The sequence below is a fragment of the Pinus tabuliformis genome, chromosome 8, assembly GCF_031772625.1.
Source record: "Pinus tabuliformis cultivar Carrire ecotype Pingquan chromosome 8, CPIR1, whole genome shotgun sequence".
NCBI lineage: Eukaryota > Viridiplantae > Streptophyta > Pinopsida > Pinales > Pinaceae > Pinus > Pinus tabuliformis.
Window position 1 is genome coordinate 1,176,448,375 of NC_142294.1, and position 144,179 is coordinate 1,176,592,553.

The window sequence follows — 144,179 nt, forward strand, 5'->3', positions numbered from 1 at the left end:
GAAGCCCCAGAGTCTAGCATGGAATTATGTATGATTTTATCGTGGATGTTAAGGCTAATGTAGAAGGGTCGTATCCCTACTTCCACTGGTTTTCCATTAACATCAGGACTGAAAATTAACTCAAGTTGATCATCAAATAAGTTAACAGAGTCTTCATCTCAATGAAGTTTAAAGATTTACTTATTTGAGATCTGTAAGTTTCATGTTTAACCAGTTCTGTTAAAGGGACTGAGATTTTAAGTTTCCCTACCTCTGCCCCCAAATTGAAAGGCAGAGAGGATTTGTCTATTTGAACATTTGAAATCTTAGCAATAGGGTTTGGAGTAGTTTGTTCTTCTCTTTTAGTGTTTGGAGTCTTTTTAATTGGATTTTCTAATATAATCTCTAGAGACCTTTCCACTGTTTCCTTGAGGGGAAATGAAGTGGAAGGCTGCTCATTACAAGGTGGGTCATTAGTTACATCTTCAATGGTGGGACTTGTTAGCCTCCTATACAATAGGTTTCATATTTCATGATTGACAATGGAAGTGCCAAATATGTTCATCTTTTCCATGCTGCAAAAGTTCCATATTTGAAGAACTTCAAAATTATGCAATCAGTAATTTTGTCACAGTTAAGGTGTTGGAAATAATACTGAGAGGGGGGGTGAATCAGTATTATCAAGTTATTTTTAATAAATCTTCCTTATTTATACTTTGAATTATTCTTGTATGTCAGTACCATAAAACAATGAGCATGAACAAGAAAAACAGATAGTCACACCAAAGAACACCAGATATAAGGTGGAAACCCAATGTGGGTGAAAACCACCTGCTGCAATATGTTTCTATCTTCTTTGAATTAGAAACTCCTTTTACAATGATTTTGTACTGGTGTAGTCCTTTACTAGTATGCAGGCTGCAACCTGCAGAGAGCTACGACTCTCTCGTTTTCCAGTCTCTCCTGGAAGGGAGCTACAACCCCCTACTTCTTTTCTTTCAAGGACCACTTTTCATAAATTTTCAAACTGGATCCAAGAATATCAAATAAACATCAAGTACATGAAAATTACCCAAACTCCTTATACAATCAACCAAGAATTACCTAACTTCTCAGAATGCTGTAAACAGAAAGATAGTAGCAGAAATATAAACCCAGAACTCTACAACAATAAATAGAGGATGATCAACAAATGTTTTAGGACAGATACGCAATTTTTCTTTATCTGGGCTGCGTGGCTTCGCACTTCACCTTCTGCGTCTTTGCGTATCCCTGCAGAGAGCCTTCCACTACACCGCATACCCACGCACTGTTTCTTCAATCACGCCACGTACTACTACTGTGGCCACGCTCCCTCAAATGCTATCGCGCCACGTATCTATGCACCTGCGGCTTCTGTAGCACCGCGTACTTTCACTGTGCCTCTGCACCTGAACCTCTACCATGCCGCGTACCTTTATTGTTCTTCTGCACCCGAACCTCTATCGCGCTGCGTACCCACGCACTGCGCCTTCTTCTGTTGTGCATACCCACGCACTGCGCCTTCTTTTGCTGTGCGTACCCCCGCACTTGCACAGTTAATTACCTGCGAACCTCTGATTAGGGCCAAATTGGCAGTCCACCAGTGTACCACAGATAGTCAGATGCCCAGATCTGATCATGCGCCCGAGAGATCACACTTCATAGATTCACTTTCAACTTCACTTTTATATAGATCAAGCTTTTAAACCGATAACCTAATATTTCAGATCTTAAGATATTCAATTTGCAAAATATGCCTTAGCCAAGAGATCTCCTTCCCTATTTATAGTCAAGCCCTTATTCACACCATGGGACAAAACCATCAATAACCAATACAAGGGATCCAAACCGGGGCTAAATTAGATCCTATACCATGGGCCAAAACCATAGAATTAAGAACGGCGGGCTAAATACCACGGGCCAAACATAAGAAACCCCACGTGAGCGCGCTTCTCTGCCTTGAAGTGAGTGAACTGGGGGTCCGTACCTCATGAACGAGTAACCTGCGGGTATGTATGCACTTTATCTCTGATATTCCTGTGGGTCCGCAACTTTTGTACGGTGTACCTGCGTACCTCTTATTTTCCAACATTTTGAGAGCCTGAACAAAGCATTGCCACTTAAGAGAGTTGCCATCAAGTACAACACCTATAACATAGAGCCATACTAGAATCATAATGCCAACAATCTCCCCCTTTGGACTTGATGGCAACCTCAAGAACTTCAACGTCATTCTCCCCCTTTGACATCAAGGGAAAAGGGTTATGCTCCCCCTAAGAACATGCTCCCCTTGACTATAAACCAGACCTGCAAAGAAGAACCATAATCCACCAAACACCATAAATGACCATGAAAGAGATAGAGACATATTGTAGCAATATTCAGACTAGCATCCATGATCTCCTTCTGTACTTCCTCCATAATGCCAACAATGCATTATATGCTCCCCCTGAACCTGTGCCATTCGATCTTTGACCAATCCGCAACCCAGCACATGTACGCATATACCCCAGATGAGCCTTGCGTACAACCAACCATCAGAAGAGATTCAACAACAAGATGATGCATCAACAACCCCCAGCTTTTGCCTGAGATATTCAAAGGTCTCCCTGGGCAATGGTTTAGTGAGTATATCAGCAACTTGTTCCTTAGAAGGAACATACTCCAACTTGACCTTTTGTTCAAGTACTTGTTCCCAGAGAAAATGATACTTGATCGGTATGTGCTTGGTCTTTGAATGCATGACTGGATTCTTTGAAATGCTTATTGCACTTGTGTTATCACATAAGATGGAGATAGGTGGTGTACAAGTGATTTGAAAATCCTGTAAGGTCTGCATCATCCAAAGGAGTTGAGTGCAGCAAGATGCAGCAGCAATATATTCCGCTTTAGCTGTAGACAAGGCAATCGAACTCTGTTTCTTGCTAAACCAAGATACTAATCTGGAACCCATAAATAATGCACCACCACTTGTGCTCTTCTTGTCATCCACACTTCCAGCCCAATCTGCATCTGTATAAGCATGAAGTGTGAGATCTGTATCTCTAGGATACCATAAGCCATAGTTTTGAGTTCCTTGAAGATATTTGAAGATTCTCTTTACTACCTGAAGATGAGTTTCCTTTGGATTTGCCTGAAATCTTCCAACTATTCCCACTGCATGCATGATGTCTGGTCGGGTACCTGTCAAATAAAGTAGACTTCCAATCATAGATCTGTAGGTTGGTTGATGCACTGCTGCTGATTCATCATTTGCACTGAGGCTACATCCTGTGACCATGCATGTACATATTGGTTTTGCACCTTCCATGCAATATTTCTTCAAAATCTGCTTGAGATACTTGGTTTGAGACAAAAAGATCCCTCCTTCTTTTTGTTGGATTTGCAAACCAAGAAAATATGTCAGTTCTCCCAGCAAGGACATTTCAAATTCTTTCTGCATTACCAAGGCAAAGCTTTGACTCATAGCTTCTTCATTGCTGCCAAAGATAATGTCATCTACATACACAACAAGTATTAGCAATTTGTCGTTTTCAACTTTTATATAAAGATTGTTATCTGCTGATCCTTTTGAAAAACCTTGTTGATGAAGATATTTGTCCAAATGATAGTACCAAGCCCTTGGATCTTGTTTGAGACCATAGAGAGCCTTTTTCAATCTACATACAAGATTTGGATCATTTCCAAGAATGAAACCATCTGGCTGCTCAATGTATACTTCTTCTTCCAAGTCTCTATTCAGAAAGGCTGATTTCACGTCCATTTGAAATACTTTGAAGTTTTGAAAGCTTGAGAGAGCAAGGAACATTCGGATGGCCTCAAGTCTTGCAACAGGAGCAAAAGCTTCTTCAAAATCTATTCCTTCTTACTGCGCATACCCTTTACAAACAAGTCTGGCCTTGTTTCTAATTACTTCTCCATTTTCATTCAATTTATTTTTGAAGACCCATTTTGTCCCTATAACATTCTTATCCTTTGGTCTAGGAACCAACTCCCAAGTGTTGTTCTTTTCGATCTTCCCAAGTTCTTCATCCATTGCTTTGACCCAACATTCATCTTTGCATGCCTCTTTCACATTTTTTGGTTCAGTGGAAGAGAGTAATGCCAAATAGCTTGAAGCTTCTGCAATTGTTCTTCTTGTTTGTACACCTACTTCTTTCTGCCCCAAAATCTGAGATTCTGGATGATTCTTCTGAACATACCTGGATGGGGTCTTCTCTTCTATCCTTATCTACTCCTCTGGTTCTTCCTGAGGTTCTTCTTCTTCATCATTCTATCTTTGAGGGTAGTCTTCATCTTCTTCGATATCTTCATGATTTACTTGCCTAGGAATGTATCCCTTCTCATCAACCACTACATCAATGCTGTCAACAATTCTTCCAAGTCTTTTATTATAGCACTTGTATGCTTTGCTGTGTGGAGAATAACCAAGAAGAATGCCTTCATCTGCTCTAGGTTCAAGTTTGCCAAGTTGCTCATCAGTATTCTTAATATAGCATTTGCTCACAAAGATTTTGAAGTGCTTTACCGAAGGAGTCTCACCATACCAGAGCTCATGAGTGGTTTGAGTGTTGTTCACCTGGACTTTTGTTTTGTTGAGAATAGCAACCGCAGCATATGCAGCTTCACCCCAGAAAGTTGCGGGAGTTCCAGACTCATCAAGCATAGCACGAGCCATTTGTTGGACTGTTCTGTTCATTCTTTCCACCACTCCATTTTGCTGAGGAGTTCTAGCTGTAGAGAATTCTCTTCTTATCCCATGTTCTTCAAAGAAATCAAAAAATTCATTTGAGGTGAACTCCCCACCTCTGTCGAACCTGAGGCACTTAATTTTGTATCCTGATTCATTTTCAACCAAGGCTTTAAAGGATTTGAATTTTTCTAATGCTTCATCTTTGTGCTTCATAATTCCTAACTAGACAAACCTGGAGAAATCGTCAATGAATAATATCAAGTATTCTTCTCCTCGAGGTTTCCTTTTCCTGAATGGACCACATGTATCTGTATGTACTAGCTCAAGAGGCATGCTAGCTGATCCTTCCTTCTCTGGAAAGTTAGTTCTGGTTTGCTTTCCAAACTGACATGATTTGCATATGGTGTTGTCTGGAATTTTGATATCTGGAAGACCACGAACTGCCTGATATTTGCATGCTTTCCTTATTTGTGAAAAGCTTAGATTCCCCAACCTCCGGTGCCATAACCAGTGCTCATCATCCTTGCTCAAATAGCATTGTTGTTGTCCTTCTTCAAATATGTATAGATTATTTGGAGTTCTTTTACCTTTGATCATTGTTTCACCTGTATCAAGATCACGAACAAGACATCCATTTGATCTAAATATCACCTCGGTTCCATGATCACACATCTGGCTGACACTCAGAAGATTATGCTTCAATCCATCAACATACAAAACATTTCCAGCTTTGACCTTTTCTTTCAACTGAGCAGTGCCTTTTCCTTTTATAGCTGTAGGAGTATCATTTCCAAAAGAAACTTTCTTTCCCTTTTCTAAAGCATAATATGATTCAAGTTTTTCTTTATCACCTGTCATATGCTTCGAACATCCACTGTCAATGTACCATAGATTTTCCTGTCCCTCTGCATAAAATGCTATCCCACATCTTTCTGTTTGTGGTTCCTTTATTCTCCATGTTTTGGTGCTTGAGGCTTGTTCCTTTGTCTGCTGAAACCTGCTCCTGCATTCAGAATCTTCATGACCAAAGTTATTGCAAATAGAACATTCAACTTCATTTTCAAGAGCCAAGGATAATTTTAGGGGCGAATGTTCGCCCTTTGGCGAAATTAAGGGGTTTTAAATTTTTAGTGGGCGAACATTTTGTATCATAGTACATTTTTACAAATCACCTCAAATAGCCCACCTTATTTTAAGGGAGAGGGCAAAAAAGGTAAATTTAGCCCTTGAAATTAGGACTTACAACCTTCCATTCGCCCATTTTCAAGAATAGGTTTTATTTAAGTGAATACATTCGCCCATTTTCAAGAATAGGTTTTATTTAAGTGAATCCTATGGGCCAAATACCATATTTATAAAAGAGGTATTGTAAATTAATAAAAATATAAATAAATGAGAGGTATGGTAAATAAATAAAACATTTTTTATATTTACTCCATAAGTCACCTTATATACATGTAAGGGTGTAAACAAATAAAAATATAAGTAAAGTGGAGGTATGGTAAATAAATAAAACGTCTTTTTATACTTACTCAAAAGGTATGGTAAATAAATAAAATATAAATAAACTAGACGTATCGTAAATAAATAAAACCTCTTTTTATATTTAGTCCATAACCCTCGTTCTATTTATGAAGGCTCAAGAAAGAGGTTTTATTTAAGTGAATCCTATGGGCCAAATACCATATTTGTAAAAGAAATATGGTAAATTAATAAAAATATAAATAAACAAGAGGTATGGTAAACAAATAAAACATTTTTTTATATTTACTCCATAAGTCACCTTATATTTACGAACACTCAAAAAATGGGTTCTATTTAGGTGAAACCTATGGCCAAAATACCATGGGACAAATACCATGGACTAGATTGTTATTAATACCATGCAAAAAACCATTATTAACCCTAATATTAGATTTAATAAAAATAAAAATGGCACATGGTATTGACCCATGGTATTCACCAAAATGGCACATGGTATTGACCCATGGTATTCACCTGGAATGTAGCCTATTTAAATGGGGGAATTAAACCAGCATGTAGCCTATGCTAAGATTCACTAGGACTTTACAAGTTTTATTATTTAGTGAAAGACTCGCCAAGATCTTATAAGATTTTATAATTGAGTAAAATATTCGCCATGCTTGGTGAGAGATTCGCCAAAAAATTATATATACATATTATATTATTGATAAAATCGCCTTCCATTTTTCCTATATACCATGGAGATTCGCCCATTTATTATATTTATAAATTTAGGGGGGGTTCTTAAAATTTTCCCTGTCAAGAGCCGAAAAGTTGTTATAGGTCCTTTTTGTAATCCCGGTCATACTTCTTTGTTTTTGAGCTTCTCTAGTCATGATTGTTTTATATGCAACACATTGCGCTGCTTTGTGACCAAAGTTATGGCAAGAGAAGCATTGTCCATTGAAGAAACTTCTGCGGTTATCAAATCTTCCGGCCAAATGCTTGTAATTTCTATTGTCATCCATTCTTGAAGCAAATTGAGAGGATTTTACCTGTGGCTGGTTGTAGCTTTTGTTCATTCTTAAGACGGATTGCCCCTGGTTTACCTGATAGTCTTTGTTTGTTCTTGATGTAATTCGTCCCTGCTTTACCTGGTGATCTCCATTGTGCTTTTGCTCATTCCTTCTTTCTGCATCAAGATAACTCTTTGAGGTGGATGCTTGAGAAGTTTCTCCATTATACCCCAGACCTGTCTTGTTTAGTGGAGAACGTTGTACATTGATGATCTCATCCAGAGTTTCAGATCCTTTAACAAACTTAAGATTAATAGCCTTTGTTTTCTCAATCTCTTTTCTAAGACCAACAATTTCACCTTCTATTTTTTCAAGATATTTTTCCTTTTCATCAATTTGAAATTGTATAGTATCAATGATCATATTCTTTTCTTCTGTACATCTCTTGAGTCTAGAAATTTCTTCATAAAGGCTATCCACATCTATAGCATCCATGTACTCATCATCTTCAAATGCCATTAAAATTTTATAGTCATTACTTCGTTCATCTTCATCACTATTTGATAGACCATCACTATCTTCATGAGTGTAGTAGCTTTTATTATTTTCATTATGTTTCTTGTTCCATCTAGCAGGTTCCTTTCCTTTGTCAATCTTATCCTTATGAGGACATTTCGCAGCATAATGACCTACTCTTCCACAAGAAAAACATTTAAAAGGTAGCTTACCTCTGAACCTTCCAGTACCCCGTTGAAGATTTCTGACAAAATTTGATTCTTCTTCTTCTTCTGGCGCGTGACTTGCTTCATAGTAGTCTCCTTTGCCTGAAGCCTTGAAAGCAGCTTCTCTCCTATCTGATGGACCTCCTTTTCTCATTTCATAAGCAGTTAGAATTCCGTGTAGCTGAGACATAGTAAGAGTTCGTAGATTTTCCTTTTCTTCTATTGTAGACACTTTAGATTCAAACTTGGGGGACAATGATCTTAAAACTTTTTCAACCACAATAGCCTCTTTTATTTCTTCACCCAAGTTTTTCATGCAATTAACAATCTCGTCTACCCGAAGGAAATAGTTAGCCACACTTTCATCATTATACATTCTGAGATTCTCATACTGAATCCTGAGGGTTTGAAGTTTAACACGCTTTACCTGTTCATCTCCTTCGTAGCTCAAGACAATCTTGTCCCATATTTCCTTTGCGGATTTATATTGCATAACCTTCATGAATTCTGTTTGAGATAAGCATCCCAGCAGAGTATTGACTGCTTTAGCATTTGTTTCATATTTCTTCTTCTCGGCCGGATCTGTAGGAGTAGCTGAAGGAAAAGTGTAGCCTGTATCTATGATATCCCAAACTTCTGTACCAAGAGATTGATGATAGGCAGTAACTCTTACCTTCCAATAATTGAAGTTTGTCCCATCAAAAATTGGTGACCTGATTGATGCTTCCCTCTCGTAGTTGCTCATGATGAATGATCTTCCTTCAAGCAATCAAGCTTCTCTGAAGGACCTGATCTGATACCAATTGTTGGAAATAATACTGAGAGGGGGGGTGAATCAGTATTATCAAGTTCTTTTTAATAAATCTTCCTTATTTATACTTTGAATTATTCTTGTATGTCAGTACCATAAAACAATGAGCATGAACAAGAAAAACAGATAGTCACACCAAAGAACACCAGATATAAGGTGGAAACCCAATGTGGGTGAAAACCACCTGCTGCAATATGTTTCTATCTTCTTTGAATTAGAAACTCCTTTTACAATGATTTTGTACTGGTGCAGTCCTTTACCAATACGCAGGCTGCAACCTGCAGAGAGCTACAACTCTCTCTCGTTTTCCAGTCTCTACTAGAACGGAGCTACAACCCCCTACTTCTTTTCTTTCAAGGACCACTTTTCATAAATTTTCAAACTGGATCCAAGAATATCAAATAAACATCAAGTACATGCAAATTACCCAAACTCCTTATACAATCAACCAAGAATTACCCAACTTCTCAGAATGCTGTAAACAGAAAGATAGTACCAGAATATAAACCCAGAACTCTGCAGCAATAAATAGAGGATGATCAACAAATATTTTAGGACAGATACACAATTTTTCTTTATCTGGGCTACGTGGCTTCGCACTTTACCTTCTGCGTCTCTGCGTATCCCCGCAGAGAGCCTTCCACTGCACCGCGTACCCACGCACTGTTTCTTCAATCACGCCACATACTACTATTGTGGCCACACACCCTCAGATGCTATCGCGCCACGTATCTACACACCTGCGGCTTCTGTAGTGCCGCGTACTTTCACTGTGCCTCCGCACCTAAACCTCTGCCACGCCGCGTACCTTTACTGTTCTTCCGCACCTGAACCTCTATCGCGCTGCCTACCCACGCACTGCACCTTCTTCTGCTGTGCATACCGATGCACTACGCCTTCTTCTGCTGTGCGTACCCCCGCACTTGCACAGTTAATTACCTGCAAACCTCTGATTAGGGCCAAATTGGCAGTCCACCAGTGTACCAAAGATAGTCAGATGCCCAGATCTGATCATGCGCCCGGGAGATCACACTTCATAGATTCACTTTCAACTTCACTTTTATATAGATCAAGCTTTTAAACCGATAACCCAATATTTCAGATCTTAATATATTCAATTTGCAAAAGATGCCTTAGCCAAGGGATCTCCTTCCCTATTTATAGTCAAGCCCTTATTCACACCATGGGACAAAACCATCAATAACCAATACAAGGGATCCAAACCGGGGCTAAATTAGATCCTATACCATGGGCCAAAACCATAGAATTAAGAACGTCTAGCTAAATACCACGGGCCAAACATAAGAAACCCCACATGAGCGCCCTTCTCTGCCTTGAAGTGAGTGAACTGGGGGTCCGCACCTCATGAACGGGTAACCTGCGGGTATGTACGCACTTTATCTATGATATTCCTGTGGGTCCGCAGCTTTTGTACGGTGTACCTGCGTACCTCTTATTTTCCAACATTTTGAGAGCCTGAACAGAGCATTGCCACTTAAGAGAGTTGCCATCAAGTACAACACCTGTAACATAGAGCCATACCAGAATCATAATGCCAACATAAGGGAAGGCCAAACAGCTTAATCTTGGCCTCCCTAGGTTTAAATTGCTTGTTTTAGAGATAGAGAATAAAAATCTGTCCAAACTATTTAATCGTGGCAGATTGTTAGATAGGTAGAGAAACAAGGGTGCTCAATAGCTTAATCTGAGCCCCAGGAAGAAATAAGGATAGATTTAGATAGGAGGATAGTCAAAAGAAAAGAAGAAAAGCTGGGTTTGCTAGTTCAAGTGCACCCAAACAAAGAGAAGAAAAAATGTTAGGTAAGTAGGCTGGGTAGGCAGTTTTGAGGTTGCAGAATGAAGAGTTGTGATCAATTTTGTGTTTCCAAGTGTTAAATCTACTTCAGATCACAAGTGCAAGGCAATTTTCCCTTGGAGCAGCTCAAGCGAGGCATGACTAACTTCCCCTTCATCCTTTTCCCCAAATCATTCACTAATTTCCCCTAAAGATGTTAAGATCTGCTTAATATCTCTAAAATTCATCATATTCCATAACATTTTCCTAAGTAAAGATCTACTTTGCTTAAAGGTGCTCATATTTCTTCTATAAGTCCTATTTCCCCTTTGTAGCCTAAGATTTCTATACTTAGCACTTTCTGATCAAAATTCATATTAATTTCTAACTCTATTATGTAAATCCCTCCTTATTTCCCCTCCCCATATTAAAAATATGATAAAAATCCCCTTTATATACATATCCCCCCCCTTTGGTTGAAATATAACCATAAATATTGCTTTGGGAATTACTAAGTTTACCTGAAACTTAGTAAAAACCCTCTTTCCATGCAATTGGACCCCTTCCAATGCACTTAACCTTCCTCCGATCTCATTTTTCCCTTCTCCAATGCATTGGACCCCTTCCGATGCATTAAAATCCCTCCTCTGATTCCATTAGACCCCCCTCCGATGCGATATCGCTGTCGGAGGTCGCAATAGCAGTGTTGGCCCCATTTATTTATGTGCCCCGATGGAAACCTACCGACGCGATATTGCGATTGCGCGTCAGCCGTCCGATCAAACCCCCACCCATCTAACGCTCCATATTTTATCGCATCGCCCATTATATACATTTCGCTATCGCTCATCGCTATTGTTCAAAGGCCTTCGCCCATGCCACCCCCGATATCCGATCGCCGATGCGATATCGCGATCGCTATATCGCAAGCCACATGTATATAAAAGCCTCTGCCCCATTGCACACCCCCGATGCGATATTGCGAGTTAATCGCAACCGTTGGATCTGCCCTCGCTAGATCCAATGGCCCTGATATATTCCCTACTACAGTGATCGCTCCCACCCCCGCAAAGCTCAAATTCCCTATGTAAAGTGTTTTTTGCCTTATAAAGTTTATCAGCGAAAAGTGTATCAGCGGAGTGTTAAAGAGTATCAGTTAAAGAATATCAGTGGAGAATTAAAGCCACATCAAAGGAACATTAAAGAACATCCAACAAAGTCAAAGAGTATCAATACAGAGTTAAAGGCTATTAAAAGCTAAATCTAATCAGGATCGATGAACATTGAAGCCGGCTAAAAGGAACAGATCAAAAGCCGAGGAACAGTTATTGCAGATAGACAGCACAAAGCTACAAAGGACGCCCATAGCCTCATCTTTGAAGGAGCTGCCTCCAGCGCAGCAGTAGATAGATATTTTTACTTTACTTGCAGATTAAGTTAGGTTAATCTAGATATTTTCTCAGATCTTTCATGAGATCTTGTTTGTACATATTTTTCTTATAAATACCTCCCCAAACAATGTTTTAAGGGTTGGTTGTTGTTGGTTTGTTATTTCATTTCTGAACTGTGTGGTAACTCTGTGAATATTCTGAATAAAAGGCCACTGGAATGCATTGTTGCTGAACTCTGGATGTGGGATTGATGACAGGGGGCTATGTTACAGAATTCTTGAATCATTTTGTGGATCAATAAGTCTTTCTCTTACTTGTGTGGGATTGATGACAGGGGGATATGTTTCATAATTCTTGAATCATTATGTGGATCAATAAGTCTTTCTCTTACTTGTGTCTTCAATTTCTATCTTTCTATATCATACATGTTTCATAATCTAAATATCAGGGAAAAGGAATAGCCCAGAATTTACGTAACTGTAATCTGTGTTCAATCTCTGTTATTTTCTATGTTTTCTTCAAAATTAGCACAAACAGTGAATACTTAATTGCTCCTGTTTCCCTAGTTTTTGCATCTTGATTGCAGGCTAAGAAATCCTTAATTTCTTCTTGGTCTTAATCATTCACTTTCCCTCTGTCAGATGAAGGATTCTTAGTTGCCCTTCACCTCTGACCCCATTCCATCTGACTTCAGCTTGCAAATTGTTCCATGACTGATTCCCTGCTCTGTAGCACCTCTTTTTGTCAAAGAAACCATATCCAGCTCATCCTCATGGACTCCATTGCCCAATGGACTGAACTTCTTAGATTTGCACCCTGTTCCATTGAATGACACCATCCATCCAACCAAACTTAAAACTAAACTCTGCACTTCATAACTAGCCTAAAATCTCACCAAAACAAAGCTAAATCATAAAGAGAGAGCCCTCTCTGGTTGCAGGTAGGCTAGGACCTGCAACTAAAAGATTGGTTTGTGGTTACCTCGGCCGTATTCCCTTAGGAGTCAAAGGGAACAACCTGAGTGATAACAGGACTAGGAGGGTTCTGATGTGATGTAGAAAGTATTTGTAGGGTTTTTGTAACTGGATCAGCTTTCACTTTCTTAGGCTGATTAGGTATTGCTTTCTTGTTTTGGTCTGGCACATCAATGTTCTTTTTGCTCCTCAAATTGTACTATTTATGCACTTCGAAGATAGTAGAGTCAGACCCTTGCTTGTAGTCGGATGATTCTCCCGTTTGGGTCTATAACTGCTAAAGCATGTATAATTCTTTGTCATCCTGAGTCAGAAAAAATGTTTCCTCATCATCTAACCCCATTAAGTTAATTTGAGTGTCTAGCTCGAGCTCTTCTTGATGGGAAGTTTCAACATAGTTCTCTTGGAAAGGAGGTCTAATGTTCTAATCAGGCCCATTTTTACCAGTATTTTGGTTTTGGTTTTTCCTGAAGTTTGGATTCCTTACTAGAGGTGCTTGTTGGTTATCCCAATGAGGTTTCCTTTCAATGACTTCTATCCTATCCATCAATATTTCCATTCCTTTAGCTAAAGCATCCATTTTTTTATCAAAGGGTGAGGTTTCATCTTTCAAGGGTGTTCTTCTTTCATTTCTAACCCTGGCTCTTTTGGCTAGCAAATTAGCTTCTACACTAACTGCTACACTCTACATATCTTCTAGGGTTGGGGGATTCCTTTCTCTCAGTTGGAAAGCCATATCAGTGTCAAATCCGTCTGGAAACTTTATCAGGGCTAAGCCAGGTGGAGGTCTAAGGTCAAGTGGTATTGCATTATATACATTGTTAAACCTAGTACAATAGTCCTAAACGGTTTTGTTTGGTCCCCTCTTGAGGTTTTCATATTTAGAAATAATTTGAAGAGGGTTCTTTTTCTTCTTCCAGCTATATAAAAATTGCTGGTAAAAAACTTCTAAACTATATATACTATTATTAAGCAGAGATCTAAACCACGTTCTCACTTCTCCAGCTAGAGTTTGGACAAAAATTCTCATTTGGACATCTCCTAGGTCAATTTCATGCAGTTCAAAATAATCTGTCATTTTTCTTATGTGTTGTTGTGTTGTGTAAGATCTAGTGCCATCAAATAGAACAATTTCACTCTGATAGTCTGGTGGAAAGACACCTTGAGGAGCAAGCATCACAAGAGGGGCATATCTGAGTGCCATAGCTCTAAGTTGAACAGGATTGAGAACATGAGTTGGGGTAATAGGGGGATTTGGGGTAACAGTGGTAATGGGTATTTGATGGGTAGTGAAAGGCTGATGGGGGAGCGAAGGTATGAACGGAGATGAGGAATTAACTTCAGAAGTGTGAGGAAATGAGGTTTAACTAAAATAGGTTGAAGTTGTTTCAAAAGGTTCAGGGATCCTATCAGTAGTAAGGGATGACTGAGGGGAATTCAGAAGGTACAGATCAATTCATAAGTTTTCCCTTTGGACTTCAAGTTCTGTTGTAAATTTTGGATCTAGAACTGTGTCCTCCAGTTTACTCTCAGACTTGGTTCTAAAAAGGGAATGATCAAAATACTCATCAAAAGGGAGGTATTCTATGAACAACCAGTCATTAGGACAAGAATTGGATCTAAACAAAGGTCTTGGGCTTACTGAAATTCTTGTCTTCTGATTATTCTTGAAATGAGGTTAGGATTTTGAAATATAGGGGGAGGATTTGGATTAGGGTTGGCCCTTGTATAGTGAGTTCTCCTTGAAGCTAGATTTCTAGCTTTTTAATTATTTTCTTTTTTATGAATTTTTGTGAAATAACTTTTAATAAACCCTTTAAGAGGCTTGAAAATAAAAATTTGAATTTCTCAAAGGTTTATTAAGACTAGGGGTTTGAGTCCCCAATATGGTCGCCACTATGTTATCACTCAGATTTCCTCCCTAGAAGTTATCAAAGAAGGAATAGTCTGAGGTAACCACAAACCTAATCTTTTCGACTCAGGTTCTATCCAACCTAAGTCCATAGAGGGCTCTCTCTTCATAATTTAACTTTGTTTTGAGTAGGATTTTAGGCTAGTTCTTAGTTCTCATGATGTTTTGTTTTTGCTTGGTGGTGGAATTAAGAAAAAAGATGGGCATAACAAGTATTCAGGCCATTGGACTATGGATTCAATCAAAGAGTGGTTTAACTGGATCTGATCAATTACTAAAGGAGGAGTTCACAGGGTAGGCCAGCATAGCAAAAAGTAAATATGTACGTTCAAATGGATGAGGTAGTCCTAACCACGGTAAAAGGGCAATTAAGAATCCTTAAACCAGGATCAAGATGAATAAAATAGGGAGATCAATAGAAAAGGGAAACTAAGAATTCTTTACTATGGACCTAAAGGGGGAACTACGGAAGTAAGGGAGCAATTAAGAATTCCCAAACCAAGATAGTTTAGTAGAAAACAATGAGAAAGTAAATAGTCAAAATAGAGAGAATTAAAGCTAATTCTGAGATACCATTCCTTATTTACTATTCAAATTTCATAGAGAAAACATGTGAATATTTATAACATGACGAGAAAACAATAATTAAACATGAAGAGATAATACTTATTTGGTTCCAACTGTGCACAAGAATCTAGTGAAATTTCTTTAGCTTTATATCATGACCCAGCAAAACCAGTCTAGTCTTGAATACAATAGCTTCTTAGCTCGATATACAATGTCTACAAAAATGTATTTTAATCCACCCTAATTACTTCAAAATATGAAGTATTTATACAAAAAATGTTACAAAATATCTCATAACAATATGAAAATTATTCTAGGAAAACGAAAATATCTTCAAGCATGAAGATAGAGATAGATGGAGAACTGTCTTCTTGCTGTCTCTTTTGTTGCGACTGTGCTGGTCGTTGTAATTCGGATTTGGCTCTTTCAGTTGCTTGACACCTATGTGCTAGAATCACTTTACGTCTTCAATCTACTAATACTCTTTACCTACTACACTTTGACTCTATTTTACCTGGCTGTCATATAGATTTATTATAGTAACCTCATAGTAAATCTGTTAATTTTATCCACCATTCACCTTCTAGTAATTTCATCCTCAACATTTTTCTATATATCTCATCAGCCTCAGTATACTTGGAAAAATTTGGCTTGGTGGCGAACAAGTGCTTTATCTCATTCTCTATAAAAAAAACAGATTTTCCTAACTATCATATAATACCTTTCTAGTGGGCAGAGCTTTTACCCCTGAAGTACTAGATTAGCTGCTAGCCAACTTGTTTAGTCTTTCAATGTAATCCTCCTGGGTCATTAGCTTGTCATGGATTACCATAGGATTAGGGATTCCTTTTTCCCTTAAAATACCATACTTTTTCATAAATCTATCAATATCAACTTGGATGCTTTGGCATATTTTCTCCAGATTGAGCATAAGGTTCCTTTTGGTGAGAATCTTCTTGATTTCAATGATGGTCCCTGTTCTGTCTTCTATGCCCAGTTCATCTAACTGATACCTATTTTTACTGTTCAAAAGTTCTATCAATTGGTTGGCCTCTTCAGGTTTGTCTCCCAACTCTTCTCTTGTTTTATGAATTGCTTCGATGGCCACTTTCACCAATTCAGTTTTCTCAAAAATTACTTGAATAAATGGCCAAACATCATTGACAAAGTCAATGATGTTGGCCCAAAGCATTTCCTTCATATCTCCTAGTGGCTTTTGCAATGTCAAGTCCTTTTCAAGGACTTTTATTCTTTCTCCCATTCTTTGATTCTTCTTAACTTCTTCCTTCTATTGTATCTATGCAAGTTTGCAATCAGTGTCCAAACTTGACACTTTTTCTCTAAGCTTCTTAAGCTCAGTAGCCTAGATGGTCATTTCCTCCATGGATTTTAGCAATTCAGCTGCCTTTTCTGTGGATGTCCCTGCGCTTGTAGAAGTACCTATGACTGGCATAGCTGTAGCTGGTGGAACTGTTGGTGCTAAGGAAGCAGCCAATGTGGAGGGTATTGTTGTAGAGACTGTAGGAATAACAGTCTGAGGAGTGGTGGCCAACTCACTCTATCTAGACTAAATCAAGTTATCCAACTCTTTCTATGTTTCTTTCAGTTGATAATTTAGCTTAAGGACTAAGTCTATAAGCTCTTCCTCCTTCTGAGTTTCCAATACTTCAGTTGTTTGTGGATGATGTAGAGGAGGAATTTTAAGTTTTTTTTTAATGCAGCTATATCATCATTTTTCTTTTTAATTAGCTTTTCTACAACCTTTACATCCTTGGGATCATGTCCCATCTCTATGATTATGTCCTCCAAGGACTTTATCCTGGTATCCTTGGCCTACGAAAAGGCCTTCTCTAAGTGGAATTGCGTTGATATATTACTCAGCGAATTTTAGAGTTGGTGTGCAGTAATGGCCTTACTGGTCAATGTCGAATAAACCATTTCCCTGGTCTGTTTGTGTAATTCTATTTGGTCTATACGATGAATATCCTTCGCCAACACCTTAAAATCTATCTTTAAATAATCTAATATAGACCTAGGCTGCTGTGTTGTAGGATTCATGAAATTCATTTGTATTTTACCTTCTTTTACATCAAAGGCTGACATTAGCCTTGTTTAATTAGTAGGAGCCAGTTTAAGGTATTTTGCATAATTTTGGGCCTTCAAGCTTTCATTTATAGCCTTTATTTGTTTATATTTCTCTCTGATGTCTTGGTTCTGACCTGTTGGAGCCCTAAGGGAGGATACTTACACGCTCTGTTGTCTCTCCAGCATTTGCACCTATGAAGTGGAAGGTTCTTATGTACCTCCAGAGGGAGTGGTCTGCCTAATATCTGCTCTTTCTGTAACTGTAGTTCTAGCTGTTTCCTCTGTGAACTCTCGTTCTGAAAATGGATTCAACCTTTGCCTTTTAACATAAGTCTGTGCAATAGGTCTGCTAGAAGGAGTGGCCTCCTCTCTATTTCTTTTGGGATTCTTATCCTCATTTAGAGGAGTCTGTACAATAGGAGGATTACTCATGATGTGTTCTAGCTAAGCCAACTCTTCTGATATGTCTGGTTGTTCAGATTCCTCTTGCTCTTGAAGTTCTTCTTCTGGTAGTTGCTCACTGTGTTCCTGTGTCTCCCTTTGGGATTGGGATTCTTCTGGCACCTGTACAAAGGAATCTTCATCAAGTCTTCTTTCTAAATCAATCAACACATTATTGACAATATTTTTTGTGCTATCCCTATTTGCTAGATTGTTCTCCACCCATTCCAGTTGATTTACATATTGTTCTATTTCAGGAATTCAGCGGTGGATGTAGGGAGACAATTTATTTTTCTATCTTCTATTACAGATGACATCAAAGGGATCATACCTCCAAATGAAACTTTGTTTGAGTTTGAGCCCTTGAATAATTTCCTCTGCAACTCTTCTAGCTTCTCTATTGTTACACACAAAGGGGCCTAGCTGGTGTTTTATTCGGAGTTGTGCCTTTTTCTTGGCCTTCACAGAATGTACCTCATCAGAGTTGATTATTTTCCTATAGTACTCCAGAGCAAATAATCTCATTGTGAGGTATATTGGCAATTTGTAAGGTGCCAATTCACAGCCATAGATTCTGATTTTAGTATGATTTTGGTACAAGTACCAATCTCCTACTTTGTACTGTTTGGACAACTATAGGACCCGCCTGATATCTGCATTGATTCTTGGAGGAGGACTTCCTATCAGCATGGTAGCTACTGGATGCACAAATAGATCTACAAAATCTGTATAGGTGTATGGAGATTCATATTTGTGGATTAAAGGGGTCCAGAAGACTACTGATCTAGGATTGCCTCTAGTGCCAATCTTCTAAATAGTGAAGGGAAATTTGTCAGCTTGATAGTAAAGAAAGAGATCATACAAGACTGGTGAGTATTTGAATACTCTCTCATTTACCAAGCTCATGAATTGATCATGCATTTTGTCTGAGATGAATTTCGCATAGTCAAACATGATGGCAGGGTGCTGCCCAAGAGTGAAAATGGACATATAGGCAAGAATAATCTCATCTACGTATTCACTAGTAATATAGCCTATAATACTAGATATCATTGATATGATGTCTTTGCCAAGCTAAGAAAAGAAGCATGACATGTAAGGAGGGGGATCCTTTGGTATGTGTTTTTCTTTTAAAATGAAAATCTAGAGTATTTGAGCAATTTTGGAAAGGGGGAGTTTAGGGAATCTATTAAGAAAGTCTCCAATAGAAAGGGGAGTAAGATTTTGACCAAGTTGCAACTGCAAAATTTCATTTATCGACTCAACGGTAATGGTGAAAAGTATTGTCTGGTCAGGGGACATCACCGCTCTTAAGGTGGGATTGTAGCTTGCATGACAATAGTGAACAATTTCAGGGAAGATATGGACACTGGGGAATTGGTACTTGGGCAGGTTTGATTCCCAAAGACCTATTTTGTCTGCATGGTTCAAGTACTGGTCTTTGTACCTATAACACAATTTCAATGGGGATTCTTCAACAGAGATGTCTTTAATTTGAAATTCTTTGTCTGCTAATAGGAGATGGTCTAAATCCTTGTGGGGAGTAGAAATGGGTAGGATATTCAATGCAACTGGCACAACCATCCTTGGTTCTTGTGGATTCAAGGATGGGGGCAAAGGGTTTTCTGTAAAATTGGGGGCCAATTGGTTTAGTTTGGAATGGTTTGGAGTTGCAGGGCACTTGTTTTACTGAATTACTTAATAGTTTAAAGCAATTGAGTAAAAGTTCAAGAATTAAATAGGGCTTCTTAGTGAATTTGTGTAAATACCTGGTTTCAACTCTAAACGAATTGATGGGTGACTGTGCACAGTTTGCAGGAAGCGCACGTGCCTAAAGGTTGGTCTGGAATTTCAGCAGCTTCATTAGGTTGACAATTGGACGTGGGTTGATGGTTGCACGTACTCTGGTGCTTGCATGGAGGTCTCGGCGGTCTTTTTCATGATAAAACTAAAAACAACGGGTTTTTTTAGTTTTATTCGCAAAGTCAATTGTTTTGGCGAGTACACAAGGACAGGTACATTCGTATTTAAGCAAGGGATGAGACGTTTTGTCGTCTAGCGTGAGGTGGTAAGTAGTTTTATTTCGCACAAATTTTGGGATGGAGAAGTTTCAGGGGAAGGTTGCCCGATGCCATTCATCAAGCACCACGTAGAAGTGGGGGAAACAGTGAAACCACCCATATCGGGCGGGTAAAGATTGACCTTCGGAGGCTGCGTGATATGAGTGTCAACCATTGATTCAAATGGGACCTGATCACATGGTGATCGAGGCGGGGATTTGATATGAGATTTAATGGAGGGGCCCGACGGGGTTTTAAAGTGGAATTTTTTAATTAATCATGGGTTTATGGAGGATTAAGGGCATCGGGGATGATTTCATTGGCGGGGGTCGATTATTAATTAACGACGGATTGATTAATTAATATTTTTTATTTGGCGGAGAGTTTTGGTTCTTAATTAGCTAATGATCGAATAATTTTAACCTATTAATCCTTTAATGACATTAATAAAGTTTATATTTCAAAATTTGGGACGGGGTATTTTAATATGAAAGGGATTTATTAAATACATAGGGGAGAAGGGTTATTTTTCAGGAGTTAATACATAAATTGAAAGTTAATATGAATATCGCGAAAAATGGATTTAGCGCTAAGTACAAGAATGAGTTCTTTGCAATTTGTTTTGCTTTTCACATAGAAAACATAAAAAATTAGGCTAAGTATGAATTTGTGGTTTTTTTTTGTGAAAATCGGCTTTTATGGGGGTAATGGCTTTTCCTTGGGAAAGATAGTGTTTAAACCTTAGGAAAAGAGGTTTTGTCATGTAAAGTGATTTTTCCTTAGGAAAAGGGATTCGTTGGGGAATATGAATGAATTTGAGGGGGTGAATGCTCATGAGGGGACTTTTAGTACTTAAGACCTATAAGTTATTAGGCTGAGGGTCTAGTCCCTCCAGAAGTTAGAGAAATGCTCTGAGCCCCTTTAACTTAAGATTCTAGGTACATTAAGAGTTTCTTTGGAAATTAGTTAAGTGAAAAATGTAATGAATGAGGGAGGTTAATCAATTGATTTTGTGTGCTTTGGTAAATGCTCAATATACTTATAAATTTGATGATGAAGATGACTAATATGATATTTATCTAATCAATCATCACAATTCTGCAACAATTCAACTACTTACCCATCTACTCATCTTACCATTTTTTCTTCTCTTTATTAGGGTGCACTTAAGCTGACAAACCCTTATCAAAAAATTTTCTTTTCTTTTACAAAAGTAATCTATCTAAGTCTAACCTTATTACATCCAAGGGCTCAGATTAAACAGTTGAGCTCCTTTTATTTACTCTACCTATCTGCCAAGATTAAACTATTTGGTCAGATTTTATTCTCTATCTCTAAGCATAAAATTGAAAACATGAAATAGCCAAGCTTAAACATTTTGACTATCATAGATTGTGGCAAAGGTAACAAGTTGCACCAAATATTTTATTTTGCATCAAAAGTAAATAGTAGTGCCATTTTGTCTTTCACACTTTCATGGTCTTTTTCTTTCTTGGGGTTCATTTTTTCATCTTTTTTGACCTTTTTTATTCTTTTTGTCCTTTGATTTTTCTTTTAGGACATACCCTGTTTACATTTTTTTTTTTTTTTTTGAGTTTTTAAATATGGAAAACATTTTTAGAAAGTAAGGCATGTACATATTACAGATTTGACCTCAGCTATTCAAAAATTATGACTCCTATTAGTATAGGAACCTAACACCCTAGATCCGAGAGAGCCTAGGGAGAGGTGATGGGCATCGCTCGATCCTTGCACAGGAGGAGGACCCATCCGACATTTTTTTGAAGAAGATTTCTTTGAATGGCTCAGTGGTCAGATTGTGATGATAGATGACTATGCTTAAGAGGGCATGGACTTCACAGGTGATCCTCGATTTTTTTTCCTGGTACAAACTGGGGGCCTCAAGGTAAGAAGATTTATTTGAGAGTACTTAAAGTATTTTTAATTTTTCAAATGTTTATGTTATGTTTTTATTGATTTTATGGCTAAACGAGTACTGACATGAAGCTTTTTGCTTGACACAGATGTGGCACCGATGTGACCTGCAGGCAAGCCTTGCTAAGTGAGGTGAGGAGGCAAACTACCCGAAGGCAGGGGTGATCCGAATATTCTTCACGAGGTTCTGAGGAACTTGTAGGGCTTGAGCATGGGTGTGCCCCCACTTCCTATGAGGGAGATCCTTGCTCCCACGCAGTGACACACAGTTGGTGTGCCTAAGGAGTTTTTGGTTCCTCTTCAGAGGATAGATAGATTAGTATTGTCCTTTCATGAGTAGTAGGCTCTATTAGCATACGCGTGGTATAGCTGGCATGTGTTTATAGCTAGGATTAGTAGCCATTTTGTACTTAAAACACCCAAGTTTTGGGAAATTTTCTAATGTAAAAGACTGGATTCGATATATATATCTACAAATATTTTGGTATTTTATGATGTAAATGTTTTTCAAGTGTTTTTGTAAATTTTTAATTGTGTAAATATTTGCTTTCATACAGGTATCTATAATGAATGAGACAGATGCCAATCTAACACATAGTTTACCAATGAATCAACAACTGTATGAAATTCTCGAGGAATGTGTTCATATGTAATAAACTCAAATTGACGTTCCAAGAGTCGTACCCTTAAATAATGACTCAACAAGATTGAATTACGAACGTGATAATGATTTTTCAATTGCATAACAACAAGCTAAGAGTCTAAACTTATCACCAGATTGGAGATGTCCCTTGATGATGCTTCAGTGAGAAGTGAACGTATGGACATGTACTCAGAAATATTGTCGGTTGAATTACCAAGAAAGATCCCCCCAAAACAAAACAGTTTCGACCAGGTGTGTAAGTGACCCAAGCAGCTAACGCAATGTTCCGTGTGTGACGACTGGCACCATCTGCATATCCTATGTATACTAAGGGTAATGAAGACATCTGCACAATGAGAAATGTGTATGAGACAAATGCTTCAAGAAATACCAAAAAATACAGTCACATTAAAAAGAAGAAAAACTTATAAATACATAAAATTACAAAGCACATGCCTAGTGTAGTACTAGGCATAATACTTTTTCAGATAGAGCCCACTTCGGGGTTCATCGAGTGGGACTCCTTCCCACTCTTGAAGTTCATATGCCCCTTTTAAGAGGGTTTTCATGACAACATATGGACCGAGCCATAAGGGTTGAAGCGTTCCTACCCCCAAGAGGTCATGTTTTTTATCATAGAGTAAAACAAGATCTCCCTCTTGGTAAGAGAGAGCCTTGACCTTTTTGTCATATTGGGCTTCGACCCGATGCTTGTGAACTTCAAGTTCTGATTTGGAATCTCGATGGGTTTCATCCGGTTGATTTATGTATAGTAGGCACTCTTCTTAGGCAGTGGTGCTGGGAAAGAGTTCAACAACGATTTGTAAGGAAGGAATCTAACACTCGATTGTTAAAATTGCTTCCAGACCATAAGCTAGTTGGTGTAAATCCTATAACAATTTTTACAGAAGTTCATTATGCCCACAACGTAGGATATAACCTACGATGCCAATGGGTTTTATGATTCCCTACTAACCTGTAGATCATGGTTTTTAAGATGCCATTGATGGCTTCTACCTGGCCATTAGCTTGGGGGTAGTAGGAGGATGATGGATCTTGGCGAAAACCGAGCAACAATGTTAAGTTAGACACCATGTGATTTTGAAAATGAGACCCATGGTCTGTAACAATCATGTGGGGTACACCGAAGTGACAGATGACCTGATTGAACAGGAATAGTTTCTTAGTTTCTCCATCAGCCTGGAAAGTGGGAAGGGCTTCGGCCCATTTTGTTCAATAGTCCACGACTACGATAATGTAGTTGTGTCCAGTAGAGGAAGTGGAGTTGCAAGTGACGAAGTCCATCCCCCATTTGGAAAAGGGGCCGATGGAGATAATCAAGTGCACTAGGGCTGTAGTAGCATGCATTTTCTTTTTAAAAAATTGACAAGGGTGGCACTACCGAATAGCCTTGATACAATTTGAACAAGGTTGGCCAGTAGTAGCCTGTGCATAAAATGTTTTGAGTAGCCGATATGCCAGAAATATGACCGCCACATGCCCCAGCATGGTATTCATTTAAAACATGTTCTTCCTCTTCATGAGTGAGGAAATTTTGAAGAACTGTATCAACGCCACGATGATATAAAGTATCGTTGAGTAATAAATAGTGTTGCGCTTGGCGGCATATACGATGACAGTCACCTGATGATAGTTTAGGGTGGAAACGTTGTGCTTGGAGGTAGAAAATAATGTCACCATAACAAAGGTCAGTAGAGTCGATAAGATAGATAGCTTCATCTAGGAGAGGATCGTGGGCTATCTCATTAGGATTGACGATGGGAAGATCCAACAAAAGTTTGGTGAATACTAAGGAATTTTTCGCCTTGGAAGTGGTGAAAACCAAATCAAATTGTTGAAGGATCACTATCCATTTGGAATATTTCCCTCCAATGACTTGATGAGGCAAAATATGTCTCATGTGATTCCCTAAGGTGATGACAGTAGTCTGTCGTAGCAGTATGTAATGTCGGAAGCAGTTGATAGCAAGGACAACTGCCAAGGAAAACTTTTCCACATCTAAATATATATGTTTGGGCCCCACTAGAACTTTCGACAAATAATATATCACATGCTTAGTGAGGTCAGCATGAGTTTGAACCAAGACCATTCCTAGAGAGGATGGTGAGGCTGCTAGGTACAAAAGAAAGTCATGCCCATAGTTGGGAGCAATAAGGAGTGGGGTTGATATAAGCACCTTTTTCAAGACATCAAATGATCGTTGAGCTTGATCATCCCATAGGTATGACACTTCCTTCTTAAGTAGGTGGATAAATCCTTTCTTCAACTCAGCATAATTTACGATGAACCATAGTAAGAAGTTTTCTTTCCCCTGCAAATGTTGGAGCTGCAAAATGGATCATGGCTTGGGCAATTGATTAATTTCCTTTACCTTATCAGGATCAACCCAAATCCCATACTTGGAGACAATGAAACCATGCAAGCGTCTAGACTCAACCAAGAAAATGCATTTATGCAGATTCAGACATATGTCATAGAACCAAGACCAAAGAAAAATTGCTCGTAAATGATCTAGGTGTTACGCTCGCTTCTTGGAATGGGTTGGAAGGTCATCCAAGTAAGATTGAACAATATGTCTGATATCATGAAATGCATAGTCCATGGCCCTTTGAAATGTTGCTCCAAAATTCTTTAAACCGAATGGGATTTTTCGATAGGAAAAGATTCCGCAAAGGGAAAATGAAGGCAGTTTTGTGCTGGTCTGCCGGTTTTGTGGCAATCTAGTTGTAACCTGAGAAACCATCCATGAATGAGAAGGATTCACAGCCTACGCAGACGTGGATGATTTCATCAATGAACGGTGTTGGATAATTATCATTCAGACACATGGAAATCCAATATTGATAGTTGAAAAATACGCGGATGATACCTTGTTTCTTATCCACAGGATCCAGATTGGAAACCCATTCCATTAAGGGAATGGGGTAGACGAAACTAGCATGTAACATTTCTTCCACCTCAGTCTTGATGGCTGCCATTTTGCAGGGGTGGACTGGTTGAAGCCATTGCCAGACAAGATTAGCATTGTCATATATCTTGATCTCATGTTTGACAATAGACGGATCTATGTCAGGCATTTCCTCATAAGACCAAGCTAATACATCGAAGAATTCTTTAAAAAGGCAAGTGAAGCTTGAAATTTCCTCAGGGGTGCAATTAGCTCCAACCTAGATGTTTTCCATGATTCATGTCTTTGAAATATTGCCCATGTTTCCTTCCGAGTCCAAAGTTTGGATAGTCGTATAAGGTGAGGAAATTATTTCAGGTGCGTCAAATTATAGGATTTAAAGAGGCATTGGGTCTGAATCAGATATTGAAACACGATGTTGAGAGTACTCCCACAGTTTCTCTTCTAAACTAATGATCTCTTTAATAGCTTCATCCGAAGATAGGACCTGATTGAGAAGATCGAAAGAAGGAGTAGTTATGGGAGGGAAAGTGGTACTGTTGGCCATAACCAAAGTGACCGGAGAGTTAGATGTAGATTGAATGGCTTGGTAGGCTAATTTAGCCAGTGATAGCGACATTTGTTATCCATAAGTGTCAATGTTTGAAGGGGCCAGAAGGATCCAAGGATTGGTCAGTTTGTGAGGAATAGATGAAACCATGGAGACTATCTATGGAACCATGGGCGATGGAAGTGGGAAACAACCCATCAGGTAAGAGCCCTTCAATAGACCAGTACTGATACTAACATAAGAGTCAGGTACACCACCCACTAAGGGTACAAAGTTGTTGGGTAAATGGGAATAATCAAGGGTGAAAAAGGAAAATTGGTCCACTATGACTATCTTTCCATCCAATGGGAATAGGATGATGTGAAATATAGTAGACACAATGGCATTCATAGCGTAAGTCCAACTATGACCCAACAATAGATTATAGTCGAGATTTCTACCTACGACTTCAATGTCCACTATTATTGTTTCCCAACTCAAACTGATGGGGTAGCTAGCTAGGTAACCTTTTCAAATGAAAGTGTGGTCGTCGAAAGCTTTAAGGGAATTCAATGGTGGGGATAGGGTTGGAGAACCCAAAGCGAGCCAACATGAAGTCGGCATGACGCAGGATGAAGCACCTTCACTAATGATAGTTCTATGTACTCCTCGCCCTTCCGAAAATATTTGCACCTGAAATGTAAGCTGTTGTGAAAGGGGAGGTTTACATTTTTCCATGTCAAAAATTGCATGGAATCCTAGGGGTCGACCCCACCAATTTTTGAAAGCAGAGCTTTCCTTTGTGCTGGACAGATTTGTAATACTTTGAGCACTGATATAAATGCTGGTGCTTGTGCCAAATCTTCTACAATACTGTAGTTCTAAGTGGCACGTGCAAATGTATTATGCATTGTGCAACGAAGTGCCCCTTTTGGGGGGTGAATCATAAGATCAACAACTGGCCTTTCGATATGAAGATCATTAGGTGGCGGTGGGTTTTGACTCAAGGAGGCTTCCTCAGCATTAGTGACTGGAGCTCCATAAGTTTTGGCTCTAGTTTGTAGATCTACCATTTCAAAGGTGTAAATGGTAGATGGTCCTTCACCATCTGAAGGATGATGTGAACTATCATTTCCAACTTGCATGGGTTGGGGTTGGTTTTCAATAAGGTGGTGGTGCTGCTGAGCAGGGAAAGAATTATTTAGGATTACAGGGGTCCTTCTAGTGTCCTTCTCAGCGATGAAATCTATGCATTCCTAAAGGCGTGGACAACGATATGTCATGTGGTCTTTCACAGAGATTTTGCAAGGGAATTTGGTAGGTTTTTCCTTTCCATGTTCAGAGGGTGCAACAACCTTATTCTTTGGGTTGTACTGCTTAGTTGACTGTTCTTCAGAAGGAGTGGTCTTTTTCTTATTATTCTTGTTATTACTGCCGGGTTTTTGTGTAGACTACACAGAGTTTATCGCGGCGGTAGGAAGAGCTGTCGATTTGGTAGAGGTGTCAACTGACAACTCGGAAATGTGAATATTGAGTTGTTTTACAGCAGCCCTGGAAGTAGCATTGATAATACCATCGGTGTGCACCCCTATTGCTGAGTAGCAGGAGCATTGGAATTATGAGGGGTATTTGGAATGACATCGTATAAAGTGCTAGACTACAAATATATCAAATCTCAGTGTTGGCATGACGAATGGATTGGTCTTCCATGATCACACCACCTAAGGCAACATCTTTAGCGATTTGAGGGAGTAGAGACTTGCAAAACCAATCTGCTAATAGACAGTATGGGAGGGGAGCTTTGAATAGCCTCCACCTATGTCTCCATTCATGGATATGATCAGAGATGTGGGTGGCGGTGTCCTGACATAATGAAGTGAGGAGTTCCGTACTAGTTTCATAGCGGATGGGTAGCTTGAAATGCTTTAAGAATTCCATCACTAAAGCACCAAAGGTATTGACTGACGCACATGGTAACTCGATGTACCACTTAGTTGAATTACTAGTAAGGGTGCAGGGAAAGAGCTGTAGCTATATACTATCATCCAACATGGAGTTAGAAACACACCATAAATGATAGGTGGTGATGCAGTACCTAGATTCTCCCCTTGTTTCCCTTTGAACTTCAGGATGTCTGTCAGAATTTTATGCAGGATTGGTGGCCAAAGTAAGTTGTGATAGATGGGCTCATTTGTGAGTTTGTACAAGTCGGGGATATGAAGTGTTTCCAAGAAAGGCAAGGTGTTTGATGCCCCCAAATCAGACCAAGGCAATGACATATGACTTGAGGATCCTTGCAGTCCTCCCATCGTGTTGTTCCCAATATTATACACAGAATGCGTGGAATAGTAATTTCCTTGGGGTATAGTCATGTACTATGGGTTTCCATAGGGATTGTTAGACTAGGTGTTGTAAGTGCCCCCAAGATAAGGAATTCCCCCTTGACTTGTTTGAGGTTGAGAGTGGGGTGCCCATATGGATTGATTGGGACCTTTTTGAGGGATCCCGCTTGCCATGTAATTAACTATAGGTCCTTGACTGACATAAAAAGGGTTCATGTCTATCAATGTTTGTCCCTGCAATCCTGTAAATAGAGGGGGAACTGTTATGTTCCCGGTTGGTATATGCATATAGGGAACTCTGCCCCCAGGCATTTGAACCTGGGGGTTAGAACTAAACAATGGATGCCAACCATAGGGGTGGTTGACGAGACCCTTGCTAACCATGCCATATTGAGCATTATAAGAAGCACTATATGTAGCACTTGTCGAAGGTCTAGGAGCTAACACAAAAGGAGTGGAACCTGGTACGTACTGGGTTCCACTCGTGGTGGGTGTCATGATAGGGTTTAAATCTGTGACAAATGGGATAACAAGGTTTGCCATCAAAGGTTTGGTATTGACTTTCAACTGGGGAGGTGGTGGTGGACCAAAAGTGTGCACAAAATCCCACAACCCATTAGTCATCGATGGGATGGGTGGTGTAGATCCAACAAAAGACATAGGATGTACAAATGCAACAGGAATCAAGAGTGGTCCGAATGGATTCATGATCAGCGGATTGTATGTAGGAATGAAACCTTCCATAAAGAAATATTCTAGTAATCTTGAATCATGTGATGTCTAAATTGATTCTCTGTTAGATCTCGGAGACTGATTGCCTGATGACGGGGAATCTGGTTCACTGGGGCTCAATGGATCCTCCACAATGAATGAGGGAAGACCTAAAAACCATCTAGATTGATGACGAGGGCCGGATGTAGCCATGGTGACCAATAAATTTTATGAATAGATTTTACAGTGATATTTATTAAAGTCTCGGTGATCACAATCTAGCATTTAAAAAATAAACTATGGAAATCAATCAACAAGTAGAGGGAAATGACCTTTTCTGATAAGCACCGATCACTAGAGATGAAACCCAATATAATAATGAATAACATAGAGAGTTGGCCAAATGTATAGTTACTATTACTCTTGAGCTTCACCCGAACCTCAGATTAAGGGGCCAAGTACTCTCGTGAAGACAAGCACCTTCCTAAAAACCGAAGACAGAGTAGGTTCATCTGTGTTAGGTACTAGGGTAGCCCGTCCCAGTCACCTTGTGTTCATCCCTAAAAGTATGGACACTAAGGATACCTAAAATCGCAAACACTACCAGGGGGGACATAGTCATAGACAATACGTTGTGTGGGCAGGATACCTAAGTCCCCGAATCATTTTCGATATCCCAGAAGGGATCCACGATACACAGAATACCCAAATGAGATGTAAGAAAACGTGAGCTACCTTAACTTATAGTTCAATGTTGTCTCGTATTTAGCTCTGCTTTTACTGGAGTGATCCCGGAGAGTATGAGTGCAGAAGGATTTCTCTCTTTAATGAAACTAGTTTCGGTGTATGATCTTGGGTAGTTAACTCACACTACCTATCCCAAGATCCTAGCGTACACTAATGTGTGTTTATTCTAAAAAGAGTTGATGATTGATTTTATTAGTTATATTTTAAATGTATTTCGTTAGAGTCTTTGATAGGGGTGTTGACATATGAAGTTATATGGGACTCAGACTCAAATCATGCAAAAACAATGCTTGTAGAATTTCACTTTCGATGAATAAGATCCTTCTACAAAGGGAGAGTCATTCATACATCAATATATATACCAAGCATCCTGTTTGGTAAAACACTAACATAACCGACAAAGCTACAATGCTCACTAACAACTTTTGAAACCAAATAATGCAAATCTAACCAACTAAGTGGAAAACAATAAAAGTTTTGGATTTTTTTTTCTTTTATGAAAATAAAAACTTTAAGAAGTAAAGATATTTTATTAAAAATATTTTTTAGGACATAGATCAGTAAAACAAGTACAAATGTAGATCCCTGATCAGTCTACAAGTAGATTTCCCAACCCATGAGGTCAAAGAGCAGTCTGTTTATCAAGAAATGGTTGGCTACACTAGTATAAAATGATGAAATTTATGACTAGGTGATTGAAAAAGTTAGTCACCATAGCTTTTCCAAGTGAAATACTACGAATAATTAGCAATCTTAAGTGATTAACTAAAAATTACTAACATAAACAACTAATTTACTTTTGGGTTAAAATATACGACTAGCTAATAAGTAATACAACTAAAATGACTAAAGTGAATGACTAATTTAGTCTAGTAACATAAATATGACTATTTAACAAGTAATAAAATAGTGCAAATTAGTCGTTTATGTTAGTCATTTTAATTATGTCACTTTAGCAATCTAAACTTACAAGTGATAGGGGATTCAAAAGTTGTTATAGATTGGTTGAAAGTTTATACTTCCTTAAACACTTATTTACTGCATCAATGGACTATTAGAGTTGTGGAACTGAATAGAACCTTTAGGGTTATATTTTTTAATCACACTCACAGGGAATTAAATCAAAATACTGATAGATTATCTAAAATGGAAGTGGGTTTATCATTGGATCAGATACATTATGAAGAATACCTACAAGGAGAAGTGTTGAGTAGTTAGTAGAGGACACATTTCCTTTAGTTGATGACTTAACTTTTCATACATATCTGCATTTTTTATTATCAAGGTCATATCCATTGAAATTAGGATACTAGTTTTTAACTTGGATACCATGTTGTTTATCTAGTTTGAACATACATTATGAACATAGCAGTACTAGACTCTTATTAAATTATTTTGAATCCTATGGGGATTTTGATATTGCCCAGACATTAGATGTTGAACATATTACAATATCATGTCATTAAGGTAAAGAAAATTTAGTATATGTTAGATTATCTAAATTACATCTTTGCATTAATATTAATACAAAAATGATGTCTTTTTGTTATTGGAAAAAAAAATTATGGGATTTGCCACCTGATGAGCCTCGGTATTGCAACAACAATGCTGCAACTCCCAAGGCTACTGAATTTAATTATCAACCCAGGGTTGATACAAACTTAAGAGGTATTGATGCTATATGTGCAGCATACAATGTGCCCTTCCTTTGCTATCAGGATGTAATGGAGTTCATGTACTGAATTCAAATCTTAAACTAATCACAGAAAATGAAATGTTCGAAATGGAACCTTAACCTATTGCAAGAAAGAAAGTACAAGGAAAGAGACTAAAATCAAATGATAAAACAAACCATTTCCTAACTAACTATTAATAGGATTTGCTTCAAAAGAATGCTAAGTTAACATGTATGAAATCCTACTGTCCTAAGTATGCACATTCAAACCATCAAACCTTCTACTGCTGTGCATGTAAATGAATAAAATAAATTTGCTTTTCTTTTTGTTTTTTTTCAAGTGAGAGTGTGAAAGCTAATCTCTTTTGGTGATGTGTCAGGTGGCTTGGAGATGATGGTGGATTTTTGTAAGGCTTGGGAGACCCTTAGGTGACCTTTTGTGGCTTCCTAGAGGTTTTCCCTCAATTTGGCCTCAAAACAGACCACTACAGGAAAACCAACAGGATGTACTAAAAACCTACAAGATCCCCCTGAAAACCTACAAGATACAACCGAGAGGAAAATCATGGATGTTTAAGGTGATGGAAAGGTTAGGGATGTTGGTTGGTGGATGGAATGAGGCAAGGTAGTGCTTAGGACCACTTCAGAACTCAAAACCAAAGTTGGGAGATGGATGGATTTGCTCAAAAGGCTTGGAGAAGTTTCCTTGTGAAATGATGAAATTGGTGAGCATTTAATGAAAAGGAAAATAAAATAAAAATTGGATGGGACAAATTCTGATATTAACTAGGATGTCTTCGGTCCTATTCCAACTGGAATCACTAAAAAAAACATCAGTTAACCCATGCAAAAAAATAAAAAACATTACTAGTCGAAAATCTAAAAATTCGACAACTAGTGAGCTAGTAAATCTAAAAAATTCCTAACAAAATAAAGTGAAAATGAAATAGGGTAATTTTTGTTATGAAATAGAATTTTTTTTTTATCTAATGCAAGTGGAACCCACTCGATTGAATCTTGTTAGCATGCTCTAAAAAATAGCAGAAATTTATTGTTCTTTGTTAAAAAGGAGGTCCAACAATCTAGCTTTGCGAATTAGAAGACTAATCCAAGTAGCTCAATGATTACTATGAACTTCCAAATATTTTCCAAGGATGAAATAGTGTTTGTGGTCCTGCAAAAGAACTTACATCAACCATTTAACTCAATCCTACAACAAGAAATCATTAATACTAAATGCAGAAATAGAAATAGATAAAAACTAGAGATGCATGTGAATAAGAAGTGAAAAGAAGGAAAGAAAATGATACAAAAGGGATCTGAGGCTCCTGGGATGGCCAAGCCCAAGGAAAATTAGAGACCTAATGAGGAAAACAAGATTTAGAAGCTGAAAATGACAACAATCTTCATTATTTTCATTAATAGAATTACATCCCTACAAGAAAATACAATGGAGCTACAAAAATACAAGCTCTCTCCACAATAACACTAATGAAAATCTATCCCTAGAGGAAAATTTAACTTGGTGCTTATAAAAAATCATTAGGAATCATTCCCCATGAATGGAGGAAGCTTTCCCCACCAAAATGCCTTGATTAGTGGATCTGGTCCCTTGATTAGTGGAACACATTCCTAGATTTTCTCAATCATTAGAGTTCCACAATCTATGTCATAATTCCATAATATCTTGTTGATTTATTATTTATTATTGATCCTCCTGTAGTAGATAACAAGTCCCTCAATTATCTCCTCCTCCAAATCTTCATAATATGGCCAATATTCTCATAATATTCCACAAAAATAAATAATATTAGGCATAAATATCCAATTATTCATAAACTTTCCTAATGAATATATTAAAGTTAAAAATAAATTATCTAATACAAAAAGAGAGGTTTAATGTGTTGAAGGATGGTCATAGGCCTTAATTTATGTTTTTAGTTAGAGGCATGGGCCTTAATTTATGTCTAATTTAGAGGCCCATCATACCCGCCTACTGAAAGTGTTTCTCATCCTCTAAGCAACTTAGTGGCCTCATTGTGCCTCATCCACGGCCCTAGTGGCCTCTCTCTTGTGCATTAAGAATATTTGCTACAAGTTCTGCAAGGACAAGCCCAAAAACATATTTGTGCAAAGTAAAATCATTGTTTCTTCAGACCATTAGCTTGTCATCTTCCCCTTAATGAAGATGGGGTCTTGAATATTTTTCAGTTTGGCAAGGTATTCTACACCCTTATCAACCTTTTACTACTTTTTTCTGCCATTTGGACACCTATAACACCTTCAAAATTCATTTAGATGAGAACTAGGACATCGTGTAGTAATTCCTATCAAAACTACAAGAAACCCTGTTAAAACTATAGGAAACCCTTTTTGAGCATAAATAATATTCTGAGCCTGGGACAAGCCCTCAACTTGAATCCCATGCCTTTTTCCCATTTTTAGGCCTTGAAAAAAAGCTAGAAAGAGATTGGAGACCTCTTGGATCACTCTAGTTTGAGCTTTGTTTCGATGGAAAATGCCTCATTTCCTTTTGTTGCCTTTGTCTTCTCTCTTGTGGCCTAGAGGATTGCCTAATGACCTTAGAGTTCTATGTTTTGATTAGGTCTCTCTTAAGCTCTGCCATCTTGGGGTTTAGAATAGTTTGTTCATTTCTTCCTTCCTGTAACAACATTCTGCCTTCATGTAGCAGTCATTCCTCCTCTTTCAGGGTCTTCTAACTGTATGTGAGTGATGACAAATGATGATGAGGAGTTGGATGATGATGCCAGGGATGAAAGGGAGTAGTGTAAGTTTGTGAAAATGGAGAGGATGCTCTATTTGTTTTTTTTTTCAAGAATGAAAAGGGATGGATGAATGATGAATAGATAGTGAATATGAAGTCGATGGAGGGCTTGCAGTGTTGTGGTGACTTGGCCTTTGCAAAAAATTCTTCTTTTAATTGTTGTCCTCATTCCTTGAAATCATCACCCTTCATAATTTGACTTTTAAACATTGCATGAGTGAAGGAGTGAGTTGCAATTAACTATTTGAAGGCAGCTAAGACTGCTGACCCATCCTTAGCTTATAAAAATTCATCTATCATGCATTGACAACAAATTTCTAACTATAATATGCTCAAGAGAAGAGGTCAAGAATATTGCATACCTGTAACTACCTGATGGTTGTTGGAGAGACCTGCATGTTGCTGCTGAGTTGATGTTGATATGTAGGTGTTGGATGGTGATGTTGATGATCCTGATGTTGCTGCTAAGCTCTGGAGGAGCTTATTTGACCTCTATATCTTCATGCTCAAGCTGACTACAAATCTTTGGCTACTTCATAATCATATCCCCTCATTTTTTTCAAAGAAACCTATCAAATTGTGCCTTGTGAATATCTCTTCGTATAGGAGGGTGCTAATGAATCCTCATTGTGTTGATGGGCTCCCCCCTGTCAATTTTCTCTGATGGATGGAGGTTTGTATATGTTTGATACCAAATTTAAAAATTCTGTGTATACAATTCCCTTATGCTGCAATCACTTTCAACAAACTAGAAGGGTTTTTTATGTTCCTTTCACTTGGAAAAATGTGGGGAAATATAGAGCCTACCTCCTAAGCACTACTCGATGAAGCCAACCTCTATTTTTCCCTTTTAAAACTGCTCACTGGCAATATTGTAGGCGTTGTTCTGTATCCTGTAGGATCTCAGGGAATCTTGTAGGTTTTCAAGACAACGACTTGTTTTGTCCATATCTCCCAAACGGTAGAACGGATTGTCCTAAAACTTTCTGAGAATGTTTCCATCATCATTATGCACCTCCCAATGAAAAAACATTGGTCAATGGATGCCTGGATCTCAAGAAAAAATAAAAATGGCAGAAGGTGATGGAGGCCAATTTCGTGGAAACCATGCATTGGAATTTTATGAAATTGTTTGGTCATGTTACCATCATCCATATGCATCTCCCTATGAAACATATTTTTAAATGGATGCACAGATATTGAGAAAATGCAAAAATAGTTGTAGGTGATGGAGGCTGACTTCTAGAAAACTTTGCCCTAGAATTTGCCGAAATTGCTTGAGAATGTCACCATCATCCATATGCATCTCCCCCTGAAACAAATTTTCAAATGGATTCATGGTTTTCAATTTATGGAAAAAACAAATTTCTGCTCTATGTATTTTTGTATCTTGTAGTAAAACAGAGCATCCTGTAGCTTTTTAGGAAAACAATAAAACTAAATGGTAGAAGTTGGAGAATGATGGGTGTATGGTGAAAATAGATGAGGGTGATGGATTGGCCTGGACTTGGCCTTGTTGGAGCATTTGAGCAAAGGAGAAGAATGTCAAATTTTGACTTCTTTTGACTAGGCTTGACCAATTTTCCTTTTGGTACCAACTTATTCTTGTTGTTTGTAGATGTTGGAGAGTACATGCATTTATCAAAGAGATGCATGGAGCAAGGATTTCTTTTATTTTTTCTCTTTTTTTCTTCCAGACCTACTAGTCGCCTCAATGAGGTTTTCAACTAGTAGGTCTGCCTAGACGCCTCAAAGGAGGTTTTCACCTAGCATCTTTTATTTTTTTCCAACTCATTGACTACCTCGTGGAGGTTTTCAATCAATGAGCCAATTTGAGGCACCTCTAAGGAGGTTTTCACCTGAGATTTTTAATTTTTTCTTTTATTTTTCATTTTTTTTCTAGCCTACCCTACTTGAAAAAAAAAATCACTTTCAAGTATAAGAATACTTCCAATGGAGCCATGTGCACATCAAGATGACAGACAAAATGATGTGTAGGCTTGAAATGTATGTTTTGACAGGTACCTGAATTTGAGTGATCAAATGCTTTGACTTTGATGAATACAAACACAATTGAAGAAGAGAGTATTGTTGCAACTTAGTGACTATTTGGAACCATATTTCAATATAGTTGTGATGTCCCTAGTCCTTTTGCTGATCTAGATCATTCTTCATGTCTTCTTCTACCATGACCTTCAAATCTTCCTCTTTTTGCTGATTGTTCTCTTGAATACATGGAGGATTTTATGGTAACCATGAGGGAGCTTTCTCAATCCCTAATTTTGATATTTGTTCTTCATCAATTGTAGCCCATGGTTCATTCATCTTCTCTTTCGAATCTTCTTCTTCTGGATGTAGTCCTTCAATGATATTAAGAGAATATCTTTTTTGCAATACACTTGAGCTATGGTGAATGCCAATGAGCTCAAGAGGATATGTTTGGAAGTGTTATATCTCAGCATTTTAAGTGAGCTGAGCTACTTCAATGTGTGGGTTTGGAAATGGTGGTACAAGTAGTTGAGTGGGAGTGTAAATTTGAGATGGATGTGGATGGGGTTGTGGTTGTAGTGGAGGTGAATGGTAAGGATAACATGGAGTTTGGCATGGAGGATATTGAGGAAGATATTAAGGATATTGTGGATGACTCCCATAAGTTCCTTGCCAACCTTGTTGCCAAGATTGGTTTTTGGGTTGAGATGGACAATGTTGCCAAGGAAAGAGTGTGTTCCAATTACTTTGAGGTGGATGTGCATAAGCTTGAAATTCTGAATTAGGTTCTTGCATCATATCAAGTTGAATAGGCTACCATGGTCCTCTTGGAGCTACATAAAATAGTTGCATTGGAAATTGACTTGCTCCATTGTCCTCTTGGTAAAATTCCTTCTACCTTGGTAATGATGGACAATGTTTAACAACATGTGATTATACAACACAAGTATCAACATTTCCTTTTCCTTCATCTTGCATTCTTAACATTTATACTTGTTTTGGTAGATTGCTAAGAATTTCTGTTTTTAAAATCATCAAACAAATTTCCAAGTTTAGCTTGACTTACCAATCTTGATGCTGATTTACTTACTCTTGCCCTTCCTCTTGATATGTGTTTGCATGTTTTACAAATTCCTTCAAATGATAATTGGTATACATCACCTCTACTCATTAGATCAAGAATATCAATCCACTCATCCCTAATTGTTCTAAGTAAGAGGGTCTTTAGTGTGTCGGATCCTAAATGATATAGTTTTACCCGCTTAACATTATACATGAACCTCTTTATTAGATCCTCAAGGCTCTCATCTTCTCTTTTATTCATTCTAAAGATTTGTTCCTTAAGATCATGATCTTTATACTTTTCTAGAAATATATTTTGCATATCATTACATGATCTTATTGAATTAGTCCCTAAACTCATGAACCATTTAAGAGCTTTATCCTTCAATGTTTCCGAAGACAATCTCATTTTTTGAGTTTTTAATAAGTACCCATAAGATATAAAAACAATTTCAAATTCAAAGAGAAAGGTTTCTAGATCCTCTGACCTTAGACCATGAAATTTTGGAAGAAAATATGGAGGGATGTTCTTCATGTGCACACTACCATCAGTATCTTGAATGGGAAATCTGAGAGGATCTTCCTCATTGTCATCATCTCCATCCATTTCTTCTACATTCTTTGCCATCTTCTTCTTCTACCTGCAAAAGTGAATGGTGATATGCCTCTTACTACACCATGTGATCAAATGTTGGGGGGGGGGGGGGGGGGTTGGGTTGGTGTTGGAGAAATTTTGTTTTTGTTTTTATGATTGAATGAAAACTATAATGCAATGCAATTTCTACTTTTCAAATTAAATATTCCTAATGAAAATATTTTGTTTTTTCAAAAAGTGAAAAGATAAGAATCAACTAGGAAAGAAAACAATGCATACTTTGACACCTCCCTGGCAATGGCACCAAAGAGTGATGAGCCTCGGTATTGCAACAAGAATGTTGCAACTCCTAAGGCTACCGAATTTAATTATCAACCCGGGGTTCATACAAACTTAAGAGGTATCGATGCTATATGTGCAACATACATTGTGTCCTTCCTTTGCTGTCATGATGTAATGGAGTGCATCTACTGAAGTCAAATCCTAAACTAATTAAATAAAATGGAATGTTTGAAATGGAACCTTAACCTATTACAAGAAAGAAAGTACAAGGAAAGAGACTGAAATCAAATGATAAAACACACCATTTTCTAACTAACTTCTAAGAGGATTTGCTTCAAAATAATGCTAATTTAACATTTATGCAATCTTATTATCCTAAGCATGCAGATTCAAACCATCAAATCTTCTATTGTTGTGCATGTAAATGAATAAAATAAATTTTCTTTTCTTTTTGCCTTTTTTCAAGTGAGAGTGTGAAAGTTAATCTCTTTTGGTGATGTGGAAGGTGGCTTGGAGATGATGGTGAATGGGTTAAAGGCTTGGTATACCCTTAGGTGACATTGTGTAGCTTCCTGGAGGTTTTCCCTAAACTTGACCTCAAAATAGGCCACTATAGGAAAACCAACAGGAAGTACTAAAAACCTACAAGATACATTTGAGAGAAAAATGATGGATGTTTAAGGTGATGGAAAGCTTAGGAAAGGTGGTTGGTGGATGGAATGAGGCAAGGGAGTGCCTAGGACCACTTCAGAACTCAAAACCAAAGTTGGGAGATGGATGGGATTGCTCAAAAAGCTTGGAGAAGTTTCCTTGTGAAATGATGAAATTGGTGAGGGTTAATGACCAAGAAAATCAAATCCAAACTGTACGGGGAAAATTTTTCTATTAACTAGGATGTATTAGCTCCCTATTCCAAGTGGAATCACTCAAAAATACCTCTGTTAACCCATGAAAAAAAAATAAAAAAACATTACTAAACGAAAATCTAGAAATTCGAGATCTAGTGAGCTAGTAAATCTAAAAAATGTCTAACCAAATCAAGTGAAATGCAATGGGGTCATTTTTCTTATGAACTAGAATGTTTTTTTGATCTAATGGAAGTGGAACCAACTCAATTGAAGCTTGTTAGAATTCTCTAAAAAATAGCAGAAATTTATTGTTCCTTGCTTAATAGGAGGTCTAATAATCTAGATTTGGGAATAAGAAGACTAATCCAAGCAGCTCAATGATTACTATGAACTTCCAAATATTTTCCAAGGATGAAATGGTGCTTTTGATCCTGCAAAATAACTTACATCAACCATTTAACTCAATCCTACAATAAGAAATCATTAATACTAAATGCATAAATAGAAAGAGATAAAAACTAGAGATGCATGTGAATAAGAAGTGAAAAGAAGGAAAGAAAATGATACAAAAAGGCTCTGAGTCTCCTGGGATGGACAAACCCAAGGAAACTCAGAGAGATATGGAGGAAAATAAGATTTAGAAGTTGAATATGACACCAATCTTCATTAATTTCACCAATGTAATTACATCCATGTAAGAAAATACAATGGAGCTGCAAAAATACAAGCTCTCTCCACAATAACACTAATGAAAATATAGCCCTAGAGGCAAATTCGACTTGGTACTTATAAAAAATGATTAGGAATCATTCCCCGTGAATGGAGGAAGCTTTCCCCACCAAATTCTCTTGATTAGTGGATCTAGTCCCTTGATTAGTGGAACACGTTCCTAGATTTTCTCTATCATTAGAGTTCCACATTCTATGCCATAATTCCATAATACATTGTTGATTTATTATTTATTATTGATCCTCCTGTTGTAGGGAACAAGTCCCTAAATTATCTCCTCCTCCAAATCTTCATAATCTACCCAATATTCTCATAATATTGCACAAAAATAAATAATATTAGGCACAAATATCCAATTATTCATAAACCTTCCTAATGAATATATTAAGTTAAAAATAAATCATCTAATGCAAAAAGAGAGGTTTAATGTGCTGAAGGATGGTCATAGGCCTTAATTTATGTTTTAAGTTAGAGGCATAAGCCTTAATTTATGTATAATTTAGAGGCCCATCACCACCACCTAAGTTATTATACATTATTTATGTAGGAATACATGCAACTACAATAATATTTTCTCAGTTTCTAAAGATGGTTTGATTTCATAACAATGATGATCATTATTTGTCTTCTTGGTACCATATGTCAATGTTGGGCTTCCATGATGGCTCTTTGATGGTTGGGATTCCTCATAATATGCATGTGAACCCCCAGGTGTGCACACAACTTGTTGAATATGAATATGGGGTTTGAAACTTGGTAGTCATAATCTTGTCTTTGTAGTATGAAAGGTTGTTGAGGTTTCAAGAAATTACCTTGAATCCTACAAAAATGTTGCACCACCACTTAAACCCTATGTTAAACACTCCATGTTTTTCTATTGACGTGAAAAAATAAGTTTCATCAAAAATATATATTTGTAATTTATACAAAACCATACATCAAATACATGTAATTATGCTAAAATTATATAAAATATCCAAGTATGATTTTCCTCATACAAACTTCAAATACATATAAATATCCAAGATCCATCTTAACCCTAGGTCTATCTAGCACAAAGAGTTATCCAATGTCTCGAGGTGAAAACTTCTTTTTTTAGTGAAAAACTTGAGGAAAGGTGTGCACCTCGAGACATTTGATCCCTCTCAGTGCTTGATAGATCTGTGGTTAATATGGATATAGGTTAGTTATATAGTACTATATAATATCTTTTTTTGTATCTATGTGTCGCTTTCTTATTCACTCTCTCTATTTCACCCCCAAACATGCACCCATTATCTCCATATCTATCTCTCTGTCTCCTCCCCCCCTCTCTCCAAATTTCTCCCATTATTTATTTCTTCTTCCTTCCCTCTCTCTCTCCCACTCCAAATCCATCTCTCTCTCCTTCTCTCTCCTGATTCATCTCTCCCCATTTCACTCCCGCCTACCTATACCTCACCCCCCATCTCTCTCTCTCTCTCTCTCTCTCTCTCTCTCTCTCTCCCCAACTCTATCACTATCTCCATTTCTCTTCCCTTCTCTCTCTCCCCTCCATCTATGTGTATCCCTCCTTCTCTCTTCCCCTTCTCTCCCTATCTCTCTATTCCCTCCTCTCGTCTCTCCATCGACCTCTCTCAATCTCTCACTTTTGTCTCTCTCTCTCTCTTCCATCCATATTTTTCACTATCTTCCTCCCTCCCTCCCTCACCCCCCTCCCCTTAACTTTTCTTTTTGTCATCCCTTTGATGCTTAATTAATATGGATCTATGTTGGTTCTTACTAACACTATTTATATTATATAAATTTCACATCTTTAAATATAAAAGTATTCTAATTTTTAATTTTATTAAAACCATAATTTAATTTCTATGGAATATTTTTAGTAATGGTGAGGATAAAGAGTTTAGATATATCTCAAAAGTAATTATAACCTTTTTCCTTTTAGCTTAAATTTTAAAAAATGTTATAAAATTAAATTAAAATAAATTATTTTTATTGTGAAATATGTTATGGTTTTTGGGCATGTGATATTGATAAGCCATGGTATTGGCCCACACTATTGTAACAAAGCATATTAACAAGTTAATAATATCCATGGTAAAATAGGGGTGAATATCCACGGTTAGGAATCTTGTCATATGATTAAAATATATTTTGATTGTGAAATAAGTTATGATTTTTTGGCATGTGGTATTGATAAGCCTTGGTATTAGCCCCATGCTATTATAACAAAGCCTAATCACAAGTTCATAATATCAAAGGAAAAGTGAGGGTGAAGTCCATGATTAAGAATCTTGTCATATTGTTATAAAATATTTTGATTGTGAAATAAGTTATGTTTTTTTGGCATGTGGTATTGATGAGTGATGGAATAGCTTGTTATAGGTTAATGATATCGATGGTAATGTGGGGGTGAATATCAACGGTTATGAATCTTGTGATATTATTATAAAATATTTTGGTTGTGAAATAAGTTATGGTTTTTGGGCATGTGGTATTGATAAGCCATGGTATTAGCACATGGTATTGTAACAAAGCCTATTCACAAGTTAATAGAAAAATCAAAATATAACAAATTGATTTTTATTATTGTAAAATTTTATTATTAATTAACCCAACATTTAAATGTTGATAGTCATCCCCCATATCACTTTAATTTTTTTCTATTTATTTAATCTCTAACTTCTTTACTAATTATTTGTTCCAACATTCTAATGGGAGCTCCATAGACAAGTCCAAATTATGTAATGGAACCTCCTTGGAATGTGTTGTAGAGGCTACAACCACCCTCCATAATTTTTCCTTAGCATTTTTTCAAAGTCTCCCTTCCAACCTTCATAGCAGCTTGCCTTGCTTCGTCAAGTTCACAAGTTTCAGTGTTTTGTTTGCACAAAGAAAGCCTTCCAATCATAGCTCGATGAATTCCCCTCATAGGCTGATCACTCGGACTTGGTCCAACTACAGGCTGAGCATCTCCCCCAAGAAATTGCGCAATTCTCGAGGGAAACTAGCCTTCCCTCTAGAAATTGCACAATCCTGATTGGAAGCATGCTAGGCTCTAGAATTGTGCAATTCTGGCATTCAACACTCACAGTGAAAATTGTGCACTTTTCCCCAACAGGGCTGCTCAGCTGTTGGGCGTGGGATCCCCCAAGGCAAGCTTTGGGGCTTAAAGCCCAAGTTTTGACTAAGTCTGATGTAAAGACTCCGTGATTTGTGGGCGCAGAGCGTGAAGTTGTAATTGAGTCATAGGGTTGCCCGCACTTACTTTTGTAATGTAATGTCAGCTGAAGAGTTCTACCCATGGTCCGTGGACCATGGGATTGTATAAATAGAACAAGACTCTAAGTTGTAAAGAGACAATATAAGATGGAACAATCTAAGAGAAGATGAATCATTGAGTCTAAGTTGATGTGTAAAGTCGTGCCTTTGGGTCATATAGTAGGAGAAGGATTTGCAGCTAAGTGCACAGAGGCCTAGTAGTCCACAGCTAAGTGTGCAAACCCCTATAGCTGAGTGCACAGGGTGAGTCGAGTTTGTAACCATTGAGAAAATAATAAAGAGAATTCCCTTATCATTCTTTGTTTCTTTTTCATGTTTTATGCATTAAAGTATATTGGGTATGAATTGCAAGTTTATTGTTTATTTGTTGCATGAAGTTATATGAATGTGTTGAATAAGCAAATATAAGATAAGCATCCGTTTATGCGAAGTTAACTGACAGTTATAAGAAGATAAGTAAGATCCGAGTGTAACTTAGGTAAAGAGGGCAGATCATTGCCTTAGCAGCACGGAAGCACCTCAGCCCCTGGTTAGGGCTACGTGAAGATGAATATAACAGATAGTGAAAGCCTCGTAGGGCAGGAAAGTGTGCGAAGTGACCTGCACGAAGGTATTCACCGTTGGACTAAATCAACCCCTCAGACATCTCAAGGGTTCAGAAACTTGGTTCTAGCATCCCCCCATATTGCTTTGGGTGAGACCTCAGTCTGTGCTCCGTAGGCTATTGCCGAAAGGGACAATAGTATAGGGATTTTTTTTGGCTAAATAGCTCTAAACTTGGGTAAGGCCCCGTCAAGCCAAAAAATGGTTATGTTGCTGGGGCCGGAATCTGCATAGAGATGTCTGATGTCATATCATTGGAATCCAACAAAGAAGGAAATTGAATGTTGGTTGGACATGAGAATTCACGAGTTCATGACGCAGGAGAACAGGAATCTCTGACTTACAAAAGAAGATTGGTTAGACTACTACTTGTACACAAAGATCCACGAAAGTTTCTTCGCATCTTTCCCTACTGAGTTGTACAAGTGGATCGTGAAGCTATCAGATAGCTAAGGAAGGTGGAAGCTCAACAATCCTATTGTGTGGACCCTAGAGTTGGTGCATAGATTGGAAGCATCGGAGGATAAGATCGCACACACTGTTGATCACTGGCTCAATCAGATTATAGAAGGATTCATTATTGAGTTCGTGGTAGATACTTCAGTTAGCTATAGCGAGGCAGAGCGATGCTTTCTCAAAAGACCGTGAGGTGAGTATGTAAAGTCTTTGAATACTTGGATTAAAATGTTATTTTGTGAAAAGAGATTTATGCAATTACCTTGATGTCCGAAGCTACGCAAAGTGGAAAATCCTACAGAAATGAAGGAAGTAAGGGACCACAGAAAAACCCTTTGATTTCACCTCCGCGATGGGACGAGGAAGAGCTCATGAAGGTCTCACCGCAAAGTGCACTCAATTTGATAAGGCAGAGGATTATGTGCATACCACCCCCACCCACACCACCACCAGCTTCACTGCCTTCAGTTCCATCTTGACCTGTACCACCTCTTCCACCACCGCGAGTCAATATGGCAAGCACGATAAAGTTTCCTGTGTTCAAGGGAGTAAGAAATGAAGATCCGAACCAGTTTTGGTTCGTGATAAGAGCCACATGGGAAGTGTAGGGAATTACAGATGTTAATATAAAGCAATGCTAGTCATCGCTCTGTAGGATCGCGCGCTGACCTGGTATATTAAGCATTCTAATGACAATCCAAATGCGGGGATCATGGATATCTAAATTCTGCTGAACAGAGAATTTAGCAAGCTGAAGTCGGAGGTGCAACCGATCATTGGATTCAAAGAGATAAAATTGCTACAAGGCGAAACTCCTTAGGAGTTGGATCAGAGATTGAAGTGCATGATTCGCGAAGCTAATATGACTTTGACAGAGTGACATCACCACGAATGGTTTGTAGCTTCGCTAATGTTGCATTTGAGGAAAGTGTTGTCACAACAGAGGTTAATGACTTATGCAGAGGCCTTGGAGATCACGATGAGGCTGCATGAAACCCTAATGCAGGATCCTAACTTAGGAGTTTAGCAGATCCACACACAGTTGAAAAACTTATTCCTTGAGATGCAGAGTCTGAAATAGGACATAACATCTCACCTGGAAGTGCGAGAAAAAGTATGGTTCATAAAATTCAAGGGTCAGGGTCATGATAAGGATCACTACCCTGTGTTTGAGAATTACCTTGCAGAAGGAGGACCGATTCCATTAAGACTGGAGGCACAAGCAAGACCTAGCGTGGCACCTACTTTGTGATGCGCAATTTGTTAAATAGGAGGAAAGAATGTTATGGAAAACTGTCATTTGTTATAGAAGTACATCCAGAATTTGCCACAGTTGTTCTGTAACTTTTGTAGATCGGTTGGACACAATGAGTGCACTTGTAGAAGCTATGATTTAATGATGGATAGAACTCCCACCTATAGGGTTTAGGCTGAAACATGGACCCTTGACCAGAATGCAGGAGTGGCACAAACCAGATTTCAAGGGCACGGGCGAGGCCGAGGTGGAGGACCTAGAAGAGGTCGTGGACAATTGATATGCTACAATTAAAGAGGGCCAGGGCATTATGCCCATGATTGTACGAATCCAACCCATCCATCATGTCTATATTGTACCTTGTTTGACCATGAGATGGAGGATTGTCCTACACTGATGGCTAGGATATATGACAAGGGAGCGCTACCACCTCCCCCGACTTAGAACCTGCAGATGATGAGGTCTGAGTCGTGCGAGGAAGATTCAAATGTGAACATTGTATTCCGAAGTGGAATTACGATGGGAGATGATAAATGCAAACACTCCAAAGATAGTACTTGGGTTCGCAAGGCTCTGACGAAAGAAGCAAAGTTTTATTTGGAGCGTGCTAAGGAAACCTTTATGGAAGCTAAGAAGAGCTTCGTTGATGCCTCCACTTCAGGAATCAAAGATAGATCGGAGCTGGAAATGGACCCATTTATGCTTATGATGTTCCTAGAAACATGCATGAAACTACTGCATGACAGTAAGGTTGTAAAAGGATTGCAGGAACTCATTAACAGATGCGTTAGGACCGCACCAGGAGAACCGTGCACAATCCAAAAGATTGGAAAGCATGCGACGAGGATGGGAAGAGAAATGAGGTTGACTGTGCAGATTGGAGAATATTTGATGGACCAAGTAATTTTGGACCTAGGATTGGACGCGAACATTCTGTCGAAGCAAACATGGGAGCGCATGGGAAGGCCTATGCTGCATTGGTCTCCTATCCAGCTGCAAATGGCAAACCAGAAAAATATAATACCTATGGGGAGATTGCAGGAAATCACCATGGATATTGAAGGGGCGAGCACGCTAGTGGACTTTGAAGTGATATATATTGTTGATAACAACAACCCCTACCTTGTGCTCTTAGGAATTGATTGGGCCACTGACATGAATGGGGTGATTAATTTGAAGAAGCGCAAGATGATTTTTTAGAAGAAGTCTCTACACGTAGTTATACCTTTGAACCCTACTGAGGTATCTCGTTACACAGAGCTAGTGCATGACTATGAAAATGATGATGATTTGGATCGCATCTACAAGATAACCGCACAAGAGCAAGATTGGGTAAACCCCACTATGGATGGACGTATCTCATGGGAGCGGAAAAGCTCCTGTACTTTAGATTTGGATAAGGAGATAGAGTGGTGGGAGAACCGGTTACACGAGGTAACCACATTAAAATGTATCATGATGACAAGATCACTGCTATACGTATCAACAGAAATGAGAGATTTGCCTACTTATGATGGATTAGGTGAGGTAGATGTATTCTTGGACAGATTTGAAAGGGAGGTGTCGGAAAAACAACGTCTCAAAGCCTTGAATTGAGTATTGAGCACTACGCCCGCAAGATGGTGGGGTATGCACAAAGGAAACTTTGACGACTAGCACAAATGTAGGAAGATGATACGCACATGGTTTGGGAAGCCTAGAGTGCGATTAAAAGATAAATACAATGTACAAGATGGTCCGTGTGTGCATCTGTTTAGGTCGGTATAGGCATATGGAAAACAACCTGCATGGATGCACATGGACTTTGCATTGAGGAACACGGTCAATAAGCATGTGTTTGGGGGGGGTGGGAATTGTGTGAACGATTCCTCAAGTTGGAATGATAGTGTGTGGAAAGAACGAGTGTGCAGAAGGTTACCCACGCAGAAGCATTTAACGAAGTGTGCAAAGCACTGAACATGTTATATAAGGTGCAACGAAGTGATTGGGACGTGTGCGTACAAACAATTTTATCGGTTTATTAGACAACGTGCAAGAAAATAATGGGACAGATGCCTTCTAGGTTGGCCTATGAAGCAAACACTGAAATACCAATGAAATATATCATGCCTAGTCTGCAAATAGCAATGCCTGCGGATATGACAGATCATGGAGCCTTGAAAGAACAAAAACGCTTGGGACCTAATGAAGATATCCAGAAGGGTGATCGTAGGCTCCAACAACTTATGAAGAAAAAGTTCACTTAAGGGAGGAAAGCGCTATGGTGGAAGAAGAAGTCAAAGAGCTGGAGGAAGGAATAAAAAGGGAATTTCTTCATAAAAGGGTTATGGTGATACAACAAGATGCACATGATTACGATGATAAATTTCAAAGCCACTGCCAAGAGTTGATCAGCTTGATGCCCTAGATTGGATGGTATATTACTAAAGGGATCACCGATGGTGGCGCGATGCAGATGGTAAAGTGCGCGATGCAGATAGTAGAGTTAAAAGGCAAACATTTCCCAGAAAAAGTAATTGATGGTTGATTGAAGCCATATACAGCTGGCCTGGCCACCTGACTAGCCGTGGGAAGCACATTCTTAGTGATCTAGGTAGTTGAAAGGAAGTGCGTGACTATAAACTTCACTGCCTGAGAACTGCACGATGACGGGAATGCACGCAAGAGCCAAGTGTCACAAGGTCCACGACAACGCAAGGGTGGTTGCGTTGCCGCACGGGTTGGATGGAAAGTGACCATTATAGTGACTATTCATGATGTAATGCTTAGTTTGAGATCAAATGGAGTGGGTGGCAAGCATTTAAGGTAGGCTTTATGGGCTAGATTTGCGAAAATATGCCGCCAAGGGAGCATTAATGAACCGGATTTGGGGGGAACAGTCGAAATTGAATTCAAAAGGGGGCTATAAATTACAAAGGGTTGCCCAGAAAAAAACACTTGTTCATTTGAGGATTGAGCTATCGTGCACCCATAGTATTTTGAACTAAGATCTCTATAACCTGTTGAGAGCGTTGTTTGAGCACCCGTTGAGCAGTTGAGAGATTTCTAGACAAACAAAATGGCAACGTCTGAAGAAGCCAAGGAAATCTGAGAAAGGACCACCAAATAGGCCGCATAGGCCATGATAGTAGAAGATGCCCCTGAGAGCATCAGGATAGTTGTGGAAATCCCTAGATCACTACGCACGCCGAGACCCAAGAAAGATAAGCAACCCATGATTCTGTTGCGCATGTCCCCTCAAACCCTCTAAGAACTAAACTGACCATGGAAGAAAAGTGGAAAGAGGTTAATGTGGAAATCTATGAGGAGGAGGATGACCTTGAGGAAATCCTGGTGGAAGAGGAGGAGGATGAAGAAATGGAGGAAGGAACTGAGAGTGCAGACCCTCTGATCAGACTACCCGTGTATGTTCCTCTGTGGAAGGGAAATTCAGAAGTGCCCAAGGGCCTAGATGAGAGCAAGAGCTCTCTGTAGACTCCGCTGCTACCTAAAAATATCATTTTTCAAGGAGTGCACTTGGGATGGGTGCTGAGTCTAAATTTTGAAGACTAGGATCGAGAAAACCATGAGAAGATCCAACACTTGGAAACCACGCAGCTCTTGAAGTGAAAGAAAAACACTGCGGCAGGAGTTGTAGAGTTGGAGTGGCACAAGTGGTTGCATGGGGTAGAGAAAGCAGGGTTGTTGAACCTACTCTAGGTGCCGCATTACCATCGTGCCCCAGTAACTATCTTTGTCATTAGGCAGCTACCCTGCCTAGTGTATGATGGGTTTTTGTGGGTGGAGGAGCCCATACCCATCATGAACCACCTGATTAATAGAATTACCTGACTCCCTTGTAAGGGGCAGGACCCAACAGATATTTTGGAGGGAAAGAGCACCAACTTGGCCATCATGGAGGCCATGAAGGAAAAAGAGGAAGAGAGGGTATGCGATCTCCAATATCAACAATAAGGCAGTCAAAGTTGTGACCTAGATACTGGCTAGCAAGGTTATGTGAAAGTGCTGCGTGGATGAGGTGCTTACGCTAGTGATAGCACTTGTCACGCAGTGTGCAAATGGCATCGAGTTTAATTGGTAAGAGTACTTGTGCAAGTAATTCCCAGAGAATTATCGCGAGGGATATGAATAAGGGAAGACCTTCCACTATGCATGGCTTCTGCTGTCCATAGGGTTGGTGGCTAGGGAATTTCCTGAGGACAGCCAGTTCCCCCCAATTGGGAGGGATCTCCCGGAGGCCGCAAAGTACGCTTCGCTATGGTCCACTAAAGATGCACGAACGATCTGAGATAGTAAGATATTCTAAGTGTTCATGTAGATGAACATTAGAATGGGGATTAACCACAAGCCACGCTTTTTTTCAACTATCTACAATAGCCTACAAAGCTTCATAGAGTTCAAGGCAGACTTCCACCACATGTATGTCAGGGCGTGCAAGGACCCCGCGAAGAAGTGGAATCACCTCTAGTACCTGGTCGTGGATGATGTCATATTCACCATGATGGATTCATGGCTACAGGAGTGGCGTGCTCCAGCCATCTCTCCGACGAAAACGGAAAAGTATGTTGCACAGCAGAAAAAGGAGAAGAAAAAACTACAGATGTCGCAGTTGGTAGAGAAGAGAAGAAAAGTGGCAGCAACAGGCAGCAGAGAAGGAGAGCAAGGGCCATAAGGCGCTCTCACCTGAGGAACGTGGTGCGAATCAAGAAGCACCATCCACATAGTTGAAGCTCCAGCACCCAAGAGAGTAGGTGGGGCCGCGAAAGAAGTTGAAAACTTCTAAGACTTATTTCGACTCGATCACCCTCACTGACAGAGATCTACATGATATAGGGGAGACGGTGAGCGATGTCACTACGAAGGCCCTCTAGTAGTTAGCGGAGGAGAATAAGATTGTGTTGGGGGCCCTCTAGGCACAGATTCAGAAGTTGCATGTGCGCACTCCCCAGGCTGGTACTCTCTCGACCAACCTCACAGTAGGAATGGTCACAGCTTAGGGAATACTACATGCCTGCACAACCAACATAATAGTGCTACCAAAGGGGGCATTGGTTACAGAAAACAAGGTCGATAGGCCTACAGTCAGTGCATTGAAAGGAGTAGGAATCAACATGGTTGTGCTCCCTCGAGAGACACTTTATGTCCTATAGAACAAAGTGACTCTAGAACTGCGAGCCAGGGAGGGTCAGACACTACAGGTGTTAAGAAAACAAAGAATCAACATAGAGCATTGATCCTGCATCGTGACGAGGTAATTATGCAGAACTGACAGATGGTGCAGGTGGTTTAGGAGTCCTGCTAGATGGTCCCTGAGTTAGCCATCCCAATAGAGGCACGCCTCCGAAGGTAACCATCGGGGGTGCACGAGGTGCAAGAAGAGATGGCTAAGGTTTAGCTATAGTTGAACCTTTAGATAGCATAGCTATGGTTGAAGGCATATCCTTCAACTCCTCCAGAGGGAAGGAAACAGTGCACCAATGCCATTACATTGAGGATGGAAGAGATAAACCGTGCAGTGAAGGACTACACCAAAATGTTGGAAGAGTCGTTCGATGTCCTCACCACTCTGCAGGAGGACCCAAACATACAACACTTGGAAATAGAGGTGCGTGAGCTACAACAATAGTATTATGACGTTAAAGGGACCATGAGGATAGTGGCCCTCACAAAGAGGCTCGCGTGAATGCAACAGGAAAAAGTGCTTAAGGAGCAAGTAGACACAGTGAAACACAAAGAAGCGGTTCTAAAGGCGGATGTCCAACCATGAATTGATGAGGCCTTCATCATCACAACAACAAATTGAAGGAAATCTCATGCATACGCAGGAGATGTAGGAGTAGATATAGGGAAGTAGTTCAGATGTTGTGGTCTCTGAATAGTACATCCATTGGATACAGCAGGCAACCGATTAGTGTGCTACTGACCTTGCAGCAGTTCAAGCAGAGTTGGGAGGTCTTCGTGCGAAGATCTCCACACTTACAGATTGACTTGAGGGTGAGTCAAGATGTTTGTGTTGGGGGCCTATTGAGCGTAGGATCCCCCAAGGCAATTTTTTGGGCTTAAAGCCTAAGCTTTGACTAAGTCCGATGTAAATACTCTGCGATTTGTGGGTGCAGAGCGCGAAGCTATAATTGAGTCATAGGGTTGTCTGCCCTTACTTTTGTAATGTAATGTCGGCTTGAGAGTTCTACCCATGGTTCGCAGACCATGGGATTGTATAAATAGAGCGAGGCTCTAAGTTGTAAAGAAACAATCTAAGATGGAACAATCTAAGAGAAGATGAAGCATTGAGTCTAAGTTGAAGTGTAAATTCATGTCTTTGGGTCGTAGAGTAGGAGAAGGCTCTACAGTTGAGTTTGTAGAGGCCTAGTAGTCCGCATGTGAGTGTGCAGACCCCTACAGCTGACTGCACAGGGTTAGTCGAGTCTGTAACCATTGAGAAAATAATAAAGAGAAGTTTCTTATCATTCTATGTGTCTTTTTCCTATTTTATACATTGAAGTATATTGGTTATGAATTGAAAGTTTATTTTTTGTTTGTTTCCCAAACTTATATGAATGTGTTGAATAAGTGAATATAAGATAAGCATCTATTTACGCGAAGTTAACTGACAGTTATAAGAAGATAAGTAAGATCTGCAGTGCAACTTAGGAAAAGAGCATAGATTGCTGCCTTAGTAGCACAGAAGCACCTCAGACCTTGGTTAGGGCTGCACGAAGGTGATTATAACAAATCGTGAAAGCCTCGCAGGACAGGAAAGTGAACGAAGTGACCTGCACGAAGGTATTCACAATCGGACTAAATCGACCCCTCAGACATCTCAAGGGTGTGGAAATTTGGTTCTATCATCCACCCATACTACTTTAGGTGATACCTCAGTCCGCGCTCTGCGGGCTATTGCCGAAAGGGTCATTAATAAAAGGATTGTTAATAAATTTACTGCATAACATAAATAATTACTGATAGGAATAAATATAAAAATAACCAGCAACAACCATAAACACATAAACGCACATGTTTATCCAGGAAAACCCCAAGTCCGGGGAAAAACCCAACCATAATGAAATTCCATTATCCTTGGCCAAAACCCTGGCCAATCCGACCAAATGAGCCTTCACCACTCACCTCCAGGTCTTGCATTACAATGAAGTCATTCTAGTCTTTTATAAGCTCCATTACATATAATACCATGGGCAGAATACTATGGGTGCACAATACCATGTGCCCTAAAACCATCATTGTTTAACCTGGTCAACTTTGAGTCTATCCTGAGTCAAGTTTACCTAACAAGGATTCTTTTGGCTAAACAACTCTAAATCTAGGTTGGGCCCCCTCAAGTCAACATCAGCCCAAAATTTGCACAAATCTAGGTAGCGGTCAGTTGCTCTACTTAGAAATTGTGCAAATCCCCTGGGAAGCCAGCCAAGCTCCTAGCCACAAATTTTCATTTTCTCCCAGCAGTCGAGTAGCCTCTTGTTTATGCAGCTGAGTTGACCAGTTCCCTCCAGGATTGAGAAAAACATACTTTCATGCATGGGATGCTTCTCCCAAGGCAACATGCAAAGGCATCCCTTGTTTCAGGGATCTATGTTTAACAGTTGGAGGTTACATGCAAGGATCATTTCAGAAATGTCACACTAAGTGTCACTTTCCCTAGATTTGTGGCATGCACATCACAACCTCGATGTTATCAAAAATCCTCAACCAGGCACTACAAAGCTCATTATTCACATCAACCTTGTAGCTCTAACATCCCACATCACATCTAGGAGAAGTCGACACATTTAGCTTAGTTATTTTCGGGTAAGATGGCTTTCCATGCCTTGTGTTGCATTTCGGTTTCTTTTTGTGTTTTCTCTTGTGTGAGTACTATTTGCTTTATTTATTTTAACACTTTTTGTCATTTTGATACATACTAGCTTGTACTTGCACCATTCCAATTTTCATTGCTATCTCACTGTTGTCGCATGCATGAAACTGTTTTGCATGAACAGTCGTTGATTCAGAGACTCTCTTCACCCACATGCATGTTGATTTGTTTACTGAATCTTTCACTCAATTTTTACATGCACAATCAATCACTTCTTTCTTCACTTAGTGTTGTCATGCCTTCACTGCGACATTTGCTTTCAGTTACTCATCGGCGAGTCATGGCAACCTTGTCCCAGACTCTATCTCACCAAGAGCCTCACCAAGGTAGCATTGCGTAATCCTAAGAGGGAAGGCTCTGTCTTACTCTTAGGAAATGTGAATTTCTACCTAGTGGTTGTCCTCTTCGACTATTTTTCACATTTTTGAGGGATAGTGACTGCTAGCCCAAAAAATTGTGCAATGCAGTCTCTAAGCTTGCAACCATTGCATTGCACAATTCCAGTAGTCAGTAGCCAGAGTCGATTGTGCATTGCACAGTTCCAACATTTTATTAGTCTCCCAGTAGCCCAGACTATGCCTTGTGTAGTCTTCACAGTCAGTCTCCCGACCTCCCTGCCGAAATTGCGCAACCTTCATGATTAACCACACAGGCATGTTGCAAGTCAGTTCTCAAGTTCATTTTGGTTTTCTACTAACATATTGCTTGCCATGAGTGTTTCCATGTCTCCAGGTATTGCAAGTGTTCCTATGCCTCTCAACAATACAGGTACAATGGTTTCCAAGAAAGCAGAGTCGAAGACATTGTTCAGAGCACACCTGGAGATGCAGTAGATGAAATGTCTATGAGCTTTCCTACTCACGAATATATCAAGTTGTTCGTAGATAAGGACATCAAGATATGATAGTAGCAGCATCATGAACAATAGCTGAAGGCAACATACCAAAGGCAATGAATGCAACGAACACAATGAATGCAACGAATGCAAGAGGAAGGTTGTTGACAACACAGAGGTGGAACAAAGTTGCGAGCTCAAGCAAATCCACTGATGATGATAGAAACTTTGAAGACTCAGGCCATCAGGTAATGACATGACATGAAGATCGCATGAAGATAGAGAATGGAACAAAGAAGGAGTTTCATGTGTTGAAACAACAACTCAAGGAAGAAAATGAATCTGCATAGACAGATGAATGAGTTGTAGGAGGAACAGGAACAGTAGTGGGCGCAACATTCACTCACAGATGAAACTGTGCTCGTACATCTTAAAGATCCATCCAAATAGTTGGCATAGAGCAGACATGGTGAGAAGTGTTGTTGATCGCATGCAATGGATTCATCTGCATGCATTCCATTATGCACACACATGCGATCCAACCCATTCATCACAATGACCAAGGTGAAGACAAGAAGAAAGTCCAACTAGAGTTTAACATGTACTTCGGCAAGTTGATGCGGATGACCACCAACACACGCTTGAAGATCAACACGGACACTATGCATCAGTTTGTTGTCGGTTCAACCACACCCAAGAACACCATGCACATGTTAGCATGGATATGAACCAATGCAATGGTTGCAACAGAGGCAAGAGTTCACTCAGAAAGATGTCACCATGGGGTGCATGCACACCATCACAGATGACCAAGCTTGGCATCATCTCACCACCTTCACCATCACAAGCATGTCAAACAATTGGTCTCACCTCAATGGACGGAGTGTCAATGATGTCTTGCATGGCTTGCTCAAGCCATTTCATCTCACATGAGCACATGTGCATTGTAATGTAACGTCATGTCAAGCGGAAGTTCAAGTGTCAATAGGTGGATGTAACAGTCATAGAGTAAATGAAGAGTCATGAGGGTAGATGAACTGTCACAAAGGGGAATGTCAAGGGTCACCAAACTCTTTGCCATAAATAGAACCTCTTAACTCATTATATGGGCTTTTGGTCAGCCAAGCTTTCGATAATACTATCTTGGAGAGAGATTGGAAATTATTGTAACGCGCCTGGGCTTCTCCACTGCACGGAGCTAGTACATCTCTTTGGAGGAGTAGGTGGATGTGGCTGTAGCGTTCCACCATTGGGGCTAGTGGGTGTAGATGGATGTATTGTATGACTGGAACTTACACTTATTTATTGAATAAGAGCCAACACATTTCATGCATATGTTGTATTGTATTCCAGCTATCTTGTTTACTCTAAATGGCATATGTATTTATTTTCTTACGCACGCATGTATGGACTATTTTGTATGAGCATGTATGAATATTTCAGAAATGTGTTGATTGGGTTAACCATCACTTTGGATTGCCAGCTGACTTGTTTTCTAGCTTGTGATGCATCTTCGCTCATGTGTTGCCTTCCCATCTGAGTATTACTACAGTTTGCCAAGGGATGCACTCATCTCAATCCACATGTTGTAGAACCTCTCATGCACCTTCCTTGACTCAATGCAGTGGTCACACCCTTGTTACTAACATATTTATCTTACTTGCCTCTATTGGAAAGTGTGGACAAGGAATTACTATATGACCCAATACTGGGACTCCTACACCAAACGATCTGAGGTATAATTTGGACTTCTTACCAGGGAGATCCCCTTACATGTTGGTGGGTCCAGCACTATCAACATTTTGGCACTAGAAGGAGGGCCAAACGACAAGCTAAGTCCTCACATCTGTTTTGAATCTCTACACATCTATCATGACTCACTACTGAGCTTCTCTTCCGGAATGTATTATGGAAATGATTTCATTATCTAAAAAAATCTCTCGGATAACTTGTCTCATAAAAAATTTGATGGTGGAGGCTATGTCGCCTTGGTAAGGCACATGGTCGGCGTTGTAGGTTGATGCAAAAGACATGGATTCTTTGAAGAATACATAAGCTACACATTTTTCATCTACACACTTTGAGGGCACCCAATGCACTGCTGTGCCACACTGCCAAAAAAATATATTCATTCTTTTTCTCATCTGGTTGTAGAGATAGATTGTGCTTTCAATCACTTTAACTAGAAAGCACTTGATCAAGAAATTTTGAAATTATGAAAAGCACCCGATGAATTCATTGATCAGTTTTACACACGCTTTTGTAATCTTGCATACTGATTCCCTAAAGATGAAATTGATTGGGAATTTATTTATGGAAGATTTGAGTATCTTCTTCACATATCCGAACCCCGCTCAACACACTTTGGTGATGGAGCTGCACAATCACAGGCAGGCACAGTTGCTATCACAAGTGATTGTCCACCTTCACCTCATCAAACAACTCCAATACCATAGAGTGTTGAGGGAGATCATGCACATGCCACTGTTGAACTGTCACACTCTCCCACCCCACCTGCTCTTGATATTTGCACAGATTTGACTTGAAATCCTATTGGTTTTCACATGGACTCTTTCCCTCGACCTTCGTCCTTGAGTTCTGTTGATCCTCCAAATTGCATTGTCTTGTGTTCTCCCTCTCCGGGCTCCTCACTTGTTGTGAACAAGGATCAAGCTGTCAATGGAGTTGGTGTTATGCAGCCAACCTACACCATCATTCATGATGAGTGTGTGCAGGAATCTCAAGAGGAGCCCATGGTGAAGGATGATTCCCTTCCATCCACGCACCATCTGCTTCATCCTGAGTTCCCTTGTAATTCTACCATGGCTGATTTCCCCTGTGAAAACCCATTTCTGGATGATTCTACTTGTTACACAAAATATTTTCACCATGACTATTTGCAGTCAGTATGGGTCTATCATCATTCATATTGTCCTCCTTAGCAAGTCTCAAACCTCAGCTCTTCATGTCAAGCTTTAAAAATGAGAGAAAGTCCTTGAAAATCAATAAAGCTCTAGTTCTGCACTTTCTCTTACTGTTACCTGCAGTCCCGCACCCCTTGGTCATGTTACCTGCGGACCTGCCCACTCTGTCTCTAAAGGAGTGGGTGTGGACCCCTGTGAAAATAAAAAAGGTGCAAGTTTATTCTTAAAAGCTCACTTGTGGTTAATTCTGGATGCTTCTAGAATGAACCTTGACGTGGATGGTTCCCTCCTAGATGGTTCATGCATCCCATAACTAAAGGAGCTAATCCCTTGATGAAAGGAGCTTATCCCTTTGAAGGAGGGCTTTATCCCTTTGAAGGTGGACCTAGTAACTTCCCTCCATTGCACTATAAATTAAGGCATTGGGCTGGTTGCTAGAGAGGTTAGAAGCTGAACATTTTTTAGGGTAAATGCTGTTGGAATTGAGACTTCCTAGTTAAGCTTGAGAGGAGAGATTACATACCTTTTGGCTTCATTGGGAAGAGAGTGAAACTTGTCAAAGTAGAGGAGATTCTTGCTAGACCCTGGGAGGAGCTTGTACAGCATCAAGGCACCAACATTGTAAAGTTCTTCTTTGATTAAAGTTAATACAATCAGATTCATTTTTCTCAATAAATTGTTTTATATGGTTTGTTTTATGAATTCCTTGATCATCATGATAAATATGCTTTGTTATATTGGATTTTTAGGTGCTATTTAATGCGTGTGTTTGTTTGTGTTTGCAGATTCTTTACAAGGGAGCTCATTTGAATCAACGGAGCGTGGCTTCCACAAACTTGCACCGGACCCGAGGTAGGCCTAAAACACTTGTTTGCCTTTATTTATAAATTGCATATTTAGAGAAAGATAGAATTTGTTTGGTTTTCTTGTTGCTAGATATCATTAGATACTAGGGAGGTTGGTCTTGTCCACAAGAACGACTTATCCGCCTGACAAAATGGCGACTCCGCTGGGGACTTGAATTTTTGATCTTTTCCTTTGCTTTTACTTTGATTTGAGAAACTGTGTCTTTGTTTCTGGTTTTTAACTTGATGTGTGTGGGATTGGGTAGCTTTAGTAGATCTTGAATTATTTTTTGTTTTTCGTACTTTTGGAAGAGGACCGCGCCCTCTGCTTGTAACATAGTGCGGACATCTCTGCACTTTTGTTTTACACACAGAGCGGTACCGCACCTGGGTATACTGGGGGCCTACGGACCCTGTCAAAAATTTTGAAAAACTTAAAATTTTCTCTTTCAGTCAGCTTAGGATTTGTTTATACATTTTTAGCCTCTGCCCAGATCTGCACGTATCTTGTCAAGAACTTTTCTTAGGTTAATTCCATTGGCATTAGGGTTTTAGGTGAAATTCCTAGAATTTTTGTGTGCCGGGCTTGATTTTCGTTTGGTCTTGTAGTAACTTAGAGCTTGGAAGCCTTAGAAACCTCAGATCACCTTGGTTTTTGCTGGCCTTCTTATGAGTCTGACCGTTTTGTAAAATCTGCCTTTGTTGAGGAATCCATCTTGTTTTTCTCTTTGCGAAACTTCGAAAGAACTTGTGTTGAAAGTTTTGGATTTCATTTTTAGAAAAGAAAACAAAAGCTGGTTGTTTTTTGACTGATTTGTGATTCTGGACAAATTAGTCCTTAGTTTGCTCATAACTAAGTAAAACATCCTTGAAAAGAAATCTTGTAAGCTTTTACTTCAAATAGTTTTTTTAGAATTTATAGATCTCAAGATTAGATTTTTCAATAATTTTGAGTGTTTTATAAAAATAAATAAAATCTCTTTTGGAAAATTTTGTTTTAGTAGTATTTGAGTGTTTGAAAAGAAAGGGAAATTTTCGTGAGCATAACTAGTTGTCTCATTTTTGAGTGTATTGGAAAAGACAAAGAGTTCTTCTTTTTATTTGTTTGTTAAGGAAAAATTTGTTTTTACAAGCATTGACATTCTCAACTCTTTCTTTAGCTAGAAATTCATCAAAGAAAAAGGATTGTTTTTCATCTTAAGTGCATTTTTAGTGATTTGGAGTCGAGTCTTCACACCATAAAGTTTCATCTCCGCACCTTTTGACTTAAGAAAAAACCAATAAAAACAACGCTTAAAGTAAAATCTATCTAGTAATTTGTTTATCTTTTAGGGCTCTTTATCACCAACATAGCTTAGGCTAGTATCTTGGAGTATGGAGTAATTAACTCTCCAAGATAGTAAAACAAACAAGTAGTTGTATCTTGCGGTAGGAGATAAATTCCAATTGTTACATCTATGCTCTGGGAAGCTCCTCTTATAGGAGTCAAGCACGAGATTGTGTCCGAACCAGTGGGGTAATCAATCCTTCCTCATTGGAAACGATACTAGATATACACGTATTAAAAATGGTAAACCTCAGATTAACCATTGTCGAGGAGCCTGGAGTCACTTGTTGGTAAAGTTTGGATTATGTCAAGGAGCCTTCAAGGGGATTGAGCTTGCTACTTTGCCCTTGCATGTGTATCGGATCACAGACTATTCCCCCAGGTATATTTGTTTCCGTTGGTAACCATAGTGACCATATTCTATAGGATTCTTTCCTAAGGTGATGGTGGAGGGAAGATCCCACTGTCCCTGGAGTAGACATTGGCTAGACTCACTTGGATTTTCTGGGGGGTTCTCTTCATTCGAGACGGTTTAGTGGAGAAACTTGTGTCAGTCTATTCATTAAGCAGGTTGTCGGGGTAACTGTTCCAACCGCCATTTCTGTATTGAATTCTGCGACGTTGGATTTCATCACCAACTAGTGTTTTCAGTACGGAAAGTTACTGTTTGTGTCTGGTTTTACCTCCTAGATTCTTTAGGCTTGTGATTCAAAATTGTTTGGTTATTTAGAGACTTTAGATGGTTTTCATTGAGATTTTTCTTTGTTTGCATGTGAAGTAGTCAAAATATTTAATCGTGGCTGAATTACCGTGGAAGTCTCGTAGACTTCGGGGCCAACCTCCTGCGTTTTCACCGAGCTAGCTTGAAGGGCTACGAGCCCTTGTAACTCCTAGTGATAGTAGAGTTGGGTCACCTGAAGAAGGAGAGTCTTCTTTGGTTGTACATCTTGATTACCAAGTTCAAGCACCAGAGTATATTTTAGAACCTGTTTCTTTTTCTGAAGTTACTGGTAGTTTTTCTTCTACTAGTGATGTAGCCGAGGAACCTGAAATATCTGAACCTGAAACTGAACCTGCTGCTACTCCAACATCAAGATTTGCCTCTCCAACTTCTAGTGGTCTTGGTTCACCCAACGTAGAAAGAGTCATTACCCAAAATCTTCCTTCTGGACTTATTGCTATTGAAGAACTTGTTACTATGGAAGATGGTATACCTATCCCTGAAAATCAACCAGCTATATAACTTAGAGAGCGTGAATCAATATTTTACAGTTCACCTAGGAGGGACGCTTGGTATCTTTCATTGACCAATTTCTTAGAAACCCAGGACTAAGTTTTTCACCACCTCGCATTCCTTTTCATCCAACACCTAGGGGTTATTATCCTCCGTTAAATATGTCGAGACAGTCGTCCATGTTTTCCCAATCTCCAGAAACCTTTTTATATGGTGGTCCTTCTGTTCCCTCTCGGTATCAGTCACTTACTGGTACTTTTTCAGGAGCATATCCTCAACCTATTGAACAATGGTTATTAACTGGTAATAACGGAACTAAGCCATTGAGTGTAGAAGATATTCTTATGATGTCAGGTACCATTCCAAATCCGCAACCCCAAGGTGGCCAATTACCACCTAGGGGGCAGCCTCAAGGTCCTCAATTATTGCCTGGGGGGCAACCTCAAGGTACCCAATTACCACCTAGGGGGCAACCTCAAGGACAATACATACCTACGGGACAGTACATTCCTCAAGGTCAACCCCAGACTTAGTATGTACCTCAAGATCAACCCCAGTATCAATATGTACCTCAAGGTCAACCCCAGTATCAGTACGTGCCTCAAGGTTATCAACCTCAAGGTCAGTACCCAACCCAAGGTTTCCAACCACCTTCCAGTCAGTCATTTGTCCAAGGAGCTGGAAATGTACCTTTGAATTATCAACCCTACCCTCAACCTAGTTATGGTCCTCAATATGCTCAACCTTCTATGGGTCCATACCCCAGAATGAACTTAGTGTGGGATCCATCTCAATCACAATAGATCTTGCAACCGAATGTGCAGTTGTCATCTCAATCTGGACAACCCTTGGTTTCTGGTTCAACCCAGCAACCTGTCCAGTCTACTATTCAAACTTCTGCACCTTCTGTAGTTTCTCAGCCTGGGCCTAGTTCGCCTCGAACTCCACCTCAAATGACTACTGCAACTGCTGCAACATCTGTTCAATCTACCCCACCTACTTCCGGAGTATCTACAGCTCCGGTTTCTACTGTTCCTGTATCAACTCCTCAAGCATCTTTACCTCAGTCTGGACCCACAATTCAGACTTCGGTTCAAATGCCTGTAGGACAACCTGGTCCAAGTACGGTTGTCACAAGTCAACCTCAATTTACTTATCAACTGTATCAGGGATAGTACCGATTCGGTCCTGCTGTGCAACATCCAGTCTATCAGTATCAACCATACCCTGGATATACATATCAGCAACCTCAACAACCCCAGTACGGTCCAGTTAATCCTGGTTTTCTGGGAGGATATAATATCCCAAATGCAATTCCAGTTCCTAGTTATCATGGATATCCTCCTCCTGGGGTTGGTCTCATGACCCAAGGTTTCAGAGACCCTAATCATCAGTTACCATTCATTGCAACTTTGGACTTGACTGATTTGTCATGCCTTACGAATGATCCAATTAACTATCTTCTGTTTTGGCCGCCAATGCCAAATAAGTTGCCTAGTGATATTCCTAAGTTTGAAGGTAAATCAGGAGAGGACCCGTTGAACCATGTGATGACTTATCACCTCTGGTGTGCGTCTAACTCGATTTCATATGATTCAATCCGTTTAAGGCTTTTTCAACGCATTCTAATTGGTCTTGCGGCCAAGTAGTACATTGAGTTACCGCGAGCCACTTTTTATAATTTTAGTCAGTTAGCTACTTCGTTTTTAACTCATTTTCAGTTGCCAGTCAGATATGATAATGGCACAGAATTATTAACTTCATTAAAACAGTCAACGTCCACTTACATTTCAGATCCATTCATGAATGGAGATGTCGATGACGTTTAGTGAAAGTTTTTATTCCGGATCAGATCTTAGCAGAATGGTTTGTCAAATCTTTACTACCGAAAATCACTGAGGATGTAGCTAAGGCAGGAGTCATTACTGAAGAGCAAGTAATTTCTCAAGCTTAGTACCTTGACTTAGTTTATATGAAGTCAGGTACGTTACACGAGAAAATCCCCAACCTTCCTAAACAAAATCAAATAACTGTAGCTCCTTCAAGGTCTCATGCCGCTGATGGTATGATTGGTATGGTTAATACAAAAAGTAAGAATAAATCTTCCAAGAATTCTTCTCTATCATAACACCAGATTCCCCGACAGGAGATTCTTCTGCGGAAATTTCTGCCGATATTCATGTTGTGGAGTCATCTACAACCAAATCAAAATCTAGCGGTAAAAAGAAAGGGAAGAAGAAAAATAAAACAGATAAAATTTCAAAAGAGAAACCAGAAAAAACGGAATCTACTGATGAGAAACGCAAACCTCTTTATCCTTGTCTCATTTGTGACGAAGAGCATTTTATAAGAGACTGCCCTCATCGCGCTGAGGTTGCGAAAATCATCAAAGGTTCCCAAATGCCTGTTGTTTTGAAGGATCCTTTTCCTAGTCAAGACAGTAAGATGATAGGTTCTTCCTCAAATGCCTCAGAAGAACCCATAATTATGATGTCCCATGTTAGGATTGCGACACGATCGCAAGATTATGGAAGTAAAAGTCCTGTTAGTGGTAAGGAAGCAGAATATTCTAATTCGAACCCATCAACTTCAACTCCTGGTTCCGATCCACTACAGATCGAGAAACCTAACCCAAACTTAGTAATCAAACCGCCCGCCAAGGATATACTTCGAAAGTCAGCTTTCAATCCACATTTGAGAGCGGCTCAAAACTATAACATTGTTGAAGATTTGGCTATTTCACCTTCAGCAATGTCGGCTTTGGAGGTGCTACAATCATGTCCAGCACAGCGTAAATTGTTATTGTCGGCTATAGGAGCTGTTGACATTCAGGACTCGAACCTTATAATTTTCGATCTAGAAAATAGTACACCTCGCTTACCTCATCAAATGGCTTTCCAAATTCCATCGTTAGTCAAAAACAAACCTTGCTATAGGACTGTGTTTGATGAGGGAGCTTCAACGTGTATTATGTCGATCCAGTGTTGGAGATCGCTTGGTTCTCCTACACTCAATCAATCCCCGACGATTCTAAAGGCCTTTGATGGCCGTGGGTTCCATCCTTTTGGCATTCTACAGGATTTACCTATAGGGGTTGAAGGCAAAACTGTTAATCTAGATGTGGAGGTGGTTGATGCCCCTCTAGATTACAACCTTCTCTTGGGTCATAGTTGGTCTTACGATATGACAGTTTTTGTTTCATCGATTTTTCGGCTTATAAAATTCCCTCATAATGGAAAGATCGTAACTATAGACCAGCTAACTTACTTTTCATCTGACCCAGCCTCTTCTGAAAGTATCCAACATGTCGGCAAAACAATTATCCCTTATAAGGATGTTGGAGTAGGATTAGTTAAAGATTTTGGTTTACTAGGAACTTTTTCCTTTCCTCCTCCAAACGCATCGTCTTCTACTGCAACCATTGATATGATTTCATCAGACACTATTCTTTATGATGATCCTTGGATCGTACCTTTCGAATCTGAGATAGATTCATTTGGTGATGCTATGCCTTTGAGTCCATATGAAATTGCGTACCAGGCCATGCAGTCGTTTTCTGACCCTTCTTCAACCGAAATTGACTTAATGAATGTGGTCCATGAAGAATTACTTTCAACATCAAACTCAGATTCAACAACGTTTTCCGAACTTGTTCACACTGATGAGCAAATTCGTGAAAACCTGTGTGTTGATGATTTACCATGGGAAGATCTTCATCATAGATCTTCATTTTTACCTGAGATTGATCGCTTTGAAAATGATTTTTCATCTATTTTTACAACTTATTATGTCAAGGAACCTCAGAATCCAATGAAAAATCCTGATTCTGAGTTAAATTTGGGAAACATTTCTCGAACTATTCCTATTGACATTTCGGTTAAGCCTGGAATTGTTGAAAACATTCATATAGGTGCCTCTTGTACGAAAATTGAAATTCAAACATATAAGGCCCTATTTCAAGAATTCCACGACATGTTTTCCTGGTCATATGAGGAAATGCCAGGAATTGACCCAGCAATTGTTTTTCATGAAATAAAAACTTACCTGGATGCTAAACCCGTCTGGCAACGTTTGCGTCAGATCCACCCGCGAAAAGCTTCTGCTATAAAAGCAGAAGTTGAAAAATTACTTAAAGTAGGTTTCATTTATCCAATTCCGTTAATGGATTGGGTATCAAATATTGTTCCTGTTAACAAAAATCAAGGAACAATAAGAATATGTATCGATTATAGGGATATTAACCGAGCCTGTCCAAAAGACAATTATCCAACTCCCTATATTGATCAAATCATTGATGATTGTGCCGGCAGTGAAATATTCTCCTTCATGGATGGTTTTTCCGGATACAATCAAATAAATATTCTACCTGCTGATCAACCAAAAACAGCTTTCATTTGTCCATGGGGGACATTTGCTTATTGCAAATTACCTTTTGGGCTCAAGAATGTCGGGGCAACTTTTTTCAAAGAGCCATGTCTTATGCGTTTCATGACATCAAGCACATTTTGCAACCCTATCTCGATGATTTACCTTCTCATTCATTACATCGAGCTGATCATATCATCCATTTACGAGCAATCTTTATGAGGTGTAGGCATTATCGAATTAGGTTGAATCCACATAAGTGTGTTTTCTATATAAAAACGGGTTGGGTACTGGGGTTTGTTGTTTCGAAAGCTAGCATTCGCGTCGATCCCTCGAAGGTTGAAGCTATTGTCAAATTGCGTCCTCCTTCGAGTCTTCGCCAACTCCAAATTTTGCAAGGGAAAGCAAACTTTCTACGTCGATTCATTCCTAACTACACCAAGATCACAAAGGTTTTTACCAGGTTGTTGAAACAGAATACTCCATTCTTTTGGGATGAGATAGCTGACAAATCTTTTGATGCACTAAAACACGCATTGACCCATGCACCGTTATTGCATTCTCCCAACTACAACTAGGACTACTTCTTGTATCTCGCCGCCTCGCATTCCACTATTGGAATGGTGTTAGTTCAGGAAGATGAATTCGGTAGTGAACATGTGATATATTACCTTAGTCGAACTTTAAATCCAACTGAGCTAAAATATTCACATGTGGAGAAATTGGCATTGGCAGTTGTTCAAGCTATCCAACGTTTTTGTCATTACATTTTACTACTCAAAACTATAGTAATTTCCGATTGCAACCCTATGATCTATATTTTGACCAAACAATTTCTAGGGGGCAAGTACTCCAAATGGATTGTGATCCTGCAGGAGTTTGACTTGGAATTTGAAAAGTCTAATTCAAAGAAATCTTTAGTTTTTGTGGAGTTGATGTGTGACTTCCCGCGTGCTGACACTAAAACTGTGGTGGAGGAGCCCATTGCGGACAAATCCTTGTTTCTAATCAGCACTTTAGATCCATGGTATGGGGATATCATAGTTTATCTCCAAACCCAATCCTTTCGGCCTGAAATTTCAAGATCAGAACGTCGGAAAATACAATTCCAGTCCCAACAATTCAAAATTATTGGAGATACACTTTATCGTCGTGGGGCGGACTCTGTTTTCTGACGTTGTTTAACTCATGAGGAAGCTGAAAGGGTTCTAAATGACTGTCACTCTGGAGCGTGTGGCAGTCATATGTCTGGGTTTGCCACAGCCCAAAAGATATTGCGTGTTGTCTATTTTTGGCTGTCTTTGTTTAAAGATTGTATTAACGCGGTCCAAAAATGCCACAACTGCCAAATTTTTTATCGAAAAATGCGCGCTCCACCTGCTCATCTCCACCCTATAATTTCCGTCAGTCCTTTTGCGAAATGGGGTATCGATTTTATTACATGTAACCCTCACTCGGCCAGGGGGCATCGTATATCATCGTTGCGGTAGATTATTTTACCAAGTGGGCTGAGGCGATGCCTACATTTGAGGCAGACAACAAAACCACTGCGATTTTCGTGTTCAATCATATAATTGCTAGGTTTGGTGTTCCATAAGCAATTATCACTGATCATGGGCATCATTTTCGAAATATTATGATGACTGAACTTACAGACCAACTTGGCCTGCGTCACGATAGTTCAACTCCATATTATCCATAGGCTAATGGTCTGGTTGAAGCCATCAACAAAGTTCTAGTCATCATGATCCGACGAATCATTGGGATTCATAGGTCGAATTGGCATAACATGCTATTTTCAGCGCTTTGGGCGTATCGAACCTCAGTAAAAACATCAACCGGTTTCACTCCTTTCCAACTAGTTTATGGTTTGGAAGCTATGTTACCCATTGAATGCGAAATCTCGTCATTGCAAATGGCCATAGAATTACTTCCAGCCACTTCCGAAGAGGAAAAACGTTTTTTTTACTTGGCTCAGCTAGATGAGAATCGACATGATGCTGCACTAGCAATCGAAGCTCATGCCAAACGTATTAAAGCTCAGTATGATCGAAATGTTACCCCTCGTAATTTTTCAGAAGGAGACCTAGTCTTATTGTACGATCAAGAAAATGATAGATTAGGCGCTGGAAAATTCATACCCATGTGGCATGGTCCTTATGTTGTTAAGCGAAAGCTGGCAAAAGGGGCTTATGAATTGGTAGACTTTGACGGGGTCTCTTTAGGAAAACCCAGAAATGGTCTTTACCTGAAGAGATATTATGCTTAAATCTGGGTGTGAAGATTTTATTTAGGTTAGTTTTCTTTCTAGATGGTGTGTTTTAGATTAAAAAGTGTGCTTAGTTTAGAGAGTGTTTTCGTCATTATTCCTGCTTATCTTGATTTTACTCTTGATATTGAAGATGTTGACGTCTCTCCAAACATACATTGGTTTTGTTGATGGTGCTTTTCGTAATACACAGAACATTTATTCCGTAGCTTGGGTCATCTATTCGCCCTCTGATGAGTTGGTATCTATGCATGGGTTAAGCCTCGGTCAAACAACAAACAACATTGTAGAGTATAGTGCAGTGATTGAGTTATTATCTGAATCCATCTCATTTGGGATTCGGAGTTTGATTGTGAGGTTAGATTCTGAACTCGTTGTGTTACAGCTTAATAGAGTATATGCCATTAGAAATCCAGTGTTATTGAGATTCTTTTTGAGAGTTTGTCTCTTGGAACGTGAATTTGACTATATTGAATATCAGCATATTCCAAGATATTTAAATACATTAGCAGATGCAACTGCTTCTCGAATGTTAAGTAGACATTTTCAATAATCATACAAGTAAATTTAAAAACATTCCATAACATGTTTTACAAGATAAGTCGGTAATAGTGATATAGTATAGCATAGAAGTGTGTCAAATATACATCGTCTTCGATCATAGGTTGAAAAACACCTTATGATCGGCAAAAATGCTAGCACAAAAAGCAAAAATGTCATATGAGTCTACAACATGCGATCATCCTGTCACTGGTGATGATCACGACAAGAAACCACTGTACGGGCCACCCTACAAAGGAACCTCCTGAAAGGTCCTGGGACCCCAATCACATAGCGTTGTAGCCTAAGAGGAATGTCTTTTATGCTGGTCTCTGGAATGTCTGTTGTCAAACACTCTAGATGGTTTTCCAATTCGGCCAAGGTCTCTGTAGATTCATCTTGTGGGGCTGGTGCTGCTGCAGTTGGCTGTTTCCTCTCATAGGGCCGAAGAGTGGCTGGTCATCGTGGACCTACATCTGCATTTGAAACTTTTTACTATCAATTTTGGGACGAAATAAAAATAATATATATATATATATATATATATATATATATATATATATATATATATATATATATATAGAAAATGTTGAAAATGGTTTTACCTGAGTCATCCCATTGCTCTCCTGGTGGAAGAGCCATGTCTGGGTCACCACGATAATCTATCCCAGCATAAGGAAAATCCTGAATAGAAAATACTTGGTTCTCCAACCAATGAAAATACTCAGGAGTAAATCGAACGACTTCTGTTTCCTCAGGATGACGGGCCATAACTGCAACCCAACGCATCAGTTTGGGATCTCGGGGAAGTCCAGCTCCAACAGTAAGATGCTGTGGGACCAACATTGGGACCCTCTCTAGACCAAAGCTCATAACTAAAGCACCATATCCAAAGTTCTTCAGTTGTCTGTTCTTTGATCTAGTCAATTGGCCTTTTACATTAGTCAACACAGCCTCGCACCAGTTGAATATGGTGCCTCGAAAGCAATCTACTGCCATATGCATTTGGGATCCAGTGGCCACATGTAGTGCTACGCTTCCGTAGAGCCTGGTAATAGTAAATGCAATCACTTTGAGTTCAGGACAGGATATGGTTTTGATATCAATCCCTTTGTCTCTAGTTTGGTCATTGCAAAACTCTAGCCGGAGGCTATCGACAGATTGGCCACCTGGCCTAGTCCCCAATAGAGTCAAATGTTCACCTCTCTTAGGAAAATCAGTCAAAAACTAAATGTCTTCCGACTCCATTTCGAGCTGGTGGCCACCAATAAAGAAACATTGGTCCTGTATATTCCACCTATCTACCAGCCACTGCAAAATGTCCACCTAGGCCCTCATGCCAGGTATGGCCCAGAATTTGTATAAACCACATGCCTTCAATGCATCAATCGAAGGTTTATGATTAATCATGGCGAGATCCACATCCTCGTGTTCTCGTTCCCGCCAGTCAAGCATGATGTATACCCTACATTCAATAAAAAGGCGGATTAGAATATTTAAAATCAAAATTTTTGGGTGAAATTTGAAAATTTAAGTTTAAAAACCTTTGCTGCAGGGACCGCACCCTCTGTGTTAGAGACAGTGCGTGGATCTGCACTCTGCCTTAACAACAGGTGTGGGCCCCTGACTTTTTTCCTTTATGAAAAAATTGGGGTCTGCAGGTTTCCTATGCTATGCCTGCGGACCCCCGCGCGTGGGTTTTTAACCTAAAAAATTCCTAAAAAACAAAACAAAGCCCTAAAAACAACTTTCAACCCGATGAAATGAAAGAGTATGATGATGTGGATTACCTGGAGGTGACGGCGTTCGATTCCAACAGACGTATTTTCTGCAATCTTCACAGGAAATTTCTGATCAAAAGCTCTCTTTTCTCACTCTAAAGTCAAATGGTAAAAATGAATTTACAAAAGCCCTTTTTATAAGCTTTTTTGAATAAATGAATTTTTAATTTGTTTATTTTTCACTTTAAAGAGGTAACTTTTGAAGCATTTTTATCTATTTTACACATGTATGAGTAATGTTTGAGTTTTTGTGCAGGATAACGGATTTTTTAGGCAAAATTGGTCATTTTTGACGAAAAACATTAGAGTCACCTTTAAGCTCTTTTCTGACTCCTAAAATATGAAAAGATTGTCGAGTTTTTCCTTTTAAGATCGTTAAAACGGAACTAAAAATACGGTCCACTTATAGCCCTTTTCTGACCATAAAAACATGAAAATATTGTCGGATTTTTTATCGTTTCAAATTCGATATTGGTTATAAAACGACGTGTCATTGGTCACTTTTTTACTTTTTCAGATCAGAGGCACTAATTATGAAAAGTACTCCTTGGTCGTAATGATCGAGCGATTCTCTCAAGTATTATTTTATACTTTTTCGGGCTTGGGAGACACAAATTTACGAAAAAGGACAACCATGGAGTCTTCTTAAGTTTTTTCAGACTCTCTAAAATTGAACAACGCCGAGTTTCTCCTATACTGGACTCGTTAAAATTTAACAGTAAAGGACCTGTTCAATTACAAACAGGAACGGGCCACTCCTTCTTAGGGTTCGAATTTAAACTAAGTTGGAGTCATCCGAAGGATGAGCTTATAATCAAGAAAATGTTATCCTCCTCAAGCTTGTTAAAAATAAAGAGGTACTTGCTAGAAATGGTGGGGGAAAAGAGAGAAAAATGAGCCTGTTTGTCATACTTTGTGTCTCAGAAAAACATTTAACCACTCTTGAACAAGACACTTTTTATTCACCTGGGTTGGGAATTCCTTTGCCTAATAGTTGATCAAACCATATTGAAAGTCCTCAGCCGATTTCTAGGTATTAAATTTGGGTCAATTGTCACCAAACCATCTGCTGTGTCATTATGTGTTCAAGAGGTCAATGCAAATAAACCATTCATTTGCAAAATATCTGTCATCCATCTTGACCATCCTTGAGTCAGTCCTTGCAACTATATTTCTTCAAACTTGATCTATGATTTCGTGTTGTGGGCTTGCCTACGATGGATCGCTTTCTATCAACTTCAACTCATTATCTAGAAAGATGATCTAGAAATCATCAGTACCTTGGGATCTGCATGCCTCAATGGTAGGTTTCTCACCTTCGACGATAGGTTGCATCATTGACCTTCAATCAAAAGATTCTGTGATATGTTCGACATCAACACATCTATTCACATCTCATGGATTGTACTGAGTACTTTGAGAGCCATTGACATTACTGGTGGTTTCTCTCACACTTGTTAACAGTTTACATCATTGACCGGTAATCAAGTGGTTTCTACCATGTTCAACTTCGACACATTCATTCACATGGATAGAATCGTACTATTTCAGGAAGTAGAAATCAAGACCCTGGATCTAGTTTCCACCATCCAGGCTGCGAGAAATTTTGTATTCATTATACAATGGACTATTCATAAACAGATGGTTGTGTCCATACTATGTCTACATGTGTCTATACTTGTGATGTATTGCAATATCATTCCTATATCAAAGCAGTTTAGTTATTTTTCTAGTCAGTTATGATCTGAGTATGGGAATGCCTACCTCAGCGATGATATAATCTCATATATAATTTGTATTGAATGTTTTTACAGGTTCCAACCGGGCTCTCCACAAGATGATCCTTGAAATGATAAAGTACTTCACTCTTCTTAGATGATAAATGAAATCCTCATCTACTATAGACTTCGCACTTTACAGGGCAATCTGGTACACAAAATATTGTCACCATGACTATTTGCAGTCAGTATGGGTCTATCATCATTCATACTGTCCTCCTTAGCAAGTCTCAAACCTCAGCTCTTCATGTCAAGCTTTAAAAATAAGAGAAAGTCCTTGAAAATCAATAAAGGTCTAGGTCCACACTTTCTCTTACTATTACCTGCGGTCTCGCACCCCTTGGTCATGTTACCTGCGGACCTGCCCGCTCTGTCTCTAAAGGAGTGGGTGCGGACCCCTGTGAAAGTCAAAAAGGCGTAAGTTTATTCTTAAAAACTCACTTGTGGTCAACTCTAGATGCTTCTAGAAGGAATCTTGACGTGGATGGTTCGCTCCTAGATGGTTCATGCATCCCATAACTAAAGGGGCTAATCCCTTGATGAGAGGAGCTTATCCCTTGGAAGGAGGGCTTTATCCCTTTGAAGGTGGACCTAGTAACTTCCCTCCATTGCACTATAAATTAAGGCATTGGGTTGGTTGCTACAGAGGTTAGAAGCTGAACATTTTTTAGGGTAAATGCTGTTGGAATTGAGACTTCCTAGTTAAGCTTGAGAGGAGAGATTACATACCTTTTGGCTTCATTGGGAAGAGAGTGAAACTTGTCAAAGTAGAGGAGATTCTTGTTGGACCCTGGGAGGAGCTTGTACAACATCAAGGCACGAAGGTTGTAAATTTATTCTTTGATTAAAGTTAATACAATCAGATTCATTTTTCTCAATAAATTGTCTTATATGGTTTGTTTCATGAATTCCTTGATCATCATGATAAATATGCTTTGTTATATTGGCTTTTCAAGTGCTATTTAATGCATGTGCTTGTTTGTGTTTGCAGATTCTTTACAAGGGATCTCATTTGAATCAACGGAGCGTAGCTTCCACAAACTTGCACTGGACCCGAGGTAGGCCTAAAACACGTGTTTGCCTTTATTTATAGATTGCATATTTAGAGAAGGATAGAATTTGTTTGGTTTGCTTGTCACTAGATATCATTAGATACTAGGGAGGTCAGTCTTGTCCGCAAGAATGACTTATCCGCCTGACACTACTTCCAATCATTCACAGGACACCTCAGATGTTATTCTATCATTACAGTGAGGAGAGGACACATCTTTCTTAGAAAATCCGTTCAATATGTCATTTATATTTCTTGAAAATAGAAAGGGTGAACATATTTTCTTCTCATCTACCCTTCTACCTGATTCATCTTCGTTGTCATAATCTATTCACTTCCTCATCCAATCACGATGTTAATTCAACCGTTGTTAATATATACATGACACTGGTCTATGATGGTCTATCTATCAATGAGGTCGAAACCCCCCAGATTTTCAAGGCACTTTAGCCCGAGCTGATGGTTATGTCAGGCCCTCGTTGTCCTGAGGTTGGTTTCACTTCCAGCCAAGAAATTTTTGAAACACTCAAGGCTCCTCGTCACTCTCTTCTTTGCATTGAAGATCAACCAAATATCTAGATTTCACTTCCTTCACTTGAACTACATGATCCCATGGCTCATGCGTTGGAGGAATCTTACACAATAAGCACAAATGCACAATGCAAGTGGTCTACCTTCCTCACATTTTCTTTCATGTCATAGTCAAGAGAATGCATGCACTCAACATTTGCATGTAGTGTAGCACAACATCATGGAAGCTCCATATAATGCATGTCATGCACTTTCAATCATCCTTGTTATGTGGTCGCTTGTAAGCTCGGAGTGTGTCTATCTTCACTGTTACATCTTTCTTGTTTGTTGGTTCCGACAACTCTCTTGTTCTTGAATGCTATAGGGATTAATGCACATGTGTTTGGTGATGTAGAAATCCTCAAGGATCTTCCTGGGATACTTGGAAGACAGTCAAATTAGCTGCAGCTATCACAAATATGCATGCATATCTATGCTTAACAAATGGATATCAAAGAGAGAAGGAATAATTACCTTGAGTCTTAGTGTGGTGTCGCTGGATAGCACAATGTAGCTAGGCGGAAGACCCCCGAGTCATCTCTAGATCAAAACCTACCCATAGAGAAGTCAAGCATAATATCACAACATAAAACCTTGATAAACAATGCATGAACATACAAATATATCTAGTTGCATATATCTAAGCCACTCATGCTAATGATATTTAATAAACATATAAACAAGTTATACTACCAACATCTTGGAGTCGCCAATGCAATTATAGTTCTATATTGATGTAGAAAGAGTGATTACAACCATCAGTTGCATCAACCCTCCCTTACCACTCCAACTCCTCTCTCTTTCTCCCTTCTTAACCTCTTGTGATGCCTTAGTTTGAGACTTTGCTCAACAATCAATAGGCAATACTTTCAAATGGGTTGACCCCTTTCATAATGGCCCTAGCCTTGCATATATAACATGTGAGGATAGCGTTTCCAAGTCCTTCATGAGTTCCGTTAAGCAAAAGTAGTGATGTTTCCATGCCTTTGTGCTCTTTCCCATTTTCAAACTCCATTAGAAATTAGTAATTCCCCCAAATAGGTCAAGTTTTGATGTTTCCTTGCTTTTATGAGCTGACATAGGAGAGAATCTAGGGATATTTTCTTATTCAAATTGTTACTTTGACCCATAAAAACTCATTAGGGTTCACTAACACTCTTCTCGAGGTAACACACATAGTTACTTTGGGCACTCATTCACCCTTAGCCTTGCTAGGAAGCTTTATAAAGCAGGTTTCTAGTGTTTAGATAGCGTTAGATTTACAACTAGGCCTGTGAACTTGGTCAGTCCTTCAGTCATCATGCCTTTCTACTCTAAGCTGATGAGGAGGTCATTTTCCTGTATAACAGATGCCCCCTAAAGTGTGGGATCATAGGCTGTGATGATGGCCAAAATACTTTATATTTAACTGTACTTTTATTTGTAAAAAAAGAGAGAGAGGATCGGAGCTTCAGGTGGCACAATAAACCTGATACAACACATATATATAAAACAACTAAAATCATGTCCTTAGTTGGGCATTCCCACACTTAGTAGCTATGTCAGAGTGATTTTCTCAGTAAAGATATATGATGATGTTGGCCGCCGATAAGCATAATGCAGAACCTATGACATAATAGGATCATTCTGATGAGCTGTCTCCAAAAAACAATAAACACAACTTGGGAGAGGAAATAAGGCTGAGTGATGCAAGCCTCTACCCAAGGTCTTGATTTATGCTTCAACACAACAACATAGATTGATACATGTGAATATAGGTGTTGATTTCGAAAATGCACAAAATCATCTGATTACTATTCAATAATGGAGACCATTAATAGACGTGAGGATGGCCATCGATAATGGTGATGGTCTCCAAGATGCATAGTACAATCTAGCGAGTGAGAATAATGTTTATGTTGGGTCCCTATAATACTAGAGATTACCCCATTAATATTGTAGTTATACCCCTTATTTATATTGTTGTGCCCCTATTACCCCCATGTTGTTATTTCTGTGCCCCATAGAATCCCTCTATTTTTATTTTTGTGGCTTTATATTATTATTGTTAGGTTGGCTGGATTATATTGTGACTCCTTAGACTCTTATATATAGAAAGGAGGTTTTTTCATTTGTATCATCCAAGAACTGTTCATTTATGTAATGTAAAGGAGGTTTCCCCCTCGAAGAGGCTGAATTCTAAGGCGTTGATCTATCTTTTCTTGAGCTGGTTTCATAACATTTGGTATCAGAACTTTGGATTCTAGGGTTTCGCTGCTCCAAACAGGTCATCGTGTAATTTTCGCTATAATTTTTTTTTTGTGACGTTTCAGAAGTTGCAAAAAACACCCATTTGAGAAGAAATCGTGCTAAACCTTGGGTCCGAATTTCAGAGATTTTCGCGCGATATTTGCGGAGATATGATCTGAGGAAGTTGGTCTTTTTGCAGACTTCTGCATTACATTCAAAACAGGTGACCTGGGGAAAATCATCATAACTTTCTCTCTGGGGATTGGATTGAAATTTAGCAAAAAGGTACAAAAAGAGGATGGACTGTAGTTTCTTGTATGAATTTTTCAGATCCAAAGGTTGAAACAGTGACTCGTGGCACGTCGTACAAGTTTGCTCTACTGAACTAGTCTAAAAGCAAGTCAATGTGGGAGATTTCAAATAACTCTTCCTTGGAGAATCCAATTTGGGTCAGACTTGTGGCATTGGAAATAGGACGCAGAAGGCTACTACAGGTCACAATTTCAGAACTGGATGATCCGAAATTACATAGCTACATCAGATTCAATATCAGGCTTTTATAAAGTGAAAAAAGGTGTGTAGTTTTTTTTTAATTTTTGTGTAAGCTTGGTTTAACGAAATTCAAAGGGAATAGTAAAGCATTATTATCGGTAACTGATGCCCCGAGGAAAGAAAATGCAAACACATAGTAAGGAACCTGAAAGCTCTAGCATGACTCATGAAGAAGAGGAAGAAATGCTACATGATATATCAAAATTACAAGAACAAGTGCAACAAATGTCACACTCACAAAAGCTAACAGAAGCTAAGATAAATGGCGTGGAATCTAAGATAAATGACATGGAATCTAAGATAAAGGGCATGGAAGCTAAGATGGATGATTCGAAGACAGATTTGAAGAGAGACATGGTAGATTTGAAGACAGACATGGTAGATTTGAAGACAGATTTGACAAATTTTCTACAAGAAATACTTACTAATGGTGAAAAGGTTGTAAAGGAAACTCATGATGTGAACAAAAGTAATGTTAATCATGATTCCATAGACTCTAACATTGGATCAAAGACCCACCATATTCCAAAAACCGATATGAGGAAGTTTGATGGCAAGGATCCCACCACATGGATATTACAGATGGAGCAGTTCTTCGATCTCAATAATGTGCAAAACACACAAAAGTACGTATGGCAACTATATATTTGGAACCAAATCAGTTTGTATGGTATCAATGGATTTTCTCTCGTAAACAATTTGTCACTTGGGCAATTTTTACAGAATAATTGATAGCACATTATGAAGATACAAAAAGAAACACTTTTTTGAGCCAATTGATAAGTCTCAAACAAAAGGGTTCAGTAATGGAGCACATTGAGGAGTTCCAAAAATTGAACATAAGGGTAAAAGATATTCTAGAGGAGCATAGGATTGGTGTGTTCATAGGGTCTTTAAAGGATAATAACCAACATGATGTTCGCCTTTGGGAACCTGATTCATTAGAGAAGGCATTCAGGTTAGCAAGAAAAATGGAAAGCAAAATTATGGCAACCAGGAAGCATACCACTCACAACTATAAAGACGGAAGTTTTTTTGCCCCTGGTATTCCAAAACCTATAAGGTTGACACCACAACAATTGGAAGAAAAAAGAGCAAAAGGGCTTTGTTACAGTTGTGAGAGCAAATACACTAAAGGTCATAAGTGTGCTGAGAAGAAATTATTCTACATAGATTGTGAAGAGGAAGAAGAAAAGGAGCAAGAAAGGTCAAAATAAGAAGGTATACTCCAGGAACAAAGCCTAGATGAAGAAAAAATAAATCCGACCATATCTTGTAATGCATTGGCGGGAATTAGCACTCCTCAAACCATCAAGATAGAAGGACAAATCAAGAAGAAAAAGGTAATAGTGTTGATTGATTCAGGAAGCACCCATAATTTTATTCATTGTAGGGTAGCAAAAGAATTGAATTGCTTCCTATATCTAGCACCAGAGTGTCAAGTGATGATTGCAAATGGAGGAACAATAAATTGCTCTGGAAGGTGCCATAATATCAAGTTATCCATGGGAGAATATGTATTGACTAACCCAATGCTTTGCATTCCAATGGGAGGTGTTGATGTTGTACTAGGAGTCCAATGGCTACAATCCTTGGGTACAATAGCTTTTAATTTTCAAGAAGTTTTCATCAAATTTTCTACGGAAGGAAAGGAAGTTGAATTAAGGGGTATTGCAAGGAAACCAGGAAAGATAATCAGCTCTAATGGTATGACAAAGCTTCTAAAAAAGGAGCAAAGAGGTGTAATTGCACAATTATGTTTTCTAGATGCGTTGTAAAGTTCTTCTTTGATTAAAGTTAATACAATTAGATTCATTTTTCTCAATAAATTGTTTTATATGGTTTGTTTTATGAATTCCTTGATCATCATGATAAATATGCTTTGTTATATTGGATTTTTAGGTGATATTTAATGCGTGTGTTTGTTTGTGTTTGCAGATTCTTTACAAGGGAGCTCATTTGAATCAACGGAGCATGGCTTCCACAAACTTGCACTGGACCCGAGGTAGGCCTAAAACACTTGTTTGCCTTTATTTATAAATTGCATATTTAGAGAAAGATAGAATTTGTTTGGTTTTCTTGTTGCTAGATATCATTAGATACTAGGGAGGTTGGTCTTGTCCACAAGAACGACTTATCCGCCTGACAAAATGGCGACTCCGCTGGGGACTTGAATTTTTGATCTTTTCCTTTGCTTTTACTTTGACTTGAGAAATTGTGTCTTTGTTTCTGGTTTTTAACTTGATGTGTGTGGGATTGGGTAGCTTTAGTAGATCTTGAATTATTTTTTGTTTTTCGTACTTTTGGAAGAGGACCGCGCCCTCTGCTTGTAACATAGTGCGGACATCTCTGCACTTTTGTTTTACACACAGAGCGGTACCGCACCTGGGTATACTGGGGGCCTACGGACCCTGTCAAAAATTTTGAAAAACTTAAAATTTTCTCTTTCAGTCAGCTTAGGATTTGTTTATACATTTTTAGCCCCTGCCCAGATATGCACGTATCTTGTCAAGAACTTTTCTTAGGTTAATTCCATTGGCATTAGGGTTTTAGGTGAAATTCCTAGAATTTTTGTGTGCCGAGCTTGATTTTCATTTGGTCTTGTAGTAACTTAGAGCTTGGAAGCCTTTAGAAACCTCAGATCACCTTGGTTTTTGCTGGCCTTCTTATGAGTCTGACCGTTTTTTAAAATCTGCCTTTGTTGAGGAATCCATCTTGTTTTTCTCTTTGCGAAACTTCGAAAGAACTTGTGTTGAAAGTTTTGGATTTCATTTTTAGAAAAGAAAACAAAAGCTAGTTGTTTTTTGACTGATTTGTGATTCTTGACAAATTAGTCCTTAGTTTGCTCATAACTAAGTAAAACATCCTTGAAAAGAAATCTTGTAAGCTTTTACTTGAAATAGTTTTTTTAGAATTTATAGATCTCAAGATTAGATTTTTCAATAATTTTGAGTGTTTTATAAAAATAAATAAAATCTCTTTTGGAAAATTTTGTTTTAGTAGTATTTGAGTGTTTGAAAAGAAAGGGAAATTTTCGTGAGCATAACTAGTTGTCTCGTTTTTGAGTGTATTGGAAAAGACAAAGAGTTCTTCTTTTTATTTGTTTGTTAAGGAAAAATTTGTTTTTACAAGCATTGACATTCTCAACTCTTTATTTAGCTAGAAATTCATCAAAGAAAAAGGATTGTTTTTCATCTTAAGTGCATTTTTAGTGATTTGGAGTCGAGTCTTCACACCATAAAGTTTCATCTCCGCACCTTTTGACTTAAGAAAAAACCATTAAAAACAACGCTTAAAGTAAAATCTATCTAGTAATTTGTTTATCTTTTAGGGCTCTTTATCACCAACATAGCTTAGGCTAGTATCTTGGAGTATGGAGTAATTAACTCTCCAAGATAGTAAAACAAACAAGTAGTTGTATCTTGCGGTAGGAGATAAATTCCAATTGTTACATCTATGCTCTGGGAAGCTCCTCTTATAGGAGTCAAGCACGAGATTGTGTCCGAACCAGTGGGGTAATCAATCCTTCCTCATTGGAAACGATACTAGATATACACGTATTAAAAATGGTAAACCTCAGATTAACCATTGTCGAGGAGCCTGGAGTCACTTGTTGGTAAAGTTTGGATTATGTCAAGGAGCCTTCAAGGGGATTGAGCTTGCTACTTTGCCCTTGCGTGTGTATCGGATCACAGACTATTCCCCCAGGTATATTTGTTTCCGTTGGTAACCATAGTGACCATATTCTATAGGATTCTTTCCTAAGGTGATGGTGGAGGGAAGATCCCACTGTCCCTGGAGTAGACATTGGCTAGACTCACTTGGATTTTCTGGGGGGTTCTCTTCACTCGAGACGGTTTAGTGGAGAAACTTGTGTCAGTCTATTCATTAAGCAGGTTGTCGGGGTAACTGTTCCAACCGCCATTTCTGTATTGAATTCTGCGACGTTGGATTTCATCACCAACTAGTGTTTTCAATACGGAAAGTTATTGTTTGTGTCTGGTTTTACCTCCTAGATTCTTTAGGCTTGTGATTCAAAATTGTTTGGTTATTTAGAGACTTTAGATGGTTTTCATTGAGATTTTTCTTTGTTTGCATGTGAAGTAGTCAAAATATTTAATCGTGGCTGAATTACCGTGGAAGTCTCGTAGACTTTGGGGCCAACCTCCTGCATTTTCACCGAGCTAGCTTGAAGGGCTACGAGCCCTTGTAACTCCTAGTGATAGTAGAGTTGGGTCACCTGAAGAAGGAGAGTCTTCTTTGGTTGTACATCTTGATTACCAAGTTCAAGCACCAGAGTATATTTTAGAACCTGTTTCTTTTTCTGAAGTTACTGGTAGTTTTTCTTCTACTAGTGATGTAGCCGAGGAACCTGAAATATCTGAACCTGAAACTGAACCTGCTGCTACTCCAACATCAAGATTTGCCTCTCCAACTTCTAGTGGTCTTGGTTCACCCAACGTAGAAAGAGTCATTACCCAAAATCTTCCTTCTGGACTTATTGCTATTGAAGAACTTGTTACTATGGAAGATGGTATACCTATCCCTGAAAATCAACCAGCTATATAACTTAGAGAGCGTGAATCAATATTTTACAGTCCACCTAGGAGGGACGCTTGGTATCTTTCATTGACCAATTTCTTAGAAACCTAGGACTAAGTTTTTCACCACCTCGCATTCCTTTTCATCCAACACCTAGGGGTTATTATCCTCCGTTAAATATGTCGAGACAGTCGTCCATGTTTTCCCAATCTCCAGAAACCTTTTTATATGGTGGTCCTTCTGTTCCCTCTCGGTATCAGTCACTTACTGGTACTTTTTCAGGAGCATATCCTCAACCTATTGAACAATGGTTATTAACTGGTAATAACGGAACTAAGCCGTTGAGTGTAGAAGATATTCTTATGATGTCAGGTACCATTCCAAATCCGCAACCCCAAGGTGGCCAATTACCGCCTAGGGGGCAGCCTCAAGGTCCTCAATTATTGCCTGGGGGGCAACCTCAAGGTACCCAATTACCACCTAGGGGGCAACCTCAAGGACAATACATACCTACGGGACAGTACATTCCTCAAGGTCAACCCCAGACTTAGTATGTACCTCAAGGTCAACCCCAGTATCAATATGTACCTCAAGGTCAACCCCAGTATCAGTACGTGCCTCAAGGTTATCAACCTCAAGGTCAGTACCCAACCCAAGGTTTCCAACCACCTTCCAGTCAGTCATTTGTCCAAGGAGCTGGAAATGTACCTTTGAATTATCAACCCTACCCTCAACCCAGTTATGGTCCTCAATATGCTCAACCTTCTATGGGTCCATACCCCAGAATGAACTTAGTGTGGGATCCATCTCAATCTCAATAGATCTTGCAACCGAATGTGCAGTTGTCATCTCAATCTGGACAACCCTTGGTTTCTGGTTCAACCCAGCAACCTGTCCAGTCTACTATTCAAACTTCTGCACCTTCTGTAGTTTCTTAGCCTGGGCCTAGTTCGCCTCGAACTCCGCCTCAAATGACTACTGCAACTGCTGCAACATCTGTTCAATCTACCCCACCTACTTTCGGAGTATCTACAACTCCAGTTTCTACTGTTCCTGTATCAACTCCTCAAGCATCTTTACCTCAGTCTGGACCCACAATTCAGACTTCGGTTCAAATGCCTGTAGGACAACCTGGTCCAAGTACGGTTGTCACAAGTCAACCTCAATTTACTTATCAACTGTATCAGGGATAGTGCCGATTCGGTCCTGCTCTGCAACATCCAGTCTATCAGTATCAACCATACCCTGGATATACATATCAGCAACCTCAACAACCCCAGTACAGTCCAGTTAATCCTGGTTTTCTGGGAGGATATAATATCCCAAATGCAATTCCAGTCCCTAGTTATCATGGATATCCTCCTCCTGGGGTTGGTCTCATGACCCAAGGTTTCAGAGACCCTAATCATCAGTTACCATTCATTGCAACTTTGGACTTGACTGATTTGTCATGCCTTACGAATGATCCAATTAACTATCTTCTGTTTTGGCCGCCAATGCCGAATAAGTTGCCTAGTGATATTCCTAAGTTTGAAGGTAAATCAGGAGAGGACCCGTTGAACCATGTGATGACTTATCACCTCTGGTGTGCGTCTAACTCCATTTCATATGATTCAATCCGTTTAAGGCTTTTTCAATGCATTCTAATTGGTCTTGCGGCCAAGTAGTACATTGAGTTACCGCAAGCCACTTTTTATAATTTTAGTCAGTTAGCTACTTCGTTTTTAACTCATTTTCAGTTTCCAGTCAGATATGATAATGGCACAGAATTATTAACTTCATTAAAACAGTCAACGTCCACTTACATTTCAGATCCATTCATGAATGGAGATGTCGATGACGTTTAGTGAAAGTTTTTATTCCGGATCAGATCTTAGCAGAATGGTTTGTCAAATCTTTACTACCGAAAATCACTGAGGATGTAGCTAAGGCAGGAGTCATTACTGAAGAGCAAGTAATTTCTCAAGCTTAGTACCTTGACTTAGTTTATATGCAGTCAGGTACGTTACACGAGAAAATCCCCAACCTTCCTAAACAAAATCAAATAACTGTAGCTCCTTCAAGGTCTCATGCAGCTGATGGTATGATTGGTATGGTTAATACAAAAAGTAAGAATAAATCTTCCAAGAATTCTTCTCTATCATAACACCAGATTCCCCGACAGCAGATTCTTCTGCGGAAATTTCTGCCGATATTCATGTTGTGGAGTCATCTACAACCAAATCAAAATCTAGCGGTAAAAAGAAAGGGAAGAAGAAAAATAAAACAGATAAAATTTCAAAAGAGAAACCAGAAAAAACGGAATCTACTGATGAGAAACGCAAACCTCGTTATCCTTGTCTCATTTGTGACGAAGAGCATTTTATAAGAGACTGCCCTCATCGCGCTGAGGTTGCGAAAATCATCAAAGGTTCCCAAATGCCTGTTGTTTTGAAGGATCCTTTTCCTAGTCAAGACAGTAAGATGATAGGTTCTTCCTCAAATGCCTCAGAAGAACCCATAATTATGATGTCCCATGTTAGGATTGCGACACGATCGCAAGATTATGGAAGTAAAAGTCCTGTTGGTGGTAAGGAAGCAGAATATTCTAATTCGAACCCATCAACTTCAACTCCTGGTTCCGATCCACTACAGATCGAGAAACCTAACCCAAACTTAGTAATCAAACCGCCCGCCAATGGTATACTTCGAAAGTCAGCTTTCAATCCACATTTGAGAGCGGCTCAAAACTATAACATTGTTGAAGATTTGGCTATTTCACCTTCAGCAATGTCGGCTTTGTAGGTGCTACAATCATGTCCAGCACAGCGTAAATTGTTATTGTCAGCTATAGGAGCTGTTGACATTCAGGACTCGAACCTTATAATTTTCGATCTAGAAAATAGTGCACCTCGCTTACCTCATCAAATGGCTTTCCAAATTCCATCGTTAGTCAAAAACAAACCTTGCTATAGGACTGTGTTTGATGAGGGAGCTTCAACGTGTATTATGTCGATCCAGTGTTGGAGATCGCTTGGTTCTCCTACACTCAATCAATCCCCGACGATTCTAAAGGCCTTTGATGGCCGTGGGTTCCATCCTTTTGGCATTCTACAGGATTTACCTATAGGGGTTGAAGGCAAAACTGTTAATCTAGATGTGGAGGTGGTTGATGCCCCTCTAGATTACAACCTTCTCTTGGGTCATAGTTGGTCTTACGATATGACAGTTTTTGTTTCATCGGTTTTTCGGCTTATAAAATTCCCTCATAATGGAAAGATCGTAACTATAGACCAGCTAACTTACTTTTCATCTGACCCAGCCTCTTCTGAAAGTATCCAACATGTCGGCAAAACAATTATCCCTTATAAGGATGTTGGAGTAGGATTAGTTAAAGATTTTGGTTTACTAGGAACTTTTTCCTTTCCTCCTCCAAACGCATCGTCTTCTACTGCAACCATTGATATGATTTCATCAGACACTATTCTTTATGATGATCCTTGGATCGTACCTTTCGAATATGAGATAGATTCATTTGGTGATGCTATGCCTTTGAGTCCATATGAAATTGCGTACCAGGCCATGCAGTCGTTTTCTGACCCTTCTTCAACCGAAATTGACTTAATGAATGTGGTCCATGAAGAATTACTTTCAACATCAAACTCAGATTCAACAACGTTTTCCGAACTTGTTCACACTGATGAGCAAATTCGTGAAAACCTGTGTGTTGATGATTTACCATGGGAAGATCTTCATCATAGATCTTCATTTTTACCTGAGATTGATCGCTTTGAAAATGATTTTTCATCTATTTTTACAACTTATTATGTCAAGGAACCTCAGAATCCAATGAAAAATCCTGATTCTGAGTTAAATTTGGGAAACATTTCTCGAACTATTCCTATTGACATTTCGGTTAAGCCTGGAATTGTTGAAAACATTCATATAGGTGCCTCTTGTACAAAAATTGAAATTCAAACATATAAGGCCCTATTTCAAGAATTCCACGACATGTTTTCCTGGTCATATGAGGAAATGCCAGGAATTGACCCAGAAATTGTTTTTCATGAAATAAAAACTTACCCGGATGCTAAACCCGTCTGGCAACGTTTGCGTCAGATCCACCCGCGAAAAGCTGTTGCTATAAAAGCAGAAGTTGAAAAATTACTTAAAGTAGGTTTCATTTATCCAATTTCGTTAACGGATTGGGTATCAAATATTGTTCCTGTTAACAAAAATCAAGGAACAATAAGAATATGTATCGATTATAGGGATATTAACCGAGCCTGTCCAAAAGACAATTATCCAACTCCCTATATCGATCAAATCATTGATGATTGTGCCGGCAATGAAATATTCTCCTTCATGGATGGTTTTTCCGGATACAATCAAATAAATATTCTACCTGCTGATCAACCAAAAACAGCTTTCATTTGTCTATGGGGGACATTTGCTTATTGCAAATTACCTTTTGGGCTCAAGAATGTCGGGGAAACTTTTTTCAAAGAGCCATGTCTTATGCGTTTCATGACATCAAGCACATTTTGCAACCCTATCTCGATGATTTACCTTCTCATTCATTACATCGAGCTAATCATATCATCCATTTACGAGCAATATTTATGAGGTGTAGGCATTATCGAATTAGGTTGAATCCACATAAGTGTGTTTTCTATATAAAAACGGGTTGGGTACTGGGGTTTGTTGTTTCGAAAGCTAGCATTCGCGTCGATCCCTCGAAGGTTGAAGCTATTGTCAAATTGCCTCCTCCTTCGAGTCTTCGCCAACTCCAAATTTTGCAAGGGAAAGCAAACTTTCTACGTCGATTCATTCCTAACTACACCAAGATCACAAAGGTTTTTACCAGGTTGTTGAAACAGAATACTCCATTCTTTTGGGATGAGATAGCTGACAAATCTTTTGATGCACTAAAACACGCATTGACCCATGCACCGTTATTGCATTCTCCCAACTACAACTAGGACTACTTCTTGTATCTCGCCGCCTCGCATTCCACTATTGGAATGGTGTTAGTTCAGGAAGATGAATTCGGTAGTGAACATGTGATATATTACCTTAGTTGAACTTTAAATCCAACTGAGCTAAAATATTCACATGTGGAGAAATTGGCATTGGCAGCTGTTCAAGCTATCCAACGTTTTTGTCATTACATTTTACTACTCAAAACTGTAGTAATTTCCGATTGCAACCCTATGATCTATATTTTGACCAAACAATTTCTATGGGGCAAGTACTCCAAATGGATTGTGATCCCGCAGGAGTTTGACTTGGAATTTGAAAAGTCTAATTCAAAGAAATCTTTAGTTTTTGTGGAGTTGATGTGTGACTTCCCGCGTGCTGACACTAAAACTGTGGTGGAGGAGCCCATTGCGGACAAATCCTTGTTTCTAATCAGCACTTTAGATCCATGGTATGGGGATATCATAGTTTATCTCCAAACCCAATCCTTTCGGCCTGAAATTTCAAGATCATAACGTCGGAAAATACGATTCCAGTCCCAACAATTCAAAATTATTGGAGATACACTTTATCGTCGTGGGGCGGGCTCTGTTTTCTGACGTTGTTTAACTCATGAGGAAGCTGAAAGGGTTCTAAATGACTGTCACTCTGGAGCGTGTGGCAGTCATATGTCTGGGTTTGCCACAGCCCAAAAGATATTGCGTGTTCTCTATTTCTGGCTGTCTTTGTTTAAAGATTGTATTAACGCGGTCCAAAAATGCCACAACTGCCAAATTTTTTATCGAAAAATGCGCGCTCCACCTGCTCCTCTCCACCCTATAATTTCCGTCAGTCCTTTTGCGAAATGGGGTATCGATTTTATTACATGTAACCCTCACTCGGCCAGGGGGCATCGTATATCATCGTTGCACTAGATTATTTTACCAAGTGGGCTGAGGCGATGCCTACATTTGAGGCAGACAACAAAACTACTGCGATTTTCGTGTTCAATCATATAATTGCTAGGTTTGGTGTTCCACAAGCAATTATCACTGATCATGGGCGTCATTTTCGAAATATTATGATGACTGAACTTACAGACCAACTTGGCCTGCGTCACGATAGTTCAACTCCATATTATCCATAGGCTAATGGTCTGGTTGAAGCCATCAACAAAGTTCAAGTCATCATGATCCGACGAATCATTGGGATTCATAGGTTGAATTGGCATAACATGCTATTTTCAGCGCTTTGGGCGTATCGAACCTCAGTAAAAACATCAACCGGTTTCACTCCTTTCCAACTAGTTTATGGTTTGGAATCTATGTTACCCATTGAATGCGAAATCTCGTCATTGCAAATGGCCGTAGAATTACTTCCAGCCACTTCCGAAGAGGAAAAACGTTTTTTTTACTTGGCTCAGCTAGATGAGAATCGACATGATGCTGCACTAGCAATCAAAGCTCATGCCAAACGTATTAAAGCTCAGTATGATCGAAATGTTACCCCTCGTAATTTTTCAGAAGGAGACCTAGTCTTATTGTACGATCAAGAAAATGATAGATTAGGCGCTGGAAAATTCATACCCATGTGGCATGGTCCTTATGTTGTTAAGCGAAAGCTGGCAAAAGGGGCTTATGAATTGGTAGACTTTGACGGGGTCTCTTTAGGAAAACCCAGAAATGGTCTTTACCTGAAGAGATATTATGCTTAAATCTGGGTGTGAAGATTTTATTTAGGTTAGTTTTCTTTCTAGATGGTGTGTTTTAGATTAAAAAGTGTGCTTAGTTTAGAGAGTGTTTTCGTCATTATTCCTGCTTATCTTGATTTTACTCTTGATATTGAAGATGTTGACGTCTCTCCAAACATACATTGGTTTTGTTGATGGTGCTTTTCGTAATACACAGAACATTTATTCCATAGCTTGGGTCATCTATTCGCCCTCTGATGAGTTGGTATCTATGCATGGGTTAAGCCTCGGTCAAACAACAAACAACATTGTAGAGTATAGTGCAGTGATTGAGTTATTATCTGAATCCATCTCATTTGGGATTCGGAGTTTGATTGTGAGGTTAGATTCTGAACTCGTTGTGTTACAGCTTAATAGAGTATATGCCATTAGAAATCCAGTGTTATTGAGATTCTTTTTGAGAGTTTGTCTCTTGGAACGTGAATTTGACTATATTGAATATCAGCATATTCCAAGATATTTAAATACATTAGCAGATGCAACTGCTTCTCGAATGTTAAGTAGACATTTTCAATAATCATACAAGTAAATTTAAAAACATTCCATAACATGTTTTACAAGATAAGTCGGTAATAGTGATATAGTATAGCATAGAAGTGTGTCAAATATACATCGTCTTCGATCATAGGTTGAAAAACACCTTATGATCGGCAAAAATGATAGCACAAAAACCAAAAATGTCATATGAGTCTACAACATGCAATCATCCTGTCACTGGTGATGATCACGACAAGAAACCACTGTACGGGCCACCCTACAAAGGAACCTCCTGAAAGGTCCTGGGACCCCAATCACATAGCGTTGTAGCCTAAGAGGAATGTCTTTTATGCTGGTCTCTGGAATGTCTGTTGTCAAACACTCTAGATGGTTTTCCAATTCGGCCAAGGTCTCTGTAGATTCATCTTGTGGGGCTGGTGCTGCTGCAGTTGGCTGTTTCCTCTCATAGGGCCGAAGAGTGGCTGGTCATCGTGGACCTACATCTGCATTTGAAACTTTTTACTATCAATTTTGGGACGAAATAAAAACAATATATATATATATATATATATATAGAAAATGTTGAAAATGGTTTTACCTGAGTCATCCCATTGCTCTCCTGGTGGAAGAGCCATGTCTGGGTCACCACGATAATCTATCCCAGCATAAGGAAAATCCTGAATAGCAAATACTTGGTTCTCCAACCAATGAAAATACTCAGGAGTAAATCGAACGACTTCTGTTTCCTCAGGATGACGGGCCATAACTGCAACCCAACGCATCAGTTTGGGATCTCGGGGAAGTCCAGCGCCAGCAGTCAGATGTTGTGGGACCAACATTGGGACCCTCTCTAGACCAAAGCTCATAACTAAAGCACCATATCCAAAGTTCTTCAGTTGTCTGTTCTTTGATCTAGTCAATTGGCCTTTTACATTAGTCAACACAGCCTCGCACCAGTTGAAGATGGTGCCTCGAAAGCAGTCTACTGCCATCTGCATTTGGGATCCAGTGGCCACATGTAGTGCTACGCTTCCGTTGAGCCTGGTAATAGTAAATGCAATCACTTTGAGTTCAGGACAGGATATGGTTTTGATATCAATCCCTTTGTCTCTAGTTTGGTCATTGCAAAACTCTAGCCGGAGGCTATCGACAGATTGGCCACCTGGCCTAGTCCCCAATAGAGTCAAATGTTCACCTCTCTTAGGAAAATCAGTCAAAAACTAAATGTCTTCCGACTCCATTTCGAGCTGGTGGCCACCAATAAAGAAACATTGGTCCTGTATATTCCACCTATCTACCAGCCACTGCAAAATGTCCACCTAGGCCCTCATGCCAGGTATGGCCCAGAATTTGTATAAACCACATGCCTTCAATGCATCAATCGAAGGTTTATGATTAATCGTGGCGAGATCCACATCCTCGTGTTCTCGTTCCCGCCAGTCAAGCATGATGTATACCCTACATTCAATAAAAAGGCGGATTAGAATATTTAAAATCAAAATTTTTGGGTGAAATTTGAAAATTTAAGTTTAAAAACCTTTGCTGCGGGGACCGCACCCTCTGTGTTAGAGACAGTGCGTGGATCTGCACTCTGCCTTAACAACGGGTGTGGGCCCCTGACTTTTTTCCTTTATGAAAAAATTGGGGTTTGCAGGTTTCCTATGCTATGCCTGCGGACCCCCGCGCGCGGGTTTTTAACCTAAAAAATTCCTAAAAAACAAAACAAAGCCCTAAAAACAACTTTCAACTCGATGAAATGAAAGAGTATTATGATGTGGATTACCTGGAGGTGACGGCGTTCGATTCCAACAGACGTATTTTCTGCAATCTTCACAGGAAGTTTCTGATCAAAAGCTCTCTTTTCTCACTCTAAAGTCAAATGGTAAAAATGAATTTACAAAAGCCCTTTTTATAAGCTTTTTTGAATAAATGAATTTTTAATTTGTTTATTTTTCACTTTAAAGAGGTAACTTTTGAAGCATTTTTATCTATTTTACACAGGTATGAGTAATGTTTGAGTTTTTGTGCAGGATAACGAATTTTTTAGGCAAAATTGGTCATTTTTGACGAAAAACATTAGAGTCACCTTTAAGCTCTTTTCTGACTCCTAAAATATGAAAAGATTGTCGAGTTTTTCTTTTTAAGATCGTTAAAACGGAACTAAAAATACGGTCCACTTACAGCCCTTTTCTGACCATAAAAACATGAAAATATTGTCGGATTTTTTGTCGTTTCAAATTCGATATTGGTTATAAAACGACGTGTCATTGGTCACTTTTTTACTTTTTCAGATTAGAGGCACTAATTATGAAAAGTACTCCTTGGTCGTAATGATCGAGCGATTCTCTCAAGTATTATTTTATACTTTTTCGGGCTTGGGAGACACAAATTTACGAAAAAGGACAACCATGGAGTCTTCTTAAATTTTTTCAGACTCTCTAAAATTGAACAACGCCGAGTTTCTCCTATACTGGACTCGTTAAAATTTAACAGTAAAGGACCTGTTCAATTACAAACAGGAACGGGCCACTCCTTCTTAGGGTTCGAATTTAAACTAAGTTGGAGTCATCCGAAGGATGAGCTTATAATCAAGAAAATGTTATCCTCCTCAAGCTTGTTAAAAATAAAGAGGTACTTGCTAGAAATGGTGGGGGAAAAGAGAGAAAAATGAGCCTGTTTGTCATACTTTGTGTCTCAGAAAAACATTTAACCACTCTCGGAGTGTGTCTATCTTCACTGTTACATCTTTCTTGTTTGTTGGTTCCGACAACTCTCTTGTTCTTGAATGCTATAGGGATTAATGCACATGTGTTTGGTGATGTAGAAATCCTCAAGGATCTTCCTGGGATACTTGGAAGACAGTCAAATTAGCTGCAGCTATCACAAATATGCATGCATATCTATGCTTAACAAATGGATATCAAAGAGAGAAGGAATAATTACCTTGAGTCTTAGTGTGGTGTCGCTGGATAGCACAATGTAGCTAGGCGGAAGACCCCCGAGTCATCTCTAGATCAAAACCTACACATAGAGAAGTCAAGCATAATATCACAACATAAAACCTTGATAAACAATGCATGAACATACAAATATATCTAGTTGCATATATCTAAGCCACTCATGCTAATGATATTTAATAAGCATATAAACAAGTTATACTACCAACATCTTGGAGTCGCCAATGCAATTATAGTTCTATATTGATGTAGAAAGAGTGATTACAACCATCAGTTGCATCAACCCTCCCTTACCACTCCAACTCCTCTCTCTTTCTCCCTTCTTAACCTCTTGTGATGCCTTAGTTTGAGACTTTGCTCAACAATCAATAGGCAATACTTTCAAATGGGTTGACCCCTTTCATAATGGCCCTAGCCTTGCATATATAACATGTGAGGATAGCGTTTCCAAGTCCTTCATGAGTTCCGTTAAGCAAAAGTAGTGATGTTTCCATGCCTTTATGCTCTTTCCCATTTTCAAACTCCATTAGAAATTAGTAATTCCCCCAAATAGGTCAAGTTTTGATGTTTCCTTGCTTTTATGAGCTGACATAGGAGAGAATCTAGGGATATTTTCTTATTCAAATTGTTACTTTGACCCATAAAAACTCATTAGGGTTCACTAACACTCTTCTCGAGGTAACAAACATAGTTACTTTGGGCACTCATTCACCCTTAGCCTTGCTAGGAAGCTTTATAAAGCAGGTTTCTAGTGTTTAGATAGCGTTAGATTTACAACTAGGCCTGTGAACTTGGTCAGTCCTTCAGTCATCATGCCTTTCTACTCTAAGCTGATGAGGAGGTCATTTTCCTGTATAACAAATGCCCCCTAAAGTGTGGGATCATAGGCTGTGATGATGGCCAAAATACTTTATATTTAACTGTACTTTTATTTGGAAAAAAGAGAGAGAGGATCGGAGCTTCAGGTGGCACAATAAACCTGATACAACACATATATATAAAACAACTAAAATCATGTCCTTAGTTGGGCATTCCCACACTTAGTAGCTATGTCAGAGTGATTTTCTCAGTAAAGATATATGATGATGTTGGCCGCCGATAAGCATAATGCAGAACCTATGACATAATAGGATCATTCTGATGAGCTGTCTCCAAAAAACAATAAACACAACTTGGGAGAGGAAATAAGGCTGAGTGATGCAAGCCTCTACCCAAGGTCTTGATTTATGCTTCAACACAACAACATAGATTGATACATGTGAATATAGGTGTTGATGTCGAAAATGCACAAAATCATCTGACTACTATTCAATAATGGAGACCATTAATAGACGTGAGGATGGCCATCGATAATGGTGATGGTCTCCAAGATGCATAGTACAATCTAGCGAGTGAGAATAATGTTTATGTTGGGTCCCTATAATACTAGAGATTACCCCATTAATATTGTAGTTATACCCCTTATTTATATTGTTGTGCCCCTATTACCCCCATGTTGTTATTTCTGTGCCCCATAGAATCCCTCTATTTTTATTTTTGTGGCTTTATATTATTATTGTTAGGTTGGCTGGATTATATTGTGACTCCTTAGACTCTTATATATAGAAAGGAGGTTTTGTCATTTGTATCATCCAAGAATTGTTCATTTATGTAATGTAAAGGAGGTTTCCCCCTCGAAGAGGCTGAATTCTAAGGCGTTGATCTATCTTTTCTATCTTTTCTTGAGCTGGTTTCATAACATTTGGTATCAGAGCTTTGGATTCTAGGGTTTCGCTGCTCCAAACAGGTCATCGTGTAATTTTCACTATAATTTTTTTTTTGTGACGTTTCAGAAGTCGAAAAAAACACCCATTTGAGAAGAAATCGTGCTAAACCTTGGGTCCGAATTTCAGATATTTTCGCGCGATATTTGCGGAGATATGATCTGAGGAAGTTGGTCTTTTTGCAGACTTCTGAATTACATTCAAAACAGGTGACCTGGGGAAAATCATCATAACTTTCTCTCTGGGGATTGGATTGAAATTTAGTAAAAAGGTACAGAAAGAGGACGGACTGTAGTTTCTTGTATGCATTTTTCAGATCCAAAGGTTGAAACAGTGACTCGTGGCACGTCGTACAAGTTTGCTCTACTGAACTAGTCTAAAAGCAAGTCACTGTGGGAGATTTCACATAACTCTTCCTTGGAGAATCCAATTTGGGTCAGACTTGTGGCATTGGAAAGAGGACGCAGAAGGCTACTACAGGTCACAATTTCAGAACTGGATGATCCGAAATTACATAGATACATCAGATTCAATATCAGGCTTCTATAAAGTGAAAAAAGGTGTGTAGTTTTTTTTTAATTTTTGTGTAAGCTTGGTTTAACGAAATTCAAAGGGAATAGTAAAGCATTATTATCGGTAACTGATGCCCCGAGGAAAGAAAATGCAAACACCTAGTAAGGAACCTGAAAGCTCTAGCATGACTCATGAAGAAGAGGAAGAAATGCTACATGATATATCAAAATTACAAGAACAAGTGCAACAAATGTCACACTCACAAAAGCTAACAGAAGCTAAGATAAATGGCGTGGAATCTAAGATAAATGACATGGAATCTAAGATAAAGGGCATGGAAGCTAAGATGGATGATTCGAAGACAGATTTGAAGAGAGACATGGTAGATTTGAAGACAGACATGGTAGATTTGAAGACAGATTTGACAAATTTTCTACAAGAAATACTTACTAATGGTGAAAAGGTTGTAAAGGAAACTCATGATGTGAACAAAAGTAATGTTAATCATGATTCCATAGACTCTAATGTTGGATCAAAGACCCACCATATTCCAAAAATCGATATGAGGAAGTTTGATGGCAAGGATCCCGCCACATGGATATTACAGATGGAGCAATTCTTCGATCTCAATAATGTGCAAAACACACAAAAGTACGTATGGCAACTGTATATTTGGAACCAAATCAGTTTGTATGGTATCAATGGCTTTTCTCTCGTAAACAATTTATCACTTGGGCAATTTTTACGGAAGAATTGATAGCACATTATGAAGATACAAAAAGAAACACTTTTTTTAGCCAATTGATAAGTCTCAAACAAAAGGGTTCAGTAATGGAGCACATTGAGGAGTTCCAAAAATTGAACATAAGGGTAAAAGATATTCCAGAGGAGCATAGGATTGATGTGTTCATAGGGTCTTTAAAGGATAATATCCAACATGATGTTCGCCTTTGGGAACCTGATTCATTAGAGAAGGCATTCAGGTTAGCAAGAAAAATGGAAAGCAAAATTATGGCAACCAGGAAGCATACCACTCACAACTATAAAGACGGAAGTTTTTTTGCCCCTAGTCTTCCACAACCTATAAGGTTGACACCACAACAATTGGAAGAAAAAAGAGCAAAAGGGCTTTGTTACAGTTGTGATAGCAAATACACTAAAGGTCATAAGTGTGCTGAGAAGAAATTATTCTACATAGATTGTGAAGAGGAAGAAGAAAAGGAGCAAGAAAGGTCAAAAGAAGAAGGTATACTCCAGGAACAAAGCCTAGATGAAGAAAAAATAAATCCGACCATATCTTGTAATGCATTGGTGGGAATTACCACTCCTCAAACCATCAAGATAGAAGGACAAATCAAGAAGAAAAAGGTAATAGTGTTGATTGATTCAGGAAGCACCCACAATTTTATTCATTGTAGGGTAGCAAAAGAATTGAATTGCTTCCTATATCCAGCACCAGAGTGTCAAGTGATGATTGCAAATGGAGGAACAATAAATTGCTCTGGAAGGTGCCATAATATCAAGCTATCCATGGGAGAATATGTATTGACTAGCCCAATGCTTTCCATTCCAATGGGAGGTGTTGATGTTGTACTAGGAGTCCAATGGCTACAATCCTTGGGTACAATAGCTTTTAATTTTCAAGAACTTTTCATCAAATTTTCTACGGAAGGAAAGGAAGTTGAATTAAGGGGTATTGCAGGGAAACCAGGAAAGATAATCAGCTCTAATGGTATGACAAAGCTTCTAAAAAAGGAGCAAAGAGGTGTAATTGCACAATTATGTTTGCTAGATGTTTCCACATCGGAATCATCTATTTCTCCAGATCTCCAAAAAGTCCTGGAAATCATTCCAAGGTATTTGAGACTCCCAAAGGTCTCCCACCTATGCGTGATCATGATCATGCTATTCATCTGATTCCAGGAAGTGTTCCTCCAAACATCAGGCCGTACAGATATCCCTATGTCCAAAAAAGTGAAATTGAACGTATGGTTGCAGAAATGCTAGAGGCTGGTATAATTCAACCAAGTCAAAGTTCTTTCTTTGCTCCAGTAGTATTGGTGCACAAGAAGGATGGATCATGGCGCATGTGTCCAGATTATAGGGAGCTCAACAAGCTCACTATTAAAGATAAGTTCCCCATTCCTGTCATTGATGAATTACTGGATGAATTGCATGGATCAATTTACTTCACCAAGTTGGATCTTCGTTCGGGATATCATCAAATCAGAATGAAGATTGAAGACATTCCGAAAACGGCATTTAGAACTCATGAGGGTCATTATGAATTTTTGGTCATGCCTTTTGGCCTTACCAATGCACCTTCAACATTTCAAGGTTTGATGAATTCAATTTTCAAACCATTCCTTAGAAAATTTGTGTTAGTATTTTTTGATGATATACTAATCTACAACAAGTCTTGGAAGGATCATGTTGAACATGTTGACAGGGTGCTACAACTATTGGAGGAGAAACAATTATATGCAAAAAGATCCAAATGTTTCTTTGGAGTCCAGGAGGTGGAATATTTGGGTCATATTGTATCTCATGAAGGAGTTAAGGTAGACCCTAGCAAAATTAAAGCCATTAAGGAATGGAAAATCCCCACATCCATAAGCATCTGCGAGGATTTCTTGGGTTGACAGGGTATTATCGCAAGTTTGTTAAGAATTATGGGAGAATAGCAGCACCTCTAACAACATTATTGAAGAAAGATGCATTTTCATGGACTCCGGAAGCAACAAAGGCCTTTGAACATCTTAAAGAGGCAATGTGCCAAGCACCGGTCTTAGCTACACCGGACTTCACAAAAACCTTTATTGTGGAATGTGATGCTTCAGGAAATGGAATTGGTGCTGTTCTAATGCAAGATGAAAAACCCATTGCTTTTGAAAGTCGTCCAATCAAGGGAAAGTTTTTAAGCAAAGCTATTTATGAGAAGGAAATGTTGGCAATACTCCATGCACTTAAGAAATGGCGACCCTACCTAATGGGAAGACACTTCAAGGTAAAAATGGATCATGATAGCCTTAAATACTTTTTAGAACAAAGATTATCCTCTGAAGAGCAACAAAAGTGGGTCACAAAGATGTTGGTTATGACTTTGAAATCATCTACAAAAAAGGGAAGCAAAATGTGGTGGCAGATGCACTCTCAAGAAAGGATGAGGATGTGGAAGCATTGTTGTGCGTCATTTCTATTATCCAACCAGATTGGATAAACGAAGAAAGGGAGGAATGGAAGAATGATGAAGAAGTGTGGGCACTTATTCGAAAGCTACAACAAGATTCCAGTATGTTTGATACATTTAGCTGGCAAAATGATTCATTATGGTACAAAGATCGCTTATACCTCTGTAAGAATTCCCAGCTAAAACAAAAGATTCTTATGGAATTGCACACTTCTCCCTTAGGAGGGCACTCATGATTTTTAAAAACTTACCACAGGGTTAAGAAGGAATTTTTTTGGGATGGCCTTAAATCAAATATTCAAAAGTTTGTGGCGGAATGTTTGTTTTGCCAACAAAATAAAGTTGAAACAATTAAGACACCGGGTCTATTAAAACCTTTATCCATTCCAAGCCAACGTTCGGAGGAGGTTCAATGGATTTTATCATAGGTTTACCCAAGTCTGAGGGAAAGAGTGTCATCATGGTGGTAGTTGACAGACTTACCAAGTATGCACACTTTTGTGCATTATCACATCCATTTAAAGCCAGTACAGTTTCTACTGCATTTATGGAAACAATTCAAAAGCTACATGGAAACCCAAAGATTATTGTAAGTGACATTGACAGAATTATGTTCTTGTCGTGGTACTCAGTTAGCTCATAGCTCATCTTATCATCCTCAATCTGATGGGCAAACTGAGATAGTAAACAAATGTTTGGAAGGATATCTTCGTTGCTTTGTATCTGATAAACAGACACAATGGGTCAAATGGTTGCCTCTGGCTGAATGGTGGTATAACACTTCCTTTCGTACAACAACAAAAATGACCCCATTTATGGCACATTATGGGTATCAACCACCATCCATCACATCATATTTAAGAGAAAATTCTAAGGTTCAAGCAGTGGAACATCACATCGAACATCAACAACAAGTCCTCCAACTCTTAAAGGATAACCTCGTGTTGGCACAAAATAGAATGAAACAACAGGAAGATCAACATCGCAGTGAAAGAAGTTTTGATGTAGGTGATTGGGTATTCCTATGGCTACAACCATATAAGAAAATGTCCCTAAAGCAAGCTAAGAAGGATAATAAATTATCACCAAAGTATTATGGTCCATACAAGGTGTTGCAAAAGATTGGTACTATGGCATACAAATTGGAGCTTCCTGCAGCTTCTCGATTGCACCCAGTTTTCCATGTTTCATGTTTAAAGAAGGTTATAGGCGACAAGATCCCAGTTCAAACAATATTGCCAAAACTTTGACAAGGAAGGAAAAATTATATTGGAACCGGAAGCAGTCACAGAAACAAGAACTCGACAGCTACGAAATCGATCAATTTCAGAGTATCTTATCAAGTGGAAGAACTTATCCACTGAAGATTCCACATGGGAGGATGAGAATTTTATGCAGAAGTATTCAGAACTACTCAAGCATTGAGGACAACACTTTTTTGAAGGAGAGGGGCATGTTGGGTCCCTATAATACTAGTGATTACCCCATTACTATTGTAGTTATACCCCTTATTTATATTATTGTGCCCCTATTACCCCCATGTTGTTATTTTTGTGCCCCATAGAATCCCTCTATTTTTATTTTTGTGGCTTTATATTATTATTGTTAGGTCGGCTGGATTATATTGTGACTCCTTAGACTCCTATATATAGAAAGGAGGTTTTGTCATTTGTATCATCCAAGAATTGTTCATTTATGTAATGTAAAGGAGGTTGCCCCCTCGAAGAGGCTGAATTCTAAGGAATTGGTCTATCTTTTCTATCTTTTCTTGAGCTGGTTTCATAACAGTTTTTGTCATCAAACACTTGTAGAGTTGTTTAACTAGGAGGAAATAATGAAAACCCCTGACCAAACACAAGGTGACATGCCCCTGATGTCTGCAAGTACCAAGGCACTGAAGTGTTTCTGGGCCTTCGTCCTAGATAGGGTGTTGGATTCGATAGGAAGAGAACTGTCAAAAGGTAGACAATAAGGTGTCCTACATCAGTCGACACGAAACAGGACAAGAATGATTGTTTTGTGAGGAATATTTTGAGCATTGGGTCAAAGTGACAAAGGGCATGATGATAGGATATGCTTGATGGTTTGATGGAGGAAACAAAAGATAAAGGTTTTCCCTTGAACAATAGAAGGCACGACAATGGTTTTAACCATGCAACACTAGACTCATGAACACTAAAGAGTGATAGGATACAAAGATGCAAGGACATCGGGGTATATAGGCTAAGCTCATAGGATGGTAATATTCATATTGAGAGGTCATCGCAAGGATGTTTTATCTAAGGGAGTGTCATGTTCAAGGGAACTAATGCTACCAGAAAACTCTTTTCACAATATGGAACACAAAGCAATTGTATTGTCCACTTTCCCCATCTGATTAGTTTAGTGAGTCGAGACGGGTAAACTCATCAACATTTTCATGTCTTAAGAGTCTGAAAAGGACCATAAAAGAGTGACTCTATGCCCTATATGATTAGTTTAATGAGTCCAGACAGGAAAACTCGTCGATATTTTCATGTTTTAAGAGTATGAAAAGGATCGTAAAAAGAGCGACTCTATTCCTCATCTGTGTAATTTAATGATTCCAGATGAGACAACTCGGTGGTCTTTTCATATTTTGAGAGTCTAAAAAGATCATAAAGAATGACTGCAAGGTGGTCCCTTTGTCATAGTTTTTAACCGGTTACGACAAAGGTTTAATAGTATACCTGGAATGGTTCCTTTTTCATAAGTTAATCTACTAAGTCTAAATAAAGAGAAACCTATGCTCAATAGACGTTTGCTTCATTTTGTTATGAGTACAAGGAGACAGAGTAAACTCAATATTCATCATGAAATTTTAATGAGTCACACAATGACAAACTCAATAGACCTTCATCGAATTTTAACGAGTCAAATGAAGAAAAAGCGAGGTATATTCTTCAGTTTAGTAAGCGGGGAAAAAGAGGTAAAAGAACTACTAATTCCTTCTTCGTAGATTTAACGAGCTCGAATAAGAGAAAAACTCAGGTGTTTTCGATTGAAGAGAAAGAAATAGTCCCAAAAACGAAAGCGCTCATATCATCGTCGTAAATGTTTAACAAGCCCAATGATGAAAACTGGGAGTTTTTTTTATTTAACGAGCGAGAAAAGTTCCTAAAAGGAATTATAAAAGCTTCTTCATAAGTTTTTACTGCGCCTAAAGAAGGAAATCAGGGTTTTTTCAATTTTATGAGCGAGAAAAAAGTCCCAAAAAAGAATTCTCAATCGATCTTTTTCAGTTAGTGAGCTAGAAAAAGAGGGAAAAAGAGTTGCTTGGACCATTTTCATAAGTGTTAAATATGCTGGCGATGAAAAACTTGGGGATTTTTCAGTTTTAGAGTGATAAACTATCCCATAAAAGAAATTGCTCATTAAGAATCGAACATGGTCATTTCTCTCATTCAATCCCAAAAGTTCTTTCATCAAAACATGAGCAATATCTATCAATATGGGGTCATGGCGCATGATAAATATCATTGGAAATGGACTACTTCTACTTTAGTGACTTCAATTAAGATAATTCATGTCTCCAAAGTGACTATAAGGGAGTTCTTGAGCCTCCACTTTCACCATTTGCATCATTTGAGAACTGTGAGAGTGTTTTGGAGCTAAAGAGGAGTAGATTTTCCACGAACGATTGCAGGAGATCTAGGCGACCATTCAATGTGCCGTTAGTCCCACGTAGATGCCAAAACCCTTATATTGTATTATTTAACCTTTTTTAGCTACTTTTGGGGTGATTTTTTGGAGATATGGGGAGCCCTAGTTCATTAATTGCACCTAACGTCCCTTTCCAAGCCTGTAGGGATAATTAAACGCCCTTTACGACCTGGGGGAGAGTGTTAATCCTCCCTGTTTGTCACTACGAAGGGCGTTAGTGCATAAGGGAACACCCCAAAACACCATGCAGTGATTTAATGAGATTTTTTCCTCATTTGCACTGAGTTTTGGGTTGATTTGTGCAGGTTTTGAGCCATTATGACTAGTCTATGGAGAGAATGGGCCCATGAGCGACAAGAATTGCTGATGCGAAATGATCTAGCTTGCATACTTGCATTGCGCCTCTATGGGTTGATGAAGTATGCTTAGTTGGACTTGATGTAAGGTCAGGAGGACCTTTTGAGCTAGATTATTTAGCATTGGGATGAACACGAACAGGTGTTCAAGATTGGGGATGAGTTGGCCATTGACCGAGATGATATATATTTCTTAACAGGTTTTTTGTGTAGAGGAGCACAGGCAAACCTAACGGGGGGTAGGCATGATCCCCGATCCATCATAGAGCTGGATTGAGCTTACTGTATCCCTGAGAGCAGACTTGTCAACAACAAATTTCCTATAGAGAGGATTAGATCCAGATCTATGAGGGCCATTTTATAGATGATTGTGCGCTTGGCGGAGTTGAAAAGTCCCCATGTTGTGACAAAGGCCCAACTATTGCTTGAAGGTGACTGTGTCCAGCCATAAATATTCAACTAGTGTGAGGCAGTGCTTTGTCAGTTGAAGGCAAAGTTGACCACATGCAAGACTCAGATCCAATAGAGTTTTGGGTATGACACTCTCATTGTCTCCTTCATACTTGAGAGGGTGCCAATTATGCGCCTGCAGATGAGCTTAGATCCCCTCGATCTGAGGGAGCCTAAACAGAGGTGATGGGCATCACTTGATCCTTGCACAGGAGGAGGACCTATCCAACATTTTTTCGAAGAAGATTTATTCAAATGGCTTAGTGGCCAGATCGTGATGATTAACGACTACGCCTACGAGGGCATGGACTTCACCGATGACCCTGACTTGATTTTACCACCTGGTACAAACTGGGGGCCTCAAGTTAAGAAGGATTTTTTAGTGTACTTAAAGTATTTTTAAGATTTTGAATGTTTACTTTATGTTTTTGTTGATTTTATGGGCGAACAAGTACTGACATGAAGATTTTTGCTCGACATAGATGTGGCACTAGTACAACTTGTAGACAAGCCTCGCCAAGTGAGGGGAGGAGGGCAACTACCTAAAGGGGGGGCTAATTTTGAGAGTCTCCTTGAGGTTCCGAGGAACATGGAGGGCTTGAGCATGGGTGTGCCCCCCTTTTGATGAGGGAGATCCCCACTCAGATGAAGGGACACACAGTTGGTGTGCCTGAGCGGTTTTTGATTCCTTTTCAGAGGATAGCTAGAGTAGTTCTATATTTTCATGAGCAGTAGGATCTATTAACAGACACGTGGTATAGCCAACGAGTGTTTATAGCTAGGCTTAGCAACCATTTTTTACTTAAAACACCCAAGTTTTAGGAAATTTTCTGATGTAAAAGATTGGATTCGATATATATATATATATATATATATATATATATATATATATATATATATATTGGGATTTATGATGTAAAAGTTTTTTAAGTGTTTTTGTACATTTTTAACTATGTAAATATTTACTTTCATACATGTATCTATAGTGAATGAGACAAATGCCAATCTAACACATAGTTTTCCAATGAATCAACAACTGTACTAAATTATCCAGGAATTTGTTCATATGTGATAACTTCAAATCGATGTTCCAAGAGTCGTACCCTTAAATAATGATGTAACAAGAAGGGATTACAAACGTGATAATTATTTGTCAATTGCATAACAACAAGCTAAGAGTCTAACCTGACCACCAGATTGGAGATGCCCCTTGATGACGCTTTAGTGAGAAGTGAAATTACGGACATGTGATCAACAATATTGTTGGTGGCTATACCAAGAAAGACTCCCCAGAAAAAAACAGTTTCGACTCAGGTGTGTAAATGACCCAAGAAGCTGATGCAATGTGCCATGTGTGACAGTTGTCACCATCCATGTATCCTACATATGCTAAGGGTAATGAAGACGTATTCATAACAAGAAATATGTATGAGACAAATAATTCAAGAAATACCAAAAAAATCCAATCACATCTAAAAGAATAAAAGATTATAAATACATAAAATTAGAAAGAACATGCCTACTCTAGTACTAGGCATAATACTTTTTCAGATAGAGCCCATTTCGGGGCTCAATGAGTGGAAATCCTTCCCATTCCTGAAGTTCATATGCCCCTTTTGAAAGGGCTTTCTTGACGACATTTGGACCGAGCCATAAGGGTTGAAGTGTTCTTGCCCCCAAGGGGTCATGTTTTTTATCGTAGAGTAAAACAAGATCTCCCTCTCGGTAAGAACGAGGCTTGAAATTTTTGTTGTATTGGGCTTTGACCCGGTGCTTGTGGGCTTCGAGTGCCGATTTGTCATCTTGACAGGTTTCATCTAGTTGATTTAGGTATAATAGGTGATCTTCTTTGGTAGTGGTACTAGGCAAGAGTCCAACAGTGATTTCTAAGGAAGGAATCTGACACTCGATTGGTAAAACTGCTTCTAGGCCATAAGCTAGTTGAAAAGGTGTGAAGCCTGTAGAAGTTTCAACTGAAGTTTGGTATTCCCATACCGTAGGATATAACATTTGATGCTAGTGGGTTTTATGATTCCCTACTAACCTACGGATCATAGTTTTTAAGACACCATTGACAACCTCTTCTTGACCATTAGCTTGGGGGTAGTAGGAGGATGATTGATCTTGGTGAAAACCGAGCAATGATGTTAAGTAAAACATTATGTGATTCTCGAAATGAGACCCATGGTCTGTAATGATCGTGCAAGGCACACCGAAGTGACATATGACCTAATTAAACAGGAATAGCGCCACAGTTTCTCCATCGGCCGGGAAGGTGGGAAGGGCTTCGGACCATTTCGTGAAATAGTCCACAATTAGGATAATATAGTTGTGTCGAGCAAAGGAAGTGGTGTTCCAAGTTACGAAGTCTATCCCCCAGTTGGCAAAGGGGCTGACAAAGATAACTGGGTGTAATAGGGCTGGAAGAGCACACATTTTCTTTGTAAACACTTGAAAAGGGTGGCACTACCGGATAGCCTTGATAAAATCTTTGAACAAGGTTGGCTAGTAGTAGCTTGCGCCCAAAATTTTATGAGCAATAGATATGCCAGAAAGATGACCACCACATGCCCTAGCATGATAGTCATTTAAAACATGTTCCACCCCCTCATGAGTGAGGCAACGTCAAAGGACTGTATCATCACCCCAGTGATATAACGTATCATTAAGCACTACATAGTGCCACGCTTGGTGGTGGATGCGATGATGGTCACCTGACGATATTTCAAGGTGAAAACGTTGTGCTTGGAGATAGACAATAATGTCACCATACCAAGGTTCAGTAGTGTCGATAAGATAGACAACTTCATCTGGAAGAGGATCGTGGTATATCTCGTTAGGATCGACAATGGGAAGATCTGACAAAAGTTTGGCGAATACTAAGGAATTTTTCACCTTGGAAGTAGTGAAAACCAAATCAAATTGTTTGAGGGTCACTATCCATTTGGAATATTTCCCTCCAATGACTTGAAGAGACAAAATGTATCTCATGGGATTCTCCAAGGCAATGGCAGTAGTCTGTCGCAGCAGTATGTAATGTCGGAAGTGATTGATAGCAAATACAACTACTAAGGACAACTTTTCCACATGTGAATATCTGAGTTTGGGCCTAGCCAGGCCTTTCGACAGATAGTATATCACATGCTCACTCCACTCATCATGATTTTGAACCAAGACCATTCCTAGAGAGGATGGTGAAGCTTCCAGGTATAGAAGAAAATCACGCCCATAGTTGGGAGTGCTAAGGAGTAGCGCTGATATAAGTGCCTTTTTCAGGGCATCAAATGATTGCTGAGCTTGATCATCCCACAGATATGACACTCCCTTCTTAGGTAGGCACATAACGGCTTTCGTCAACTTAGCATAGTTTATAATGAACCGTCATAAGAAGTTTGCTTTCCCATGCAAATGTTCGAGCTACAGAATGGATTGTGGTTCGAGCAATTGAGTAATTTACTTTACCTTATCGAGATCAACCCTAATCCTATACTTGGAGACAATGAATCCAAGTAAGCATCCAGACTCGACAAAGAAAATGAATTTATGCAGATTCAGACGTATGCTATAGAACTGACACCTAAGAAAGAGAGCTCTTAAATGATCTAGGTCTTGCACTCACTTCTTGGAATGGGTTGGAAGGTCATCCAAGTAAGCTTAAATGATATGTCTGATATCATGAAATGCATACTCCATGGTCGTTTGAAATGTTGCTCCAGCATTTTTTAAACCGAATGGGAGTTTTTAATAGGAAAAGATTCCCCATGGGAAAATGAAGGTGTTTTTTTACTAGTCTTTTGGTTTTATGGAAATCTGGTTGTAACTTGAGAAACCATCCATGAATGAGAAGGATTCACAACCGGTGCATTTTTCAATGATTTGGTCGATGAATAGTGTTGGATAATAATCCTTCGAACATGTTGCGTTCAATTCCCGAGGAACAACATTGGAACAACATTGGAAACCCATTCTGTTAAGGGAACATGGTAGACAAAAATAACACATAACAACTTTTCCACCTCAATCTTGATGGCTTCCGTTTTGCGGGAGTGGACTGGTCGAAACCTCTAGCAGACAAGTTTAGCATTGTCATATATCTTCATCTCATGCTCGACAACAGATGGATCTATGCTGGGCATTTCGTCATAAGACCAAGTGAATACATCGCAGAATTCCTTAAAAAGGCATGTGAAGCTTGCATTTTCCTTAGGAGTGCAATCTACTCCAACCTGGATGTTTTCTACGATGCCTGTCATGACAGAAATATCGATGAGAAAAGTCTTTGAAATATTGCCCATGTTTCACTCTGAGTCCAAAGTTTGGATAGTCATATAAGGTGAGGAAAAGATTTCAGGTGCGTTAAATGACAGGATTTGAAGAGGCATCGTGACCGAATCAGATATCGAAACACGATGGTGAGATACCTCTGAAGGTCTCTCTTCTAAACACATGATCTCTCTAATAGCTTCATCCAAATGTAGGACTTGATTTAGGAGATCAAAAGGAGCAGTTATGGGAGGGGAGGTGGTACCGTTGGTTGTGACCAAAGTGACTGGAGATTCGAATGCAGATTGAATGGCCTGGTAGGCCAATTTAGCTGGTGACAGTGACATTTGTTCTCAGTAAGTGTCAATGTCTGAAGGAGCTAGGAGGATCCAAGGATCAGTCGGTTCATGAGGAATGGATGAGACCATATTGACCGTCTTTGGAACCAAGGGCAGCGGGAGAGGGAAACAACCCATCAGGGAAGATCCCTTTAATAGATCAGTACTGATACTGACATAAGATTCAGGTACACCGCCCACTAAGGGTACAGAGCCATTGGGTAACAAGGAATAATTAAGGGTGGAAAAGGATATTTGGTCCATTGTGACTATATTTCCATCAAATGGAAATAATATGATGCGAAAGACAATAGACATAATGGAATTCATGGTGTAAGTCCAACTACAACCCAACGATAGATCATAGTTGAGCTTTCTATCTACGACTTCGATGTCCACCATTACCATTTTCCCATTCAAGGTGATGGGGTAGCTAGCTAGGTAACCTTTTGGGATAAAAGTGTGGTCGTTGAAAGCTTTAATGGAATTCCATAGCAGAGATAGGGTTGGAGAACCCAAAGCGAGACAACATGAAGCTAACATGACGCAGGTTGAAGCACCTTCATTAATGACAGTTCTCTGTATTCCTTGGCCTTTTGAAAATATTTTCACCTGAAATGCAAGATGGTGTGAAAGGGGAGGTTTACATTTGTCCATGTCGAAATTTGAAAGCAAGGAATCCTGCGTGTCGATACCAACAATTTCCGAAATAAGAGCTTTCCTTTTTGTTGGACATGTTTGTAATACTTCAAGCACCAACATAGAAAATGGCACTTGTGCCAAATCTTCTACAATACTGTAGTTTTGGTCACAATGTGCAAATTAATTATGCATTGTGCGATGAAGTTCCCCTTTTGAGGGGTGAATCACATGATAAGAAACCAGGATTTCGATATGAAGATTGATAGGTGGTGGTGGGTTTTGAGTCGAGGAGGCTTCCTTAGCATTAGCGACTGGAGCTCCATAAGATTTGGCTCTCGTTTGTAGATCTACCATTTCAAAGGTTTAAATGGTAGATGGTCCTTCACCAGCTAAAAAATGATGCGAACTACCGTTGCCCCCTTGCGAGGGTTTGGGTTGGTTTGCAACAAGGTGTTGCTACTACTAAGCGGGAAAAGGATTATTTAGGACTGCACGGGTCCTCTTGGTGTCCTTTTTAGCGATGAAATCTATGTGTTCCTGAAGACGCAGACAATGATATGTCATGTGCTCTTCTACACAGATTTTTCAAGGGAACTAGGTGGTTTTGTCCTTTCCATCGTTAGAAGGCGCAATATCCTTCTGCTTCATACTGCTTAGTTGAATGCTCTTAAGGAGCGGTGTTTTTCTTATTCTTCTTGTTCTTACCACCAGGTTTTTGTGTAGACTACACAAAGTTTATCCCAGTGGTAGGAAGAGTAGCTGATTTGGTAGATGGGTCAACTAACAACTAGGCAATGTGACCATTGAGTTGTTTTACAGCAGCCCCGAAGGTTGCACCAATAATCCCATCGGCATGCGCTCCAGGTTGTTGAGTAGCGAGAGCATTGGAGTTGCGAGGGGCATTGGGAATTATGTCATATAAAGTGCTAGACTACGAATATATCAAATCTAAGTGTTGGGCATGACGAATGGATTGGTCTTCTGTGACCACACCACCTAAGGCAACATCTTTAGTGATTTGGGGGAATAGAGACTTGCAGAACCAATCCGCTAATAGATAGTCTGGGAGGGAGCTTTGACTAGCCTCCGCTTATGTCTCCTTTCATGTAAATGATCAAAAATGTGGGTTGTGTTGTGCTGACATAGTGAAGTGAGGAGTTCTGTCCTAGTTTCATAGTGGATGGGTAACCAAAAATGATTTAAGAATTCCATCACTAAAGTGCCAAAGGTATATACTGACGTTCATGGTAACGCAATGTACCCCTTGGCTGCATTGCTAGTAATGGTGTGGAGAAAGAGTCGTAGCCAGATACTATCATCCACCATGGAGTTAGAAACATGTCATAAATGATAGGTGGTGATGTGTGTACCCAGATCCTCCCCTTGTTTCCCTTCAAACTTCAGGATTTCTATTGGGATTTCTTATGAGATTGGTGGCCAAAGTAAGTTGTGGTAGATGGGGTCATTTGTGAGTTTGTACAAGTTGGGGATATCAAGCGTTGCCAGGAAAGGCAAGGTGTTTGATGCCCCTGAATCGGACCAAGACGATGACATGTGACTTGAGGATCCTTGCGGTCCTCCCATCATGTTGTTTCCAATATTATGCACAGGTTGTGTGGTATAGTAAGTGCCTTGGGTATAGTATTGTACTATGGGTTTCCATAGGGGTTGTTAGACTGGGGGTTGGAAGTGACCCCAAGATAAGGAGTGCCCCCTTGACTCATTTGAGGTTGTGAGTAGGGTGCCCATATGGATTGATTGGGACCTTGTTGAGGGTTCCCACTCACCACATAACTAACTATAGGTCCTTGACTGACATAAGGAGGGTTCATGTCAATCAATGACTGACCTTGTAGACCTGAAAATGGAGGGGGAATTGTTACGTTCCCAGCCAATATATGCATATTGGGAACTGTGCCCCCAGGTATCTGAACCTGGGGGTTAGAACTATACAATGGATGCCAACCATAGGGTTGGTTGAGGGGACCCGTGCTAACCATGCTATATTGAGCATTATAAGGAGCGCTATATGTAGCACTTGTCAAAGGTCCAGGGGCTGACACAAAAGGGGCAGAACCCGGAATGTACTAGGTTCCACTCATGTAGGGTGTCACGATAGGCTTTGAACCTAGAAGAAATGGGATAGTAGGGTTCACCATCAGAGGTGCGGTACTGACTATTGACTAGGGAGGTGGCATGGACCAAAAGTTTCCACAAAATCCCATGACCTGTTAGTCATCGATGGGATGGGTGGAAATGTTCCAATGGAAGAAAAAAGAGGTACAAATGCAATGGGAATCAAGAGCAGTCCCAACATATTCATGATCAGAGGATTGTATCGAGGAAGGAATCCTTCAGTAAAGAAATCTTCCGGTAAGCTTGAATCGTGGGATGTCCAAAATGATTTTGCGTTAGATCTCGGAGACTGATTACCCAAAGACGGGGAATCCGGTAAACTGGGTCTCGACGGATCCTCCACAGTGAGTGGGGGGAGACCTAAGAACCATCTTGAATGATGATCAGGGCTAGATGTAGCCATGGTGACCGATAAATTTCATTAGTAAAATTTATAGTGATGTTTATTAAAGTCTTGGTGATAACACTCTAGCACTTAAAAAATAAAAAATACACTAAGGAAATCAATCAACAAGCAGAGGGAAATGACCCTGTCTGATAAGCACCAATCACTGGAGATGAAACCCAGTATCATAATGAATAACAGAGAGAGTTGGCCAAATGTACAGTTACGATTACTCTTGAGCTTCACCCAAACCTCAGATTAAGGGGCCAAGTACTCTCGTGAAGACGAGCACCCTCCCAAAAACTAAAGACAAAGTAGGTTTGTCTGTGTTAGGTACTAGGGCAGCCCACCCCAGTCACCTTGTGTTCATCCCTAAAAGTATGGCCACTAAGGATACCTCAAATCATAGACACTACCAGGGGGGACATAGTCACAGACAGTACATTATGTGGGCAAGATACCTGAGTCCCTGACTCAGCTACGATATCCCCGAAGGGATCCTTGATACATAGAATACCCAAAGGAGATGTAAGCAAAGCTGGGAAACCTTCCCTTATATTCCAATTTTGTCTTGTATTTAGTTCTGCTTTTACTGGAGTGGTCTCGGATAATATGAGTGGAGAAGGATTTCCCTCTTTAATGACACTAGTTTTGGTGTATGATCTTGGGCAGTTAACTCACATTTCCTATCCCAAGATCCTCACCTAAACTAATGTGTGTTTACTCTAAAAAGAGTTTCTGATTGATTTTATTAGGTATATTTTAAATGTTCTTCGTTAGAGTCTTCGGTAGGGGTGTTCACATATGAAGTTATATGGGACTCTAACTCAAATCATGCAAAAACAATGCTTGTAAATTTTCACTTTCGATGAATAAGTTGCTTCTACAAAGGGAGAGTCATTCATACATCAATATATATACCATGCATCCTTTTTAGTAAAAAACTAGCATAACCGACCAAACTTTAATGCTGACTAACAACTATTGAAACCAAATAATGCAGATCTAACCAGTGAAGAAGAAAACAATAAAAAATTTGTATTTTTTCTTTAATGAAAACAAAAACTTTAAAAAGTAAAGATATTTTCTTAAAAAAAAAATTGCTCAGGATAGAGATCAGTCAAACAAGTGCAGCTGTAGATCCCTAATCAATCTACAAGTGGATTTCCCAACCCATGAGATCATAGAGCAAGTTGTTTATCAAGAAATGGTTGGCTAATGCTTTGTACTAAAGGCTACAGAGAGTTAGTTTCAACACTAACGCATCGTTTGTGAGGACATAGTGCTTTATAAAGCACTATTTACACTAGTAGACAATGTTAGTGAGGAAAAAGGCTAAAAAAATAGGTTGTGGGGATCAGATCTAGGGCTGAGCACTGAGAGAAGGGTGTTATATAGTCCTTAGTGGTCAGAAAGGGAATGAAGAAGTGCAGCAAGGCCTGGAAGAAAGAGAGATCTAGGAACTTTCTGGGAAACCTGGAAACTAATTGTAGTCCATAGCGGAGTTGCCAATTCTGCTATAGGGATTAGTGCATTGGTGGTTGGTGATGTAGCAAACCTCAAGGATCTTCCCGAGATCCTTGGTAGACAGTCAGATTAGTTGCAGTTGTTTTAAATATGCATGCGCATCTATTCTTAACAAATGGATATCAAAGTGAGAAGTAATTGTTACCTTGAGTCTTAGTGTGGTTTTGCTAGAGAGCACAATGTAGCTAGGTGGAATACCCCTGAGCTAACTCCAGATCAAAACCTCCACATAGAAAATACAAGCATAATATCACAACATAAAACCCTTATAAACAATGCATGAACATATAACTATATCTAGTTGCATATATCTAAGCCACTCATGCTAATGATATTGAATAAACATAAAAACAAGTTATACTACCTAATGGCTTGATGGGCCCTGACCCAGGTTCAATGTTAGGCAGCCAAGCAAAGTCCTACACTACTTGTCCTTTCAGCATCAATCCGTGGAGCACAGACCAAAGTCTCACCTGAATCAGTATGGGGGGATGCAGGAACTAGGCTTCCGCACCCTGAGATGGTTGTGATGTCGGTTTTCTACCTCAATCCCTACCTTCGCGCAGATCAATAAACCTTTTAAGGCTTATCTATGTATTTCCTCTTTCGTCTTTTAGAATCTCACGAAGGTATCCAACTGTCCTTCGTGCAATCTTAAACAATGATTCAAGCACTTACGCGCCCCAGTGACTATGTTACTATCCCATTCCCTAATTATCTTAGTGGTTAACCAACTTTATCATGCAATTAAGATTACCCTCGCATAAACATACATTATTACTTGCATTCAAATAACATATAGAAAATGTTATAGCTCCAAATCTCACTCTTGATGTTTGTGATGTTGCACTCATGGCCTAGGGCAACCCCTCCCTCCAAACCTGGTCCAAATACTTTAAAAATAATGTTTTACTCCCTATACATGACATTGCCTAAACACATGTGTACGCGGGTCTGTGTATAACCAACCACCGTATATGTCTTAAAACACTTTAAAAAAATTAAATCTCCTTAATTTCAGGAAGAGATCACGGGTTTTACCTGTTGATTACCTATTAGTGCCCATGGCCCAACTATTCCCAATGAATTCCCAACTAAAAAACTACTTTGGGAGAAGTATAAAAAGGCTTCAATGGGAAGGCCTAAATGAGGAGAGAATATAAAGAAAAATCACTCTGCTGAGATTATCCTTGATTAGGTCTGAATATCCTTGTGCTTCTAGCACTTCCCCCATTACAGGAAACCTTTGTTTCGTTGAGTTATGATGTCTTTTCACTAGTTGTGATATCCCTGTGTGAGTCATGGAAGGAGCCTTTTGAAGACTTGGGATTGGACGAATCCGGATAATGGTTCCGCTTGGAGCCTGCAAGAGGAAGATTCAGGTGATATCATTCCTTGTTTTACTTTAGTTATCTTCAATAAAGAAACATTTGTCTTGTTCTCAAAATTAATCTTCTTCATGCTTATGATGTTGTCATTATGGTTTGCATATGAATAGTTGTTTCAATTATATAACTAACTACCTTTCAGTATGCTATGAAGTTGATTTCTTTATGATGCTTCATCCATATACTGCTATGCTTCCTTGAATTGATTGTTTTGCAGGTTAAAGGATCGAAAGGAACTCCAAGAGGGTTTGGACCGTAGTTGGATCTACCTGAACGAAGGACCCCCAGGTGCACCTCTCTTCATGTAGTTTGCTTATATTAGTATCATGGTTGTGTGGAATGCTTTTGTTTCATTGTAGATAACCCCCGCTCTACTAGGGTATTGACCCAAGACCCTAGGGGACTTTGTGCCTCAACTGGGGACAACAATATTGTTGTTCCTAGTTTGGGTTAATTTAAGCCAATCAGGGCTCAGCCTTTGATTTTCTTTCTATAACTGAGTTGTTTGTTCCTATAGGAACTCAGACTTTAAGTCTGAATAGTTTCTTCAGACTCCTTTTTTTCTTTTTCTTGTGAAGTTTGATATACACAGTTTTTCCAGGTTATAGAAGCGTATGTACACAAGTTTCCCCATATTAACCTGTGTATACATAGGTTTCTTTGGGCTGAATCGCATATACACACAACTATGAATTGACACAGTTTCGTATACCCTAATTTTCCAAGATTTTTGCAAATATTTCGTATTTAGTAAATTTGTTTCCTGGTCTAAGGATTTCCTAAGCAGTCAAGTTTGGTTGTCAGTCACTATTTTTATAGCAAGTTTCTTGTTTCGAATTCTCTCCGTTTGTGGAAAGTTTTGGTCTTGTTTTATTTCGTTGCAAGTGTCATCGTCTGTGTTTGAACACACGAGATTTCTCTTTGAGAATCTTGGTTGTTCTAGTCTTCCAGGGTAGAAAGAATGTTTTCAATCTTTGTGACAAACTTTATCTTTGTGATCTTCTTGCTTTGTGTCAAAACTACACCTTGTGGCCATTTACTTTTGTTGCTTTTTGAAAGTTGTTGAGTGAGAATTTTGAGAGTTGTCTTTCTTAATCTTTTGATCATTGTCACCAAGCTCTTTTTGCTTCTTTTTGGTTGTTGAGAGCATCTTGAAACACCTATTTTGTTGATTTTTCACCCATTTTGAGTTGATAACTTGCAAAGTGTTTTGGTTGCTTATTCTTTGGTCTCAAAGTTTTCAATAGTATTTGGAGCACTTTTGAAAAGTTGTTTTTGTTTTTGCTTTTGAAGAAAACTTCTTGAAAACTTGGTTTTTGCTTTATTTTGCCTTCTTTTGATTTGGTTTGTTTTTGCGAATGAAAGTGCTTTTTTGTTTGTCTTGAAATTAGCTTTTAGTGTTTGGACGAAAATGAGCATTCACTACTTATATTCTATCTAAACATCTTAAGTGGCTAATTAGAAGCGCTAAACAAGTTACTTTCATTCTTTGCTTTAGAGTAGTCTTAAGTTTTTGCATCAGCATATACTCATTGCATTAGGATAGTTTGTGCATATTTTTAGGGCATCCATAGTTTTTTTAATTTTTGTGAGTGTGAAGCTTGTTAAAAGAAAAGAAAAGAAAATTTTATTTCTTTCTTAGAAGTTCCTTAGAACCTAGTAGAAATTTCTTTCATCGAAGAATAAAACGAGTGCATTTGCATATAGTTTGATTTTATTAATTTCTTTTGCATCGAAAACACCACAAGTTTCATTTCCACTTATCCCTTGACTTAAGAACATCCCATTTAAAAACAAGTGCTAATTAAAATATACTAGAACTTTTTAATATTGTCAATTTAGACACACCAACAAGTATTATGATATTTTAGGGCCTTGGATTAGGTGTGTGGAGAGAAAACTCTCCAAGGCCATTTTAAACTATCAAACATAGAAGTCTAAATAGCAAGTGCAAATCCAATAGCGTTAGGGAGACTAGGAAAGCTATGGATCTGGGAGTTAAGCATGAGGGTTTTTGAAGATAAGGAAGAGAGATACCCCTTCTCCTACTTGTCAGATCTTACCTCAAGACTATTCCGCCTGGCTTCTAACACAAGTTGGTAACCTTAGTTGCTTCTCCTAGAGATCTACACAGGTGGCTGCGAAGGGGAATCTCATGGCACCTGAGGTCGATGTTGTATCACTCTCAACGGTACTTCTGGAGGTCACCCTTGCGAAGCTTGGGGGCTTGCACCAGCACTGGCTATTGTTAGTAGGTCGACATAACTTCCTCTGTTACCTTCACTAGTACGACTGGGCCGTCATTATCCCAGACTATCTTCGGAAGGCCCCTTACTTCACTTTCTTGTATTTTGGTGTCCGGTCCTCATCACCCGAAATGGAAATACTTGAAAGTTGTTTGACTAGCTGACATCTTTTAGGGACTTTTTAGTGTGTGCTCTATGCACTTAGTTGACCTAGCTTTCATTTTTTCTTGAGTCTTTAATTAGATCTTAATAAAAAATTCAAAGTGGCTGACCGATCACCTAGATGGTCTCAAAGACTTCATGGTCTTTCACCACCAAGTTTAGAGCCTTCTCCTAGAAGGCACAGAAGTAATACTGCTAGTGGGTTTCATCTTGTGGTAGCCGGTGCATCGAGGATTGATCCTCCCCTCGACGGCATTAGTGTTCAAGATAGGCTTGGTACTTCCACATGACTAGAGAGGAACACCCAAGTTCTTTCTCGAGTTCTCTTTCAATCAGAAGATAACATTGAGGTAGAAGAACTCCCAAAGTCATTAGTGGCTCTGAATTCTCCTCTACCTTCTAGTCATCCAGACGTATTACAATGCCACTCCACCTTATATGTTGCAGTCATTCATGGTGACGTTCTATATGCTGGCACCTGAGTTTTCACTGTAGTACCACCTTACTCCATCATGTTCATTTGGTACTTATGGGATCAGTCTTTGATATCAGTGATTAACTTCAGCCTTTAGCATCATTGACATTCTTATATGCGATATTCAGACATGTACTTGTTCGATCGTGATCAGATGATCCATTATGTATTTTTCAGTCTTATATACTTGTATACTTAGTGGATCCTCTTGTACTCGACATGTGAACATGCTTTACCTTCTCTGAGCATGGGTATTCCTACCTCAGACAATGTTTCTTTCTGATCTCCTTTTGTAGCTTGGCAGGCTTAACTCTTGTGAATTCCTTCTCAGTTTTGACAGGTTTCATTTTCATGTACTTAATATATTTCAGCCATCATGTACCCCTTCTAACCTCATATATTAGGGGGCGTCTGTTATAGCTCCAAATCTCACTCTTGATGTTTGTGATGCTGCACTCATGGCCTAGGGCAACCCCTCCTTCCAGACCTAGTCCAAATACTTAAAGAATAGTGTTTTACTCCCTATACGCGACATTGCCCTGAGATAAACGCATGTGTGCGCAGGTCTATGTATACCCAACCCATGTATATGTCTTAAAACACTTAAAAAATTAAATCTCCTTAATTTTTGGACGAGATCACGGGTTTTACCTATTGATTACCTATTAGTTCTCGTGGCCCAACTATTCCCAACTAAAAAACTGTTTTGGGAGAAGTATAAAAAGGCTTCAATGGGAAGGCCTAAAGGAGGAGAGAATAGAGAGAAAAATCACTCTGCTGAGATTATCCTTGATCAGGTCTGAAGATCCTTATGCTTCCAGCATTTCCCCCATTACAAGAAACCCTTGTTTCCTTGAGTTATGATGTATTTTCACTAGTTGAGATATTGTTGTGTGAGTCATAGAAGAAGCCTTTTGAAGACTTGGGATTGGATGAATCCAGAGGATGGTTCTGCTTGGAGCCTGCGAGAGGAAGATTCTGGTGATATCATTCCTTGTTTTACTTTATTTATCTGCAATAAAGAAACATTTGTCTTGTTCTCGAAATCAATCTTCTTCATGCTTATGACATTGTCATTATGGTTTGTATATGAATAGTTGTTTCAATTATATAACTAACTACCTTTCAATATGCTATAAAGATGGTTTCTTTATGATGCTTGGTCCATATATTGCTATGCTTCCTTGAATTGATTGTTTTGCAATTTAAAGGATCAAAAGGAACTCCAAGAGGGTTTGGACCCTGGCTGGATCTACCCGAACGAAGGACCCCCAGGTGCACCTCTCTTCGCGTAGTTTGCTTATATTAGTATCATGGCTGTGTGGAATGCTTGTTTTCATTGTAGATAACCCCCACTCTACTAGGGTATTGACCCAAGACCCTAGGGGAGTTTGTCCCTCAATAGAAACAAATACATTCGCACATCAATTTGACATTATAATGTAAACCCAAAACTTAACATATCATAATCACATGCAATAATCAGAGATAGAAAATACAGTGATTCTAGAATACTTCTCTTTATTTATGATTCAAGTTCCCAGTACATACTCTATCCACCTTGTGCACACAGCTGCAAGGGTCCAAGCACTTAGCTGCGGACTTCCACCCTAGGCCTCTACGCACTCAGCTACAAAGCATCTTCCTATGCTAATACTCTTGCTCTTATCTCTCCCAAAACCTATCGATGACACATCACCTCTAACTTACTTATTTTCCTCCTTTTTTATACAATCCCATGATCTGCAGACCATGGGTAGATCTCAATACTTACAAAACTTATCTAAACCAAGGGTGGAGAACACTTTTAACTTTAGATATATTTCATGCTTCGCGACCACAAAATGTGGAGACTTTACATTTCTTTACACAAAATTTGGGCCTTCTACCCCAAAATTGACCCCCAAGGGACTCGTTCCCAATAGGCATCCAACACAAACATGGTGACTCGCCCTCGAGTCACTCGACTAGTGCAGAGATCTTGTCTTGCAGACCTCCCAGCTCAACCTGAACAACTGCTACCTTGGTGGTACACTACGTTTCTACCTGCTTTAGCTCCTCAACCAACTATTCTATCAATGGCCCTGCACTAGCAGTCTATAGTTTCTGTTGAGTCTCCTGCAGACTGGCCAACTTGCGTTCAATGGTAGTCATGATCTCATAGGCCTCATCTAACCAACACTTCAAACAAGCCTTCAACATGTCTTCATTGTGCTATGCTACATCTACCTTCTCCTTCAGTGTCTTGGCATCTTGTAGTTGTGCAAGCCTTTGTGTGATGACAATAGTTCGCGTTGTTTCCTTACCCTCGTTGTAGTGCTGCTGCAGGTCCCGCACTTCTATCTCTAGCCTTTGTACATTGGGGTCCTCTTGTAGGCTGTTGAGGACCTCGAGCGACTATTGAAAATGTATCGTGAAGTTTTTCACTGTGCTAACTACCATTGCTACCACATCTTCCACAGCAATCGCACGCTACTCCCTGGCTTTTAGCAGAGTTGAAGGTTGGGCCTTCAACTGTAACTCTGTGATCTTTAGATTTAGCTCCAACTAAACCTTGTCCAACTCTGTGCATGTGTCGTGCACTCCCATAATGCATTTTATAACCCACACATCGACTGGCTCAGCCTCAGGGATGTCCAGCTCTGGGAAAATCCAACATGCATCATCCACAACCTTAGTGAGGCATTGATTCTTGTCTGTAAGGTTAGACACAAGGTTGATTATAGAGTCACGTTGTACAACCGTCTGACCATTGTTGACCTTTTGCTTGCTGATCACTTGTAAAGTGTGGTGATCGCGGGCCCGAAGTTCAGCAATCACACTGTCCCGGAAAAGGTAAAGCACTTCGCTAGGAAGTGTTGCTAGATTAAGTCCCACGCCCTTGAGGGTGCTGACAGTGAGTCTGTCAGTGTTAGTCACCGTCATCAATGCTCCGTCTAGGAGCACTATGGCTTAGGGGTCCCTAGCGCACAACATCTCCGCAGCTTTTGAGGTGCCAATGGCCCACAATGCTAGGCACCACACTTGTCTGCATGTGTGAAGCATGGATCTGTAGCTCACGTAGACCCGTTCAAATAATGTCCAACGCCTATTTTTGTTGTTGTTCGAACTGCTATAGCAGTTTTGTGATGGCATCCCGCACTGTATCCACTATATCATTTAGATCCCTATCTGTTAGGGTGATCAAATCTAAATATGTCTTGCTCGATTTGGACTTCTTCTGTGACCCTATCGTTTTTGGACCCCTAGTGCGCTTGATATGGAATAGAGTTGTTTCCAAGTCTGCTCCTCCCTGCTCTGTCGGTTCATCCGCTTCTTCCTTTATCTCTTATGAGGGTGATTTCTCTTTTTCAGAGTCATGCTCCTCTCCTCCTACCTCCTGTGTAGCAGCGCACTCTGCCTTAGCCTTAGCATCGACCTCCTTTCTCTGTTTCATTGTGAGTTCCTCCATCTTCAGCTTGGCTTCTTCCTTATTCCGCTACGCAGTAGTCTTGCTAGATCCCGCAATCAAGTCCAAGGCAGTGCACCATTCTACTGGCCAGTTGTCAAGGGCCACATCAATCGCATCATTTATCGCCAAGTAGGGCAAGTCATGCCACTTTTATTTGTGTTCCTTTCGCGCCCTTATTGAGACGTGATGGAAATCAACCTTGAATTCCATGTACTCTAGCAATCTGTCAAAGTTGGTAGGCAACAACTGAGGCTTGCAGTTTATGGCCACGTGCACGCTCATCTCCATCAGGGTCCAAAAGATTTTGCTATCCTTTACCCACTAAGGATCCTTGGTTGCCCACAATGAAGCATACTTCGCAGCCTCTGGAAGGTCTGGCGCAACCGAAGAGAACTGACTGTCTTCGGGTAGTTCCCATGCTACTAGCACTATGGACGGCAAGATCCATGCATAGTGAAATGACTTGCTGAGATCATGTGCCTTGTGACAGTTTGCGAGCAACTCACCATAGAGGTAATGCACCAAATTAAATTGAACTCCCCCCATGCATTGGGCTGCCAAAGCTATGATTGGTGCTGACACTTCGTCTGTGCGACACTTCCACATAACCTTCCCTGCCAAGAGTTTTGTCGCTACTTTGACCGTCGAGTCATAGATGCTTGAGATGGAATAGCCATGCAACTTCTTCAATAACTTGAAATTTTCCTTCATGGCCTCCATGAGGACTTGTTCGCCAGTCTTTCTACCAAACTCCATGGTCGTATTTTCCCCTGTGTATGGTAGCACATGATCTTATGGATTAGTCTATCAGTGATGGGTATTGGCTCCTCTAGCCACAAACACCTATTGTGCACCAAGCATAGTAACTACTTGATTACCACCATTGTGATGGGTGTATGGTTGTAATGCGGCACCCATAGCAGGTTGAGTAGTCCTTCCTTATCCACGCCTCTTAGCCACTTCCGCAGCTCCAACGTGGTTACGCCAGTGGTTTTGTGGAACATGCAGTGCATGAGTTGATCTGTTGCTAGGTGAGGAAACTGCTCCGTGTCCGCTAAATCCCAATCTTCTAATTTCAAAAGGGGAACACGCCCCAAGCACAGTCCTTCAAACACAATCTGGTCTGGTAAGAGGGGTGTATGTAGGGTGACCTTACTCTCGTCAATGTCTTTGGGCACCTTGGTCTTTCCCTTGCACGGAGGAACATACTCAGGAAGCTTAGTGATGGGGTCAAACCCCACAATTTCAACATCTTTTGTTTCCATCCCAACATCCTCATCATCCATTAGGATATCCTCAAACTCCTCTCTTCTGGCGCTAGGTTGATTGTCTTGCCCTTTTCCTGTGTAGTGGGCTTAACCTTCTGGGGGTGTTTCCTGGGAGAGGCACACATCGGCTGCGATGGCATCGCCTACTTGCCCTTCTTGATCTTGGGACCCTCCATGGTCATGGTAGGCCTTGGCCTAGGCGTCTGTGGAGACTTTGGTTCTTCAGCTGGTATTTCTACAAGCGATCCCTACAAGGCAACTCCTTCTACTACCATAGCCACCTCTGGGATAGCTCCCTCGCTTGTTGTTGCTTCCGCACTCATAGCTTCAGTGGGCGTAGACATAATGCTACGTAATAACTCTTGATTCACCTGTGGCAATGTCTCAAACATAGAACTATCAACCAAAAGCTCGAAGGCTTCACGGTTCATGTGCGCCTAAGAGCTCAACAACTCAATTCTCAAAACGCCAAGAATTTTTCACTAGGAAACCACCTGTAATTTATAGGCACTTTCAATTTCCAATCTAACTGTTCCCCACAAAATCAGTTGATTAATCCTAGATTGGTGGCATATTTTCAAAGATCTAGTCCATAAAGTCTGACTTAAATTCTACCCCCCGCTCCATTTGGCCATTTTTTCATCGTCAAATCATGAACAATGACTTTAATAGTCACATTTTGACTGCTCTGCGCGGTTGCTTCTTTGGTAGTGCAGACCCCCACGCACGTTCATGGGCATTGTGACATACCTTCGTTCCGCACAGTTCCCTGATCGCGCAGCACTTTGACCTGGGAAGTGTAGTTTATAGTGCCACAGTTCATTTCAGCTACTCAGAGTGCTGAGACTATGCTTCCCTCATATAGTCACTTAGCGAGATCACCAGTGTATGGCTTCAATCGGATGCCATTCACCTTCTATGGGAAGGGTTCTCCATTCAATTTTACCAACTGAACTACTCCACCATCGGTAATCGCCTTGATAACATATGGCCCTAGCAAGTGCATCCAAAATTTCCATGGAAATTTATCAAATTTACTATCATATAGCAAGACCAGGTCATTTACCTTGAAGGTGCATAGTTTGATGTGTCATTTGTGCCATGCCTTTTCTCACTCCTTTTGAACTTGTTGATGAAATCCAGCTAGAAATCGCTCCTCCTCAAGCTCTACTAGCTATGTGAGCCTCTCTTCCAAGGCTCCACGGTCCACCATTCCTGTGAGTGTCATTATGCGTAGACTAGGTACAATGTATTCCATTGGCATCACAGCTTCTATGCCATACATGAGTCTGAAAGGTGTTTGCCCAATCAACTTCTTGCAAGTCATTCTGTAGGCCCATAGAACCACTGGTACGTTCACATCCCAGTCACTTCATTGAGCATTACATACCTTCATCAGTGCATTCTCTAGTATCTTATTGAATGCTTCCACCATCCCATTGGCCTGTGGGTGATAAGGCGTGCTCTTTTGATGATACACCTAAAATTCTTCTTTCAACGCATTGATTGTTTCACTAAGAAAGTGCGTACCATGATTTCTCATCAAGATCTTTGGACAACAAAATATTTTCAATACATATTCCAAAAGAATCTTCATTTTTGTCACTCCAATACACTCCTTCACAAGCTGCACCTGTGCCCACCTAGTCAAGTACTTAGTCGCAGTGATGATGTACTATGCACCTGTCTTCTTTCCTGGAGGTTGAATTAGGCACACAAAGTCAAACGCCCATTTCTCGAATGGTTGTAACATCACATGTCAAATGAAAGACATTTCATCCCTCTGTTATGGCCTACTAGTCCTTTGCCATGCGTCATAGGCCCTACAATATGTTTTTTCATCCTTATGAAGAGTTGGCCACCACAACCCAGCACGCAGAACCTTCTACGATGTCACTTTTTCTACATAATGTCCTCCTCTAGCTCCTCCATGAGCCTCCGCGAGAATGCTGCTTCGCTCAAAGTCAAGTACATAACATCGTAATATTTATTCTAACCCCATTTTGTACAAGTGTCCTGCAATGACGGAGAAGTCTACTACACGCACTACTAACTCCTTCTTCTGTTGGCTTATATACCCTTCTAGAGTAGTTCCCGTTGTCAAGAAATGTATGATATCTTCAAAGTGACTGTCCACGATGCGCACTGCAAAGATTTGTGCATCAAGTAACCCCTCTTCTAGCTTAGTAGGTTCCTCTCCCATTTCAGTGCACCGACAGATGACTAGGTCCTGCATTCGGTCATCCTACCTTCACAATAACTTCCAAGTCATACTCCTGGAACAACAACAACCATCTATAGGTCTTCCCCCCAACACAAGCTTATTGACCAGGCATTTCAACATAGAATGATTTGTATACATCTTAAAATGTCCACCCAGCAAATAGTGCCTAAACTTTTGGAGTGCATATACCATAGCTAGTTCTTCATGCTCTATAGTGGAATAGTTCTTCTCAACCTTGCATAACTTCTTGATCGCGAATGCTACAGGATGGTCCAATTCTCCCTCACCTGCTTGTGTCAGCATGGCCCCCAGCGCAATACATGAGGCGTCCACGTGCACATGAAATTCCTTCTTCCCGTCTGGGAAGACTAGGATTTGCGCGGTGACCATTTTCTCTTTTAGCACGTCCAAGCTCTTCTAGCATTCATCACCCCAGCAGAACGTAGCATCATTTTTCAACAACTTCTCCATGGGCGCGGTGATTTGGGCATAACTCTTAGTGAACTTCCTATAGTATCTGGTATGCCCTAGAGTTGTGCGCAGTTGTTTCACATTCCTTGGTGCCTCCAAGTTGATTATCACTGTGATCTTCGTGGGGTCTACCATCAATCCTTGTCTACATACCACATGATCCACCAGGATCCCGAAAGGGACACAAAACAGACACTTCTTCAAATTGAGTGTGATCTAGTATCTTCGACATGTATCTAACATCAAGCACAGACTTGCCACATGACGCTTGACCAATCCAAATGTTGTCCAATCGTCAAAGTATACCTCTAGAAACTTATGAATGAAGTTTTTGAATGTCACAATGACTACGAGTGAAAAGATTGTTGGCGCATTCTTCAGCCCAAAAGGAATTACAGTGTACTGAAAACATCCCCATTTAATCACGAAGGTCATCTTGCTTCTATCCTCCAGTGTGATTTTGATCTGATGGTACCCAGAGAACCCATCAATGAAAGAGTATGCTTCTTGGATGCCTACATTATCCAGGACCTCGTTGGTTAACAGGGTCAAGAAGGGATCATGCATGCAAGCATCGTTCAATTTCTGGAGATCCACATATTTCTTCCTTTTTTTCTTTTCCTAAACCACTATCGGGCTTACCCAATCAGATTCCTCCATTAGTTCAATAATTCCTGTCACTAACATTTTATCTAACTCAGTACGTACCCTTTCCTTATACTTATGAATAAGCCAGTAAGGTCTTTGTTTTATAGTTTTCGCATCTAGTTTCAGGGTGATCTTCATGACACCCAGGTCTCCTATTATCCCTTTTAAATCTAAAAATTTCATGGGGAACAAATCCTGATATTTTCAGAGGAGCTCAACGACCTTGTCTACTATCGCATCATCCCAATAGTTCCCAATCTTTGCAAATTTCAGTTTTTCCTCTGTGTCGATGTTGACCTGCCTAGTTTTTAGTGGTGCAGTTATGTCTGGATCCTTTATCTGCATACCTTCAACCTCGCAGTGACCTTTATTTTCCAGAATATTAATCTTTTGGGGATCCTCATCTTTTTCTTCAGCGGTCACTTTATAGCAATCCAGTGCATGGCTTAGCTAGGTAGTCCAATTAGCTTTAACCTCTTGTAGCACCGCATGAATATAGTCAAACCCATCCTCAAAGATGAACGTCATTATAAATCCTTGGTGTAAGATGTCCCACTCTTCAATGCCATGGTGGAGCTCAGTTTCCAAGTGCCAATTCACTAGTATGACGTCCAGGGTATGACAAAATAGTTGCACCCATTCAGACTGGGGCTCCGCTCCATAAGCCTTAGTCCATTTGGCTAGGTGATCACGTGGATCATCCCTTCCATCATACTTATCTGTCATCCACACTTTTGGCTGCCCAAAACGTATTCTCATCATCCTCCTATAGTCGCGCCAATCACCAAAATTATCCTTGTGTGTACCCCACCATCTTGCAGGTGTAGTGCGTAGTACCTAGTCCAAGGCCTAGAAGTGATGTTTCTCCAACACTTATCTTTCAAATGCATCGAAAAATCAATCAACATTATTTATCCCATCATAGTGAGGAAGATCCCTAATTTCGGATGACACACAACGCAATGACTTTCTCATCATATTACAACGCAACGTGGATACCTCATGCAGTCAGTTTTGCCACTTCTCTAATTCTTCATCCGAATCTGACATGCAGGAGCTATTGTGGTCCCATGCAATATGTCCATCTGCTATCGGATTTACCCAATCCTAGTCTCACATTGTTATCTTGTAAATTTGGTCTAGATCTTCATCACTTTCATAATCTCGGATTGGTTCTATATAGCGTGCTCCCTCCGCAGGATCCAACTGCACCACTACGTGTAGCGACTTCTTTTCAAATATCATGTTCCACTTCTTTAGGTTGATTACCCCATTCATGCCAGTGGCCTAATAATTTCCATGGAGCACAGGGTAGGGATTGCTATCATCCACAATCTCTATTACTTCAAAATCTGCCACTACGCCTGCGCCCTCGATGTCAACTGTTATCCCTTGCAGCCTCCCCATTGGGATAATTTTCTATTGATTCACCATTCTTAACTGGATCGAAGACCACTGGAGTGTAGGTATCCCCATTATTTTCCAAGTCTATTTGGGAAAAATATTCACGTCGAATCCCAGATCCAGGATAACTTGGTCCATCTCGTATTCCCCTAGTTGTGCGGTGAGTCGCATTTCACACCATGTCCTTACCTTATGCTTTCCAAGCTTCCTGACCATGCGCGATCCACTAATAGAGCCATCCTTACTAGTGCACTGATTGATTAGTTCCTGCAAGCCCTTCACAACCTTACTACCACGGAGCAGTTTCATGCAGGTCTCCAAGAATGATGTAAGCATGGATGGGTCCATTTCTTCGACTGGTTTCTCCTGACTTCTTGATATAGAGCCCTTAGGGAAGCTTTTCTTTGCTTCCATAAATTTTTCTTTTGCACACTCCAAGTCAAACCCAGTCTCCTTTTCTGGTGCTTTGTTAACCCATTTTCCTTCTATGGGTTGCTTGCCTTTATCCTCCCCATCGTAGTTCTGCTTCGCAGCATAATGTTACCTTAGGGTCTTCCTCGCGGGGCTCATCCTTGATCATCTAGAGGTTTTGCGTTGGCTACGGAGGCTACGCCCCATTTTCGCAAATCTTAGCCAATAATATTGGGCAATCCTCAGTCACATGGTCAAACAGAGTACAGTAGCGGCATGATAATTGCGTCGGATTTGGGTAGTCCCTTACATAGTGTCCTGGGCCCCTGCAGTTGTAACAAATCATCTATCCTCAGCTTCTCCTAGGCCCTCCTCCACCTCAGCCTCGGCCGTGCGCCTGATACTCACCTCGTGTTCCCCCAACGCCTTGGTTTGGAGGCCGCATTTTTTTCTGCACCATGTATGCAGGTGTCCTATCCATCATCAATTCATAACTTCAGCAATTGCACTCATCATGGCCTACTGATTGACAGAAATTTCAAAAGAGCTATTGTGGTGTCTGCACGAATTTCTGTAGCAAATGGAAATTATCAGTCACATGTTTCGTAGCCACCTGGCATATAGCACACGATAGCACAGACCCTGCACTTGGTCCTGCCACAACCTCTGGTCATAGAGGCATTGGTCCTCCTACTGCAAAATAGTTTGCAAAGACTGGGCAGTGATCCTTGTCATGTCCCTGACCCTTGCATTTTAGGCACCAAACTTCTTCACACTCCTTTGGCCAAGTTGTTTTGTTTTGCTTCAAGCTTTATATTTCAAGACAAAGGTTTTGCAACTACGCAGAATCTATTGAACCCCCAAATTATCATCATGAATTAGTGTCTCATGCAGCCTCATAATGATTTCTAGAGCTTCTGCCCAGGTCCCAATCTTCTTTTGTGATAGCGCAACCCTTAGGTGGTGCAAGAGCGAGGCCACAAACCATTTCCGGTGCTTCCCATCAGTTAGGTTCATGTTGGCTTCACAGATTGTACACTTCAGTCTTTGATCAAAATCCAGGGCATCTCCCCTGGCTTCATCATGATCTCCTTGAATCCTATAATCGACTGTGCTTGAGACTTAGGTCTAGTGAATTCTCTATTCAACACGGCTTGGATATCTGCCAATGCAGACATTAGGTTATCAATACTGTACTTAATGTACCACGTTAGTGCACGGTCCTATAGAGCGCTAACCACCGTGACTTTCTTCATTTGGTCATCCGTGATACCCTGGTCTTCCCATACAACATTCGCGATGAACCAGAACTAGCAAAGATCTTCATTCCCTATGCCCTTGAATACAGGTAGTTTTATGGAGTTCGCCATATTGAATAGTGGTGGAGGTGATGGTGGTGTGGGTGATAGGGTGAGTAGTGGAGGTGAGGATGGAGGTAGTGTAGATGGATGGGATGAGGGTGTAGGTAGTGTAGATGGATGGGATGAGGGTGTAGGTAGTGTAGGTATTCACGGGAACCCTTGTCTTATCAATTGACTAACGCTCAGGGGAGAAGTCTACAGTGCTCCTTCGTCATCACTTAAAGGAGGCTTGATCAGCGAGCTATACTCAGGCCTTTTCTTCCTCTGTCCATGAAATAATTTCCGCTTTGCGTAGCTCCAAACATCAAGGTAACTACATAACCTGCTATTCACACAAGAGAATCTTAATATGAGTATTTAGTGATTTTAAATACTTACCTCGTGCTCCTTTAAAGAAGTAGCATTTTTATTTATTGTAATTGACAGAGGTATTGACTGCAAACTCTGTCACAAATACTCCTATGATATGATTGAGCCAATGGCTGACAACATGTGCAATCTTATCTTCAGAATATTCCAACCTCCTTACTAACTCTGGCATCCAAACAATCGGATTGTCAAGCCTCCACCTTCCTTGGCCATCTGCCAACTTCACAATCCACTCATATAACTCAACTGGGAAGGAACAAAATAATATTTCATATATTTCTGTGTACAAGTATTTTTCCAACCACTGTTATTTCATCAATCATGGATTCTTATTTTCTTGCACCATGAATTCGTGGATCTTTATATCCAACCAAGTTTTGAAATCTTTCTTAGTTTCATTCCAATGATATGACATCACACATCTCGTTATGTATATCTCGATCCTAGTAATGGAACCATTTGTTGGCTTGATGGGCCCTAACCAAGGTTCAACATTAGGTAGCCAAGTAAATCCCTACACTACTAGCCCTTTCGGCATTAGTCCATGGAGTGCGGACTCAAGTCTCACCCGAAGAATTATGGGGGGATGCAAGAACCAACTTTTCGCACCCTAAGATATTTGTGATGTCATTTCTCTACTTCAATCCATGCCTTCACGCAGATCAATAAGCCGTTTAGGTCTTATTGATGTATTTCCTCTTTTGTCTTTCAAAACCTCCACGAAAGTATCCGACTGTCCTTCGCGCAACCTTAAACATTGATTCGAGCACTTACATGCCCCTGTAACTATGTTATTGTCTCTTTCCCTAATTATATTAGTGATTAGCCAACTTTATCATGAAATTAAGATTACCATCGCGTAAACATACATTATTACTTGCGTTCAAATAATAGATAGAAATAGATGCATCCGTGCTTCAATTTGAAATTATAATGTAAATCGATAACGTAACATATCATAATCACATCCAATATTCAGATATAGAAAATACAGTGATCCCATAATACTTCTCTTTATTTATGATTCAATTTCCCAGTACAAACTCTATCTGCGTTGCGCACACAACTGTAGGGGTCTGTGCACTCAACTGCAAACTTCCACCCTAGGCCTCTACGCACTTAGCTCCAGAGCCTCTTCCTATGCTAATACTCTCACTCTTAGCTCTCCCGAAACCTACCAATGACTCATCACCTCTAACTTACTTACTTTCCTCCCTTTTTATATAATCCCATGGTCCGCGGACCATGGTTAGATCTCAAAACTGACACAACTTATCTAAACCAAGGGTGGAAAACCCTCTTAACTTTATATATATTTTTCACTGCACGACCACAAAATGTGGGGACTTTACATTTATTTACACAAAAATCTGGCCTTCTGCCCCAAAACTTGGGTGTTTAACCCAAAATTGACCCCCAGAGGACTCTTTCCCAACACTACCAACATCTCGAAGTGGACAACACAATTACAGTTCCATATTGATGTAGAAAGAGTGATTACAAACATTAGTTGCATCAACCTTCCCTTACCCCTCTAGCCCCTCTCTCTATCTCTCTCCTTTCTTAACCTCTTCTGATGCCTTAGTCTAGGACTTTGCTCGACAATCAAATAGGAAATTCTTTCAAATGGTTCAACCCCTTTCACAATGGCCCTAGACTTGCATATATAGCATGTGAGGATAGGGTTGTCAAGTAATTCATGAGTTCCATTAGGCAAAAGCAATGATGTTTCCATGCCTTTGTGCTCTTTCCCATTTGCATACTCCAGTAGGAATTAGTAATTCCCCCAAATAGGTTGATTTATGATGTTTCCCTGCTTTTATGAGCTGACATAGGAGAGAATCTAGGGATATTTTCTAAGTCAACTCGTTCCTTTGATGCATAGAAAATCATTAGGGTTCACTAATGCACCCTTAGCCTTCCTAGGAAGATTTATAAAGCAGGTTTTTTAGTGTTTAGACAATGTTAGCTTGACAACTGGACCTGTGAACTTGGTTAGACCTTCAGTCATCATATCTTTCTCCTCTGAGCTGATGAGGAGGTCATTTTCCTGTATAACAATGAACCATGCATTTACCAACATGGGTCAACCAATGCACCGGTGGTTCCATTGGAAGTATCACTTCACGTGAGATGACCTATGCACTGTTAGCTTAGGAGTAGGAGTAGTGTTTTCTTTCGAGTTGTTTGCTTGCATGATTTTCTTCTTGCTTGATTTGTTTGTTTGTTTGTTTGTATTCTTGCTTGTTTTCATGCTTTTATTTCATTGTTGTTTCATCTCTTGCTTTTCTTTTATTGTTTGTTAGTTCGCTTGTTTCATTTCATAGGATAGTTTCACATGAAACCATGTACGACTCTTGAAACAAGTTGGGTAAAGTACAAGAGGCCTTGTGCAACTATCAATACTTGGTTATATTTCATCCTGCCTCTATATGAAGAACTTGTTACTTTCATTCCATGATATGTCGATGGAAAATATGTACTATTCGAAGTGAACCTTGGTGAAAACACAATGCTTGCACTCTAACTAGTGTCACCTACTCTAGTCAGTTGTTTTGGGTTAACCCTTGTCAGCTCAGTCAAATAGAGTAAGGTGAGGGGGGGAAACCTTAATATGCACATTAGATGTATAATAAACTACTTCTTTTTAGGATCCCTCTTCCACCTCTGAAATTAATAAGTGCTATGCACAGTTACGAAAGTGAAGAATGAAAAAATTAAAAAAAATAAATTTTGAAAAAAATGAAACTGAATAAGGTGAAAGAAGAGAAAGGATTCATCCACAAAGAGGTGATTCAAGTAACTCCGCCAGGGTACTAACCAAACTCACTAGTAGTGGAGCCATGTTTATGCTCCTATGTGACTCCTTTGGGGCACTTTCTAGGCCTGCTGGCAGCGGAGCAATAACGAAACTAAGACTCTGACGACTATACTGCTTGTGCACTAATATACCCCTCAATCCCAATTGAAACAAGTGTGTTGCCTTGGCTTGGAATGTGTGTCAATTGACCAAGATCTTAGCAGATGCTACATATTACAATCAAGCTAGTGTGAAGCCAGGACAAGCTAAGAACTGAACAATACTTCAAGAGGTGTTAGACTTGCTTTTCAAGAACAAGGTTCATTTAGAGAGATGGAGGTTTACTAATGTGTCACCAAGCGTTGTAGTGGCTACAACCACCCTCCAAAATTTTTCCTTAGTTTTGTTTTGGAGCCTCCCTTCCAAACTCCATAACATCTTGCCTTGCTTCATCAAGTTCACAAGTTTCAGTGTTTTTCTTGCACAAAGGCAGCCTGTCGATCATAGCTAGATGCATTCCCCTCACTGGCTGATCACCTGGACTTGGTCCAACTGCAGGCTGAGTAGCTCCCGTAAGAAATTGTGCAATTTTGGAGGGAAACCAACATTCCCTCATGAAATTACATAATCCTAACTGGCAGCTTGATGGGCTCCAAAATTGCGCAATTCTGGCAATCAACACTCATAGCGAAAATTGTGCAATTTTCCCTAACAGGGCCGCTTAGCCCAAAATTTGCAGAAATCTAGGTAGCACTCAACTTCTCTACCCTGAAATTGTGCAAATCCCCTAGGCGGCCAACCTAGCTCCCAACCAGAAATGTGCATTTTTTCCTAACAGTCAAGCAACCTCTTGCATATGCAGTTGAGTTGACCGGTTCCCCCCGAAATCAAGCAAAACAAACTTGCATGCATGGGCTACTTCTCCCAAGGAAGCATGCAAAGGCATCCCTTGTTTTAGGGATCTATGTTTAGCAGTTGAAGCTTACATGCAAGGATCATTTCAGAAACCTCCCATGAACTGTCACTTTCCCTAGATTTGTGCCATGTGCGTCACAACCTCGATGTTATCAAAACTCATCAACCAAACACTACAGAGCTCATTCCTCACACCAACCTTGTCGCTCTGACATCCCACATCACATCTAACAGAATCGACACATTTAAGTCAATTGTTTTGTGATAAGCCCACTTTCCATGCCTTGTGTTGCATTTCTAACGCTTTTTGTATTTTCTCTTTTGCGAGTACTGTTTGCTTGATCTATTTGAATCCTTGTTGTCATTTTGATACATACTAGCTTGTACTAGCATTGTTTCAGTTTCTATTTCTATCTCACTACTGTCGCATGCATGAAACTATTTTGCATGAGTGGTCACCGATTTAGCGACTCGCTTGACCCACATGCATCTTGATCTGTTTACTGAATATTTCACTCAATGTTTACATGCATAATCAATCACTTTTGTTTTCACTTAGTGTCACCATGCATTCACTTCCACATTTTCTTTAAGATGCCCGTCGGTGGGTCTGGCCAGCCTTGGCTTGGACTTTGCCTCACCAAGACAACATTGCGCAATCCTGAGAGGGAAGGCTCTATCTTCCTCTCAAGAAATGTGCGTTTCTTCCCAGTGACTCTCCTGCACAACTATTTTCGCATTTGTGAGGGACAATGACTACTTGCCTAGAAAATTATGTAATGCAGTCTTTGAGCCTATAGCCATTGCTAATTGAGATTGTGCATTGCACAATTCTAGAAGTCAACAACCAGACTGGACTATGTATTACGTAGTTCTAGCTATTATCCAGTCTCACAACAACCCAGACTCTACCTTGTGCAGTCTTCGTAGTCAGTCTCTCGGCCTCCCGACCGAAATTGTGCAACCTTCATGATCAGTCACACAGGTATGTTGCAAGTCAGTTCTCAAGTTCATTTTGGTTTTCAACTAATAGATTTATTTCCATGAGTGTTGCCATGTCTCCAAGGATTGTATGTGTGCATATGCCTCTCAGTAGTATAGGTACAATGGTTTCCAAGAGAGTAGAGTCGAGGACAATTTTTAGAGCACACCTAGAGATGAAGTCGATCAAATGTCTCTGAGCTTTCCTACTCACGAAGATATCAATTTGTTCGTAGACAAGGGCATCAAGATATGACATCAACATCATCATGAATAGAAACTGAAGGCAGCATATCGAATGCAATGAATGCAACGAATGCGATGAACGCAACAAATGCAACGAATGAAACGAATGCAATGAATGAAATCAATGCAGCGAATGTAAGAGGAAGGTTGTTGACAACATAGGGGCGGAACAAAGTTGTGAGATCAATAAGATCCACTAATGATGAAAGAAAATTTAGAGACTTAGGCTATGAGGTAACAGCATGACATGAAGATCACATGAAGACAGAGAATGGAACAAATAAGAAGTTTCATGTGCTAAAGCAGCGACTCAGGGAAGAACATGAAGCTGCATAGATAGGCAAATGAGTTGCAGTAGGAATAGGAACAATAGTGGATGCAACATGCATTCACAGATGAAATTGTGCCTGTACATGTTAAAGATCCATCCCAGCAGCTGGAATGAAGCAAACATGGTGAGAAGTGTTGTTGATCGCATGCAAGGGATTCAGCAGCATGCATGTCATTGTGAACATGCATGCAATCCAACCCATTCATCACACTCACCAACGTGAAGACAAGAAGAAATTCCAACTGGAGGTGAACATGTACTTTGGCAAGTTGATGCGCATGACCACCAACACACACTTGAAGATCATCATAGACACTATGCATCAGTGTGTTTTTGGTTCAACTACACCCAAGAAGACCATGCGAATGTTAGCAGGCGAGTTGGATGAAGGATCTGAACCAACGCACTAGTTGCAATGGAGGCAAGAGTTTGCTTCAGTGATATGTCACCATGGGGTGTGTGCACACCATCACGAATGACCAAGCTTGGCATCAGCTCACCACCTTCACCATCACAAGCATGTCAAATAGTTGGTCTCACCTCAATGGACCGAGTGTCATTGATGCTTTTCATGACTTTCTCAAGCCATTTTGTCTCACATGAGCATATGTGCATTATAATGTAACGTCATTTCAAGTGGAAGTTCAAGTTTCAATAGCTAGATGTAACAGTCATAGAGTAGATGAAGAGTCATGAGGGTAGATGAACTGTCACAAAGGGGAATTAGAACCTCATAACTCATTGTATGGGTTTTTGGTCAGCTAAGCTTTCGATAATACTATCTTGGAGAGAGCTTGGACAATATTGTGACGTGCCTTGGCTTCTCCACTTAACAAAGCTAGTACATCTCTTTGGAGGATCAGGTGGATGTGACTGTAATGTTCCACTCTTGGGGCTATCAGGTGTACATGGATGTATTGTATGATTGGAACTTACACTTCTTTATCTAATAAGAACCAGCATGTTTCATGCATATTTTGTATTGTATTCCAGCTGTCTTGTTTACTCTAAATGGCATATGTATTTTCTTTCTTATGCATGGATGTAAGGACTATTCTGTATGAGCATGTATGAATCTTTCTGAAATGTGTTTATTGGTTTAACCATCACTTTGGATTGCAAGCTAACTTGCTTTCCAAATTGTAATGAATCTTCGCTCGTGTGTTCCCTTCCCATCCAAGCACTATTATAGGTTGCCAAACGGCGCACTCATCTCAACCCACATGTGTTAGAACCTCTCATGCACCTTCCTTGACTCACTCTAATGGTCACACCCTTTCTACTAATAGAGTTATATTACTTGCCTTTGTGCGAAATCGTGATCAAGGAATTTCTATATGACCCACTACTGGGACTCCTACACCAAATGGTCTAAGGTCTAATTGGGACTTCTTACCAGTGAGATCCCCTTACATGTTGGTGGATCCATCATTGTCAACAAAATGATGGCTTCAAACAGAAACCAAGAAAGAAATTTAACGTGGGGGAATTGACTATCCAACCATAGCCATCAAATTTGAATATAAACCACAAAACAATTTAGATTAGTTTGCCAATAAAAAATGGCATCTTCTACCAAGGCCACAGCTAGGATGGCCAAAAACTTGCAGGGATGGCCCAAAATTGGTCTGGATCTTGCAAAAAAAAATTCTCAGTAAAATTGTTTGAATTATATTTTTACTGGGGAAATTCTAAAACCCTATGTTACCTAAATTCTTGAAAATCCCAAAATTGGCCTGGATCTTGCAATTTTTTTTCCCTATAAAATTGTTTGAATTATATTTTTAGGGGGGAAATTCTAAAACCCCGTGTTAACTAAATTATTGAAAATCCATAACTATAAATTGTATTTACAAAGTATTAGGCAAGAACGATAGGAAGGGCATATTATTCATAAATTTATACGTAAATCTATGAATAATTTGAAAAATCACTTTACATTTTTAGCTACCAAAAATATACAAATCATTACAGAAGATTCAAGTAATACTTGATAAGGTCTCGCATGAAGAAGGAATCACTCTTCTCGAAGACATAATACTTCATTTTTTGTGCTTTGAGCACTTGAGGAATGGATTTATCATTAACTTCATCATTCACCAATTGCTACCAAGGTTTTTATGGACAAGAATGTTGTATTCAGAAAGCTATGGGTCAAACCTGAAAACAAGTTTCTATTCATATTTCCTAATGATTTTTCTCTTTAAATTCTTTATGGCTAATTTATTTCTCTAGTGGGGAAAAATATTTTCTCGAGAGAAAAAAATGTTTCATTGCGGGTGCATTGTTTTTTATTGTTCACAATAAAATTTAATGTAATTTGGGTAATTTGAGATGAAATCTATATAGGTATTTATGATTTCTTGTAGATATCATCTGATTTAATGTGATTTTTATTCATGACAAATGTGCTTTGAATGTCATACAAGGAATCCCAGATGGGCATTGGTCACTTATGTGATTTTCATTTTCCTGGATTGTTTTTCATCTCATCTTACTCTTGGTGTTCACATTAGCTTTGTCATGTATGTATTTTAATCTTTACTACTCAAATTGCAATGTGTATTTATTTGTTTAGGCACTAAAATTTCTTAGGGGTGTTTGTCCTCTTTGTGTTTCCTTCTTTTATTTGTGATGTCTGTAAGAAAATTAATTCATAGTAAAATAGCTTATTCTGTTTTGAGGGTTTTGTTGACTTTGTGATGTCTTCTTCACAAAAAGTTTTTTAAATTAAAATTAATATGGAATATCCCTTTTTGAAGATTTTGTTTAGCATGAGTACCACTATCTCCTTGTAATGCATATGGAACTATACATTGCAAATTGCTCTGTTAAAAATGCACATTAGTGAAAATAATGTTATGAACTTTAGCATAGAAAAATAGTATTTAGCATAGGAGGACATTCATGGTATATTTGCCCCTACAATCAACTACATGATCGAGATGCCTTGGTCTTCTCATTAGCTTAAGGCAAAACTTTTAATTTTTTCTATAATTGTAACATATTATCCCTCATTTAGGCACTAACATTGCTTAGAGGTACTTGTGTGTTTTGTGTTTCCCTATTTTCTTTGTGATATCGTTTTAATTGCAAGCTAATTTAAAAAAAAAAAATTAAGCGACATATATTTCCACGAGTATTTTGATATGTATTAATGGCATTATCTCTTTGTAATGTATATTGGATGATACATTGTAAACTACTTTCTTTAAGTGCATATTAGTGAAGGTTGCATTATGATATTTAGCCTAACATAATAGTGATTAACATTGGATAGTCATGACGGATATTTTGATACAATTGCTAGCAATTAATAAACACAACATCGCATCATTTAATAGGGTATACATTGGGATAACACAACTGGATGTGGTGGTTTTGAACATCTCATGGTGTATATCCCTACGTGTATTCTCATCAAATGTTGTAGTGCTAGGTGCATATTCATTGTCTACAATCAAATAAGTGAGTGCCCTATTTCATGTAAAAGTTTGTATATGGTAGGAGATATGTAAAATTTGAATTATGATGTTTATGTGTTGTAACTAGTTATTGCATTTTTTACTTGGAGACAAAACAATATTGTCTACCATTAATCAACATGGAAAAATACCTCGTAAGACTGAATTTTTGTGCTAGTGATGTACTATTTTACAAAAAGTGACCGAATTTTACTAGATCGATGGGGCAACGGAACCGTGAGAATTGATTACGGTTGATTCCACCAAGAGCTTGCACCTAGGACTTTTACCTAACGCCATCCCTTTCAAATTTGTGTCATTCTGGTGGGGCAAAGCACATTGAAAATTGAATCCTGGTGGAAAAATTAATTTCCTGTTGATCTGAATAGTGAACTAATACTCCATTTCCAAGTAGAGAGGGAGTACGAATCACCCTATTAGATAAATTTGGTGCATGTAGTGGTAGGCAAGACATTGTATACTAGAGGTGTGAAGGTGCCTACTCAAATGCATTAAGTGTTTTAGGTAATGTGAATTCATGGATGGGATATTACGTTGGTTATATTCTATGAAGAATAACACATGAAATTGGTTGATTAAGGCCACTTTATATTCTTTATGTTGTGTTTTTACATAAATTTAACTCTTTTTCTTTCTCACCTTTAGTTTTCTTGAATCTTTCCTAAACTATTTTAGGATTATTGTCTCTAAAATCCCTTTGAGTCACTTGTTTGTCTTATGGTTGGGCTAGAGTGAACATGGCTTAAGATATCAACAACTTCTCCTACTAAAAACTTTCTTAATTGATTTGTCTGTCTTTAGTTTATTTTATGCTCTTTATTTCTCTAGTTTCTATGATATTAGCCTTGTAATGAAACCATTAGAGAATATCCTCTCTTTGTAGTTTTTCAACTAAATATATTGAAATTTGGCATTGCATTGAGAGATGCATTCTATAATCTACATCTTTAGTATGCAAAAAACCATAAATATATAAAATTGATGTATTATTAATAAAATATCAACTAGTATAGATTCATATTAACTATGTATCTATCATGTGTTGAGATTCAAGGTGAAAATATTTTCTAGAGTGAAAAAACTTAAGGAAAGGTTCGCACTTCAAAGGATTTTGTCTATCTTGGTGCTTGACAGATCTAGGATTAAGATATATCTATGAAGGGTGATTTGAATTATGATACAAATAAACATCACTTTTTGATATATTCATCTCCATATCTCTCAACCATGTTTCACATTTTTTCTTTCCTGTTTCGGTTGGCTTGTTAGATTATGACCACAGTTGTGCTTATTTATTGCAATATATTGTTCATATTTCTTGTAAACAATATCATATTAGTCATCTTAGGCCTAGAACATACCAATTTACAGGAGAATTAATTCATGGAAATCTTTTAGTTATGTATTATATTTTCATATGGGAGCATACACAATCGAATAAAAGAAGAAAAATGTAAATATAATGAATAGAGGGAAAATGTTGAATGTTTGAAAATATCTCCAGTAAGTATATCCACTAAGAAGAATTAGTAATCCAAATTCACACCTTGTTACATAATAAGAATAAGGGTTAAGAACATTCATCATGGCTATTTGTAAAGAAAAATAAATAAATTAGTGCGTCCAATTCTAGACCATTGACCAGTCCTAGCTTCATTCTCTAGGGCCTTCCAAAATATCTCTTGGTAACAACCAACTACTCCTACAATCTATAGCATTTATCCATAGAAATATATAATCATTAATTCCCTTCATATTATTGGGTATGTGTTATATTCTTTGCACCATTAGCCTCATGCATAAGTCATATATGTTAGGGTCAATGATATCATATACAATTGAGATGCAACAAAAAATATTATTTGTTAAGATGCTAACAAATGAGTTGGAAATGGTAAAATATGATGGTAAATATAAGTCATCACTCATAGAAAAGTTAATATCCCTTGCCACGCACACAAAGAGAAATTTATCCACACAAAGGAACAAGTTCATATAGTGTAACTTGAAATGTCCACCAGGTCGGTTTTAGATAACTTTAATGATATCAGTTGAGTGTGTTGTGTAGTTCACTGGTTTTCTTCCAAAAATAAAGAAATATGGGTGGGCATAATATAATTAGTCATTGTTTTTCATGATGAATGTTTTCTTTTCAGACCTATTATTTTATTATCTAAAACTCCACTAAGGAAAACTCAAATAATGCACATGTAGGAAAACAAAAATCAAGAAAATGAAAGTAGACCAATCATCTTATGTAGAAACTAATTCCTCCAATAGCTACTGTGATTGTTCATGGTAAATAAAATGTGGAATATTAGAATTCAACATATATTGTTGCTAAAACAACCTTGTGATATGCATGCGAGTTAGCATCCACGTCAAATAAAGATATGGGAAAGAAAGCTGAAAATGAAAACATGTATGTATCTAGTTGGCTTCACCTAGAATAATCAATCAACTATATTACAATTAGGATTTCTTAGTTCTAGCTGAACTTTTATATCCACTCTATAATTGTTTTGTAATATTGACCATATCTATTAAGATTCTTTTTCTATCCAAAATATGAAAATTTTCCTTTTAACGTGAAGTCTTCTAAGAAATATTGTACATAATTTTTAACTTGATTGAATTATCTATCACATGGTTAAACTATATTTTTTTAGTACAAGAAGAATTTTATGAAAATCAATGAAATTCATAACTTCATTTGGCAAGGCCTTTGGGAAGCTTCAGAAACCTAAAATATTGAATGTGAATTATGTTCTGAGGATATCAGAAACCTTCATGGATAGAGAAAACAATTTGGAAGATGAGTTCTCCAGGTAGTATTTCTCTTTGAATTAAAACACTAGTTGCAGTGGATTGTCAATACAATTTATAGTTGTTTATCAAGGTTCAGTAAAAATATTATCCTTTTTTGATTGATTATTAATTGATGGATTTATTATTTCCACTTGTTGCTCTTTCTTGAAGTTTTTGTGCTAACTAGTTTGAACTAATTTACGATCAAACATTAGTGGTATTGTTGTAATATGTTAAATTCTTGTTTGTATCGAATCAATTATTTGTTGTAAAATATTAATTGATGTCTTATATCCTGGAAATTACAATTATGGTACATATGGGAAAACTATTGGTGATTTGCATGTAAATCTGCAAAATTGATCAAAACTTATCTTATTTTATCTTTTCATTATAATGATCATTGATGTTTTGAGTTTGCGTGATTAAGGATGGCCACAAGTGTTCCCTCAAATTGGAATTTTGATGTTGGAATTCAGTGTGGATTTTCCATTCAAGAATCATATAGCAACTGGAATCTAAAAGTTACATTCCAAAATAATCCTATTTGGGGGATTACTAGTAGTGATTGCTACATATTTTTGATGTTGGAAATTTGCTCCAAATCACAGCTAATATATTGTACCATAGGTCAGGAACACAATGGGAATGGATTGTCTTTAAAATTTATCCACTTATATTGTAGTGATCCATAAATATAAGAAAACATTAATAATTTGATATAGGCTACTTGGTTTATTCATATGTGATAAAAATAGTAGTTCTTATCTGAAGAAATTCTCGTCAGACTTGGGAATTCTTGACATCATCAGCCTCCAGCCTTGGGCTTATTTACTTAGCCTTCTACATTATCCATTTATATACATGTAAATAAGGTTATCCTATTATTGTATTATTTTTACTTCATTTCATTTTATTCTAGACTTAGCTTTGGCTTTTTCTGGGAGTTTTGTTTGCACTCCCACACTGTATAAGTAATATAGAACTTGAGGTTCTTAGCATGTAACTTAGTTGGCATGATTGTGACTTGAATTCCTTAAAGGTCTAAGTTTACTAAGGCGTTATTTTCTATGGTGATGTTTTTTTTGTTTGTTTATACAGGTCATCTGGTCACATATGGGGAAAAATGGGATTGATAATATTGTTGATGTAAAGGTATATATCATATAAATCATTTATATTTTATTTATTTATATTCCCATGTTCATTTTCATTCACGTCTTATAGTTTGCATTATATCTTCTTTATTTTTTAGAAAAGGAACTCAGTATTGACGACAAGAAGCAGGAATTAAAGAAAGATGAGAACAATAACACTGGAAAAAATGAAAATTAAATAGAGAGAGGGAAGAGAAGTTGTCTAGTGGTACCTATAGAGCAAATATCCCACATAAGACACACACAAATACTGATGGTCAAGTCCTCATAGTTGGTGAATTCACCTGCAATGCCTTGACAACAAAATGGTAATGTTTTGAAGTGATGAAACGATATTTCATGTGTAAATTTTACTCCAAACAACATTAAGTTAAAAATTAATATTGTAATACTTAACATTTTATATAATATAATTTTCATGGTTGAAAATATTTATAGTTGCACTTGATAATATCTAGTATTATAATTAACATTTGTAACTTTATGTCTTCATATTAGATGAACATGTACATTGTATGACAATTTTTTTTTAATTTAGTTGCAAAATTATACTAATTAATCTATGTTGATTAATATTGAATGCATAAAATCAATATAAAACTACTAAATTAGAAGTTTATGTTGATTAATGATGATAAAAAATAAAATGAATATACGACTAAATTAGTTGTTTGTAATGGTTGTTAATGAAAGTAAATGAAACGACTATAAACTACTAAAGTAGTCATTTATATAATGAATATGAAACTACAAAAAAAAATGACTACTGCAAATGATAAATTTGTGATTACAAATGACGACTAAATTTCACATATATATATGACTATTAGTAGCTAATTTACAGTATCTTATAACACGAACAAACTTTAGTCATATTTCTTTAGCCATTATTTGGTTTCAAATTGTGACTAAAATTTGGGTATATATGAATATTAGTAGTTAATTTATAGTATCTTATAACACAACCAAAATTTTGGTCATATTTCTTTAGTCATTAATTCGTTTTCTCAAACGATCATTTAGTAATATATTTTTTTGTATATTTGGTCATTAACTGTGAAAATTAATGACTAAATCAATGACTAAATTAATGACAAATTAATGACTAAATATACTACTATACAATAAAATGGAGACAACCAATTGATGAATTAGCTAAAAAAAAACTAAAATTTGGTCACGTTATCAGATATTGTCAATTAGCTACTATTGGTCACCAACCGAAAAATAGTCATTTATATGCAAATTTTAGTCATTTTTTAGTAACTAATTAGCCATTTTGTACTAGTGCAGGAATAATAGCATAAGGACATCTTGGTGGACAACCTTCTCCCTTGAACCATGTGCATTAAATATTTCTATGTGGTTAATTGCGGAGAGTGGATCACCATCAAACATGGGCACCCCAAGTACCATCCTTTCCGCGACATGATTAGGATGCTTAGGGATGCTAGAAATGTCCAAAGTGGGAAATTTATCAAAGAATGACAACCTATTTGAGTTATACATGAAAAATATGTAGGAGATGCCAAGGTGAAATTAAAAGTGCCTAAAAAAGTGCTTGCTCCACCCTACACGCATCGACTTTATAGTTCAATGAAGAACTCAGTCTTCGTTCGTCTAATGGAGTCACCAATAATGATACGTCAATATCTCGTATGGGAAAAAAAACAGATTTCGTTTCCCAAACAATGGCGCCAAAATGTTACCGCTCAAACTAGCAGGGGACCTAAAGGGGATTCCTCAAGGGAAAATGCTAGGCCAAGGAAAAGAAATGGAGACTTAGAACATTGTTACCTCAGCTAAGGCTCCCTTCTATGTATAGACATTCACCGATGGGAGGAAACTCGATATATTATGGAGTCACTTATGAAAGATAATTCAATGAAAGCATGTGGAGTGGCCCAAATAATCCCTTTCCTAGAAGAGTTAGAAAGGTAGAGCTTGCATGCTTTTTAAGAAAGGTACAATGTCTTCTAGGGAAAGGAAGGGAGAATTTGAGGGTTAGGTTTATGAGATATGAATTTTGAAGGAGTTTCCCAATCCCTAAAATCCTTGTTGAAATTGGTATCCTAGATGGTTCTTGAAGAATTGTCTTTTCAAAGGAATAGGACCAAGTGGACTATTGGCTTGATGGGGCCTAAACCAGGTTCAGAGTTAATTAGCCAAACAAATCTCTGCACTAACTGAAGTTTCACCCAAAGTAGTATGGGGGGATGCTGGAACCAAGTTTCTGCACCCTGAAGATGTCTGAGGAGTCGATTTAGTCCAACTGTGCCTACCTTTGTGCAAGTTACTTTGCACACTATTCTGACCTGCAAGACCTTCACGATCTGTTATAATCACCTGCGCATAGCCCTAACTAGGGGTTGAGAGGCTTTTGTGCTGCTATGGCAACAATCTTCTCTATTTCCCCAAATTACATTGTGTATCTTACTTATCTTCTTACATATTGTTAGAGTCGGTTTGGTCATCCCTCCATCAGAGATCATTTCTCTTATTGCATTTCATTTTTAGGTGTCTCACTTGATTCACTCAGCTGCATTCTACTAGGGGCATGCCATAATCTGACAGAAGGGTCTTATCATTCATTACCCCTCATGCCTTATCATTGCTGGCTCAAGTCTTTTAATCAAGCTTTTAAAGTCCCTTACAATCCTCTTTAGTCTTTGATCAGCAAAGTCATTTCAGTCATTAGGTCTAGGGTTAGTTAATTTTGTCTTCAACAATGTCCAACAATGCCAACAGACCCATGAGGGAGGTCCTTAATAAGTTTTCATTTTCAATATTTTCATCATCATATGCTCAACTATGACTTTTCTTCAAAACTCTGTTTTGAAGAAAATTCGTCATTTCGTTTTGTAATAAATTGTCATGTAATTTTCAAAAGTTTTTCAGTTGTTGAATTCTCCAGGCGCAGCCCTGGTCTTCCTTTGTCAAGACATGCCACTATCCCTGCAAAAATTGCCAAAAGAAAACATCATTCAAGCCAAAAAATCAAAGAGGAAACAAAAAAGACAGAGTTGTATTAATTGTGAAAAAAGTGCCAAGTCAAAACATTACAAAGTGGGTTTGTGAGAAACAAAAATTAAATCCATCACTATAAGATGTTCTCATTGTTTTAAAACATTCATTTTCATCCAAGAGATCAAAGAGGGTCAAAGTCTAGTGGTGAGAGGGCGAAATTGTAAATTTTCAAGCCAAAGTTGCGTTCAAAGCTGGCGCAGTGCATAGAGCAGGTGGTGCGGCGCACCGGGGAGGCGCAGCGCATTGGGCGTGACCATTCAGTGTAAATTAACACATATGCAGTGCACCGGGAAGGTGCGGCACTTTGTGCAAACTGCGCGGCGCATACAGTTGGCTGGCCCAAAAAGTTCCAGAACAGTCTCCAATTGCCAAAATCGCATGCTTTCTCTTGATTTCAAGTAGGTTGAGCTCCCCCTTCACTGTTCATCCATCCAAGTTTATGGTGTATATTATGTTTGATGTGGTGAATGCCAAAACAAAAACTCAAACCCTACCATGTCAAAATCTTCACATGAAAGTTGTTTTTTAGGGTTTTCACCAAATTCATTCCCCCATCCCATTTCTTCCTTATTTCCATCATTCCTAAGTTTCCCTACTCCTTAAAATCATCAAACCCCTATCCCAAATTCTCTGTCCCAAAATTCTCAAATTCCAAAACCCTAACCCTACCAAAACTCTCCTAACCCTATACATAAAACCCCTCAAACCCTCCTACATTTCCCTAATAAAATTTGTCCCAATAGTCCCTAATCTCTTATTTCTTCCCCCTTCCTAACAGTCCCTTGTTTCATTTGTTTTCCCCTTGGTGGCAGAGTTTAGGCACATCACTAGAAGAGCAGTTCAGTAAAGTTTTCATACACTAGCATCTATTTCTACAAGGCAGTTTGAATAACAGCAGTCATGGCATCTGAGTATTCATTTGATTATGAAATGGAGACCCAAAGTAACTCACCCATGGAGGAACATGCACCCCAGAGGCCTCATAGAGGTGGCAGACATATCAAAGAAGAACTAATCACCCTCACTGAATCACATGCCTGCCCTCTTGCCATGTTTTGTTTCCAGCATTAGTCATGTTATGAGTTTTGCCAGAAAGTTGCTAATGTTCAATTTCATCATGAGTTGGCTCGTCTATTTGTGCTGCATTTACATTGAGATCAGGCTACCTTAGCTGGTTTCACCTTCACACTTACACTAGAATCTGTCTCACTAGCAACCAGCATACCAAACATTGGGGAACCATGGACCAAGAGGAAGAAGATTGACCGTCAGCATTATGAGCCATATATTAAAACCGGTTTCTTGAGGCAGCTCAAGAGATTGTTTCCATTTTGATATCTTAAAGATGAATATGCTCCACTAATGAAATTAATCATGAAGTATTTCAGCTATGAGGGATGGTTCTCTCATTTATATACTTATCACATCAGGTTGCTCATGCATTTCACCAGGGTATGGATGATGAACATTCCGTATTTCATTTTCCGAAACATAGAGAGGATGACCACCCTTGTACAGCACAAAACCCCTCAGCAGCAACTTAACAATGTTTATCATTTTTCTCTCATCAATATTTTGGTGGTTCATCAGCTTGGATTACAGGGCATCACTTGGGATGATTTCTTCAGAGCTTCACAGGGGCTTTTAGAGGTTGGGCATGAGATAGGTGGACCTTCTCATCAGTATGAGTGCCATGAGACCGCTAGTGTGCCGGTATTCATCACATATCAGAGGGGCACTAGACATTTGTTTGCAGCAGCGAAGCGAGTGTTATCTCCACTCGGTGTGGAAGGGGCCTCGCTTCTGACAACAACACCACATGTACAGGACAAAGGCAAGAGGCCAATGCAGGATGAGGGGCCTTCAGGTGAACAAGAGACCGACTTCATTCTCATTCATGATGATGATACAAATACGGGCCCACAAAGTGCACATCTTAGAGAGATCATCTAGGAGCAACAAACAGAGGTCAAAGCATTATCTCTTGACTTGGAGAGGGCTAAGTGGACTATGAAATACTTGGAGTAGAGGAATAAATAGCTTGAAGATCAACAAGCAATGATGGAGTTACAAAACATCCGCGAGAATCGCCAAGCTGCACAAAGGATAAGAATTGAGCTCACTTCATTGGAGCAAGAGATTAATGATGATCGGGAGTCTTGGCTCGAGAGAGTCAACATCCACTTAGAGGGACTGTTGGACAAGGCTGACAGAGACAAAGCGTTGCTGAGACACATGGCTTTCCACTACATGGCACGGAACAAGGTTTGCAAGGCATGAATAAGGAATCTAAAGGCAAAATTAAAGAAGGCAACAAGGAAGCAAAAGAGGCAAAGGGAGCTTGATCATCTTCAGATATTGGTTGAGGCCTCTTTAGCCTAGCATGACACTTAATGGAGAAGGTCCAGCCCAAATTTTTGCATTTTGGAGAAATTTTTGCACTAAAAAATAGGGTTTTTCTCCCTATGTGTCGCGCCATGTGGCGCTTGCTTTTGATATAGGGCTCCAAATCCAAAAAACTTTGAATTTATGGATTTTTCATGATAAATTATGGTTTCTGGTGCATGGCCAAGAAATTTGGGCAAGTCTTGAGTCCTCAAGAGGTCAAAAACACTCAAAACACAACCTCACTGCCCCTATTTTGACACACAGGAAGCAGTCTTGGGAGATTGAAGTTTTGGAGGGGAAAATGACATCCAAATTCAGAAATTCCACTTGAGTTGGAAAGTAGATAGGTAGGGCTTTCCAACAAGCTCTCTTGGGCTCAATTTGGACTTCAGGAATTGCCTCAAAATCAGCTCCAAAGTGGCACGACGCATAGAGAATCAGGTGCGGCGCATAGAGGATTTTTGCCTATTTTCACTGTTTAGCTCAAAAATTTGCCCAATTTTGACCAATTTTGCTTTTTGATCTTACTCTTGACCCTTCATGATTTAATTTGATAACAATGATGTAATATTGGCACATTTTTACTTTTTCTAGAGGATTCATTCATTAAAAAGTGAAAATTAAATGAATGAATCAGTTTCCTAGCATATAGGGGTAAGTTGTTTGACTACCTAGATTTCAGTTCCTTGTTTAGAATTAGATCAAACAGCTCCTAGAATGATGAGCTCTACCCTTAGAGGTAAGGGAATAGGTTTGGTTTGTCTATATTATGTAA